At 39.5% G+C, this 133,978-nt stretch overlaps 3 protein-coding genes and 1 non-coding gene across 13 annotated transcripts; 3 read left to right on the top strand and 1 right to left on the bottom strand.

Moving 5' to 3' along the window:
- Positions 1 to 812: 812 nt before the first annotated feature.
- On the bottom strand, positions 813 to 85,092 carry LOC101116968 (transmembrane 9 superfamily member 2-like). 7 transcript variants are annotated; one of them, XM_012107250.5, is made up of 17 exons: positions 83,582 to 83,825; positions 80,959 to 81,026; positions 79,791 to 79,884; positions 75,546 to 75,673; positions 74,214 to 74,343; positions 63,465 to 63,592; positions 58,928 to 59,039; positions 42,904 to 42,983; positions 40,038 to 40,134; positions 39,206 to 39,338; positions 38,117 to 38,236; positions 37,866 to 37,923; positions 26,980 to 27,139; positions 25,270 to 25,418; positions 22,709 to 22,820; positions 18,384 to 18,555; positions 813 to 1,423 (listed from the first exon to the last, which is right to left on the bottom strand). In XM_012107250.5, exons 1-17 carry the CDS (start codon positions 83,624 to 83,626, stop codon positions 1,356 to 1,358), a joined length of 1,854 nt encoding a protein of 617 aa, XP_011962640.1. In that variant the 5' UTR covers positions 83,627 to 83,825; the 3' UTR covers positions 813 to 1,355. The 7 variants fall into 7 exon arrangements, with proteins under 7 accessions (XP_011962640.1, XP_042097616.1, XP_060263989.1 ...); XM_012107247.5 differs by lacking the exon at positions 83,582 to 83,825 and adding an exon at positions 84,751 to 85,092 and having other exon boundaries at positions 1,010 to 1,423; XM_060408006.1 differs by lacking the exons at positions 18,384 to 18,555; positions 83,582 to 83,825 and adding an exon at positions 84,751 to 85,092 and having other exon boundaries at positions 965 to 1,423.
- On the top strand, positions 65,748 to 66,739 carry LOC114118736 (transcription factor BTF3-like). Its single transcript, XM_042241685.2, has one exon. It carries the CDS (start codon positions 65,864 to 65,866, stop codon positions 66,245 to 66,247), a length of 384 nt encoding a protein of 127 aa, XP_042097619.1. The 5' UTR covers positions 65,748 to 65,863; the 3' UTR covers positions 66,248 to 66,739.
- Positions 85,093 to 110,734: 25,642 nt separating the features above from the next.
- RBMX (RNA binding motif protein X-linked) lies at positions 110,735 to 119,478 on the top strand. Of its 4 annotated transcripts, XR_009598899.1 has the most exons (11): positions 110,735 to 110,864; positions 112,167 to 112,295; positions 112,496 to 112,602; positions 113,033 to 113,204; positions 113,713 to 113,865; positions 114,145 to 114,259; positions 114,353 to 114,478; positions 114,579 to 114,661; positions 115,291 to 116,515; positions 117,398 to 117,489; positions 117,994 to 119,478. XR_009598899.1 is itself a non-coding variant. In XM_060408207.1 (9 exons), the coding sequence occupies exons 2-9, from the start codon at positions 112,187 to 112,189 to the stop codon at positions 115,599 to 115,601; spliced, it is 1,176 nt and encodes a 391-aa protein (XP_060264190.1). In that variant the 5' UTR covers positions 110,735 to 110,868; positions 112,167 to 112,186; the 3' UTR covers positions 115,602 to 119,478. The 4 variants fall into 4 exon arrangements, 1 of the variants encoding a protein (XP_060264190.1); XR_009598898.1 differs by having other exon boundaries at positions 110,735 to 110,868; positions 115,291 to 117,489; XR_009598897.1 differs by having other exon boundaries at positions 115,291 to 117,489.
- LOC114111819 (small nucleolar RNA SNORD61) lies at positions 112,344 to 112,415 on the top strand. The gene has a single exon (XR_003587559.1). It is a non-coding gene; the product is annotated as a small nucleolar RNA SNORD61 (small nucleolar RNA).
- Positions 119,479 to 133,978: the final 14,500 nt, after the last annotated feature.

Below are 133,978 nucleotides of genomic sequence, written 5' to 3' on the forward strand. Positions count from 1 at the left end.
AAGCAAGTGAGCTCAGATAAAACTATCAGGCAGCAAACCTGGTAGGAGCTGAGTCCCCTGAAGCTGGAACAATGCTTAGTGCAGAGTATTTAGAGGAGAAGGGACCTGGTTCCAAGGCATCTCCTCATAACAGCTCTTCCTCTCAAGCAGGGTTTAGGGGTCAGCTTTCGATTATGAAACTGAATGCGAGAGGGCTAAGAGGATCTGAAAATCCCACTGTCAAGAGACAACTTTGACCGTCTGTAGCCACTCTTCCCCTCAGTCACAACTCTGCTCCTTCCAATATAGAAGAAGGCCTACTACAGGCGAACAAATGAGTTTCTTCTTCCCCAATGCAACTCGTCAACTCTTCCTCCCTCTCCTACTCTTTCAGAATGCAATTCTCTGACCTTGTCTCTCTTCATTCCAGACTCCCCTTCAAGAGCCACACCACCTCTTTGATCCCTGCACACACCAACATGTATTCCTCAGCTTGAGGGCAACTTTGAGAACATTCATGAATTGAAGGGTATGTATAGATGGTTTTTAAATATTTACCTCAATAAGACAAATATTTATCAATAATATTTATCACAAAACAATGTATGAATTTCATGCCATCTCCCCTGAAACTGCAAGCTCAAAGAATATTTGCAATACAAATTCCCAATATTTAGGGAGTTGTGACACCTGACTATTGTCTAGTAGGAGCAAATAAATCCAAGAGAATTGACTTCAAAGATTTGTTATCTACACACAACTAAGTCAAGCTTGCACACTCTCAGCACGTTCTCCAAGGGCAGCAAGCAAAAACAATAGACAACTAAACAACCACGAATGTACAGATTTAATTGAGTAATATGACAACAGTATCTGGTATTTCATAAACTCTGTGTGCTAAACCAATGGATATTTTTAAGTGATCACCCAGATACAAAGGTGTAATATTGTTTGTACAATCAACTTAAGTTGGAAAATGTCACATTTTACCTAACATTTATTTGACAATAGTTCTGATGTTCTGATCAGACAAGGAAGAAAAAGAAGGGGAAAAAACCTTCTTAACTGAAAAACCAGTGTACTTAAATTAAGAAAAAGTACCTCCTTTGCTCTGATTGTTTTAAATTAAATACCCTTTTATGGTATCATTTCAGGAAAATAGTACTTAGAATAAACCTACTTGCCACCTCGATTTTTCTCCCATACAATCGCATTTTGTGTTACACAAACTGAGGCCAGACAGTGAGATTTTTTAATTGATATATATTTAAAAGCATGCAATTGGAAGCATATGTATCTCTGTAGATGTTCATATAAGATACAGATACATATTCAAAGGCAAGGGTGACATGCCTTGAAGCCTTTGGGGGGATTCTTTAATCCACTTTCACCACGCTGTAGATTTTAGAAATAAAAATAAAACAGGAAAAAAATCCAATGGTTCCTGAAACAAAATGAGAAAGATCTTTGTTAACCTGACATTATAGAAAATCAAAATAGCTTTCTCAAAAATGCAAAGCATGTCAGTTTGGAGATGGAGTACTGCTTCTCTGCATCTCAAGACTTGTACTTTATCCAATAAAAATCACCAGACTCTCTTGCTGAGCAAAGAGGATGAGCAGCAGGGCTAGAGGCAGTCACCTGCAAAGGGGTGTGAGAATCCATTTGATTGAACACTGCAGGTCTCTAACCAAAGCAAAAAACAAGTAGCTTAAGTTCTCTATTTCAAAACAGATACAAAAAGGTCCAAGGCTACTTTTCTAACACAATAAACTTTGTATAACTTGCTTCAATTTGGAAAATGTAAATAACCATTATCATTATACATAGCAAAATCAGGAATAATCTTGGGACTTCCTTCGTGGTCCAGTGGCTAAGACTCCGCTTCCCACTGCAGGGGGCCCCTGTTCGATCTCTAGTCACGGAACTAGATTCCACATGCCGCAAGAGTTCACGTGTGGCAACTAAAGATCCTGTGTACCACAACCAAGACCTGGCACAGCCAAATAAATAATTTTTTTTAAAGCAGGAGTAATCTATTTACTTATATAATCAGAGCATATATTAGTTTTCTAAATGAAAGTTTTATATTATTAAGCTTGAGAAACATCCCATCTCTGGGGATTTATCCTAAAGAAATAATCCTATAGAGAAAAAAATGTCATGCAAAAAATATTCATAATGCTGATTTATAATATTGCAAAACTACAAACAAACCAAATGCCCCCAAATGATAGACTAAGATGAAATAAGAGAGGCAGCAGAAATGTCAAATATAGAGACTTCCCTGGTGGTCCAGTGGCTGGGACTCTGAGCGCCCCATGCAGGGGGCCATGGTTTGATCCCTGGTCAGGGAACCAGATCCCACGTGCTGCAACTAAGAGTTCGCATCCAGCAACAACAACAACAAAAAAAAAAAAGATTCCATGCGCCACAACTAAGACCAGCGCAGCCAAATTAATTGATTAGTTTAATTTTTTTAATTTAAAAATGACATATAAAGATATAAAGCAGCATGGGCCAATCTTTTTTAATAACTTATTTATTTATTTTACTTTTGGCTACATTAGGTCTTCTTTGCTTTGCTTAGGCTTTCACTAATCTTCATTGCAATGTGTGGGTTTCTCATTGCAGTGGCTTCTCTTACTGTGGAGCACAGGCTCTAGGGCTCGTGGGCTTCAGTAGTTGTGGCTCACAGGCTTTAGAGCACTGGCTCAGGAGTTGCGGCACAGGGGCTTAGTTCATCAGGGGCCTGTGGAATCTTCCCCGATCAGGGATCAAATTCGTGTCCCCTGCACTGGAAGGTGGATTCTTATCCACTGTGCCACCAGGGAAGTCTTAGGGCAATCTTTATAATATGGTATTAGGTGAAAAAAGCCAGGTCTTAAACAACTTCCAGGTTATCACACCTATGAGAACATTACATAAGCTTTAAACCCATAGACTAGAGCACAGCATAAACAAAAGAAGATACTTTCCTATTTTAGGGTGACATGATTATGGACAAATTTTTCTTTAATATAGAATTCCATTGATGTTCACACTATAAAAATAAATTTTCAAATGACCTTAATGTTCAATGACTTAATTGAAGAAAATTCTAATAAGATTTTGATCTAATAAGATCAAATCCCATAGGCTAAATGGGGCACCATAAGACAAGTCAGTCATCTGGAAAATATCTTAATAGCAAGATCACAGAAAGCTTTAGGCAGGATGTTACATTTTTCTATGCCAATTTCTAAATTTAGAATAACTTTCCATCCTATATACCATCATGCCACTTCCCTCCCACTCTTTACAGCTCCTTGTCAGTTAATATGGTATCAAACCAGTCAATCCTAAAAGAAATCAACCCTGAATATTCATTGGAAGGATTGATGCTGAAGCTGAAGCTCCAACACTCTGGCCACCTGATGAGAAGAGTCGACTCATTGGAAAAGACCTGATGCTGGGAAAGATTGAAGGCAGGAGGAGAGGGCGCAACAGAGGATGAGATGGTTGGATGGCATCACCAACTCAATGGACATGAGTTTGAGTAAACTCTGGGAGTTGGTGATGGACAGGGAGGCCTGGCATGTTGCAGTCCATGGGGTTGCAAAGAGTTGGACATGACTTAGCAACTGAACACACACATGGTATAGTGATAAGATTATGGGCTCTAGAGGGACACAAATGTCCTCTGTTGGTTATTTGTTGATCTTAGGCAAGTGAGAGTCTTGCCAATACTCAGTTTTCTAAGCTGAAAAATGGGGATGATAATACCTATTCCTACTTTTGTCTACCTTTTCTGAATCCAACAACTTCAAAGGTTCATGAGATAACATATGTCTCTGAATCTAAAACACTCCTGATTTCCATTTGCTGCATATTAGTCCCATAAATTATGAAAATGTCTATGAATTCTGAACCTTTTGATGCTCTACTTAAAATACCAAAATGTGTCCTACCCAAAACACAAAAATTCATCAGCCCTCACACTGTTCTGAGAGCTGACTGAGCTAAAGAATATGGACTTCAGAGTCATGCAGACATTTAGCTGGGTGATGCAGAACAAGCTACCTTTCTCCTCTGTTCCTCATAACTGAAAAGGAATCATACTCCCACCCACCCAACAGGCTTGACCTGAGGAAAAAAGGACAAAATACATTAAGATTGTCTGTCAAAATAGGCACTCAAGAAATGATGTTCTGATCAATCACTGATGTTCTGATCTGGGGTTGAAAAGTATGTTCACTTGGGATTTATTTGACTAAACTCCTCAACATCACCTGGAATCACCTGGGAAGATTTAACAAATACTATTGTCTGGGTCATACCCTCAGCTATGCTACTTAACTGATTGAGGTGCAGCCTGAATGTCAAGATATTTTAAATCTCCCCAAGTCCTGCTACTATAAAGCCAGGGTTCAGAACCTCTGGGCTAGCCTATCTGTCTTCCTTCCTTCAATGTTTCCTTCCTTCCTTTCTTTCTTTTTCTTCCTTCCTTCTTTGTAAACAAACATTAAATATTAAGAAGGGTGTGGAAATTTCTAAGGGCCATTGAACCACACAAGTTAAAAGCAATGTAAAGGAGCAGGCTTCCCAGGTGGCTCAGTGGTAAAGAATCTGTCTGCCAATACAGGAGATGCAAGAGACACGGATTCAATCCCTGGGTCAGGAAGATCCCCTGGAGGAGGAAATGACAACCCACTCCAGTATTCTTGCCTGGAGAATCCTATGGACAGAGGACCCTGGCAGGCTGCAGTCCATGGAACTGCAAAGAGTCAAATACATCTGAGTGACTCAATAACAACAACAAAGGATCTGGAGAAATTTTAAAAAATTTTCTACAACTCAATTGCTGGTACTACAATTAAGGATAGAAAAAGGGAGATGGGACAAAAAGGGAGAAGTATTATACCTTTGATGTCTTTGCCTACATTTGCCCCAGGACAAAGTACTAAGAAATGTCCTAGTTTCTTTCTAAACTTCATAATCTTTTTTCATTAGGTCTGGAGACACATTACAAAAAGACAAACCAACTACAGGATCTTGAGTGAGGCAGTCCAAGACAAGCAGAGAAGCCCATTTCCCCCCATCCTTTCCCTAAATGCAATTCTACAATGAGAAAAACAAAATTCACAGCCTGATCTAGGACTGGCATCCAATACACATTTCCTCCAAGGCCTTCCCAAAGTCTTCATGTACACTTGAAAAAGAAGAAACTAGCTGAATAAAACATTCTATTCAATATAAACAAACCTTTAAAGAGGCTTTCCACAGCTACTGTGGAGACTAAATTCCAATATATATTAATTTGAGAATTGGCACCTGTGACTAAGACATGCTGAAAAGATTTTTCTAACATTGGAATTAGAGCCATTGCACAGAAGAATAAAGAGAAAGCTTGTTAGGAGCAAAGGTCTTAGGGACTTTGACTCTCTTCAGCCATATTTGATTCAGTATTCAGTAAACACTTTCTCTGGGCCTGGCACTTGCTAGGTAATGTAAAGGATAGAAAAAGTGGCTCAGGGACTTCCCTGGCAGTCCAGTGGTTAAGACTCTCACTTCCACTGCAGGGGGTGCAGGTTTGATCCCAAGAGGGGGCACTCAGATCCTGCATGCTGTGAGGTGTGGTCAAAATGTAAAAAAACAGCGGGGGGATCTCTGGTGGGGAACAATGTCAGTGGCTAATCAACATATTGCTGCTTATATAGAGGTCACAGTCAGAGACTTGGAAAGGATCCTTAACTCCAGTCTTTCTCACTTTCATATTTTATCAGCCACCAAGACCTTCTAGTTCCAACTTGGAATTTTTTTGAAGTGCAAATATTTTATTTTACATTCTTACTTAAATACTTATTTTCAACTCCCTTCATGGCACAGTGGGCAGTGGATCACTCTCATAAATACTTCTTTTCCTCAACTGAATACTTACCGTGATACAGAATACAACCACTTTTCCCCTCTCAATTGGTAACCTGTGACAATTTTTGTTTCTGTATTTACTGCATAAACTCTTAATAGAGATAATCTAATATAATTTATAAACATATTTTATACTCACATTTGCATAACTGTATAACTTATAAAAATCAGAGATGGTAAGTGTAGTTTTCACTGATTCCTTCATTAATTTATGCTTACTTTCCAAGCTCAATGCTCTAGCAATAATAAAATAATGCTTTCTATGATCTTTTCTCTAAAAACTTTATTATCACTTCTAGAACATGATTGGTGTTGCTTTTTTTATGGGAATCTTCTGAATCCATCCCCTCCATCCACCTGTCCATCTCCATAGCCATTGAGTTTTAAGTCATACTCACTAAAGTCATACTCACTAAATCTCTCATCCACAAAACTATCTCTTGGCTTGTCTTTATGGCCAGTCTCCCTCTCAAATCAATTCTCCACTCTGTCAGAATGATTGTGATATTTCTAAAACACAAATTTGATTGCCCAGCCCCTACTTACAAACTTTAAATAGCTTCCCATAGCAAAGGTACTTAATCCCTGGAGAGTATCACAAACTTGTTAAGCAATTAAAAATACAGATAAGCAAGGATTCTGATTCAGAGTCTTTGGGATAGGCCCTGGGCATCAGATTTATTGGTTTTAGTTGGTTTAGTTTAGCCAGAGATATGAACAAATACCTTCATGACCAAGACAATGACGATGATGATTATAATAATGACAATAGCTGTTATTTATTAAACGCTTGGGTTTCCCTGGTGGCTCAGTGGTAAAGAATGCCTGTAGTGCAGGAGACGAGGGTTTGATCCATGGGTCAGGAAGATCTCCTGGAGAACTGAATGGCTACACACTCCAGTATTCTTGCCTGGAGAATTCCACAGACAGAGGAGCCTGGCCGGCTACAGTCCATGGGGCCTCAAAGAGTCAGACATGACTTAGCAACTGAGAACAGGGAAAAGGAACACTTCCCTTCCTTTGAAATTTTTAGTATGATGCTTGAAACTAGAAGAATACTAGCTAACACAGGCCCCAGAGTTAGAATAGGTCTGTAACTACCTGTACTGGGAAAAAATGTTAAGACCTTGAGGTTTTCAATATTCTTGAAAATAGAGAACACTATGTCCTGTTCATTCCAATAGCACCTGGCATTTTGGTCCATAAATATAAGCTGAAATTAAAAATGAGCTGGGATTGAAGAGGTAATAGAATTATCCCAAAGATTATACTGGCCTTGACTCCCTGTATTCTAGAATAATGTGGAAAAATTGGAAGGGTGTGCCTTTATTTTTTTTAAGAAGGGCTGGTAGGGTTGAAAGAGCATGGAAAAGACTTGGAATGGGCTGTTATCATCATCTGCCCTGAGGGTGATGTTTTATGGCTTTAGGTACATGCACCTGTCTTCATTCTCCCAATTACAGGAAGTCCACAGATCTAACAGAAGGCCACAGAGGAGATTTCACAGGCATCATTTGGTGGTTGGTTTGGCCCTAGCTTAAAGAAAGTACCTCTTTCTTAAGAAGGATGTATAGAGTTCTGTTTAAGAGAATAAACAGTGGAGTCAGACCAACCAGGATTTGAATGAATCATAGCTCCCAGACTAAGCTAGCTAAGTGACCTTGAACAAGTCACTTAATCTCTCTGGACCTCAGTTCCTCATCCATGCAATAGGAGTAATATGACTTACACCTCATAATAGTTAGACAATTAGGTGAAAATTGAGATAAATGTATGTTAATAGTTGACACATAATTGACTCAATAAGAAATAAATAGTATTATATCTTATGTTTTCATATTCGCTGTAAGCACCTTGCCAAGCCCATAAAAAGTTTAATAAATATTTGTTGGCCGCTTAACAATTAGCATTAATACATCTTTATTACTTTCTGATCTTTTGTCCTTTAGAATTAAAATTTTTAATAAGACAGAGACAGTTTGGTATAATAAAACACAAAAGGACCACTATAGCTAATATTTGTATATTAAGATAATTGGACTTTTCCTTCAGTATAGTTTATTTCATCATGCACTGTGTGAGAACATTTTTCACTTCAATTTAGTGACAAAAATGTTATACAGTAGACACTCTCAAAATATACTGATCTTTACTTGCTTCTTTTAATTAATAAAAAACATATTTAAAGCATAGACACTTAGTGAGAAAGCCAACAGAAAGCACTCTGAACTTGGCTGATACTTCTGGGTCTTAGAAACTCTTTGCATCACACTGGCTTCAATAACTGCACAGTGATTGCTGATTCAGAGTCTCTGATTCTAAACATGTTCTCTTGAGATGAACAAAACTATATTTGGAAAATAGCATTAACTCCCAAGTAAAAGTGAGGTTCAAAAATAGTATTTCTTACAGTACTACTAACATTTGGGGCCAGATAATTCTTTGTTGTACATCATAGGATGTTTAGCACTATCCTTGGCCTCTACCCACTAGATGTCATTAGCATCCTCCCATCCCAGTCGTCACAATCAAAACTGTCTCCAGATATTGCTAAATGTCCTATAAGGGGATAGATTTGTACCTGGTTGAGAACCACTTCTCAGGAAAAATAGACTGTGGCTAAATGCAAACATTTATATAAAATATTTAATTTACTACCCAATGGTAATGCCAACCAGGATTTATATTAAACCATAAACCCTATTATCACAATAGAACATAGCATTTAAACTTTAGGAGAATGAATCTTAAGTGTTAGATCTGAATTGGTTATTCTGATCTTATGTCTATTATATCAAACTAGAGATACATTATTTCAATTAATTTTAAGACTTTAATTCATTTGTTGATATCAGAAAGAGAACTTGATGCAAATTTTAAAAATTCACTATCCTCCAATCAAGATCAAGTGTGTGTGCCAACCATCAACCTCCATTAGAGATCTGAGTAAAGCAATCAAATTAGAAAATATCACAGCCTACTTGGTCACACATAGACTTCGTTTCTTTAATAGCTGGTTTCTTAACAACTGGTTACACTAGTTATACTGAAACTAGTTAGGATTTGGGACAAGTCACCCAACTTGAACTGAAGTTTATCTTTGTCTCTACAATGTAACATTTCCCTCCTGGTACCCTTTGGTGACATTATTGGTATAGTGTGGCTTATCCTTCTGCCTGTTCTTTGAATTCTATTTCAAAATGTTATTTACACATCTGTTAGTGTGCTATGTACTGAAAATTGAGTAGAGGAACACCAGCCACAATGCACATCATTTCCTTTGCCTCAAAAACTGAGAGGAAGAAAACAATGGGGTGCCATTTTAGACATACTGAGCTAACAAAAAAGAAAACCATTTCGGGGGGAGTTGGTTAGTGTTTCTGTTAAAATAATACTCAATGCCAGCCAAGGCTGTAGGGAAAATGATACAACTCTGCTGATGCCAGAAAAGCATAAAGAGCCATAAAAATATTTATGCTTTTTGACCCTGTCATCCCATTTCACAGACTATCCTAAGGAAATGATTCAAAGTCGGTGGGGTGGGGAGGCAGTTGGGGGGCGGGGGGGTTCAACAGTGAAGAAACAGTTAAGTAATTTTCTCAACAGATTAAACAGCCATAAAAGTGGCAAATATAAAGGATATATAGGAACATACTCAATATTGAAAAGTGATAGCTATGAGGTCCTGTTATGAGGTCCATTATGATGCCATGGATGAATTCAAGTACTAAAGAGGAATGTGGTGACCACAAGGAAGAACTTCAGATGAATGCATAATTATTCTAAGTTAGTGTAAAACTCTTCAGTATTTCTTACACACAAGTAGATATTGCTAATTTTAAAGTTCTCATTTAAAAAATTCACTCTCAGAAATATCTGCCTGTAGCAAGAAAGAGTAATCAGCAATTAAGAACTGTACTTTGTGTACATCTACATTCTCAAGACTAATTATTTCATTAAGAATGTCTTCCTCAAAAGTGAAACACCATGAGCAGAGGCAATAAGCCTTGCTTCCTGCTGTGAACCTCAAAATATAATGGTGAAATGGAATACAGAGATGCCATTCAAGAGTCTTAGGCAGAAAGGGCTTCTTAAAGAACAGTTGTAGAAAATGGATGTCAAAAGCACACTTCACTATTTAAAATTTTTTTCCTGATATGAACGATAACCAGGATTTACTTTGGAGATTTTTCATGATTTAATTTTAAAATAGATATGGAGATCTCTTATTCTCTCCCCACCCCCACCATGAAAAATAATTTGTTCTGATTCAAGACAAGGACATAGTAAGATCCTAAATTCATCTTCTCCCACAGACACACCAAACCTACAGCAATACATGGAACAAATTCCTCTGAAAAAAACCTGGCATAGCAACATCTTCACATGGGACAAATGAGAGGGGAAACTACATCATAGTGGGTATGAAAGGCTGGGACAATGATCTTACCATAAACTCCAAATCCAGCATGGTGATACACAATTGGGAGGGAATCCAAAACCTGGAGCTTCTTTCTAAGGACCAAAGGGTTCATGCTCTGCATCGGGCACTCCAACCTTTAAGACTGGCACCTGAGAAATAAACTCTCCAGACATCTGGTTTTGAAAAACCATGGGGCTCACACCCATGAGACCCAAGCAGCTGACACAAACTGAAGTTTGGCTCTTAAGGGCTCATATGCCATCTCCAAAATATACTAATAGTTCATGCAGCTCAATATTAAAAACAAAACAAAACAAAACAAAAAACCACCCAATCCAAAAACAATGGGCAGAAGATCTAAATACTCATTGCTCCAAAGAAGACATAAAAATGGCCAAGAGGCCCATGAAAAGATTCTCAACATCACTAATGATTAGAGAAATGCAAATCAAAACTACAAAGAGGAATACCTCACACCAGTCAGAATGACCATCATCAAAAAGTCTATAAATTCCCTGGTGGCTCAGACGGTAAAGCGTCTGCCTGCAGTACAGGAGACCTGGGTTCGATCCCTGGGTTGGGAAGATCCCCTGGAGAAGGAAATGGCAACCCACTCCAGTACTCTTGTCTGGAAAATTCCATGGGCTGAGGAGCCTGGTAGGCTACAGTCCATGGGATCACAAAAGAGTCAGACATGACTGAGCGACTTCAGAGAGGGTATGGAGTAAAGGGACCCTCCTATACTGTTCCTGGGAATATAAACTGGTACAGCCACTATGGAGAACAGTATGGAGGTTCCTTAAAAAACTAAAAATAGAGCTACCATATGATCCTGAAATCCCACACCTGGACATATATCATATATCTGGAGAAACCATAATTCGAAAAGATATAAGCACCTCAATGTTCATTGCAGCACTATTTTGCAATAGCCGAGACATAGAAACAACCCAAGTACCCATAAATGATGAATGGATAAAGAAGATGTGGGACTATATATACAATGGAATGTTATTCAACTATAAGAAAGAACAAAATAATGCCACATGCAGCAACATAGATGGACCTAGAGATTGTCATACTGAGTGAAGAAGTCAGAGAACAACAAATATCACATGATATCACTTATATGTAGAATCTTAAAAAAAGGGTAGAAATAAACTTACCTACAAAACAGAAAGAGACACAGATGTAGAAAATAAATTTATGCTTACCAGGGGGTGGAGGGGAATAAACTGGAAGATTGGGATTGACATATACACACTATTATATACAAAATAGGTTAACTAATAAGGACCTACTATATATCACAGAGAACTCTACTCAATACTGCAATAGCCTATATAGGGAAAAAATCTAGAAAAGAGGGGACATATGTATATGTATAACTGATTCACTTTGCTGTACACCTGAAACTAATACAACATTGCAAATCAACTATTCTCCAATAAAAATTAAGTTAAAAAATCAAAACTACAGTGAAGTATAACCTAACAACAGTCAGAATGACTATCATTAAAAAGTCTACAAATAACAAATGCTGGAGAGGTTGTGCAAAAAAATGGAACCCTTCTACACTGTTGGTGGGAATGTAAACTGGTGCAGCCACTATGGAAACACTATGCAGATTCTTAAAAAATTGAAAATAGATTTACCACAAGATCCAGCAATTCCACTCCTGAGTATTTATCTGAAGAATACAAAAACACTAATTTAAGCTATATGAACCTCTATGCTCACTGAAGCATCATTTACAACAGCCAAGATATGGAAGCAACCTAAGTGTTTATCAATAGATGAATCAATAAACAGGATGTGGTATATGTGTGTGTAGATACATATATCTACATAATATATATAACATATATATACATAATATACATATTATATATCTATAACTCAGACATTAAAAAAGAATGAAATCTTGTCATTTGACCATTTGGGACAACATAGATGGACCCACAGGGTATTATGCTGAGTAAAAGAAGTCAGACAGAGAAAAACAAATACTGTATGATTTCACTTGTGCATGGAATCTAAAACACAGAACAATTGAACAAACATAACAAAACAGAAACAGAGTCATGGATTTAGAGAAGAAACAGGTGGTTGCTGGAGGTAGGGAGTAGGGGGCAGGAGTGAAACAGGTGAGGGAAATTAAAAGATACAAAATCCCAGCTACAAAATAAATAAGTCATGGTATGAATTGTACAGTATGGGGAATATAGTCAATGATTATGCAATATCTTTGTATGGTGACAGATGGTAGGTAGACTTATCATGGTGATCATTTTGAAATGGACAGAAATATCAAATCACTATGCTGTATATCAAGAACTAACACTGTTTTAGGTCAATTATATTTCAACAAAGAAACAAACAAATTCATAGAAAAAGAGATCAGATTTGTAGTTACTAGATGTGATGGGTAGGGGAAGAGGAATTGGTTGAAGGCAGTCAAAAGATACAAAGTTTCAGTTATAAAATAAATAAGTACTAGGAATATAATGTACAATGTGGTAAGTGTAATTAATACTGTTGTACATTATATATGAAAGTTGTTAAGAGTAAATCCTAAAAGTTCTCAGAAGAAAAAATTTTTTCTATTTTGTTAATTTTGTATCTATATGAGATGATAAATGTTCATTGAACCCACTGTGGTCATCATTTCATGATGCATGAAAGTCAATAATTATGCTGTATACCTGAAACTTATATAGAGCTGTATGTCAGCTATACCTCAATAAAAAATCTGAATAAAACTGGAAAGGAAAAAATGCATACACCCTCCAGAAAGATTTTAGGCTTGTTACTATGCTGCTGCTGCTGCTAAGTCACTTCAGTCCTGTCCGACTCTGTGTGACCCCATAGACGGCAGCCCACCAGGCTGCTCTGTCTCTGGGATTCTTCAGGCAAGAGTACTGGAGTGGGTTGCCATTTCCTTCTCCAATGCATGCATGCATGCTAAGTCACTTCAGTCATGTCCAACTTTGTGTGACCCTGTGGACAGCAGCCCACCAGGCTCCTATGTCCATGGGATTTTCTCGGCTAGAATACTGGAGTGGGTTGGCATTTCCTTCTCCCCCTGTTACTATAGATATATGAAATTTATTACCAAAAAGTGGGCAGAAGATCTGAATAGACATTTTTCCAAAGAAGACATACAGAAGGCCAAAAAGTACAAGAAAAGATGCTCAGTAGCACTAATCATCAGAGAAATGCAAATCAAAACCACAATGAGATACCATCTCACATCTGATAGAATGACAATTATCAAAAACACAAGAAATGAAAAGTTTTAGCAAGGATGTGGAGAAAAGGGGACCCTGTGCACTGTTGATAGGAATATACATTGGTATAGCCACTATGGAAAATGGTATGGAGGTTCCTAAAAAAATTAAAAACAGAATTACCATATGATCCAGAAATTCGACTGCTGGGTATTTATCCAAAGAAAATGAAAACACTTACTGAAAAAAAAAAAAAAACCACGTATACCATGTTCACTGCAGTGTCATTTACAGTAGCCAAGTTATGAAAACAACCTAAGTGTCTGCTAATGTATAAATGGATAACGAAAATATGGTATATGCATACAATAGAATATTATTCCGTCATTAAAAACATAATCCTGCTTTTTGTGACAACATGGATGGACTTTGAGGGCATTATGCTAAGTGAAATAAGTTAGACAAAGAAAGACAAATACTGCATGCTCTCACTTACATGTGGAATCTTAAAAAAATAAAACACCAAGCTCATAGATAGAGAATAGATTGGTGGTTTCCAGAGGCTGGGGGATAGAGATAAGAATGTGGGCAAAATGGGTGAAGGTGGTCAAAAGGTACAAATTTCCAGTTATGAAATAAATAAGTCATAGGGATATGATGCACAGCATGATGATTATAAATAATAATACTATACTTATTAGTATTTAAAAGTTGCTAAGAGAATAAACCTTTAAAGTTCTCATTGATTGCAAATATTTTGTAACTGTGTATGACAGATGTTAACTAGACTTATTGTGGTAATCATTTGATAATATACACAAATATAGAGTCATTATGTTATACACCAAAAACTAATAAAATGTTGTATATCAATTACACTTCAATCTAAAACATTTTTTAAAGTAAAATGGATATGGAAACATTATTCCATAAGGGTATCTACTCTCATACACTATGTAATTCAAGAAGAACCATGTGCTTAGCACTATGAAGGATAGAAAACAGACGTAAGATGTGTGGTCCCTGTTCTCAAGAAGATTCCAAGTTAGGTGGAGAGACATGCTAAAAATAAAAAAAAAATCAGGATACACGCCTGAAGTCAGTAAATGGTTCAGTTTAAGAGATTTAGAAAATACACAGAGCAGGCAGAACAGGAGCCCAAACACCAAGGTAAGTTTAGATCTTGATAAGGAAGTATGGCACTATTAAAGTTTTCTAATAAGATGAATGAAATTATCAGATTTAAACCCCCTCAACTCCCCATCACTCCAACAATAAAATCTAAATTCCTTAGTAGAGTTTTTGAGACCATGGTAAGATCTGCTAGTTCCTTATATCTCTAACATCACTATTGCCACCTAGTGAAATCCCCACCCCTTGCCACCGTGAACTCCTCTGTGCTCTCTGAAGATGTCAAATTCCTTCCCACTTCAGGATTTTTGAACATGCTGTCACCTCTGTTTTAAACACTTGATTATCCACCTCTTCTTTCATATCATTTCTATCACAAAGCTCATCAAACCCGTAATTCCTTCTTTGTCTGCCATCTATTAACATATAACATCCACAAAAGCAGGGGCCCTTACCTGTCTTGTTCACCACTATGTCCCCAGCACCTAGCCCAGAGTCTAGCGCTGTGTAAGACAGAAAAAGAAGCTTCTGAAGAAGAATAAATAGGGAGGTTGGGATTAACTATAAAGCATGGAAAAGTGAAAGTGAAAGTCGCTCAGTCATGTCCGACTCTTTGTGACCCCATGGACTAATACACCCCATGGAATTCTCTAGGCCAGAATACTGGAGTGGGTAGCCTTTCCCTTTTCCAGGGGATCTTCCCAAGCCAGGGATTGAACCCAGGTCTCCCTCATTGCAGGCAGATTCTTTACCAGCTGAATTACCAGGGAAGCCCAAGAATACTGGAGTGGGTAGCCTATCCATTCTCCAGCAGGTCTTCCCGACCCAGGAATCGAACTGGGGTCTCCTGCATTGCAGGCAGATTCTTTATCAACTGAGCTATCAATATCAGTTCAGTTCAGTTCAGTCGCTCAGTCGTGTCCGACTCTTTGCGACCCCATGAATCACAGCATGCCAGGCCTCCCTGTCCATCACCATCTCCCGGAGTTCACTCAAACTCACGTCCATCGAGTCCGTGATGCCATCCAGCCATTTCATCCTGGGTCGTCCCCTTCTCCTCCTGCCCCCAATCCCTCCCAGCATCAGAGTCTTTTCCAATGAGTCAACTCTTTGCATGAGGTGGCCAAAGTACTGGAGCTTCAGCTTTAGCATCATTCCGTCCAAAGAAATCCCAGGGTTGATCTCCTTCAGAATGGACTGGTTGGATCTCCTTGCAATCCAAGGGATCCTCAAGAGTCTTCTCCAACACCACAGTTCAAACGCATCAATTCTTTGGCACTCAGCTTTCTTCACAGTCCAACTCTCACATCCATACATGACCACAGGAAAAACCATAGCCTTGGCTAGACGGACCTTAGTCGGCAAAGTAATGTCTCTGCTTTTGAATATATTATCTAGGTTGGTCATAACTTTTCTTCCAAGGAGTAAGTGTCTTTTAACTTCATGGCTGCATTCACCATCTGCAGTGACTTTGGAGCCCAAAAAAATAAAGTCTGACACTGTTTCTACTGTTTCCCCATCTGTTTCCCATGAAGTGATGGGACCAGATGCCATGCAGGAAGTCCATAAAGCATGGAAGGGCCATGTTAAGAATTCATGCAAAATAAGCCAAGGAGATCAGAGATCAGAGATGAGGGTCAAAGAGAGAGAGAAATTCAGATGAATCAGTGGGTGGGGGAGGAAGTGCTAGATTCACTTTCTGGAGCATGAACCAACATGACATACAAATGTTCAGAATATACATGAAGAGAGGTTATGGCTAGAGACAGAGATTTGGGAGCTGTCAGCACTAAGGAGATAAATGAAGCCCTGGGACTAAATAAACTCTAAAAGGGAGAGTGCAGAAAGAAAGGACTGAAATGCTGAAGCTGGAACCCTCAATAAATCCTAGAGTTAGGTGACAGGAAGAGGGAGGGAAACAAAAGAATTCACAATACAGCACAGAAAGAAGAATGCCAATCATGCTAGGAAGAATTTCACAGAATGGGTGTGGTAGTATTTAACGAAGAAGCCAAGGAGGATGGAGACTAGGGAACGGCCATTAGGTTTTTGCAAGAGATCACTGAGCACCTTGCAGAGTCAGATATTAGTGACAGAAGCAATTTAAGTGGTGGAGACTACCAATGGGCATAGATGTTTGTCAGCAATGGGACCATTTGGGATGACATTTCAATTTTGAAAGAAGCTGCTGGTAATATAAGACTCCCAGAAAAAAGTAGCCTGAGTCAAAGTGTGAGGTAATGAAGAAAACATTAGCCTGAAATCACTGCACTCAATCCATTCAACTGCACATTACACAAATAGAAAAGCCAGTAACATACAAGGAGAGAAATCCAAAACAAGACACTGTGCGCAGAGATGGCATGTACACACAGCAACATGGGTGAAATTCACAAACAATCTGGAGGAAAAGAAACCTGATCTCAAAGAAGCCAGACATAGAAGAGTATATCTTGTATGATTCCATTAACCTACAATTCAAAAACAGGACAAGTTAACTGATGCTGTTAAAAGTCAGGATAGTGGTTGCCTTTGGGGAAGATGAGTGGAAAGACGCCCAACAGAGGCTTTGGGTCTGTGGATCATGTACTTTTTATTAACATGGCTGTCAGTTACAGAGTGTGTTCAATGCTGTACACTTATGACATGTGCATTTTTCTGCAGGCATATTTCAGTAAAAAGTTTAAAAACCTCAAAAGCAAACATGAGGAGCCTCATTAGACTAGAATAGTGAGACACTCTCACGCCTTCTTAAAACTGAACTCATTTTTTAGTTCCCCAACCAGGAATGGAACTCAGGCTCCCTGTAGTAGAAGTGGAATCGTGGAGTCCCAACCACTGGACCACCAGGGAATTTCCTAAATAGAACTGAGAGATGAGAGGAGGCCTGCACAGTCTTCTCTTTACTGAAGAGTTGAGAGCAGCAGGTACACAAAAAGGACAGAAACAAGTCACCACCAAGATGCCCAGTTTCTCAGAAAATGTTTGCCTGTGTCTTAAGGCTTTGATTTCTGACAAATTTTCATTGTTAATTTTTGCACATTTGTTGAACCTGGAGGGTTAAAAGCATAGGAAAATGTTTGAAATGTTCCAAACTGACCTACACAAATGATGTGACTTGAGCTAAAACCAGAACTTAAAAAGTGAGGCAGGTAGAGGTGGACCACTGCTTCCCTTGGGCTGGCAAGGGCATAACGCTCTCCAAATTCATTATTTCTCCAATGGGATCATTTTAGAAACCATGCCATTTTTTCACCTGCTTTAAGCGTTCATCTAAACAAGAATTTCCATCACATCTGAACCAAAATAACAATTCCAAATGAGTAATCCTGAGAAGTATCCATCTTGTTCCTCACCTATAATTAAGTATATTGACTTAATCTAATTTTACTAATTTAAAAGTTATTCAAGTCAGTTAATTTTTTATGCCTGGAAGGAATTCAAAAGTGATTACACACAACCCTTACTGTGCTTTGGAACACATCCCTACTGTTCAAAAATATTCACAAGGGATGGTCTTGCAGCTAAGTACATAAGGTCCCTCCAGCTCCCCAGGTCTTGCAATCTTTTATCCCCACAGCATAGAAATGAACATGATGACTTTGTTCCCTCTTCCTTCCATTAATTGTTAATTGATGCTTATTATATTATGGCTATCTCCAAGTCTCTTTGGAGAATCCAAAATATACAAAATGTAATTCTGTGCTTACCGGTGAACAGGAAAAAGATCAAGACCATGATCATCGTGTACCCAAAGTACAAAATGGTGCTTGCAATGCCTGTGATTTTAAGTCTGGCGAAGAAATAGTAAACTGCATAAGCAAAAAAATAAACAGCTGTAAAACTGCTGGTAAGAAAGGCTCTCCACCACCAATGATAATCCTGTGAGAAGAGGTAGAAAAAACAACTTTTTAGATGAAACTCTAACTATACATGGGTTAGTAATTATAAGAGGCAACATAAAATAGGCTCTATAGGATTATGGATTAAAAGAAATAAAAGAGGAAGTTTCAAAAGAAATTTAATTTCATATGTACTGTCTGACTAATGTACATCCTGCTTGGGGCACCCTCACAATGATAAACTCTTGGTTTCCAGGGGGACCATGTGTGCCCTCAGGGACTGTACTTCTAATATGCACATCCTTTCTCTCTAGACGCTGCTTCAGCCCTGGAAGGCTTTCACGTCAGCTTCAGTTTACTGGCCAGAGTTGTGCTGGGCCTAAATTGATGCCCCAGTTCAGGTAAAAAAGGTTAGTAGAGAAATTTAAGATAGATCTTTTTTCCCCCTTACAGTTTTATTGAGATATAATTGATATACAGCACTGTCTAATTTTAAGGTGTATAATATAATGATTTGACTTAACATATCATGAAATGATTATCGCAGTAATTTTACTGAACATCCATTATCTTATATAGATACAAAATTAAAGAAATAGAGAAAAATATATTTTTCCTTGTGATGAGAACTCTTAGGATTTACTATCTTAACAATGGTCATAAAGAGCACACAGCAGTGTCAATTATATTTATCATGCTGTACATTACATCCCTAGCACTTGTTTATCCTATAACTGCAAGTTTGTACCTTTCAACCAATTCCATCTAATTCCCCCTCCCCCTAACCCTTGCCTCTGGTAACCACAAGTCTGATCTCTTTTTTTATAAGTTTGTTTGTTCAAGATAGACCTTTATGGTTAATGGGAATTATTTTAACTGGCTAAATTCATGACCCGTGGAGGCATGACAGAGGTCAATAATCAGGTTAGTCTCACCCTGCCCATGGGTCCTTCCTGATAATAGAAGTACCGTAAAAGCACCATGGTCAAGGGCCAAGGGGATAAACTGTGCAGAAAAGAGTTAACATAGCAGGTCTGAGGTTGCCATCTTTAGAAAGGTCTGCTTACAAGGTTGACTCTTGGCTTAATACTTGGGAATTTAGCATTTAATCATTCCCTGACTGATAAGACTGGTTTTCTATACCTAGACTGTACAAACTATGTGATCCATGGAGAACACATGCTTTCCTTTAGAGTGTCTGGAAAGTTTGGAGTTGTTAGGCAGAGTGTGCCTGTGTGACTAGCTCCCAATAAAAACCTTGGCTATTGAGTCTCTTGTGGGCTTTCCTGGGCAGACACATTGCACATATACTACTGCATTTTTTTACTGCTGCAGAAGGAGCATGCTGGGTGTGTCCCCTCATGAGGGAGAGAAAACACAGGAAGACTGCACATGGGTTTTTTTTTTCCAGGTTCCATCTGTGTCTTTTTCCCTTACTGATCCTGTTATGCATCCTTTTGCTGTAACAAACCCTAGCCAAGAAGATGTCTATACACTGAGTCTCATGAGTCCTTCTAGTGAGTCATGAAATATGTGGGTGATTTTGGGGGCACTCAAACCTTTCTAAGAAATATATGTATGTGTATATATATATAGATCTTATGCCTATTAATGTTTTATTAATGATTGTTACAGAATTCCTATGACAAATGTATCATAGAATGAATGAGTACCTAAGTATAATATGTACATAATTATATATCTTTTACTTTTGTTCCTATAGCTCAAGAAAAAAAATGCTCTAAGACATCATGTATATAATAATCATTCCCTAAACTCTCTTGTCACCTTTAGAAAGTCACATTAAATTACCAAAATAAGAGGGATCTAGGGGGTTTAAGAAAATATATTCACCACTAGCTCAGTTATTCAAAATGACATCAGGAAAAACTGAGGGTGGCATTGGGTAAAAAGAATTATATATGTCCATGGTAACCAAAAGGCAACAAAAAGAAAGAGAAAGGGCCTTTAGCAGCAACCTCAAGCCCATAAAATATAATCCTGGCCTAAGCTACAAGAAAATGTTAATTGTTAAAAAGAAAACATCATCAAATCAGATCTTTTATGTCAGAACTATCAAATCAGTTCCCTGTGTTTTCCTATGTTAACTGAATACTATACAGAAATTATAGTAACTAGCCAGAGAGAAACTGCTTTCTCTTGAAAACTTTCTATCAAAGTAGCGTTAACTTACTGATGAAAGAAAGCAAAGAGGACACATATAGATGGAGAAATAAACCAAGTTCATGGATTGGAAGAATCAATGTAGTGACAATGTGTATACTACCCAAAGCAATCTATAGATTCAATGCAATCCCTATCAAGCTACAACAGTATTTTTCACAGAACTAGAATAAATAATTTCACAATTTGTATGGAAATACAAAAAACCTCGAATAGCCAAAGCAATCTTGAGAAAGAAGAATGGAACTGGAAGAATCAACCTGCCTGACTTCAGGCTCTAATACAGAGCCACAGTCATCAAGATAGTATGGTACTGGCACAAAAACAGAAATATAGATCAATGGAACAAAATAGAAGCCCAGAGATAAATCCACGCACATATGGACACCTTATCTTTGACAAAGGAGGCAAGAATATACAATGGAGAAAAGATAATCTCTTTAAGAAGTGGTGCTGGGAAAACTGGTCAACCACTTGTAAAAGAATGAAACTAGAACACTTTCTAACACCATACACAAAAATAAACTCAAAATGGATTAAAGACCTAAATGTAAGACCAGAAACTATAAAACTCCTAGAGGAAAACACAGGAAAAACACCCTCCGACATAAATCAAAGCAGGATCCTCTATGACCCACCTCCCAGTGTTTTGGAAATAAAAGCAAAAATAAACAAATGGGACCTAATTAAACTTAAAAGCTTTTGCACAACAAAGGAAACTATAAGCAAGGTGAAAAGACAGCCTTCAGAATGGGAGAAAATAATAGCAAATGAAGCAACTGACAATTAATCTCAAAAATATACAAGCAACTCCTACAGCTCAATTCCAGAAAAATAAATGACCCAATCAAAAAATGGGCCACATAACTAAACAGACATTTCTCCAAAGAAGACATACAGATGGCTAACAAACACATGAAAAGATGCTCAACATCACTCATTATCAGAGAAATGCAAATCAAAACCACAATGAGGTACCATCTCACACCAGTCACAATGGCTGCCATCCAAAAATCTACAAACAATAAATGCTGGAGAGGGTGTGGAGAAAGGGAACCCTCTTACGCTGTTGGTGGGAATGCAAACTAGTACAGCCACTATGGAGAACAGTGTGGAGATTCCTTAAAAAACTGGAAATAGAACTGCCATACGACCCAGCAATCCCACGCTGGGCACACACACCAAGGAAACCAGAATTGGAAGAGACACATGTACCCTAATGTTCATTGCAGCACTGTTTATAATAGCCAGGACATGGAAGCAACCTAGATATCCATCAGCAGATGAATGGATAAGAAAGCTGTGGTACATATACATAAAGGAATATTACTCAGCCATTAAAAAGAATGCATTTGAATCAGTTCTAATGAGGTGGATGAAACTGGAGCAGAGTGAAGTAAGTCAGAAAGAAAAACACCAATACAGTATACTAACACATATATATGGAATTTAGAAAGATGGTATATGCGAGACAGCATATATAACCCTATATGTGAGACAGCAAAAGAGATGCAGATGTATAGAACAGTCTTCTGGACTCTGTGGGAGAAGGCGAGGGTGGGAAGATCTGAGAGGATAGCATTGAAACATGTATATTATCATATATGAAACAGATCACCAGTCCAGGTTCGATGCATGAGACAGGGCGCTCAGGGCTGGTGCACTGGGATGATCCAGAGGGATGGGATGGAGAGGGAGGTGGGAGGGGGGTTCAGGATGGGGAACACATGTAAACCCATGGCTGATTCATATCAATGTATGGCAAAAACCACTACAATACTGTAAAGTAATTAGCGTCCAACTAAAATAAATGAATTTTTTAAAAAAGCATTAACTTGATAGCTGCATCAAAATCAAAATGTGTCATTAGGAAAACACAATATAAAAGTGATCTCAAGTTGTAGAAACCATGTAGTTAACACTTAGTTTAATCCCTTTCTCAACAGACTTCTAATTCTAATAATGCCAGTTTAGAAAGCTTCAGATGTATTAGTTTCTTATGTCTTTACCTCAGAACACAAGTGAAAATAACACAGCAGAATGGTAGCTTCAGAACAAGTAATCAGAAGAATTATAAAGACTAAGAAAAGGAAGCCAAACATGATGTACATCTGATGAGACCTGAAAAGAAAAATGACAATTTTAAAATAAGCTTTAACTTAAGGATACACACAGAAAGATTCATCCAACTCTAAACAGCAAACTGTCACACACTTTTCTCACCTTGAGATTTTCATTCCAGACTTCATCTATTCATGTAATATCATCAAATTCATGTAGTATCCATGTAGTATCAAATATATATGTATATTCCCTCACCTACACAGCTTCAGAATTTGGCCATATTTTCTCATCAGAAACAGCATTGCTACTCACCAATATTTGTCTGCTCCTATAATTTAGTTTTCACTTGAAACCCATCAATTTTCTCTATACACATTTGAAAACATGTTTTCTCTTTAGAAACGGAAATGGCATAAATACCAGCAAATGGCATAAATACCAGCGACTATATTATACAACAGAAAACCACAGAATCAAATTTTGTCTCTGGAGGTCTATTAACAGGTAGCTTCTCCAAATTGGTCTTTATAGCACAACACACATAATTCTATTAAATCTACTTTGAAACATGCATCTTTAAAAATATCAGTGTGTAGATTACATTTAGGCCAAACTTCAAAGGAATGAAGTAATTCCTTTCATTATTATAGAGCAAGCTGACTAAATTGGGATAAGAAATAGACATTTCAAAAAGCCTTCTGAAGAGAAGAAACTAGTGAACTGATCAATATTCCATTTTAAAACCTCATGTAAAATATACACCTGGGGGTGAGGATGAAGGATGGGGGTTGGGAAGAATCATCTCTAGAGTTCATAAATATATACAAAGTTGTACACAACAAGCACCCTGGTTTCTCATTGAAACAAAAATTAAATCATCTAAAGAATCTTGGCTCAAACAGTAAAGAATCTGCCTGCAATATGAGAGACCCAGGTTCAATCCCTGGGTCAGGAAGATCTCCTGAATAAGGGCATGGCAACCCACTCCAGTATTCTTACCTGGAGAATTCCATGGACAGAGGAGCCTGGTGGGCCACAGCCCATGGGGTCACAAAGAGAGTCGAACACGACTGAGCAACTAACACTTCAAATAATCTTTCAGTTTTGCTTTAAAAATACTTTCCCATCAAAAACATCTGCAAAATTTGGTTACTATAATCTATTTTACAGCATGTTAAATATTTAGTTGCTGACAAGGTAACAGATTTTACTGCTTATCTTTCAAACAACTTTGACACAGTGCTGTTTATAAAAGGTGGGCAATTAATGTCTATGATTAAACCTAATTTCCTAGGACATCAAAGCTTTGTCTAGAAGATTCTTTTGGGACAAAGTGTTATAAACATGCACAATTGGTGACTGCATTTTATTTTATTGTGCATTTTCACAATCTAAAAATCCCTCCAGAGTAAATCCCACTTGGCAGCTTCCAAAACCAAAATGCTGTCAAAAATCAGGAAGTAAGAAAAAAAAGGGACTTGGAGCAACTGAAATAGCTGTCACAAAGCAGGGGCACTAAAACTGTAGCACTTTAATCAGAGAGCACTGGTTCTTACTTCACATGCATTTCTATATTGGTTATTGGTACGTGTGTGCTCAGTTGTGTCCAGCTCTTTGCAACCCCATGGACTGTAGCCCACCAGGCTCCTCTACCCATGAGGTTCTCCAGGTAAGAATACTGGAGTGGGTTGCCATTTCCTCCTCTAGGGGGATCTTCCTGATCCAGGAATCAAACCTGAGGTTCCTACACCTCCTGCATTGGCAGGCGGATTCTTTACAACTGAGCTACCTGGGAAGCTCCATATTGGTTATTAGGATTCTTAAATTACAACAGATTAAAAGTAGCAGATAAAAAGAGGAAGGCTATAAGGAAAAGGCATCTTGACAGCACAACTAACAGTTGACAGAAAGGAAGATAGAAAACCATTACTTATAGCTCAGTACAGATGAAGACCCCAAATCAGTGTTATTCATGTTATTTTTAGCAGAGAAAATAAATGAAATCTTGCATGGGAGGCCAGTATGGAAAACAGATACAAATCAGAGCTTTCTCTTCCATCTTTAGGTACCTCCCTCCAAGGGACACCTCCACTCAACCCCCTGCAAAGTCTCAGAGAAGTATGGTTTGAGACCAACTTTTCTGAGTCACCTGGGACGGATTAAAAAGAGGCTATTAATTTTCAAAAAGGAAACCTTTATAGACATTTCCATCCAAAAGTGGCTTTAAAATGTTGTAAATTAAGTCTTAGTTTCCTAGGAAATTCCCTTGGGTCAGATTGCTATTCCCTGGATAAAATAGGGTAGTACATGAAGTCTTACTATACCAGAATTCGACCTCGACATATAGGAAAATTAATTTATTAAAAATTAATATTTTGGAGATTAAGAAGATATGAATACCTATGGCTGATTCACGTTGATGCTTGACAGAAAACAACAAAATTCTGTAAAGCAATTATCCTTCAATTAAAAAATAAATAAGCTAAAAAGAAGATATGATACTCACCAAATGCTATTTAGAATAAAAAATAGTTGGATAAAAATACAACCAAAAGGTAAAACGCCACCGATGATGATACTAAAAAGTGGTCTTCTAATGAAATCCTGGTGAGGAATATGACGAGGAATCTGGTTTGTACTAACTGGATAGTCAAACTGCTCGAAAATAAATCAAGTGAAAATCAGAATGAAATAAACCTGAAGTAAATTTATACAGACAGCATCACAATACACAATCTTGAATCTGAACATTTTCAAGAGCAGTTATATGGGCAAAGGCTAGACCAATGGTGTGCAATAGAAATATTATGATGCAAGCCACAAATGCAGTAAGTATCCAGTTTCTTAGTAGGTGCATTTTAAAAAGGTGGAATCAACTTATTGATATATTTTATTTGATCTAATGATCTAACATGCCCAAATAGTATCATTTACATTTGTGACCGATATAAAATTATTAATCAAGATATTTTATATTCTTCTTGTTGTTTTTCTAAGTGGTTGAAAACCAGTGTGTATTTTACACTTATAGCACGTAATTCAGACTAGCCACATTCCAAGTACTCAAAAACCATAGTTGTTGAGTGGCCACCATATTAGATAGGACACAGCTAAACAATAAGGATGTTTATCTTTCCTTACACATTTCAAGGGAGATATTGGACAAAACTTACTAGTGACTGTTTCAATGTAAAATAATATACGACATCAAAAAATTCTCTCTTAGAATTTGTCTAATAATTTATCTCTGAAAATTTGTCAATAGTTTTCAGAAATTTTTCTTTTTCTGCTCTATGTGGAACTCCACTTCCTGTTTTGTCTTGTCTGACTTCTCCCATGCAAATTCACGCTGCTGCTGCTGCTAAGTCACTTCAGTTGTGTCCGACTCTGTGACCCCATAGACAGCAGTCCACCAGGCTCCCCCATCCCTGGGATTCTCCAGGCAAGAACACTGGAGTGGGTTGCCATTTCCTTCTCCAATGCATGAAAGTGAAAAGTGAAAGTGAAGTCGCTCAGTCGTGTCCAACCCTCAGTGACCCCATGGACTGCAGCCTTCCAGGCTCCTCCATCCATGGGATTTTCCAGGCAGGAGTACTGGAGTGGGGTGCCATTGCCTTCTCCGGCAAATTCACGCTATGTCCTCATAATACAACCCTTTTGTAGTGTGGCCTCATTTAGTCTTTTTGGTATACTGTTCCTTTTCCCTATATGTTGAATAGGCTATCTTTAAATCTGTAAACCGGGTGAGAAGATACAAACTATTACACAGAGAATGGATAAACAACAAGGTCCTACTGTATAATACAGGGAACTATATTCAATATCCTGGGCTAAACCATAACAAAAAAGAAAAAAAAAAATCCGTCAACAGAACCATTTCTTGGATTGTATCTTGGCTTTCTTCCCCCAACTATATAATCTCATCATTTTTCTGACTTTCTTAAAGTCAGCCTCCCTATAATATATCTTTTAAATTTTGCCCATCAGAGAGAGAGGGAAAATATAAACAACCCATAAAATATGAAATACGTTAAAGAATGTCTTTTAAAGTGTTACTGTCTTTCATTTAAAGTTTGTAAAAATCTTTTATCCCTAAATGATTATTCTTTGTCATTTTATCCAATGGTACATCTTCCATTTCCTGTATAGTCTATTCACACTGAGGTATTATTTCAGACATCATTCAATGGTCAAAAGCAGTATTTTAAAAGTTTACCTTTTGGAAACTTCCAACGTATGCACCCAAAAATGTTAATGGCACTGAAATTCCAAACCACAATGCAAGGATTCCTATCAAGGTACCAAATGAGATAGCAGATGACGACCCTTCAATCCAAAGAATTAAATTCATGATGAAGATGTCAACAAAGACCACACTAGGGAAGAAAAACAATCAGAAAATGTTACAATTTCAGGAAAATGTTATAAACATACTTGATATGAATGTTAGAACATTAAACCCTAGAAGAATATTAAATCATTCTGTGTAAACCCAGTTATTGAGTTGGAGCTTAAACTCAATACCATATATATAACAAGATAGCAATTTATTACAGGACATAATTTCTACATCTCACTCATCTTTGCAGCTCAAGAGCCTAGCAGAAAATAAATAGGGTGTGGAATAATATAACACCGAAAACCAATACGCAATAGAGTAAACACAATTAAGAAAATACATATATTAAAAACAGATTTTAGAATACTAGACTGAAATGGGCTATATGAAGCTTGTCAAACAAGTATTCATTTAAAACCAAAAGTTTTATGATTTCCTGTAAGAAAGTTCATTAAAAATTATCTTACACATCTCTTTTTTTTTTTTTTCAGCGCCTTCCTAACAAAGATTCTGCCATACAATTTCTATTAATAACTCTAAGTGGTGGGGGGAAATGTTTACTATCATGCAGACATTTTCAGCTTTTTTTGGCCCTTCAGTACAGGAGGTAGAGAAATCTTAAAAGCTGTTTCACATGTAGCGCAGATAGGGCTCAAAGTTATTAAAAGTCCTTTTAAATTCCAGTATAGTGTAAGAAGCATTTTGGGGAATGGTGGCCAGTTTGATTTGTTTTTAAAGAGTATATTTGCCAAAGTGGGGGTGAGAGATGGTAGGAGTGGGAGTTTGGGGATTAGCAGATGCAAACTGGTATACACAGAATGAATAAACAACAAGGTCCTACTGTATAGCACAGAGGACTATATTCAATATCCTGTGATAACCATAATGGAAAAAGAATATGAAAAGAATTTAAGATGTTGTGGAAAAATCTGAACAAACTTTTCAGCCAAACCTGTGTGTGTGTGTGACTGAATTACTTTGCTGTACAGCAGAAATTAACACAACACTGTAATTCAACTATATTTCAATAAAAAAATGTTTTAATGTATATTGACAAAAACCTACTTGTGTATACAACCTTGTATGCAAATAAGATTTTTTTCCTCTTGATACCACACCTCAGAAACTGAGTCCCATTTAAGTAATTTAGTATTTGGTTAGATTATTTCAAGTAGATTTTTGTACTCTGGATTTACAATTTTGTTGACAAAGATTTTGGTGATCAATTTGCAAATATTTGTTAATCCTTGAGTATAAGAATCTGTTTTTTCTCTGCATGATTTCAATACCTTTAGACCATGAAATTTTTGCACTTTATGTCCCTGGATATGTTCCCGTGTCTCCTGGCTTATAGTCTATGGAACTTGAATAGAATTTGTGTCCTGCTGCTGTGTGAAAACTGTATAAATCTTAATTACGTTGAATTGGTTCATACCGCTTTTCAGGTCCACTATGTCCTTCTACTTTTCTGTCTATTCATTCTATTAATGTTTTAGAGTTTGATTTTGAAACTTCCCCTAAAAATCTTAATTTATCTACTTAAAAAATAATTGTAATATATAGTGGAACTACATATAACTTTGTTTTGTATTTTCCAAGTCTCTTGCAAATGTGTTATACTTCCATAATTTAAAAATAGTATTTAATATTTTACAGCCTAAGTGTAATGGAGATCACTATTTTAAATCTAGGAAATAAACCATCATGTATCTAAAGATGAATAATTTCAAATGAGCTGATAAGGTTTTTATTACTTTTTTATTTGAAATGTTTTATGGACTGGTTTAATTCTGTTTAAAGTTTAACTGTGTGCTTATGGTTTATTTTGTATAAATTTTACAATAAAATAATTTAAATTTTCCCAAAAAATAAAACAAAGTGTTTAAATTAGCCATTCAAAATCAGCAAGTCAACCCCTAAGTCTAATGGATAAATCACCAGGCAAGCCCAGCTACTATGCCTGTAGATGTTCCAGACAAGTTTAATCACAGCTACAGGTAAATATGGGTATCAGTGGTGCGGATGTGAGTGTTTCTGACAGGGATTCATCCCTTCCTCTTTCTTAACATTTATTTATTTGGCTACGCTGGGTCTCAGTTGCTGCATGTGGGATCTAGTTCCCTAATCAGAGATTGAACATAGACCCCCTGCATTGGGAGCATGGAATCTTAACTACTGGACCACCAGGGAAGTCCTGTGAGTGTTTCTGAAAGCCTAAATGATGAGGTTGAAAAGATGGGCAGAAGTTAGATTGTGGAAGGCTTTGAATGTCCAGTTAAGGAATATAGACTTTATCCTGTCAACACTAGGAAGCAACTGAAGGGTTTTTACACTCAAAGCTGTGAGGTACTCCGTGCAATTTTCCAGAGAGGTGAATCTACAGCATCCCAAAGGACAAATCTAAGGGAGGAGATACTAGAGGCAAGGAGACTAGATATAAAGTGTTAAGAATCTGTACAATGTGATGATGGTTAAAATGTAAAGAATGGATACAAAAGACATGAAGAATTAAAAGACTTTGGGTTAAAGATGGCACATTGAATGCATATTTAGTTCTGCTCCCTCATCAAAACCCTGATACAATTATAGCAAAAGAATTTTTTAAAGGCATAAGGATGGAGGGATGTTGTAAAGGGGAGAAGACATTAGCAGCAAAGTTTGGAACCAGAGAGCAGACAAATAGTAACCGAGTTAGTTGGAGTACGAACCTGTATCCTAAGTCATCAGTTAAAAAGCTGAGAGGCACTCAGTTTATAGCACAGAGCTCCAAAAAGGCTTGGGAACTTGTGGTGCCAGGTACCTCTACAGATAGGGATGAAGGAGTGGCTAAAACCAGAAGGACTGGTTCAAAGCCAGCCTGAGATGTTGACATACCTGCAGATTCTGTCCCCCACCCCCCAACTCTGCAGAACCAAACAACGTCATTTTACGACCCCTGCAGAAGACAGGAGAGTTAGTTGCTTAGAGAAGATTCCTGAAGCTCAGGGAAAAATTTTACCAAGACAATTTAAGATCCTCAAAGAAATTAAAGGAGACATTGCAGCCATGAGACAGGAAGAGGAAATTTTAAAAGACTTTTGAGAAAATAGAAGAGTTCTTGCTGTTGTTCTCGTCGTGTTTTTGTTTTTGTGTCAGCTGTACCACAGGACTTGCGGCATCTTAGCTTCCCTGACCAGGGATCCAGCCCCGTGCAACAGAAGCACAGAACCCTAACCACTGGACTGCCAGGAAATTTCCTAGAAGAGGTCTTAGGAATTAAAAGTATGACGAGAGGCACTTGTATGTGAACTCTAAAAATAAATAAATAAATAAACTTATTTACAAAATGGAAAGAGACAGACATAGAAAATAAACGTATGGTTATCAAAGGGGAAAGTGAAGTGAAAGTTGCTCAGTGGTGTCCGACTCTTTGAGACCCCATGGACTATACAGTCCATGGAATTCTCTAGGCTAGAATACTGGAGTAGGTAGCCTTTCCCTCCAGGGGATCTTCCCAACCCAGGGATCAAACCCAGGTCTCCACATTGCAGGCAGATTCTTTACCAGCTGAGCCACTAGGGAAGCACAAGAATACTGGAGTGGGTAGCCGATCCCTTCTCCAACGGGTCTTCCTGACTCAGGAATCAAACCAGGGTCTCTGGCATTGCAGGTGGATGCCTTACCAACTCAGCTATCAGGGAAGGAAAGGCAAGGAGAGGAATAAATCAGGAGGTAGGGATTAACATATGTAGCCCACCAGGTCTCTCTGTCCATGGAATTTTTCCAGGCAAGAATGGTGAAGTGAGTTGCCATTTCCTCCTCCTGGGGATCTTCCCAACCCAGGGATTGAACCCGTGTCTCCTGTGTCTCCTGCATTGGTAGACACGTTCTTTACCACTAACGCCACCTGGGAAGCCCATATATACACACTACTATATATAAAATAGATAATCAGCAAGGACCTACTGTATAGCACAGGAAATGATACTCAATATTTTATAATAATCTATATGGAAATAACTTTGAAAAAGAACGTATATATGTATAACTGAATCACTATTTTGTATACCTGAAACTAACACACTATAAGTCAACTATACTCCAATTTTTTAAAAAAATGACAAGGTGAATTTAAACCTTAGTAAAAGGATTGGAAGATAAAGCTGATGAAATGTCTTAGAAAGCAGTTTAAAAAGAGAAAGAAATGAAGAAAAGGCAAGGAAAAAAAAAAAAGGAAAATTAACAATCAACCCAGGTAAATGTAAAACAGAAGTTACATGGATAGAGTTCTTTCTGAATATCTTTTAGGGATAGTAATTTGCTGATGATCAAACAGCTGAAAAGAGGCAGAGCTGGAATTCTTACTCAGATGTGTGTGTGTGTGTGTGTGTGTGTGTGTGTGTGTGTGTTTTAACAGCAAGCTTTCTCCATCCCACTGTGCTATAACAAAGCCTCTACAGTAGGAACCAACCAGACCAATCGCATCTACCTTCTCCTCCCCAAAACATTTTGTCAAAGATCAGAGACAGGGAATATGGTGACAGCCACTTGATGCTGCACCAGGTTAGGCTTTGAGGTCTACTGTTTAGAGAATCTCTGATTTCAGTCTTCAGTTGTAAATTCTCTCAAGGCCCATTCCAGTTCTAGTATTTTAAGGCTTCTTTCATATTTTCCATCTATTTTCAATTTCTTACTTAGGATCATTGTTTTGGATCCTTCCCCATCCCTCATTATAAGTGATTTTGTCCTTTCTAAACCTTCTTTCATTTTATTCTTTTATTCTTTTTTTATTCATTTATTCTTTCATTTTACCATTTCTACTTCACCTTTCCTCCTCGCATTTACAGACTCTTCTATTAACACTTTTTTCAGTAGGCATATCTATTCTGCTCTTTAAAGGCTCATACTTTGCTCCTGTTGGAGATATAGCTTCCAGTCCTTTCAAACAACAGCATGTACAACAATAAAACCTCCACCTTACATCTCATCAGTTTCTGGCTTCTCAATAAGGGAGTTTAGTTTCCCATGATTTAACCATACTTCCTCAAATGTTTTTTTAATACCTTTCTGCTGTAATGAATTTGTTTAGCCGCAATATTCCTCTGCCACATTTTCTAGCTTTGGAAAGATTCATTTTAGCTGTTATCTTTCCATAGCCAGAAAAATTACTTCTCAGTTGACAAATCATAACCTTCTTTCTTATATATAAACTCAATTAACCCGTCTCAACGATTTCCCTTTAGAAAGTACACTCTAGAATGCTAATATGTGTTTAACAATTCTGTAACTGTCCTTCCATTTCATGTTTTTATATTCTAAGTATTTCTTCCTTTGTTGATGTCTAATTATTTCTAGACCTTTTCATAGAATCTTAAACAGCAAAACTAGAAGGAAACTTAAGAGGTCACCTGGGTCCATCTCCTACTTGAAACATTTATTCACACATTCATCAAACAGTTATTGAGTACCTAAGAGTTAGGCCCTGGTGTTCCAAGATAAATAAAACAAAAATCCTTGCTCTGAAAAAGCTCAGTCTAGTGGGGGACAGAGATAAACAAATTACAACATAGGAAATACTATAGCAGATAATAGATATAAAACAGCAGGAACACAGAAGAAGAGAGTGACCAAAAACGCTTTGTAGTTCACAAAACAATTTCACAACCCATTAGCTCATTTACTTTTCTAAATGACTCTGTGACACAAGCATTACACATAAGGAAATGGACAATCAGAAAGGTTATAGGACTTACCCAAAGTCACTTAGCTAATACTGAGTACTAAATTCAACCTTCCTTCTTCTAATTTTAAAGTTTGGGTACATGCCCATCAACCTCTGCTGACTCTTCCCTTTCTTACCTACCACTTTTGGGGCTACATGCAGCAAAATGACATCGTTTAATAATTTTACTCTTTTAAATTTCTCTTAGGAAGTATATGCTCATTAATTGAACTGCTTCTCCATTTAAATTCAAAACCATTTTTACATTGTCCATGTCCATACCATGAGGCACTGAAACTCTCTTTCAACTTACCACATTTTAACAAATAAGAATCCCAGTACCTTAAGATTCTCCCTCTCATCTACCTAAGAAAGCCCCTACACCTCTTGATAATCACAATGATATGATCACTCACCTAGAGCCAGACATCCTGGAATGTGAAGTCAAGTGGGCCTTAGAAAGCATCACTATGAACAAAGCTAGTGGAGGGGATGGAATTCCAGTTGAGCTATTTCAAATCCTGAAAGATGATGCTGTGAAAGTGCTGCACTCAATATGCCAGCAAATTTGGAAAACTCAGCAGGGGCCACAGGACTGGAAAAGGTCAGTTTTCATTCCAATCCCAAAGAAAAGCAATGCCAAAGAATGCTCAAACTACCGCACAATTGCACTCCTCTCACACGCTAGTAAAGTAATGCTCAAAATTCTCCAAGCCAGGGTTCAGCAATACGTGAACTGTGAACTTCCAGATGTTCAAGCTGGTTTTAGAAAAGGCAGAGGAACCAGAGATCAAATTGCCAACATCCGCTGGATCATGGAAAAAGCAAGAGAGTTCCAGAAAAACATCTATTTCTGCTTTATTGACTATGCCAAAGCCTTTGACTGTGTGGCTCACAATAAACTGTGGAAAATTCTTCAAGAGATGGGAATACCAGACCACCTGACCTGCCTCTTGAGAAACCTGTATGCAGGTCAGGAAGCAACAGTTAGAACTGGACATGGAACAACAGACTGGTTCCAAATAGGAAAAAGAGTATGTCAAGGCTGTATATTGTCACCCTGTTTATTTAACTTATACGCAGAGTATATCATGAGAAATGCTGGGCTGGAAGAAGCACAAGCTGGAATCAAGATTGCCAGGAGAAATATCAATAACCTCAGATATGCAGATGACACCACCCTTATGGCAGAAAGTGAAGAGGAGCTAAAAGCCTCTTGATGAAAGTGAAAGAGGAGAGCAAAAAAGTTGGCTTAAAGCTCAACATCCAGAAAAAGAAGATCATGGCATCTGGTCCCATCACTTCATGGGAAGTAGATGGGGAAACAGTGGAAACAGTGTCAGACTTTATTTTGGGGGGCTCCAAAATCACTGCAGATGGTGACTGCAGCCATGAAATTAAAAGACACTTGCTCCTTGGAAGAAAAGTTATGACCAAACTAGATAGCATATTCAAAAGCAGAGACATTACTTTGCCAACAAAGGTCTGTCTAGTCAAGGCTATGGTTTTTCCAGTGGTCATGTATGGATGTGAGAGTTGGACTGTGAAGAAAGCTGAGCGCCAAAGAATTGATGCTTTTGAACTGTGGTGTTGGAGAAGACTCTTGAGAATCCCTTGGACTGCAAGGAGATCCAACCAGTCCATTCTGAAGGAGATCAGCCCTGGGTGTTCTTTGGAAGGAATGATGCTAAAGCTGAAACTCCAGTACTTTGGCCACCTCATGCAAAGAGTTGACTCATTGGAAAAGACTCTGATGCTGGGAGGGGTTGGGGGCAGGAGGAGAAGGGGACAACAGAGGATGAGATGGCTGGATGGCATCACCAACTTGATGGACATGAGTCTGAGTGAACTCCGGGAGATGGTGATGGACAGGGATGCCTAGCGTGCTGTGATTCATGGTGTCACAAAGAGTCGGACATGACTGAGAGACTGAACTGAACTGAACTGAATACATGTATATGGTATACAATGTGAAAAGTAAAAAGAAACACAGAGAAACAGTGAAAATAAGTATAAAACAGTCTCCTTCACACTTCCCCCAGCCATGCAGCAACCCACCTAGGGGACAACTACTGTTAACAGCTGCTTTTCAAATTAAAAATATATATATTTTCATATAACTGTGGTTTGATACTGAACCATTTCATAGTCCCTGTAACCCTGAGCCATGTTATTACAGACTTCCACTCAAATTTTTAAATTTTTCTGTCTAAAACATTCTTCAAAATTGATCCCATAGAAAACAAGATAAAAACAGCTCCTAGTGCACTGAAAATGCTAATTCATTTCCAGACATTAATTGTTCAATTTAGTTAATCAAGCTTAGTGACACAGCATATTCTAATTCTTTTAAATTTTCTATTCTAATGACGTAACTTCTTTTTACAATGAGATGGAACATCTGTCTGATGAAAAATAAGCCATTATTATTCATCTGAAGCCATGAAGGCAGTTTCAGGAGAGATTTACATTTATTTCCTCTCCAGTGCCTAGCATAATGCATTAAATATAGTAAAAAAAATTTTTCAAAAATACAATAAATAAGTTGAATGAGTAACTAAATAATGAAGAGAATAGTAGATGGTTTATTGACTAGTTCTTGCTAGCAATATCCCTTGTATTACAATCCAGTATAATGACTTTTGCACAATGGCACTTTTGTGCCAAAGTTACTCAATTACAGATTCATGTGAGTCTTGAACTTGAAGCAACAAATACTTGAAATATCGTCAAGGACATTGCTTTCTTACATAAAGGTGTTAAAGCTCAGGAAAGACCACCCATTCTAGTTCCCTTGAAAAGAGTTACAGAAAAAAGCAGATGGCTCTATTCAAGGTGGCAAGGGGGAGAGGAGTGCATTGTCCTTATTTTAAATAAATCAAAAACTCTGTGGTACATGTATTTGATGTGCAAACTTGGAATATTCAAGCCTTTCCCTGGAGTTGAGGGGAAAAGCCACATGTAGATAAAACATTGAGTCTGCTGAATGTATCATCTATCACTGCATTGAACTGATGATGGCTTTATACTCAGTCACAGAGCATTTGCTCTCATTTTGTCACTAATTACTATACAATGCGACTGAATTTATTATGTATAACTGCCATTATAGAATTTCCACCATTGTGACGGGGCTTCCCAGGTGGCTCAGTGGTAAAGAATCTGCCTCCCACACAGGTGATGCAGGAGATGCAGTTTTGATCCCTGGGTTGGGAAGATCCCTTGGAGGAGGAAATGGCTACCCACTCCAGTATTCTTGCCTGGGAAATCCTATGGACAGTGAAGTCTGGTGGGCTACAGTCGATAGAGTCACAGAGTCGGACACAACTGAGTGACTGAGCACACATATATGTGTTATTGTGACACACTTCTAGCACTAAGGACATGGGAATTTTACAATAAATGGAAATTAAATTACCACAAAACAGGACTTCCCTGGTGGTTCAGTGATTGGGAATCTGCCTGCCAATGCAGGGGACATGGCTTTGATCCCTAATCTGGGAAGATTTCACATACCATGGAGCAACTAACCCCACGAGGCACAACTTTTGAGCCCACACGCCTAGAGTCTGTGCTCCACAACAGAAGAAACACCACAGTGAGAAGTCTGTGCACCACAATTAGAGAAAGCCATGCAGCAATGAAGTCCCATTGCAGCCAAAAACCACAATTTTTTTAAAGTTCTGTGTAACAATTAAGATATAATCCATGACATTTTCTAAAAAAAAAAAAAAAAACCGTCCTCCAGAACATATCAAGGAATTTTTTTTTTAATGAAACCTGCTATGGATTGAATTGTTTCCCCCAAAATTCTTATATTAAAATCCTAATCCCTACTCTGCTCAATGTCATGTGGCAGTCTGAATGGGAGGGGAGTTTGAGGGAGAATGGATACATATATATATATATATATATATATATATATGGTTGAGTTCCTTCACAGTTCACCTGAAACTATCACAACATTGTTAATCACATATACCCCAAAACAAAATAAATTTTTTTTAAGAACCCTAATCTCTAATGTGATGGTGTTTGGAAATGGGGCCTTGGGAGAGGGATTAGGTTTAGATGAGGTCATGAGGGGGCAGCCTTCATGATGGCATTAGTGCCCTTACAAGAAGAGATGCTGTAGAGTTCAGTGTCTCTCTTTTCCTCTGCCATGTAAGGATGCATCAAGATGGCAGCCATCAGCGATTAAGAAGAGAGCACTCACCAGGACCCTATCTCCTGTTGATGCCCTGATCTTGGGCTTCCCAGCTTCCAGAACTGTGAGAAAATAAATAGCTGTTGTTTAAGCCACCCAGTCTATGGTATTCTGTTATGGTAGCCTGAGCTGACTAAGATAAAACATATTAAAAAATTTGAAGATAAAACTCAAAATGAGTCAGCACCTTATTGGTGAGGCATTATGGGAAGAGCACTGGTCAGGGATATTGGGTTAGCCAAAAAGTTCACTCAGGCTTTTCCATAAGATGGAAAAACCCAAATTAACTTTTTGGCCAAGCCAATATATAGCCTGAGTTCCATTACTGACTTCACGTATGACCTTGAACATGTTGATTCTGCATCTTCAGAATTAGGGGACCAGATGAGCTCCCTAAGAGCCACTGTGCAGCACCACCCTGACTCTCTCTCTGACCATGACTCTGCCCGCGGTCTGCAGTCACTAATGACACTGCAGTAACTAGGTGAGACAGGAAGAAATAATCACAGAAGGCAGAGACAAGAAGAATAACACAATGTGGTATATAAGCTGCCACTCTAACATGATATATAAGGCAAGATGCATAACTGAGATGAGCATTTATAAAACCTGCTTCAAAAACAAAGATCAAAATTGAATACTGCAGCACCATCACCATCTCTTTGTACTAAGGGTTAAGATGTACAAAAAGATGAAAAGAATGCAAATATATCAAGAAAAGAATGCTGCAGCCACAGAAAAAACAGTGGTCACTCACCTCCATTCTACTCTTCATTATTATGTACGATAATTTTTCCAAGGTAAGTATAAGAAAGATTATAATTGTGTAGAGAAAAGAGAACATGAGATACTAACCCAGGACACAGCAGTGCCGTCAGCAAGAAATTTGTCTTCCACTTCAGACCTCTAAATGCTGAGGAAGTAAAGGACAAAATAATTACTAGGGCAACTAGATTTAGTCCTCTTTACAAATATTTTACAGGAATGAAGACACAATTATATTTCGTTAGGTCAGCTAAAATTCCTGATGCAATTTTTTTTAATTTTCAAGCTCTTTAATTTCTATATTTAACACACCAACTTGGAATAATAATAGTAATGCTTACACTTGTACACCTTAGCAGACACGTATCCAGCAGATGCTCCCATAAGGACCCATAACACAACAGAACAGGTCATTAAAGCACCACGATTAGCAGGAGAAAGGAAACCAAGGCAGGCAAGAACTAAAAGCACAAAGAAGGAATATCAAACCAGTGACAATAATAGCCTCAAAACACAAAAGGCTTTATAATATATTAAAGACACCTTATTAAGACATTTTTATGAAACAGCATACAGGGAACTTCTCTGATGTTACTTACTTAGCTAATTTTTTGACAATCTGTTCTTAACGAAAAGTCTGATCCCATACAAGGCAAGCTGTGTTTTCAATTTAGTCTTTAACCTCCTTGTTTAAATCATTAATTATATTATTTTAAATCAAAGAGATGTTCCCTTTCCCTACTCCAGTAGCCACTCCCTAAAGAGCAAATCATTTTTCCCCACAAAAATTTCCTTCTGTTTCCTTTTATTCAAGGTAAGGGGGGAAAAACATCACAGTGCGACTTGGTCTCAGGAAAACATAACTTTAAAAGCTAAATTTAGAGGTTATCACTGACATCTGAAACACCCCAAAAGCCATTTGTTTACAGAAGCTTTGTTTGTGAAAATCCCCACTCTGGTTATCAAAAACTGACTAACTCTACTCTTGGTTGATAGTGAAGGCAGAGAGAGTTCATCAGCCATTGTAAGCCTACTAACGATGCCACTTCATTTACACATTTCAAGACCAGCACTTGGGCTTGCCTTAGCATTTCAAAATCCTAATCTCTGAATTATAATTCCCTGAGCCCACCTAAAATATGATCTACCCACATGCAAAGCAAGGAACATGTATATTGGACATTACAATAAGTTATTCAGAACTGAAGAAACTATGAAAGGTCCTTGATATAGGAACATATGCAGACTCATATCCTTAAAATACAAATTTTATTTTAAATATACTATAAATACTCATTAAAATACACTATAAACTACACATTTCCTTAAACTTTAGGGTGGAATTTTCAAAGTTCTTTTGTACACATGAATCGAAGTTTAACCTATGTCAGAATGTTGAAGATGACACATATTGATCTGAGTCTACTCACATAAAGTAATAAATGTCATAATCAAAACTTGTGTTCCTTGACCCAGTAAAATTGATAGCAACATTCCATGCCTTGGAGGTCTGAATACATCCCCATGAACAAGCTTCCAACCATAATCCTTCTGGATATCTTCCTGCATAAGAGAAATAATAAACACAGGAGTGTTTTTAATAAACACAGGAGTTATTATGACAGAAAGTTACAAGAGCTCTGAACGTTAGCGGAAAACTAATTTTCCTCTAAAGACAAACTAATGGCTCATTTTGGATAAAGTAAGTCTCTGGCAGGTATGTGATCCTGCCATACAAATGAGCCATTCTCTAAGTTTTGCACTGAAGGGAGTGTGTTAATTATGTAAAGCACACAACTGGCTTGATTTTCATGGAGAAAGCAACATGATTTAACATACAAAAAAGAATTCAACTAATTCTATAGAAATTAAAAATTCATCAATACATAAATGATTATAAGAGTCAAAAGAGTATAAATTAGATAAAACTAAATTTGCCCTAAATTGTATTATTTTGCAATGTTTTGTACATATTCTCATGTTCCAAATTAATGAAAATCTTAAATAATGATATTTTGAAAGATCAGAACATGGAAAGGTATATAACCAAAGAGTTGATAGCAAATAACTCTCTAATAAACTTACCTATACTTTTTAAGAATCTACACAATACTCTATACTTTGATTCAGCACAATATGCAAAATTACTAGACATTAAAATGTGTTGTATTCAAGGTACTATACTCTAAGTAGAAACATAACCTTGAGAACTGGGCAAAGCATGAATCAAATATGTACATTTTTATTTACAGGAAAACAAACCTGATTATATCTGATAATATCTTTGTGGAGAGTTCTTAATATGATCATAGCCACCATTCCAGTTAAGAAGAGAACAACGACAAATGAATTCAAGATACTGGAAAATGGAAAGAAGGAAAAATAGAAGTTAAGCCTCAGATTTCTTATTTCAACAGTAAAAACGAAAATCCGTGCACATATAAAAGAAAGACATTCAAATTATCATGTCAATCAGTTTTCTAAAGTTAAATTTGTATCAAGGGCTAATACATTTGGATAATACCTCAATATATTAAATGAACTTAAAGTTCTATCACAAAAGTTCATTACCAATTAAGCAATAGAAGCAACACTATTCTTAAGGTTATTTTACAACTTTTTAAGAGTACATTCCCAAAAATAAACAAGGGGAAATGAAAAAGATCAGGAACGTAAACTTAGTTCCAGAACATGAAACTGAGAATGGAAGACCAGGAGTCAAGGTTAAATTGATGACTGGCTGACTGTCCTTAGGTGGATCCTTAGATGGATCAAGGCTTTTAACTTTATCAAGTCTTTATCAAGTTTCAGGGTAAAGATCCCATGGACCAGCTCTTACTGGTTCCAAAACTGAATCTTAAAAATTATGTCCAAATGAAAACCAAGACCTTCAGCCATCCCACCACCCAGCCAAATCTGGACACATTTTTAAAAGTTTCACCAGAATCTCTGAAAAGACCAGCACTGTTGTAGAAAAATGCCGCTAAGATGTCTAAAATGTCTGCTAAATGTCATAAGTAAATTAGCTCAAGACAGAAACTAAAGTACATTTATTGTTATATCATAAATATTAATACTAGAGATTAGCCCCACCATTGATCTGGATGCCCTTTCCTTTCATGACCCCTTTAAAGAAACTATTTAAATAAATTTTATTTGAAGAGACTCCTTGGGGGTGTAACAAAATGGGACATGGACTATTGCCCCAACAAAGATTTTCTAGAAAAGTTAAGATATGATCATTATAATGAGGAGGAGAAGGAGGTAGAGGAGAAGGAAGAGTGAGGATAGAAATAGGAGGAGGAGAATGGGAGCTATTCTCACTTTAAAGGCAATAGCATTGTAAATCAACCATACTTCAATAAAATGAAATTTTAAAAAATAAAGGTGATAACTAATGAGAACCTACTGTTAGCTCAGGGAACCCTACTCAGTGCTCTGTGGTGACCTAAACGGGAAGGAAATCCAAAAAAGAAGGGATATATGTAAACACATAGCTGATTCACTCTGCTGTACAGCAGAAACTACCTCAATATTGTAAAGCAACTATACACCAATAAAATATTTCTTTAATTAATTAATTTTACTTGGAGGCTAATTACTTTACAATATTGTGGTGGTTTCTGCCATACGTTGAAATGAATCAGCCATGGGTGTACATGTGTCCTCCATCCCAAAAGAAAATATTTTTTTTAAAACAAAGGCAATGGCCGTATAAGGAAAATCATCACCTCAGAAGACCATACTCATAGAATTATACCCTTCCTTACTTTCATCTTTACCTTTATAGTCTTCTTCCATCCAAAACTGCTTTATTATAAGAGATGAAGGGGGGAAAGTACAGTTTCATCTATTTCTCATCAGCTGCTCTGATCAGTCTCCTAAGTTACTAACTGAAGATCCTATGCTCGCTGTCAGCACTTTAGGAAAGCCTCAATCATCACATTCTCAGTTGGTCCATCCTTCAGTTTCATGTTGAAACTACTCCTTCTACAGTCATGAAGGACTTCTAACGCTGTGGTTTGATCCTGTTGAAGATTCCTGAGGAATCAAGTCCCTTCACTGTGAATCCACTAGAATGTAAGCTTCCTGCAAGCAGAAGCCTGTGTGCCTTATTCACTGCCATGTCTGACCACCTCCCCTAGTGCTTGGCATCCTAATAGGGATGAAAAAAAACACCTGGAGAATGAATCGACCTTCACTCACAGACATTACCTCCACACAATTGTCTCATCTAAATGACTTGCCTTGATTAAGTGACCACTTGCAGTGCTTTGGTTTCTCATCTGTAATCTTTTCATCTTTCTCTGCTCTCTTCCCAGTGTTCCATGACATCTTTACCTTCCTCCACCCCAGCTGGTTACTGCTTTTCCTACACTCTACTTTGTTCAGACTTTCTGACCCCACAAATGAAAGCATCTGTCTTGTTTTCCTTCCATCTTCTGCACAGGGTCCACTATCACAGTCCTATCCTGCCTACTTCCCAGCATGTATAACTCTTTACATGCAGACATGCTATCTCTTGGACATCTCAGCCTTCTCTTTCCCTGGAGCATAAACATTAGTATATTTACAACAGATTTTCCTTTTTGTTTCTCTTTGTGTATATAGAGAAGTGGGGGAGGAGAAGAGGAGAAATTAGCCAGAGAGAAGAAAAACTGTCACTCAAGATCATCTCTGATAGGGGGTTGGGAGAAAGGGAATTGGGTGAAGTAATTAAAAGGTACAAACTTACAGTTGTAAAATAAATAAGTACTAGAGATATAATGTACAATGTGATAAATATAATTAACACTAATGTACGTTATACTGAAAGTAGTTGAGACTGTAAATACTAAGAGTTTTCATCACTAAGGGGAAATTTTCTACGTTTCTTTCATTTTGTATCTATAGGAGATCACTGATATTCACTAAACTTAGTGTGGTCATCAATGCAAGTCAGATCATTATGCTGCACACTTTAAACTTATACTACTATATGTCAATTATATTTCAACAAAACTGGAAGGAACAAAAGATAATCTCTGGTAACAAAATAATTTTTAAAATATACATATGCATATATGTGTGTGTGTATATACATTTCCCACCATGAAGCTACTTACTCTTTAATTCATAAAGTGCTTACCTAAACCACTGAATTCTGGTATGAGACATGGACACCAAAATATAATCCCACCTAGAACCCCACCTGATCTGTTTGTTTTCCTAAAAACAAAAATACAAAAATCACATGATCAAACTTTAAATGACCTTTTATTAAAGGTTATAATCCTAAAACAGAGAGTTATTCTGCCTGTACATTCTCCATTTCTTTACTGCTAACTTCATAGAATCATGCAATCTAGCCTGACATTTTCATCTTACTTTTATTTACTGATACCCTATATCATTTCAGGCTTCCCTGGTGGCTCAAATGGTAAAGCATCTGCCTGCAATGCGGGAGACCCGGGTTCGATCCCTGGGTTGGAAAGATTCCCTAAAGAAGGAAATGGCAACCTACTCCAGTACTCTTGCCTGGAAAATCCCATGGATGGAGAAGCCTTGTAGACTACAGTCCATGGGGTCACAAAGAGTCGGACAAGACTGAGCAACTTCACTTCACTATCTCATTTCAAAAAGGGACTAGGAAAAAAAATTTAGTTTACTATTCATCAGAAATAATAGCACCCTTTTGCTATTTTTCTGTCACCCTAAATCTACCCCATACTTCATTTCCTTTTGTCCAGACCACATTTTCATCTTAATTGAAACTTCATAGGCATATATGAGAGTCACTGTGGTTTGTTTTTAAATTTAAAAACCTGAAAACAACCAAAAATTCCCATCAGAATAGGAATAAACAAACTATGGTAATCCATGCTAAGAAATACTATGTAACCAGTAAAAAGAATGATGTGCATCTCTAGGTGATGACATGTCTATGAAATAGCATTAAATGAAAAAATAAAGGTGAAAAGTACATAGTAAGACACGTATGTACAGCAAGATTCTATTCCCCCTTCAAAAATATATACATATTTTGTAGATGCAAACATTTTTCTGGACAAAAAACAACGGTTATACTTTTGGAGGAAGAGACTAGAAATTAGGGGAAGGGTAGTAAAGGAAGGCAGAATTTTACTTATACATTTTCTATATGGTTTGAAGCCTTCACCACATATAAGTATTGTCAATATTATTATTTAAATTGAACTAAAATTTTGAACTATAAGACAACTTGCTTCACAACACACCAAATCCACCAACTGCAAATAGGTTTATTGTTACAGTATTTTGTTTACTTAGAAAACAGTATTCAATTTCTGTCACTATTTCTTACAGAATATTCTAATATTTTACTTTTGTACTTTAAGTATTTTGAAATGTTTCAGCAACAAACTGATAAAAAGTTTTTTAATATTGTGGTTCTCAATACTTATTAAAACCTAAGAAAATATAATTACCAGTTGTTTCTGCTGATGTATGATCAAACTCAACCTTTCAATAGCTTTCTTATAAAATAGCCCCAATAAATGAATATCTTAAAAGATAATCCCTGATAAACATTTAAACGATTAATGTGGTATTATTACCCCTTAAATTAATGGCATGATCATAGCAAAAGGAAAACACAGGTAACAAATTGACCAAATTATATTTGAAATGACTTATTATTTAAAATTTGGTATCTGCACCCATCATTTAAAAAGTGGATATTTAATTTTAAAAAAACAGGGTTTTTAAAGTATCTTTAATATTAATTTCTCACTTAAATGCTTTCTTCTCTGCAATCACCCACTGTGTTTCTTCAGTCTTTTAACTTCTTTGAGGCTTTTAATGGCTAAGTCAAAGATCTCTCCTGGTAAATGTCACATTGCACTTGAAAATATGTGGTTTATTTTCAAATATCTTTTGATAATGATTTCTAAAATAATTCCAGTGATAAGAAAACAGACTCTGTATGATTTCAATACTTTTAGACCATGAAATTTTGCACCTTGTTTTATGTCCATGGATATGTTCTAGTGTCTCCTGATTTATAGTCTATGAGAACTTGAATAGAATTTGTATCCTGCTGTTGTGTGAAAATTGTATAAATCTTAATTATGTTAAACTGGTTCATAGTATTTTTCAGGTCTGCTATATCCTTCTACTTTTCTATCTATTCATCCTATTAATGTTTGAGAGTTTGATATTGAAGCTCCAACTAACAATCTTAATTTATCTACTTAAAAATAATTGTAATATATAATGGAACTATAAGTAACTTTGTTCTGTATTTTCCAAGTCTCCTATAGATGTATTATCATACTTTTATAATTCAAAAAACTTTTAAATGGCCAGAAAAAAGTAATAAAATTAGGTATCTATGTTTTTTTGTGAAGTGTGGGGGATAGGTATAAAGAAAGTCAATGTACTCTGCTTTTTAAAAAAAATGGAAATGATGGATTTTAATTAAAATGACTTTTAATTCACCAGTAGACTTTAGCTAACACCTGATGACTCAGTGTTCATGATGAACATCATCTATGAAAGGTCAGGTTGACATTTTGTATCTACTGATGTGAGGTATCATTTTGCAGTCTTCCTGTTGAGAATCCATGGCCTGAGCCTGGTCATGAAGAACCATCAGACAGACCCAGGTTGATGGTCATCCTACAGAATATAAGGTCTGTACTCTTCAAAATTTTCAAGAATATGAAACATAATGAAAGACTGAAGAACTGGCCCTGATTGGAGATCAAAAACTAAATATAACATGTAATCCTGGAAACGATACTAAACTAGAAAGGGGAAAAGTGACATTGTTGGCCAGCTGGTGAAATCTGAATGGATAGATATGAATCAGATGGTAATGTAATGCTGTAATGCCAATATTGATTCCTGGTTTGCACAGTTGAATACTTGTTTTAGGGAAAGACACTCTGGCAGATTTAGGGGTGATGAGACAACATCTAGCTCTCAAAGGATTCACAGAAAGACTAATGATAATGGACACAGAGAGAAGAGCGAACAATGGAGCAAATGAAGTAAAATGTTAAACATTGGAGTATCTAGTTAAAGGGACTACAAGAGTTCTTTGTGTTATTTTAGCAATTTTTCTGTAGTATGAAATTGTTTCTAAATTATTTTTAGAAAATCTGAATTTACAGACTGACAAATTCAGGGATAGATATTCATTGCATGAAAGGATTTGTCTTAGCCATTTTATTATTAAAATATTGTTATTATACCAAAGTATGACTTAATTTGTCAAAATTTGAATTGCATGCATTTCTTCACCAGACTACTGTCCACTGCCTTAAGCAAGTTAACACATATCAAGCCTTTTAACAAGGAGTGAAATAAGTGAGGGAAATTAAAAGGTCCAAACTTCCAGCTGCAAAATACATGAGTCACAAGTATGAAATGTACAGGGTGAGGAATCTAGTCAATGATTATGTAATACCTCTGTATGGTGACAGATGGTAACTAGACTTATCGTGGTGATCATTTTAAAATGGATAGGAATATCAGATCACTGTTTTATAACAAACAAGAACTAACATAGTATTGTAAGTTAATTATACTTCAAAACCAACAAACAAATAAATCCACAGAAAAAGGGATCATATTTGTAGTTACCAGAGGTGGAAATGGGGAGAGGGGGAATTAGATGAAGGTGGTCAAAGGGACAAATTTCCAGTTATGAGGTAAACAAGTACTAGGGATGTAATGTACAACATGTTAAATATAATTAACACTGCTGTATGTTACATATGAAAGTTGTTAAAAGAGTAAATCCCAAGAGTTCTCATCACAAGGAAAAAATATTGCTTTGCTATTTCTTTAATTTTGTATCTATATGAGATGATGATTGTCCACTAAATGTATTGTGATCATCATTTCATGACATAAGTCAAACCATAATGCTGTACACCTTAAACTCATACAGTGCTCAGTCGCTCAGTTGTGTCCAACTCTGTGACCCTATGGGACCGTAGCCCACCAGACTGCTCGGTCCATGGCACTTCCCAGGCAAGAATACTCGAGTGGGTTGGCATGCCCTCCTTCAGGGGATTTTCCTGACAAAGGGATTGAATCACATCTCTTGCATCTCCTGCATTGGCAGAAGAATTCTTTACCACTGCACCACCTGGGAAGCCCCTAAACTCATACCATGGTGTATATCAATTATAGCTCAATAAAACTGGAAGAAAAAATAAAATGTAAAGAAAAGAGATACTTTGAAATATACATGATGAAGTTTGGCTTTTAAGTACAAAGAGAGCCTAGAAAATCTGCAGTTGTTAAATCAAGTAGTTTTTGCACCAAACATTGCCATCTGCTGGAAATAACAGTCCACAACACATATTCCTCCTCCATAAGACAATAAGAAATTATTTTAAAATCCTAAGGCACATTTGAGACAAAATGACAAATGTAAAAAGATAACTAAATGGTGGAACCCATTTTTAAAATCCATTTAAAATTAATTATTCTGCATCTTTACATCCCAGAGTTTCAAAATATTTTATAAGACATAAAAGCATATGAGGTAGGCAGGTCTTTAATGCTCTTTCTAATGAAATCACAAGAAGCAAAGGCAGAAATATAGATGAGAGTTCTTGATTCAGGACCCAGTATATGATGGGTTTCACTAAGTAAAAACACCTGCAGGGAATCAAAGAATCAAGGGGCAGGCAACTAGAGCTTCTTTTAGTCTAGTTGTTTTCAACAGGGAGAACAGCACCCTCTAGGGGACATAATGAAACGACGCGAGGATACTACTAGAATTAGAAGCATAGTAGAATGCCAAGACCCACACAAAGAATTGAGAACAATTTCCAAAAGCCCCCATCCGCCATTTATGTGAGTGAAAAACTGCTTATGATTATCTGCAGCTAGATTCTAACTTCAGTTTACAATTAAAATATTTTTGTGTGCTAAATCTTTTCAGTCGTGTCCAACTCTTTGTGACCCTATGGACCGTGACCCACCAGGCTTCTCTGTCCATGTGAATCTCCAGGCAAGAATACTGGAGTTGGTTCCCATACGCTCCTCCAGGGGCTCTTCCTGACCAAGGGATCGAACTCTTGTCTCCAGCATCTGCTGCATTAGCAGGCAAGTTAATATACATTTATTTTTCCCCCAGGAATGCAACTACCATGTAAATTGAGGGAAAACGGTATTGTTTGGCTTGAAACTTTATTAAAATTGATCAACATTTCAGAAAATCATGGCATCCTTTAGAAAGATGTGATATTTGAGCCACCAATATACAATAGTCTCATATTCATCTGTATTCATATATATCATATTTACAATGATTATACACATAGGTCCCTGGAGGAGGAAATTGCAATCTACTCCAGCATTCTTGCCAGGAAAATCCCATGGACCAAAGAACCTGGTAGGCTGTATGTAGTCCATAGGGTCCCATAGAGTGGGACATGACTGAGCATGCACACATGCATGAATACACATAGGTGCAAGCATCTAACAATGACTGAAATATATCTTATTAAAAAGTAATTTTTTATTTCTCCTTTATATTATAGTTGTAGTGTTATACTGATGTCTCTTGAAATGATGTGTAATACAAGTCTAATTATCTAGTATCTATTAAAATTATTTTACAAGAGTAAAGGGAGAAGGATAAAATATTTGTTATTAAAAGAAGATATTAATCTGATAGGGTTGAGAACTACTGATTCAGCTCCATTCCCTCACATTACTGTGGGGAAAGTGAAGTACAGAAAAGAAAATGAACTTGCTCAAAGTCAAGTATGAGTTTGAAGTAAACCAGTACCAAAATTCTCTGATTCTCAAATTCAGTTATTGGTCCATGGTGCCTGAAAATCAGGAATGCATCTTGCAAAAAAAAAAAATCTATATATGTGGCTAGGGTCTCAAGCCAGCCCACAGCTAAAGCTTATATAACTCACATACACAGATACATAGCTAAAATTAATGTGATTAGAGTAAAATAAAAAAAATCTTCGATAAAGGACAGAAATGGTCTGGACCTAACAGAAGCAGAAGATATTAAGAAGAGGTGGCAAGAATACATGGAAGAACTGTACAAAAAGATCTTCACGACCCAGATAATCGTGATGATGTGATCACTAATCTAGAGCCAGACATCTTGGAATGTGAAGTCAAGTGGGCCTTAGAAAGCATCACTATGAACAAAGCTAGTGGAGGGGATGGAATTCCAGTTGAGCTATTTCAAATCCTGAAAGATGATGCTGTGAAAGTGCTGCACTCAATATGCCAGCAAATTTGGAAAACTCAGCAGTGGCCACAGGACTGGAAAAGGTCAGTTTTCATTCCAATTCCAAAGAAAGGCAATGCCAAAGAATGCTCAAACTACTGCACAATTGCACTCATCTCACATGCTAGTAAAGTAATGCTCAAAATTCTCCAAGCCAGGCTTCAGCAATACGTAAACCATGAACTCCCTGATGTTCAAGATGGTTTTAGAAAAGGCAGAGGAACCAGAGATCAAATTGCCAACAACCACTGGATCACGGAAAAAGCAAGAGAGTTCCAGAAAAACATCTATTTCTGCTTTATTGACTATGCCAAAGCCTTTGACTGTGTGGCTCACAATAAACTGTGGAAAATTCTTCAAGAGATGGGAATACCAGACCACCTAACCTGCCTCTTGAGAAATCTGTAGGCAGGTCAGGAAGCAACAGTTAGAACTGGACATGGAACAACAGACTGGTTCCAAATAGGAAAAGGAGTACGTCAAGGCTGTATATTGTCACCCTGCTTATTTAACTTCTATGCAGAGTACATCATGAGAAATGCTGGACTGGAAGAAACAAAAGCTGGAATCAAGATTGCCGGGAGAAATATCAATAACCTCAGATACGCAGATGACACCACCCTTAAGGCAGAAAGTGAAGAGGAGCTAAAAAGCCTCTTGATGAAAGTGAAAGAGGAGAGCGAAAAAGTTGGCTTAAAGCTCAACATTCAGAAAATGAAGATCATGGCATCCGGTCCCATCACTTCATGGGAAATAGATGGGGAAACAGTGGAAACAGTGCCAGACTTTTTTGGGGGGGGCTCCAAAATCACTGCAGCCATGAAATTAAAAGACGCTACTCCTTGGAAGAAAAGTTATGACCAACCTAGATAGTATATTCAAAAGCAGAGATATTACTTTGCCAACAAAGGTCCGTCTAGTCAAGGCTATGGTTTTTCCTGTGGTCATGTATGGATGTGAGAGTTGGACTGTGAAGAAGGCTGAGCGCCGAAGAATTGATGCTTTTGAACTGTGGTGTTGGAGAAGACTCTTGAGAGTCCCTTGGACTGCAAGGAGATCCAACCAGTCCATTCTGAAGGAGATCAACCCTGGGATTACTTTGGAAGGAATGATGCTAAAGCTGAAGCTCCAGTACGTTGGCCACCTCATGCGAAGAGTTGACTCATTGGAAAAGACTCTGATGCTGGGAGGGATTGGGGGCAGGAGGAGAAGGGGATGACCCAGGATGCGATGGCTGGATGGCATCACTGACTCCCATGGACATGAGTCTGAGTGAACTCCGGGAGTTAGTGATGGACAGGGAGGCCTGGCATGCTGTGATTCATGGGGTCGCAAAGAGTCGGACACGACTGAGAGACTGAACTGTAACTGAACTGAACTATAAACAGTAAGTTTTCTAAAGTAAAATATGATGAGTAAAAATACCTTAGCCCGGCATTCAAGGCCATTCAAAATGTGTCTCAAATGTATCTTTCTAACCTTTCTACAAATACTGTTTACATATAAACGATTAAAGTCTCGGGTGTTATACTGAATCTTTTTGGCCTTTATATACCCAGGACTTAACATCTGGCACCTAAGATGCACTTATTACCTACTGCTGAGTGAATAAACAAATGAAAAAATTTCTTTCAGACAAATCTATTCACTGTTCCCCACTTACACTACATTCTCACCTGGAAAGCCCTTCCTCTAGCCCCCCTCCAAATTCCTAAATTCCAGGTCTTTTAACTCAGTCTGTGACCTTTCCCAAAATGCCTTGCACATTCTACCCATGCTATCCAAACCATCCTCAGCATCCTTCAAGGACTAGCTCAAGGCCTCTCTCTTAAAAAGCCTTCCTAGCACCTGGGAGTTCTTCCCAGCCTGGGCCTGGATGGTGGGATCTGGCCTCCTGTGCCCACCAGAACCCTGGGGCTTCTGGGAACCAATCCAGCCCCTCCACCAGCCCCCCAGGGCCTCGCCTTCTGGATGCCCCAGGGCCTGCTGGCCTCTAGACACTGTCTTCCCACCAGAGCCCCACCCTCCCCTGGGGGCTGTCTGTAAAGCCCTCCCGTCACCACCCTTTGTTCCCAGGCATAGTTCCTGCCCATTGTAAACTCATACCTTGGGGACTTCCCTGGCAGTCAGGGAAGCAAGATTCCACATGCCAAAAAATAAAGAGATAGAAAATAAAAATAAACTCACACCATTAAAGTGGCTGTTTCAGGAGCCTGGATTCTATAGCCAACTTAATCTAGATTTATAATCCTTTACATTTGTAACCTTGGGCAAGTGACTTTATGAGTCTTGGTTTTATAGTCTATAAAATGAAGATTTAAAGGTGGTCCAGTGGTTAGGACTCAGCACTTTCACTTCTGCGGCCTGGGTTCAATCCCTGATCGGGGAACTAAGATTCTGCAAGCCAAGAGGCGAAAAAAAATGGAGATTTAAAATACCTGCCTTCAAAGTTAAGTATGAAAAATAAAGTTAAACTAGGTACTTTATAAAAATTCCCATGCTAGGCACATAATCATGCATGCCAAGTCGCTCAGTTGTGTCCAACTCTGTGTCAAACAGTTGTAGCCCGCCAGGCTCCTGTCCATGGGATGCCCCAGGCAAGAATACTGGAGTGGGTTGTCATGCCCTCCTCCAGGGATTCCTGACCCAGGGATCGAACCTGCATCTCCCGCATTGGCTGGCAGACTCTTTACCACTGAGCCACCAGGGAAGCACCATGTCACCAACTAGAGACATCAATAATACTGGACTAGATTTACATCTTCCCTTTCTTCTAAGTGTAATTCTTATGTCTCCTGCATTGCATTACTGCCAAGCCACCAGAGAAGCCCAAGAACATAACAGACCCTCAAAAATATTTGTTATATAAACAGATGAATAAAAGGTCTTCATTCAAATATTAATCATTATGGTTCCATCCTTCAGAAACTTCTGAACAAAATCATTATATAAACTCATATGAAAAAGTTGGCTTAAAGCTCAACATTCAAAAAAATGAAGATTATGGCATCCAGTCTCATCACTTCATGGCAAATAGATGGGAAAACAGTAGAAACAGTGGCTGACTTTATTTTTCTGGGCTCCAAAATCACTGCAGATGGTGATTGCAGCCATGAAATTAAAAGACACTTACTCCTTAGAAAGAAAGTTATGACCAACCTAGGCAGCATATTAAAAAGCAGAGACATTACTTTGTCAACAAAGGTCCATCTAGTCAAGGCTGTGGTTTTTCCAGTGTATGGATGTGAGAGTTGGACTATAAAGAAAGCTGAGCACAAAAGAATTGATGCTTTTGAACTGTGGTGTTGGAGAAGACTCTTGAGAGTCCCTTGGACTGCAAGGAGATCCAACCAGTCCATCCTAAAGGAGATCAGTCCTGGGTGTTCATTGGAAGGACTGATGTTGAAGCTGAAACTCCAATACTTTGGCCACCTGATGTGACGAGCTTACTCATTTGAAAAGACCCTGACGCTGGGAAAGATTGAGGGTGGGAGGAGAAGGGGACAACAGAGGATGAAATGGTTGGATGGCATCACCAACTCAATGGACATGGGTTTGGGTGGACTTCAGGAGTTGGTGATGGACAGGGAGGCCTGGTGTGCTGTGGTTCATGGGGTCGCAAAGAGTAGGACACGACTGAGCAACTGAACTGAACTTGTGGATAATGGGAGCCAGGTTTCTCAATATCGGAGAAAGAAGTTACAGATCAGCAAGGGGAGAAGGCTAGCATGACCACTGAGGTCAGAGAGATCAGTATGAATTCCTATTTAGCACATTTATTTTATCCATTTATTTTTATATGTTCCAATTTACAATTAGAAAATAATCTGTGGAGTGCTACTTTGTCACTGTGAGAATAACCCAGTTTCTCCAGCACTCAGTCATCTACAGTTTTAATATCCTTTAATCAATTATTGACCTGAATCAATTATTTAGTTGGAGGATGAAAGGAAACTTATTTTCTTTTTTTTCTCTCTTTACTGCACTGTCTGGCATGTGGGATCTTAATTCCCCGAACAGGGACTGAACCCGTGCCCCCTGCATTGGAAGCAAGAAGTCCTAACCACTGAACCACCAGGGAAATCCAGAAAAAGAGACTTATTTTCAAATTCTGTCATTCCCACTGCAGCAATTCGATAAATGATAATTAAGTACACAGCTGCTCATTTTCCACTGAAAGCTATGTTATAGGTTCAATATGATTTATTGTAGAGAATTGAACTTTAATTTTCATAATATTAAATTTAAAATAATATAATCTCACCAAGTTCACATTTAAATAATGCAGAAGAAAATTTAATCATATGGCAAGTGTTTACATTATATGGTTAAGTTAAAAGGGCAGGTTACGAAACAATGCAGCTCATCCGATTCTCACAACCTAAGGATACTGCTAGTAGCAAGCGTTGTTTGAGCTCCTTCTTTGTGTCAGAAACTATACCACGTGCCTTTAGTTATATTTCCTTGTTTAAATTTCACCCCTGTGATGTAGATAATTACTATTATCGACCCCGTTTTACAAATGAAGAAACTGAAGATTGAAGAGATAAGTAAATGGTAGGCAAGATCTAGTGTAGTAAGTAGTGGTAAAAAACAGGAATTCAAACCCAGCTGTCTGATTTCAGAATTATCTCTTAATTCCATACACCAAAATTTTCATGGTGGTTTTCAGCACACAGTGGTATTCTAAATGACTTTTATTTTCATTTTGTGATCTTTCTATATTTTTACAATGAACATGAATTACTACTATAATTTTTTTTTTTACTTAAAACAACTGACAAGGACCTACTAAATAGCACAGGAAATTATACTCGCTATTATATAATAACCTATAAGGGGAAAGAATCTAAAAAAGAATATATGTGTGTGTGTGTGTGTGTGTATGTGTGTGTGTGTAACTGAATCTCTGTGCTGTACACCTGAAACTTACGTGATATTGTATATCAACTATAGTTCAATAATTTTTTTTTAATTTAAAAAGTAAAAATTTCTGGTTTAATAGAATCTTGTAAGCTACTATAAGACACAACAACCATATACACCTAGTGTACACAAAGTAGAATCTGCAGTGGGATATAAATGCTACTCCAGACTAGTACTCCATAGTCAAAGATGATTCTAAACTGTTGAGTTAGACTCTGTCAGAGGTTTCTCTATTAGGAGACTTTAAAACACCCATGTGGGCTTCAGAGGTGATTCAGCGGTAAAAAAAATCTGCCTACCAAGCAGGAGTGTGAGTTTGATCCTGGAGTCGGGCAGGTCTCCTAGAGAAGAAAATGGCAACCCACTCCAGTATTCTTGCCTGGGAAATCCCATGGACAGAGGAACCCAGTGGGCTACAGTCCATGAGGTTGAAAAGAGTCCAACATAGCAACTAAAAAACATCAAACACGCATGTGCTTTGTGAAGCTACAAAAGCAGACAGTAGAAAGTAGCATTTTCCAAACTTATTTGACTAGCATTCTTGGGAATGCACTTTGGGACATGTTGATATGTACAATTATCACTGGGTAAAAAATTTTTTAAAAAACACAAACATTTTCAACCCAAGACAGAAAATAAAGAAACAGCACCATCAGAGATATTCATAACCACTCTTCCTGGCACCCTCCCCACAACTGTAACAGCAACTTTCTGGTGTTCAGATACAGAATATTGTGGTTAAAAGCAATTAAGTAAAGGCAAAAAAAGAATCTTGTGGCTTAGTGTATTCTCACTGTGTAAGTGTACTCTGCACCTATGAGCTACTTTTGTATAAGACATTTGTAAAGCAGGCGGTCCTGTGTCTGATAGGAAACCCTGTGTGTCTACTTACTGGCTAGGAGCTGTGCTAAATATTTTATGTTTGTTCACTTATCTCTGCTAGCAATCACATGAGGTGACTATTTTATCCCCACTTTACAGATCAGGAAATATACGCTCAATGTAACCTGCCCAAGTTCACACAGCTAAGAAATGTCAAAGCCAGGATTCAGACCTTGGGTTTGTCTGGTTCCTTCCATTGTACCACATCTGGAAGCCACAGGCCTTCTGAGCACCTTAAATGAGTTTCAATGGGAAGGAAAATTCCTCTTCTGAAATAGCTCCCGGGATTAAGGAAAGTTAAAGAACAAGAAGTTGAGACCTAACCCCAAATAAGGCAATTCCCCCAAAAGCCCCATATGCTATAGCTGCATCTAAACTTGCACTCTAGCTCTTTTGACTGCCGCAGTTGCTTCCTAACAGGCAGACAGACCACTAACACCATACCATGTAGGCCTCTGGCTTGAGTCTAAACTTCAGTTTAGATGTGCTTTCCCTTGACATTTCCTGTAAACATAAGCATTCTTACACTTAAATTTTTTTATTTTATTATTTTTTTCTTCCAGTTTTACTGAGTATAATTGATATACAGCACTGTATACATTTAAGGTGTACAGCATAATGATGGGACTTAACATATGTCATGAAATCATGACCAGAATAGGCTTAGTGAGCATCCATCACCTCACATAGATACAAAATTCAAGAAATTAAAAAATATGTTTTCCTTATGATCAGAACTCCTAGGATTTACTCCCAACTTTCATATATAACATACAGCATTAATTATATTTATCATGATGTACATTATATCCCTAGCACTTATTTGTCTTATAACTCCAAGTTTGTAGTTATGGCCACCATTATTTAATTCCTCCCTCCCCTCATCCCCTGCTTCTAGTAACCACAAATCTAATCTCTTTCTCTGAGTTTGTTTTTGAAGTATAATTGACCTACAACTCTGTCAGTTCTTGTTACACAACATAGTGATTCAATATTTCTATACATTTCAAAATGATCACCACAAATAAGTCTGTTACCATCCTACACTTAATTTTAATAGCCAATTGGTAAGTGATAAAAATGTATAAGAGCTTCCACTCTTCAATCTACTTCTGATAATAGCTTGGAGTTGGAATACTATTTTCAATCACTAGGGAAAGGTTATTTTAATTTCTTCAGGGTGTACTTCATTCCTTTTCCCAGATTACACTTCTGTGTTTCATCCAGAGATTAGAAGACTGGACTATACTTATTGGACTGGTAAATTGCCTGTTTTCACCAATTGTATTTTGGGTAAACTGCAGGATGTAGGATCAAGTAATCCTGACCTCTAGCTGGATGACTCGAAGTACACACATACCTCTCTAACATAAACGCTTCTCATTTTCTTTACAGTAACTCTGTAGGCAGAAAATATAATAGACCTTTAATATAGAAAGCGAGAATGGAATAGTGGAAAAACTATGAGTTTGGGGCCAAACAGACCTGAGTTTGAATATCACTTCCACCTCCTGCTAGCTATGATCTGGAGAAAATTACTTCAGCTCGCTGGGCTTCAGGATCCTCATTTATAAAATGGAGATAACCACTCTAGGTGATACATAGGGACAAAAGCAAGGCATCCCCAAACTGGAATTGCTTTGAGAATGAGATTAGGAAGAATTGTGTTATAATGGCTGTCAGGCCATCTATAGAAATGACACAAACCAAGCACAATTTGTAAGTGTTCAAAGAGATTTGAGACCTGATCCCAAATAAGGTGATTAGGGTTTTGTCTCAGGAAAGCACATCCAAAGCTATAAGAAATAAGCCTTGTATAAAATCAAGTATAATCAAAGCTGAATCAAAAATATGTCACATAGTCTTTAAGAAAAACCATAAAGAGAAACACATATACCTACATAGTGATAAAAAGTTTTCCCTATGAAAGGAAAGCCCCAGTGTTCATTTTCTGGAGAAGTACCTCTAATACTAAGGCTAAGAGTATCTGACCCATGAATATGAACATCTAGTCCATGTGCCATATGAATAACATCTTTTAATACTTGATTTCCTTTTTCTCTGGGGTCCTATGTTCACCAAGAAACTTTCTACTTATTCTACTCTATTTATATTTGTTTTCTCATATCTCTTTATCATAGGCAGATGTGCTAACCAGCTAACATGAATGATGTGGTCAATGAGGCACTTAGATTTCTCCAAATAAATTATGAAATTGGTGTTCTGGTTTATATATTGGACCCTTAGGAGTTTGCCTAGTATGAATCTATCTCACTTTGTTATACTCACAGCATTAAAATTCTGAAGCAAGATTTTTAAACTGACAGAAACCTAGTATTGCTGAGCATGCTAGAGAACAACCTAGCAACTTTTTTGTGAAGAATTTGGTAATGTGTTATCAAAATGTGTACACCCTGGGACTTCCCTGGTGGTCCAGTGGCTAAGACTCTGTGCTCCCAATACAGGGTCCCGGGTTTGATCTCTGATAAGGGAACTAGATCCCACATGCTGCAACTAAAGATCTTGCATGCAACAACAAAGATCAAAGATCCTGTGCGCTGCAACTAAAACCCAGCGCAGGCAAATAAATAAATATATCTTTTTAATGTTTATACCCTGTTACCTAAATTCCTACTTCTAGGAATTTAATGCAAGGAGATAATCAGACAAATAAAAAAGGATGCTAATTAAAGCACTGTTTATAAGCATTAAAAATTAGACATTTGGATTTTTATCAATAGGGCACTAAATAAGTCGATTACAGCCTATACATTAAATATACTATGCAGTCAATAAAAAGAAGGTGGTGACTCTGTATTTATTGACCCGGAAAAATGTCCATGACATACACAGTAAGTGAAAATGGTATATATAATATCCCATTGTACTAAGTTGTGCACTTTTTAGCACCACACACAGTATTTTCCTACAGAAAATGATATCCCCATGAGCTCTGCCATGGTATATGAAATGCTGCATGTTATAATCATCTTTTGGAAATTTACAATGCTGTTTATCATAGTGAATACTCTTAAAGCCATTGTTTTAAAATTGTTTAACCTAGCATTATCCAAAGTAACCTCATCATAGATCCTTTTTTTTTCATGTAACACCTTTTAAAATAAAAAGCTAAAATTTAAAAAAAGCTAAAATGAATAAAATATGAAGGAACTTGTTTCCAGAAAACCCTTTGGGAAACATGGGCTTCAAAGAGCTGATAGATTATTCACCAGAATGTTATTAGTCTATCTACTTATTTACCAAAAATACATACCATCTTTATAAAAATAGCTATTCACAAAAGGGATAATTCCAGATGTACAAATAATAATAAATGTTATATGTTGAGGACCTATTCTATATCATGCTAAGGGCTTTATGTATTCTGAAAATAAGGATGAAATGACATGAGAAGAAATTGAGCCTCAGAGATCACATGACTTGCCTATGTACAAGTGGCTAGTAAGTGGCCAAGCCATAGTTTGAACTGCAGGTCAGTCCAAATGTCCAATATGTCTGCTCTTTTCACTATACTAGACTTTGTCTCTTCCACAAGATACTCTTCCTTTAAGGTCTCACTTGAGCAATCAGCCAGTCTGCCAACCCCAGGTGACACCTCTCTGGTTTCCCATGTACCTCATTCAAACCTCAATATGAAGAATAAGTAAAGTACCTGGCAAGGTACCTGAAATGTAGTAGATTAAATACAGCAATTCCTGTAATGATTGTCCCTTTGAATGGTTTTAACATAAAGAACTTATCTTCTTTCTTGGACTCCTAAGGTGCACTATGCAACTTTCAATTGATAGAAATTAAGGCTTTAATATTAAGACTTCCCTGGTGGCTCAGACGGTAAAGCGTTTGCCTACAGTGCAGGAGACCCGGCTTCGATCCCTGGGTTGGGAAGATCCCCTGGAGAAGGAAATGGCAATCCACTCCAGTACTCTTGCATGGAAAATCCCATGGACAGCGGAGCCTGGTAGGCTACAGTCCATCGGGTTGCAAAGAGTCGGACATGACTGAGCGACTTTATTTTCATTTCATATGATAGTTATATACTTGATTTAGAAAAAAAAAAAGTAAGATTATGGCATGGAATACTTACTTCAAATTTCACAGAGTAAGTGTAGGTGATGTTCAACTTATCTGTATAGTCTCCAGGGATTTCCATAGGGGTTCCATTGCAAGTTAGATGGTTTTCATCTACATGTTTATAGCTAGTAAAAGAGAGGGAGAAAAGGAAGGGAAGGGAATTTTTATATCAAATTGAAATTGTAAATTTCTGATTCATGGCTCTTTGGGCATGTAATAACAGCAGGCTGATAAAAATGGGCCTTTCATTATATTCTGCATTTAAAACTCTTTACAATTTAAAATATTCTTGTTTCTAAATGTCCCTAACATTCAAATAGACTCAATATACTGCCCAAAACACAATACTTAAGAACTTCCTCTTTGCCTGTGGATAGATTTTTTTAAATCCTTCTATTAGTAAATGGCTTTATTTTTCATCTTTCATCCCATCCCTCTCTTCTATATACTAAAAAAAAAAAAAAACTATCTTGTAACCTCAACTATAGTTAGAAAATCAAATAGATGAGACAGAAATCATATTTATAAGCACCCAGAGATCTGAGGGCCTACTGTGTATAAAATGCCATGCTTAGCCATAAAAGGGCCTGAGGATATATCTATGTGAACCTTTTGTGTTTGAAAAAGAGAATGATTATTAAAATCCAAAGATGGAAAACAAAAACTAGAGAAGCTTGAAACTAGACAGAACTGGTGAAGCTAGCAAATGCCTGGTCAGAAATAAAGTGACTCTTCCATTTCTTGAAAAATCAAAGAATAAAGGGGAGAGAGAAAAATCAAAAGGAGAAGCCATGTTGCTTCATTTTTGAATTAGTTAACTCAACATACAGTTTACCCTGTGGTTTCTGTCTAAAGATTAATATGCAATCCTGATGAGATTATTATCTTTACACATACATGCACAATCAAACCACTCACTCACAACTGCAAAGGTTATTGGTTTGCACATCTTTTGTATTCATTCTTGTAACCCTACTTACTGTCTGGTCCATAATGTGCCCTTACAAGTGTAGGATAAACATATTCTATTTAAAGCCAAAATACATTTTAAAATAGCTATGAATTAGAGAAATCATAATTGTTAAGGCTACAGGTCAACATTTCACACTGAAGGGAAAAATTAAATTACTACATGATAATGGATATCAAGTATGCTCTGAAGTATGGGTCTTAAACCCCGTACAGGGAAGATCTGCATTTCATATAAGAGACTATGTGGTAAAAATTCTATAAAGGTCTCTAATCAAGTTAGAAGCCCTATTTTAAACCACTGGCCTTATATATGGATTGTATAAGGCCTTCCAAGCCACTTTCACAACTTCAACTTTTACTCTGAAATGGGAGGTCACTGGAAGATTCTAAGTAGAGGATTGACACGAGCTGAAATTTTAAGAGGGTCATGTATATGTATGGCTGAGTCCCTTCACTATTCACCTGAAACTATGACAACATTGTTAACCATCTATACCCCAATACAAAATAAAAGTTTAAAATGAAAAAAATAAATAAAAAGGAATGCTCTGAATGCTGTATTGAGAAAAGGTTATGAGAAGACAAGGGTAGCAGCAAGGAAACCAGCTAGGTTTCTGCAACAACCAGGTAAGGTATGACGATGTTCTGGACCAGCTGATAGTGCTGGAGGTGATGAGAAGTGGTGGATTCTAAATATGTTTTTAAAATAGAGCCACATGGGGAATTCCATGGTGGTCTCTGGGCTTCCATCACAGGGAGCATGGGTTCCATCCCTGGTCTAGTAACTAAGATTCCACAAGCCATATGGTGCTGCCCAGAAAAAAAAAAAAGCCAGAGCCACATGATATACTAAAGGATTAGACCAGATATAGGGTATGAGGGAAGAATGATAAAGAGAAATCAAGAGTGATTTCATGGTTTGGGGATCTGGGCAACTAGAAGGATATAGTTGCCATCTACTGAGATGGAGAAGACAACAAAAGAAGTGGGTTTGGAAGAAGATTAGAAGATTATTTGGGGACATGTTAAGTTGGAAATGACTATTAGACATCCAAGTGGCAAATAGACAGCTAAATATACAAGTCTAGAGACCTAAGAGGGGCTTCCCAGGTGGCATTAGTGGTAAAGAATCTGCCTGCCAATGCAGGAGACACAGTAGACATGGGTTTGATCCTAGGTCAGGAAGAGCCCCTGGAGGAGGGCATGACAACCCTCTCCAGTATTCGTGCCTGAAGAAACCCATGGACAGAGGAGACTGGTGGGCTATGGTCCATGGAGTAGCAAAGAGTTGGACATGACTGAAGCAACTGAGCACACACACAGAGACCTAAGTGTCACTGTGGTATCTGATGCCAGGAGACAGGGTCAGATCACCAAGGTGAGTATAAATAAAGAGGCAGAGCTCAAATACTGAATTCTGGAGCCCTCTGATATTAAGAGGTTGGAGGAAAGAGGGACTTCCCTGGCAGTCCAGTGGTTATGACTCGGGTTCAACCCCTGGTTGGAGGACTAAAATCCCACAAACCATGTGGTAAACCCAAAAACAAAAACAAAAACAAAAAAAAGAGAGAGAGAGAGAGGTTGGAGAATTTGGAAGACTGATGAGCAACCAGTGAGACAAGAGAAAACCAGGAAAGTGGTAACGCAAAAGCCAATGCAGCAGGTGTTTTAAGGAAAAAGAGATAATCAACTATGGCAACCATTAGGGAAATTAACAGGGTACAGTACCTGAAAGAAAACACAAGACTTTAGACTTAGAAAACCATTAGGCCTAATTCACATCTATGACCTTGAGCAGAATGCCCAGTTCTGAAAAAGATGAATTTTAACACAGTCCTTATTCTCAGGGGGACCAAATAAATGAGCTTTCCTGTGATTAGATAAAAGTTTTATTGCATGCATATATAAGTGATGACTATGGGCAGGATAGATAAATACAGCTCTAGAAAATGATTTTCTTGGCTTTTTTTTACTCTAAATCTGAGAATATGAAATGTGCCTGTAAGCACTAAATTTGATTTTCATATAGCCGATGAGATAGCTTCCTATATCATACTTCGTATGTTAACTACCTTTCTACCCAAATGATTTTCAACAGAAGCAGCCATTCTGAGTCAGATCTCACAGTCCATGAACCTAAAATCCTATTCCTACTTATCAGAAGTGACATACACAAAGAAGCATGGGTGATTGCCCTTGGCAATGGTTAGTATTCCCTGGCCTCTCTGGGTAGCTCTGTTTATCCTGTTAATGATAAACACGCCCTGATCCTTTTAATCTTTCTTTTATTTTCTATCTGCAATACCTTATGAAATAAATCTTCAAAAAATTTTAACATAGCCACTAATTTCCAAAAGAATATCTTTTTACAAAGATAAATCAGAGTTGGAAAGTACCAATGTTCTTCATCTTTTGGGGTCTTGCTTATCTAATTAAATATATGGACCCTTTTACCCAGAAAAATACACATCAATAAAAACTGGGTTTGATGCATCAGAATCTATATTAAAAACCCCTAATTCAGTCCCCTCCTTTTGTAAATGAGGAGATTGAGCCTGTGAGACATCAAGTTAATGTACCCAGGGCCAAAAGCTTGGTACAGTACATTCTTTAACTATTCTTTCCCTTTGGTCATTAGTTGTGACAGATGGAACAACCTTGGCTAAAATAAAATAGGCTAGTAGATTTAAAAACAATGAAATCTGATCCATCTTGATGAACTTAGGGTTGACTTCCAAAATGGAACCAGCAGATATGAGACTAAAATCCAAATTTCCAAATTCCTTGTTCTGTGTTCAGAAAACTATACCACACTTACCTCCTTTAATATACTTCACCTTAGTCTCAAAGGATAACTTCCTCCATCTTAATATATCAGATTTTATAATATTTTACCCATATCGATCATGATTTGATATACTGTATGATTTATTCCCCCTCCCTCTTTTAATTGAAGAGTACCAATCTTATCCTACAGTTTCAAAGAATCTTGAAGTTAGAACATCATTTGCACCTATCCAGTCTCTTACCCAATGCAGAACTGCCCTTGAAATTCATTAAGTATTCACTTACTAGGGATCAAACACTATGCTAGGTGCTTAATTATGAAATCTCTAAGAGCTGGGTCATCTAGGCTCTTCATACAAATATCTAGGGATTAACTACTCACTACTTCTTGAGAGTGCTTATTCAACTGTTAGAGAGCTCTAACTGCTAGCAGATTCTTTCTCAAACCCAGCTGATACCTGCCTAATAGACTCCATTGGAACTAGAATTCTCCTCTGAACAAACAGAAACCTTAACGTAATCTCTGTCATATGGCAGCAACTAAGGAAGAGTTAGGACACCCTCAATAAGGCTATTCTCTTCCAGATCTGTCAGTTCTTTCTCACATTACATGTTACTCGCATGCTTACTATAAGTAAAAGAGAATAAAATTGTCTGTTTGATTTTTTAAACTTTATGTCTAAGGTTATATCACACATATATCCTAAAAATGAAAATTCTGGTGAGATCTTCTACATTTTGAATTAATTTTTAAATTAATGGAACTAATTTAAAAGATATTCTATAATTACCTTTTGGGTTCAAGTCTAGCAGAAACCAATTTTGAAACATACCAATCTACTTCATTTTCACTGTGATATGTAATGGTAATATCAACGTGGTTGAAGATGTAGTAAGTATTAGTTTTGTTGAATTCAGGCTGCAAAAATATAAAGAAATTTGAAAGAAGTTTGAATGTTTCCTATAAACTCAAAAATATAAATTGTGACCATGGAATGAAAATGAGATATATTAGTTCTAAAAAACCAAGCTATAAATTAAGCATACTGAAGTGTAAATGTGTTTTTATAAGATTAAAAGTGCAGCCCTGAACATCTGGCCTAAAATTAAGATGTTGCTTAATTCTATTGTCTTAAACAGTTGTTACAAAGGAATAACATTGAAAATGTAAAATTCACAAATGCACACATTGCTGGTTTTTAACCACACAAAAATATGAAGTAATGCAAATAAACTAATAAAATGTTATAGGTACTTAAAGTTTAAGCATATCAAGAGTTTGGGCTTTATTTATGGTTAAAGTAAGGAAACAAGAAAAAATAGAAAGAAGACGTGTTGCAGAATGCAAACTGTGATGTCTCTGGGTAGTGAGACTACAGGCATTCATTTTTCCACTGTTTCTTTAGATTTTTCTGTACTTATCAAATTTTGTATAATGAGGGCATATTTACATTTATAATCAGAGGCATCAAAAAGTGAATTAAACTCTATCAGTCAAGTACTCATTAGTTCATTCCCTAACAGCCAATGCTTCTTAAACTTGAAAGTTTATACAAATCACCCAAATGCAGATTCTGACTCACTGGGCCTGGGGTGAGACTTGAGATTCTATATGTCTAACAAGCTCCCAGGTGGCGCCGATGCTACTGACCCTGGAACACACTTTGAGAACCACTGCTTTAATTCAGAAGAAAGAAAACTTCTGACTGCTCTTTTCTGGTAAAAGTGGTTAAGGAAGAGTGAATGATTATTTTTCCATAAGGATGTGGGAGAAGCTTCTGTATAAGACTTATGATGGGTTGGACTATCCCCCAGTACAGTTAAATGAGAGACAGTATAACTATACAAAGAAATACAATGAAGCTACAGCAGATCTGCACGTACTGGTATGGAGGTGTGGCCATGATATATGCTAATAGAAGCAGCACACTGCGCTTAGTCACTCAGTCACATCCAGCTCTTTGTGACTCCATGGACTCTAGCCCTCCAGGCTCCTCTGTCCATGGGGACTCTCCAGGCAAGAATACTGGAGTGGGTTGCCGTGCCCTCCTCCAGCAGATCTTCCCCACCCAGGGATTGAACTCAGGTCTCTCACATTGCAGGTGGATTCTTCACCACCTGAGCTGCCAGGGAATCTCAAGAATTCTGGAGTGGGTAGCCTATCCCTTTCTCCAGGGGGTCTTCCCAACCCAGGAATTGAACTGGGGTCCCCTGCATTGTAGGCAGATTCTTTACCGGCTAAGCTACCAGGGAAGCCCCAGAAGCAGCACAGCATAGGGGTTAAAGAAGTAGACTCCACAGTCAAATTGCCAAGGTTGAAGGCTCAGGTATGGCATGTACCAGCCTGTGTGATGTTGGCCAAGTTGCTTAACCAATCAGTGTCTTGATTTCTACACCTTTACTGTAGACATCATAACAGGGTGTGTGTTAGTTGTTCAGTCATGTCCAACACTTTGTGACCCTATGGTCTGTCCATGGAATTCTCCACACAAGAATACTGGAGTGGGTTGTCATTCCCTTCTCCAGGGGATCTTCCTGACCCGGGGATTGAACCCGGGTCTCCTGCATTGCAGGCAGATTCTTTACCATCTGAACTACAGGGTGCTGTAAGCATTAAATCAACACATGAAAAGCATTTCAACTACCATGAGGCATAAAGTACTGGATCTGAGAGATAACATGGTAACAAGGTCCTCCAGGATCTGAATCCTGCTTATCTCTCCAGACTCATCTGCTGCCATAGCCTCTACTTAAAATCTGATATTACTACCAAACAATTCTTTATTCTGTGCTCTCACAGCACTCGGCTCATATCTATGTCACTTATATCAGATTGTAGTTGGTGTATTTACATGTTTCCATCCCCTAGTAAATTGTGTTCCCCATTTGATCACAAGGCTAGAAATTTTGTCTGGCTCATTCATTCACTCAACAAGTATTTTTGAACATCTACTATGTGCCAGGCACTTCTCAAACATGTTTTCAGAGCTAATATACTGTAGATGTTCAAAAAATACAAGAGGCACTTTGGGATGGTGCAAAGAGAACAGAATTTGGATCAAAAAAACATTGGCGCTCTAGCTGCCATCTTGCGTCCCCGCGTGTGTGCGCCTAACCTCAGCTGGTCTGCCCGAGACCACCTGAGTGCCAACCCTATTCCCCTGCGCGGCCCCATTTCCGCTCCAACAAGATGAAAGAAACTATCATGAACCAGGAGAAACTCGCCAAACTGCAGGCACAAGTGCGCATTGGTGGGAAAGGAACTGCTCACAGAAAGAAGAAGGTGGTTCATAGAACAGCCACAGCAGATGACAAAAAACTTCAGTTCTCTTTAAAGAAGTTAGGGGTAAACAATATCTCTGGTATTGAAGAGGTGAATATGTTCACAAATCAAGGAACAGTGATCCACTTTAACAACCCTAAAGTTCAGGCATCTCTGGCAGCAAACACTTTCACCATTACGGGCCACGCTGAGACAAAGCAACTGACAGAAATGCTCCCCAGCATCTTAAACCAGCTTGGTGCCGACAGTCTCACCAGTTTAAGGAGACTGGCTGAAGCTCTGCCCAAATAATCTGTGGATGGAAAAGCACCACTTGCCACTGGAGAGGAGGAGGATGATGAAGTTCCAGATCTTGTGGAGAATTTTGATGAGGCTTCCAAGAATGAAGCAAACTGAATTGAGTTAACTTCCGAAGAAGATAAATCTTGAAGAAGTTACTGGGAGCTGCTATTTTACATTATGACTGCTTTTTAAAATTTTGTTTATGGATCTGATAAAATCTAGATCTCTAATATTTTTAAGCCTAAGCCCCTGGACACTGCAGCTCTTTTCAGTTTTTGCTTATATACAATTCATTCTTTGCAGCTAATGAAGCTGAAGAAGCCTAAGAATAAAGTTTGAGACAAAGATAAATAAAATTCTTTGCCTAGTATATGGTTTTATTTTTTATTTCATTGATACCAATTTGTACACAGAAGGCAAAATTGTTTATAGAAAGCTAATCATGGCATGTAATATGACTGATAATCATGAATGGAATCTGATTAAAGATTTAAAATGACAGTATTAAAAAAAAAAAAAAAACATTGGCATGAGGGAATTCCCTGGTGGTCGAGTGGTTAAAACTCAGTGCTTTCACTGCCATAGCCTGCGTTCAGTCCCTGGTTGGGGAACTAAGATCCTGCAAGCTGCATGGTGTGGTCAAAAAGCAACCACAACATTGAGATGGAATTCATATTTTGCCACATACAAGCTTTTGTATGCCAATTTTTCTGGGCCTTGGTTTTCTTAGCTGTAAAATGGGGCTGCTGCTGCTTAGTTGCTCAGTCATGTCCAACTCTTTTCTACACTATGGACTGTAGCTCACCCAGCTCATCTGTCCATGGGGATTCTCCAGGCAAAAGTACTAGAGTGGGTTTCCATGCCCTCCTCCAGGGAATCTGTCCAACCCAGGGATCGAACCCAGGTCTCCTGCATTGCAGGCAGATTCTTTACTACTGAACCACCAGGGAAGTCTGTAAAATGAGGCTACCATCACTTAATTCATAAAATTATTAAGAGGAATAAGTGAGAAATCATATGGAAAGAGCTAGTTTAGTACCTGGCACAGAATAAGGAAATCATTAAATGTTAGATTCCTTCCTACTAGATATTAAAATTATGCTTTAATGGGGTGGGAGGTGGGAGGGGGGTTCAGGATTGGGAACTCATGTACACCTGTGGCTGATTCACGTCAATGTATGGCAAAACCAATACAGTATTGTAAAGCAAAATAAAGTAAAAAACAAAAATTAAAATAAATAAATAAATAAATAAAATAAAATTATGCTTTAAAACTTTAACTAGATTTCCAATTCCCATCTTATTAGGGCCAAATCTCCTGCTGCAAAGCACAAATGATAAACATAACAAATATCCCCTTAAAAGCAACATGAGCATAGGATATAGCACACTAAGAGTGACCCCTAATGTAAACTATGGACTTTAGGTGGTCATCATGTGATGCATCAGTGCAGGCTCATCAGTTGTAATGAATGTCCCACTCTGGTGGAGGATGCTGAGAATGGAGGAGGTTATGTCTGTATGGCACAGAGGGTGTATGGGAAATCTCTGTACCTTCCTCTCAATTTTACTATGAACGTAAACCTGCTCTGAAAGAATAGGCTTTAAAATTTAAAAAAGCAACATGAGGTGACAAGAAAGTAAGGAACTACCAATGCCAAATTCTTTTTTTATTTACTATTCTTATTGTTTTTTATTTATTTTTATTTTTTGGCCATACCATGTGGCATATAGGATCTTAGTTCCTTGAAAAAGGGATCAAACCCATGCCCCCTGCATTGGAAGCCCAGAGTCTTAACCACTGGACTGCCAGGGAGGTCCCAATGCCAAATTCTAAGGGGAAGCAGTAAGTCAGAGAGGTCAGCTGGGTAAGGAAGCACTGATGCTGCTCTTGCCCTGAGGATACCTGCTAATTTGGGCAAACCTGAACTTCAGTTTGGGTAGCTTCATGAGGAGGAGGAAGGGGGCACTCAGGGAGGGCCCTCCCAGATGAGAAGGCTAATATGAAACCCTCTGCACACTAAGCTGAGACCACCCACCCCTTCTAAAAGCAACATCCTCAGGATAAAGGTGAGCAAGAAGTGAGCCTACTCCTATAGTCCCAATGGACTATTGGGAAGATGGCCTCAAAGATAAACAGAACCAGGTGCGGGTAGGGGGAGAGAAATAAAACTGTCCTCAAAAATCATAGATTTGCAGGCTGGATTCACATCATCTAAGTTGCTTCAGGAAGTTTAAATTATGAATTTGCCTTAAGGTGTTCCCAGACTGGTATTTCCCAAAGACACCATGTGGAAGTAAATGAAAATCCTCTCTGAAGGAAAGTACTTTGACCCTAGGACTCAAACTCCACAAATACTACTTGAGAACGATGAATATGAAGTCAAAATAATGAAGCACACAAGGAAAAAAGGAATCATGAGCAGGAACTAGCAGAAACAAATTTGTAAAGATTTCAGATCCAGGAATGGTAAGAGGCAGATTTAAAATTAACCAAACAATATATTTCAAAGACATCAAACACAAGTGTGCATAAAATAGATAAGTATAAAATAACGACCTAGCAGATCTGAAAAACAACAAAACTTGTAGAAATGAGAAAGATTATTACTGATATTTTAAGAGAAGGAACATGTGAAAAGATAATTTATAGACTAGAAGATACACCAGAAGAACACAGTACAGGAAAAAAAAAATAGAAAACACAGAAAAAAAGTTAAGACATGTGGAGAAGAAAAAAACACTTAACATAGCTTTAATTGGAGTCTAAAAAGGAAAGAAGAAAATATCTGACTATGGCTGAGAATTACAGAACTGATAAAAGGCACCAATCCAGGAAACTCAAGGAATTAACAACACGATTAAAAACACAGCAAAACAAAAATCCATACCCAGACGCATAATCATGAAACTATATCATACCCTCTAAGAAACAGGTGACTGGAATGTCCCTGGTAGCCTAGTGGCTAAGATTCCAAGCTTTCACTGCCTCAGCCCTGGTTCAGTCTCTGGTCAGGAAATTGAGATCCTGAAAACCATATGGCGTGGCCAAAAAAAAAAAAGTAACCAAGAAGTAGGTAGGAATGAAAAGACCAAAACAGAAATTCAAACCTTAAATATTAGAAGAATTACAACAATAAAATGTAGACCACATAAAGACTTTTCAAAGAAATATTATATTTCATGGAATTGAAAATGCCACCACTTGCAAAACATCATTTTATGTGCTGCTAAAAAAATACACTGCCAATTAAACTTTAACACGCCATCAACTGGAAGACACATCTTGATTTCATAAATGATAAAATATGGGGAAGCATGAGTCTTAGAATCAATAAAATGTGGAATATCAAAATAGTAAACAAAATGTAATATAACAGAACTGAGAGTAAATGTCATAGCAATACATGTAAATGGGCTTAACTCAGCCATTAAGAGGAAAAGATTTTTCAGAAGATGCCCTGAAGCAAAACCCAACCTGTTGTATAAAAGAGACATATCTAAAAGAGATCTGGAAAGTTAAATTGAAAGGATAGGCAAAGTCACACCAAGCAAATGTATGCAAAAAGAAAACAGGAGAGTGGAATCTCCTCCTCCAGACATGATGGAAGAATATGAGACTAGATTTACTCGTTCACCTTAAACAATTTTTTCAAATGGTTAAAATATTTGCAAACGGTTTTCAGACCTTGGACAACAAAGAACATTAAGAGAGTGATCACCTAGAGAAGGGGAAGCCTCAAGCTTCCTTCCCAGAGAGAATTTCCAGGCTGTGGTACAGGGAAGGGGTACCCAAAGAAGCCCCGCAATCTCCCCAGTTGGGAAGACAAAGTTCAAAGTCCAGAGAGGCCAAGGGGGCTGGATTTTGTGGGGAAGAATACCAGAGAGAGGGGAGCTGCACAGAGATTTCTGGAGATAAACTAGGGCTCTCCTTCATCAGAGTATTGATCAGTGCATGCATGTAAGGTGTGCCAGTTATTGATTTATTGCCTCTCATTGCCAGATTCATGCTCTTTGACCTCTGTGAAAATTATCTGGGCCCTTTGAGTATTTTAACTAGGTTTCCTTTGCAAGCTGGCACTGAATGAACCTTTGTCAGTAGAGGGCGCTGGCTAGACGCTGCAAGAGAAAAGGTTTTTGTTTCCTGGTTGATGGAAGCTACACTTTCTGAAGCCTCAGCATCCCCTAAGGAATAGTGGATCCAGTTATCACAGTAAAAGAAAGAAATAAAAGACACCAGGTAGAGGGGGATGAACAAGCAGAGCACAGACTTTTAGGGCAGTGAAACTACTCTATATGACATTATAACAGTGGACACATGTCATTATACATTTGTCCAAACCCATAAAATACACACAAGAGTGAACCCTAATGTAAACTATGGGCTTTGGGTGAAATGTGTATCACATTAATTAATGTGTATCACATAGTGCAACAACGTGTATCTTCACTGTGTATCAATGAAGATTCATCGGTTGTTACAAATGTACCACATTCTGGTGAGTGATGTTGATAATGACGGAAGCTATGCATGTGTGAGAGCAGAAGGCACCTGGGAAGTCTCTGTACCTACCACTTCATTTTTCTTTGACCTAAAACTGCTCTAAATAATAAACCTATTCTTTAAAAAGAGATATTATGTGCATCCTGATGAAAGAACACATCACTACCTTATCTTGTCAAAGAGATCAAACCTGAATCTAATCAATCCACTAGATCCATCTATCAACTTCTAAGAAATCAGGGACAGAGGAAAATGTACCCTTGTTTGGATGAATGATACAGGAATACATAAGTGTATAAATCTGTGATAAATCAAATCCAAAGATGCTAATTATAGAATCTAGGTGCTGGGTATGTGAGTGTCCACTATACAATTCATTCAACTTTTCTGTGTGTTTGAAAATGCTCCCACAAAAAAGAGAATGCTCAGTCCATGGGGTCATAAAGAGGACACAACTGAGCTACTTCACCTTCACTTTCACAAGAAAATATTGATAAAAGCTGTATAAAATGCTCAAGTCTAAACTATAGTGTTGAGAGATGTAGACTTGGGTAATAAAACTGTAAAAGAAACTCAAGGAAGTGATTAGGGTGAAAGTTAGGATTGTGGTTATTTTAGGGGATGCAACACAGTTTCAATGGGTAGCATACATGAATACCTTCTGAGGAGGCTGGCCAAATTCAATTTCTTGATCTGGCTGACGCTTACAAAGGTGTTCCGCTTATAACAGTTCATTAAACTTTATATCTGCTCTGTGTGGTTTTCTGTTATCTGTTTTGTTTTTTTTTAACAAAAAGGGTTTTTATTAAGCCCATATCCTTTGGAGAGTTCCCTGGTGGTCTAGCGGTTAGGGTTTGGCGCTTTCACTGCCATGGCCATAGTTCAATCTCTGGTCAAGGAACTAAGATCCTGTAAACTACATGACCCAGCCAAAAATAAGAACCACTCCATATAGAATTTCATCGAGTATCAAACACAGACTTTATTTATCCAAATTTCTCCTATTCATTAACTTCTCTCTTCTGTAATTTGCTGCTTTTCCTCCCACATTCCCTGTGGCAATGTTTACCATTGTGAAGAATATATATCACTGGGGATATATGAGATAATCTTAGGTAGTAGATGAAAAAAATCTGTATTCTATTTTTCTATGTACTTGAAAATAGATGAACAGAATACTAAGCCTGTAATTTCTATAATATCCTTTTAAATAAGTTTAAGTTAAACTAGAGATAAATACATATTTGCCATCTCTTTTGCAGAGCATTGTATTAATAAGTCTCCTAGACTGAGCCAGATGACTATTGAGGTCCCTAATAAAACAATAGCTTTTGTAAAGCAATTATATTCCAGTTTTTTTTTAAAGGAAAGAAAAACTTTTGAAAAATAAAAGTTATTTTGTTACTGCTTCTAAACTCTATATCCCATTTATCTCAACTTTGTTACCTCAGAGTGATTTCTCTGTGCTCCAAGAAGGCCTTGGTCTTCTCTGTATTCCACTCCAAATCCTTATGCTTGTCAGATCTAAAGCCATTTGTCTTTATATCTTTACCTTTGCTAGTAATAGCTCATAAATGAAATCATACAACCTGTAAAATTTTATTTCTGGCTTCTTTCGCTTAGTACAAGTTTGAGATCTCTCCATGTTGTGCATGTGTCAACAGTTTGCTCATTTTAATTGCTGAGTTGTTGTACAAGGAATGAATACCCCATATCTTCTTCATTTACTCACCTGTTGAGGGGCATTTACATTGTTTGCAGATGTTGGCTAACATAAATTGTTACAAATGTTTGTGTTTAAAAAAAGCCCCCTTTTTCCCAGGATATCTTTACTGGAGATGGGAGAAGAGATGGAGTTTTCATGTAACTAGGACTTTTAGTGGCCTGCTCTGATATGCTGGAATCCCTGAGACATGTATACAAACTACATACACCTCAGGCCCCATGAGTCTTGTTAGATATGTCAAGCCTTTGATATTAAAAAATACCTCTGAAATTTATTAAAAATTAAATATCTATTGCTTTATATACCATTGTCACTATACTTTTTGTTAGAGCTATTATAACTAGCAGTACCAAATATAACTTTCCTTCCTAAATTCATAACAATAAAACTTTAAAGAAATTTTTAAAATTACAGATAAATAAGTACAAGTGCCTCAGTTGTGGCACAAACCACCAAGGTGGTCCCTGAATGACTAAAATGCAAGAAGCACAGCCCTTTTCTCTGGAAAGAAACAATGAAGGGTACCACCATTTAGACTCCAAAACCTCTGCTCCTCTCTCTCCCTTCCCCTTCAGCCCATTGCTGATCCACATTGAGTCTCTCCATATAAGAAAGATTCTAAGTAGTGCTGCCCTTCCATGACCATTCAGCCTCCAAGGCAGCCCCAAGACACTTCTGTTACCCTAGGACCCAGTAGAAAACAGTTTGAGAATCACAAGATAAATTTCAAACCATGTGATTAGGACTTCCAAGCTAAAAAGATCTGAGTTGGAGTCCTATGTCTTCCACTTACTAGCTGTCTGCCTCTAGTCATGTCCCTTACCGTCTCTGAGATTGAATTTTATCATCTGTAAAACAGCAGTAGTAGATTCTAGCAACAGGACTGTTTCAAGGATTAAATTAATCACTGTGTATAGGGTGATATAACATTGCTTCTGGCTCATAATAGGCATTTAATGTGACTTTCCTTACCACTGTATACAGGACCTCCTGCCATGATCTGGCTTCTACCTACCCCCGTTTTGAGCTTCATCTCTACATGCATCCCCAAAACCCCAAACCTTATGCTGCAGATATACCCAATTACTCACAGTCCCTCAATCACAGCATGCTATTTCAGACTTCCAATCTCTTGACCAATCTCACACTGATTTCCCTTCTAGAAATGCTCACCCACCCATTCATCTAACGAATACTTTTTAATTCCCTTCATTATATCCTCCTTACTCCTTAGTCTTCTACCATAAAACATTTTATTGCATCAGTTTGCTCACAAGTCTATCTCCTACTTAGGACTATGAACTTCTAGAGGGCAAGGGACCACTTGTCTTTGTATCCTCAACCTCTAGCATAAAACGGAGACAATAGTAGGTGTCCCATTCATGTTTAAGTGACTATGCTGCTGCTGCTGCTAGGTCGCTTCAGTCGTGTCCGACTCTGTGTGACCCCATAGACGGCAGCCCGCCAGGCTCCGTTGTCCCTGGGATTCTCCAGGCAAGAACACTGGAGTGGGTTGCCATTTCCTTCTCCAATGCATGAAAGTGAAAAGTCAAAGTGAAGTCGCTCAGTCATGTCCGACTCTTAGCAACCCCATGGACTACAGCCCACCAGGCTCCTCCGCCCATGGGATTTTCCAGGCAAGAGTACTGGAGTGGGGTGCCATTGCCTTTAAGTGACTATACTAGAAAGCAAAATGTAAATGAAGCAACATTCTTATATTTCTATAGTAAGTTCTCAATACTTACGTGCATGAAGCAAGCATCACTGGATACGCCACTTTGGGTAACAAAGCATCCTATTGGAAATCCTGTTGTACAGTACTTATTTCCACCATTTATATCACGACACCATACCACTGGCATATTATCAATAATCCTAAATATAAATATTTTAAGGAAAAGATTTAATAAGCAATTTATATCAAGCAAAACTAACATCATCTTACACATATTTAAGTTCATAGTCTTGTTTGATTTTGTTTTGGCCACACCACATGACTTGCAAGATCTTAGTTCCCCAACAAAGGATTGAACCCAGGCCCATGGCAGTGAAAGTGCTGAGTCCTAACCACTGGACTGCCAAGGAATTCTCCAGAAGCAGTTTTAAAATCTACCTGAAATTATATACTATTTTTTTGTGGATTGGCTTTGATTAAAAATCTTGAAAAAAATCTGTGCTTCAGGTTGTGGGGGAGAGACATGGAGAAGGAGGCATTACTGTTTTCCATAACAGGTCTTGTAGAGCTGTTTGTGTCTTTAAATCAAGAGGATGTATAACTTTGCTTAAAAATTAAAGCCAATGAAAAAGAAAAAAAAAAATAAAAATAAAAAAAATAAAAAATAAAAATCTTAACTTATGGGGAGGAGGTGGGAGGGAGGGCTTAACAAGGAAGAGGTATATGTATACATAGAGCAGATTGATGCTATTGTACAGCAGAAACTAACACAACATTGTAAAGAAATTACATTCCAATTTATTTTTATTAATTTATTTGTACTCCGATACTTAAAAACCCTTTTTAAGAATCTGAACTTAAGGAATTCCCTGGTGGTCCAGTGGTTAGTACTCCACTCTTTCACTGCCAAGGGCCTGAGTTCAATCCCTGGTCAGGGAACTAAGATCCCACATGCTGTGTGGCAAGGCCAAAAAAATGAAAAAATAAATAAATAAATAAAAATTCTTCCACTCATTACCCATTCAACAACTATTTACTGAACACCTGCCATCTGCCAGGCACTAATACATACATTTGTTTTCAGATAAGAAATAAAAAGGATGCTATATGAAATCTAGCAAATAAAGAAGTCACCCACAAGTTTACCAACTGTCAAACGTTGTTTTTCATTCTGTTCTCTTTCCTTGAAGATGATTTTTAAATCTCCAATCAAGATTTCCCCCAATCCATCCCCAAATGCCAGCATATTTTCAAAGGATGCAAACTGGTTAATTACTCTACAGTAAAACTACTAATTTATACTATCACAACATACATTTCTCCAAAGGGGAATAAAACCCATAAAACTGCTTCTGAAGGGAATTGAAATTTTAAGTCATACGATGTCAGATGCCAAACATACCAGTGATGTTGATAATTCAGTTGCATTCCTCTCTTCAAAAAATCCAGCTTTTTCTTTTGATCTTCCTTTGCTGTATCATAAGATTTCATACAAACTTTCACACATGTCTCTGACTTGTTAAAGGAAAACTGTTAAGAAAGAAAATTAAAAATATTAAGAGATTTGGACTAAGTTGTACAAACCAAAATTCACAAAGTAAGCACTTTATCTTACAGATGAAACTTTTCTTCAGAGATTTCAGTAGGCCATGATTCTCAACACTATTTCCTCTACACTTCAGTACACATCTGAAGTAATTAAACTAGACACACACTGCTTTCAAGAGAACCTGCCTTCTTCAGTACTATATAAGGTGGGGTATAAAACCCACTGCAGCTTCCTATAAATTACCCTGATCTAGAACACTTCACTTAAAACTGATAATAAAATTGGCTGTAGCGATGGTTATGCTGCTGCTGCTGCTGCTGCTAAGTCGCTTCAGTCGTGTCCGACTCTGTGCGACCCCATAGGCGGCAGCCCACCAGGCTCCGCCATCCCTGGGATTCTCCAGGCAAGAATGCTGGAGTGGGTTGCCATGTCCTTCTCCAATGCATGAAAGTGAAAAGTGAAAGTGAAGTCACTCAGTCGTGTCCGACTCTTCGCGACCCCATGGATTGCAGCCTAACAGGCTCCTCCGTCCATGGGATTTTCCAGGCAAGAGTACTGGAGTGGGGCGCCATTGCCTTCTCCAGCGATGGTTATAGAACTCTATGAATATACTAAAAAGCACTGAAATGGACACTTATGAATGGGTGAATTATTTGGCATGCAAATGATCCCTCAATAAAAGTGTTACCAAAAAATAATAAGAAAATATTTGAAACTTTTAATATGAAATCTCTTATTTACAAAGTCTGGCTACTGGAGATGACCAAGGTGAAGTGCTAGTGTTGTTAATCAGAAAACAATGAGCAAGAATAAACAATGAAAATCCAACACCTGATATCCTGAAATCATACAATATTAACCCCAAACTGGGGTGAAAAGAAACTGTCATGTTTCTTCAGTGCAAAGCATAGCATTTCTTGAAAAGGTGCACTTTTCTTTTAGTACAATGGTCCAATAGGGGGAGTATGTGCAACTTTAATCATCAAAAAGCAAATGCCTGACACACAGACCAATGGAACAGATCAACAGAGAGCCTAGGAATTACACCTACACAACTAGGCCCAAGTGACCTTTTTTTTTACAAAGGTGCAAAAGCAAGTCAGTGGAGAAAGAATTGAAACTGTTGAAAAGGTCTTTTCAGCAAATGGTACTGAAGTAATTGCACACCTACAGGCCAAAAAAGAAAGAAAAAAAATTTCGACCCAAACCTCACAGCTTATACAAAAAATAATTCAAAATGGATCACAGACTTAAAGATATAAAGCTAAATTATAAAACTTTAAGAAGCACAGAAAAATGTTTTTAGGCCCGAAGGCTATACAAAGTCTTCTTAGACTAGACACCAGAAGCATGATTCATAAAAGGAAAACTTGATTACTGGACCACAGAAAATTTTAAGTATTTGCTTCATGAAAGACCCTAATAAGAAGTCAAAAAAAAAAAAAAAGTCACAGACAGGCAGAAACTTTGCAAATGACTGCTGCAACAAAGGAATCATAACTAGAATATATAAAGAATTCTGAAAACTAAACAGAAAAAGAACAGTAAATGAAGAACTTTAGGGAGCCTTGTGCTGATAGAACTATGCTATGTATTGACTGTGGTAGTAGGTACACAAATCTGCATCACACACACACAAATAAGTGCATGTAAAACTAGTGAAATCTGAATAAGCTCTGTGCATTGTCTAACGGTTTTGCTGTCATACTGTAGTTATACAAGATGTTGTTGCTGTTGTCAGTCACTCAGTCGTGTCCAACTCTTTGTGACCCCACAGACTGCAGTACTCCAGTCTTCCGTGTACTTCACTATCTCCCAGAGTTTACTCAAACTCATGTCCATTGAGTCATTGATGCTATCTAACCATCTCATCCTCTGCCACCCTCTTCTTTTAACGTGCAAGATGTTACCATTGGGCAAACCTGGGCAAAGCGTACATGAGACCTCTCTGTTCATTCTTTTGTCATTTCCTGTGAATCTATAATTACTTCAAAATAAAAAGTTGTAAAACAGGCTAATGCCTGATGGTTTCACATATATGGATCAAATTATACACTTTTAATATATATAGTTTATTGTACCTCAGTTATACTTCCATGAAGTTGGGGGAAAAAAAGAAAAAAATTAGTGCCTTCATAATCATAACTGCTCATGAAAACATCCTTACTCTATCCTCACATCTATTAAGATATTGAGGGCAATATCAATAGATACTGAGAGTCCAATTATATCTACTTATATCACCCTACCCAAAATATATAAGAACAAAAAATTAAACTTTTTCTCTTTATGAAGCAAAAATAAAATGTGAAAGGCAAAATCGTCGTGTGGAACCACCAACTACTGCAGAAAGCTTAAAGAGCATAGAGTCATCCCACAGTATCAGTCATTGTGCTCAGTCTCTGAGTCACGTCTGACTCTCTATGACCCCATGAACTATAGCCCACCAGGCTCCTCTGTCCATGGAATTTTCCAGGCAAGAATACTAGAGTGGGTTGCCATTTCCTCCCCTAGGGGATCTTCCCAATCCAGGAATCAAAATCGCGTCTCTTGTTTCTCCTGCATTGTCATGCTGATTCTTTACCACTAGTACCACCTGGGAAGCCCAGTGAAGTATATCAGTGGAAGACATTAAGATCCATAGATACCAAAATCCACCATTGCCCAAGTCCCTCATATAAAATGGTGGAGTATACACATATGTTGGAGAAGGCAATGGCAGCCCACTCCAGTACTCTTGCCTGGAAAATCCCATGAATGGAGGAGCCTGGTAGGCTGCAGTCCATGGGGTTGCGAAGAGTCAGACACGACCGAGTGACTTCACTTTGACTTTTCACTTTCATGCATTAGAGAAGGAAATGGCAACCCACTCCAGTGTTCTTGCCTGGAGAATCCCAGGGATAGGGGAGCCTGGTAGGCTGCTGTCTATGGGGTCGCACAGAGCCAGACACGAATGAAGCGACTTAGCAGCAGCAGCAGCATACACATATGGGGCTTCCCAGGTGGCGCTAGTGGTAAGAACCTGCCTGCCAATGCAGGAGACAGAAGAGACACTGGTTCCATTCCTGGGTCAGGAAGATCCCCTAGAGGATGGCATGCCAACCCACTTCAGTATTCTTGCCTGAAGAATACCATGGATAGAGAAGCCTGGTGGGCTACACTCCAGAGGGTCACAAAGAGTCTGACACAACTGAGGTGACTTAGCATGCATGCATATGCATATAACTTATACACATCCTCCCCTATATAGGTAACCCTTGGACAATGCAGTTAGGGGATCAACCCTCCCTGAAGCTGAAAATCTACCTACAACTTATAGGGTGGCCTTCCACATAGACGGTTCCTCCGAATGAGATTCCACATCCACAGATTCAGACAACCATAGATCATATAGTGGAAAAAAAATCTGGGTATAAGTAGACCACACTGTTCAAACTTGTGTTGTTCAAGGGTCAACTGTACTTCAGATCATCTCTAGATTACCTATAATACTTAATATATAATGTAAATGCTGTGTAACTAGTTTTAAGCATAATGTAAATACCATGTAAATTCTAATTTTGCTTTTGGGGACTCTGGAATTTTTTACCTGAATATTTTTGATTCTCAGTTGGTTGAATCTTCAGATGCAGAATGCTCAGATTTGGAGGGCTGACTATATTAATGCATTCTTCTGGCAACACCAGATTCTACCTCCGTTCCTTTTTCTTTTCCTTTTAAAGCAAAGACTCTTTGGTATGACTGTTGACCCTTGAACAACTACAAGTTTGAACTGCCCAGGTCTATTCTTATATGTGGATTTTTTTCAATAAATATACAGCAGACCCTCTGTATCTATAGGTTTGACATCCACGTATTCAACCAACTGTGGATGGTAGATGGCAAACTTAACATGTGAACCATGGTTCGTTCAATCTACAGATGCAGAACCTGCCTGTATGGAGGGCTGACTATGGGACTTTGAGCATATGTGGATTTTGGCATCCACAGTGGGTCCTGGAACCAACTTCTCATGGATACTGACAGACAACTCTGTATGTAGTCAGTTCTGAGAAGATTCACTTTAAAATAAAATTTAAAATAAGATAACTGAATAACCTCATAAGGAGATGATGTAATTCTTTCTCCAAACAGTACTTGTCCGAGATTTTCAGAAGGACTTGGCTTTTTGAAGTCATGACAGAAATCAAATCTAAAAAAAGAAAAGTTTAAGTAAGGTTTAAAAAAATTCAACAAAGAAATCAGTCCTGATCATTTATCTAGCTGCTCCACCTTTCATGGTAGATTCTGTGTTTCTCTTTAAATTGTTTAACCTCTGATAATTATGAATTCATGATTCAAAATGCTCATGGTACTGCTCTTGACTTTTGTAATGTAGGTAATCACAATCAGAAGGAAACCAACACTATTTTTAGGGTTAAACTTCAAATGACATGTAAGCACAAATAAGGAAATCATGGCTTAAAGTCTGTACTGATTCTAACCTGAGACATTTAGAAACTGTAATTATCAGTTCTGACCAAAGGGGAATTTTAAAAAAAAAGCCCCCAAACACATTCTCACATATTCACAAATCAAATGGTTTCTAACTGAAAAGAATCACAACTACGTTTAAGTAAATTTGAATGTAAAATGGTTTACATAGAAGATAAAATAAATAGTAGGCCTGAGTAATATTTTTAATACTCATACTAACACCCTACATTTACACCTGGCATTTTAATGAAAATGAGACTTGATTTTATTTCTGCTTAATTAGAGGCAGTAAAGCAATACCAAAGGAAACTATGATCATTTTTTTCCAAGAAGTGCATCATTTGTTGTTACTGTCAAGTGAATGATCATACTTAATCTTCAATATGTAATAACTACTCACTACTAAACTAAGCACCTTCATCCATTAAAATCTTAGTAGAAACCTACCTATCCGACGTTTTAGAAATAAGGTACAACTGCAAAGATATTTTTTCAAGGTTCAAAGAGTAGCAAATTTATAATTTGCTTTTCTTATAAAGAAAAATCAAGAGTGGAAACTTCCTAATCTTTTAAGCATTTGTCTTACATTGAAAGTTCTCTATTCTAACTAATCATTTTTTCCTATTACCTTTATTATAATATTACCACATTTCTTAATATACCCATGGCTTGCATTCACTAACTTTAAAAACTGAAGGCACATCTGAACAGTATTATATCATAATTGTGATATAAATTAATCACAATTATATGAACTATATCAGATATAATTATAATACTTATAACTTACGTATTATATTCATAAGGCAGCACAGACTCTACTGAGTCCAATCTGTTTACATACAGTTCTATTGATGACTGCAAGAAGGAAAAAAAAACATTAATAACACAAAGTAAAATAAGGTAGCACTTGCAAAATATATAATGAAGCAACTGAAAGGTAACTGGGTTTATCACTCCCATCAATTTATAACTGTATATTTATAAATTTATAACTTAGTGTAGTGTTGTACATTTATAACACAGTACAGTTATAAATTTTAACAGTATAGCTATAAATTCATAACATTTCATTTATCTGGCATTATCAGGGTCTCTGAACATATAAATTTTTCAGATACCTCAGCCATTCTTAACTTTTTAAAATCATATAACACTAGGAGAATATGATGAAAACTATGTTCCATCTCCCCAGAAAAGCACACATGTTCACCAAATTCCATATTCAGCTTTAAGAGGCTTCATAAGGACCCTAGCGTCCATGGAACTCAAGAACTTGAAATAATTAAGCTACCTGTATAAGTGCTTTTTTTGCATTATTTTAACTATTTTTATAATTATTCTAAAATACACTTCACTCTTTCCCATCTTAAACAAAACATTATGATCACAATTTAACCTTCCTTGATGACTCACGGTCATTTTGAGCATCAGCCATTGCACTTGCTTTGGCTCTATGACATCTTCAGTATCAATTGAAATGAGAAGAGTTATTTGCCACAAAACTGAATGGCAAGAGATGACTACTCACACCCTCACTACCCCCACTCCCTCAAGTATACCAAACAATATAAACTTGTATGTAAAGATTTTATGTCTCTTTCCTTATGGCTGTTGCTGTCATTACATGTATACTCTGATTTTATTTTGGTAAAAAAAAAAAAATGCATGTGAACTCTCATTCACTCCTGGTTGGGAATGTAAAATGGTATGGCTACTTTGGAAGACAGTTTAGCAGTTTCTCACAAAACTAAACATACTCTTACCGCATGATCCAGGAATTTTGCTCCTTGGTATTTACTCAAAACAGTTGAAAACATGTCCACACAAAAAACTTACACACAATGTTTATGGCAGCTTTATTCATCATTGTCAAAATTTGGAAGCAACCAAGGTGTCCTTTAGTAGATGAATAGATAAATGTACTGTGGCACATCTAGACAATGGAATATTATTCAGCACTAAAAAACAAACTAGTCCACTATGAAAAGACATGAAAGAGACTTTAATCATATTACTGTGTGAAAGATGCCAAGCTGAAAAGGCTACATACTGTATGATTTCAACTATGTGACATTCTGGAAAAGGCAAAAGTGTAGAGACAATAAATACATCACTGGTTGTCATGGATTAAAGGGACATTAGGATGAGTGAGCAGAGAAAACAGAGGATTTTTAGGGTAATGAAATTACCCTGTGTGATATTATAATGATGGATACACATCACTATACATTTGTTCAAACTCATAGGATGTACAACACTAAGATTAAACTGTAACGTAAACTATGGACTTTAGGTGATAATGTTATTCAGTGCAGGTTCACCAACTGTAAGAAAGGTACCTCTGGTTGGGGATGTTAATAATGGGAGAGGCTATGCATGTGGGGGGCAAGGAATATGGTAACTCTATATGCTCTCTGCTCAATTCTGCTGCGAATCTAAAACTGCTCAAAAAATAAAGTTTACTGAAAGTATAAATGTGCAGTTGTTCAGTCGTTCAGTTGTGTCTGACTCTTTGTGACTCCATGGACTGCCGCACACCAGGCTTCCCTGTCCTTCACTGTCTCCCAGAGTTTGATCAAATTCCTGTTCTCTCAGTCTGTGATGCCATCCAATCATCTCATCTCACTACACGATTTCTGCCTATCTGAAATCAAGAGGCCAGACACTATCTGATTTCAGCCAATCAGAAATCCAAGAGGCTGGACGCTATTGAATTCAGGAAGTTTGGCATGCTAAACATAAGAAGGTACAATCTCAGAATCAAAAGTAGAACACATTCAAGGAAGCAAGTAAATCTAAAAGAAGAGCTTACAAAAGAGAAATTCCAGACATTTGATATGGTTAAAGATTATATTATTTTTGCTAGGAAGTCTGCTGAAATAAAGAAGAACGAGCCAGCACTAGACATTACCAGGCAGAGAAAAGGCAGGTGTAAAATAATTTTTAATGCCATTTCTTACTTTTTGTATTTGGCAAGATGGTGGCTCAAAATACTACTATCAATACTTCTCAAAGGAAAAGGCAAGCTCCAGGTTTTAAGTGCAAATTTGCTGCACCTAGACCTGGTCTCTAAAAACCCCAACTTTCAATTTGTTAAGTCTGTAGTCAAGCCACACCTAGCACTGTTCTTAGCTCTAAAGCCTCTGCGGTTCCTTTTACCAAAACATTGCTCACACACTTGACAGGCAACTTGAGACCAGAAAATAAGTCTTACTATTCATTAATACTTTTTCAATGGATTACTTGCAAAAATAAATTTACAGTGAGTTTCTAGTTTTAAAAAAATACAAGGCTGCCAAGGAAGGAAGTCAAAAATTTATCAGCGGGACGTGTGGAAGAGGAACTGAGCAAGAAATCTCTGGCTAAAGAAAACTCATAATGTTAATGGTCACCACTTATTGAAAGCTTACCATGTGCCAGATGTTTTTGTCAGTGCTTTTCATACCTTGTCTCATTTTAGTCTCACAAGTCTGAGAGGTAAATATTATCTTGCTGTTTGCAGAGAAGGCTCAAGGGAAACCAACATGAATTAACAAGAATTAAACAGGTAAAAATCTGAGACCACAGGAGTTAGGAGTGACACACATGGTGTTACTATACCTAAGATCAAGTGAGAAGTGTGTCTTGAAAGGCAGATTGCATAAAGGGGACAACAGGAAGGGGAAGTAGGGGAGAAGACTATACGTAGCGGAAGAGGAAGGAACCACCGGAAGAGGAAGGAACCACCGGAAGAGGAAGGAACCACCGAGATGGAGGGGGAGGGGAGGAGCTACGAAGGGGAGGGGCTATGACGGGGAGGGGCTATGACGAGGGAGGGGCTATGACGAGGGAGGGGCTATGATGGGAGGGGCTATGATAGGAGGAGCTATGACGGGGGAGGGGCTATCACAGGGAGAGCTATGGAGGGGAGGGGCTATGATGGGGGAGGGGCTATTACAGAGAGAGCTATGGAGGGGCGGGGCTATGACGGAGGAGGGGCCATTACGGGAGGAGCTATGGAAGGGAGGGGCTATGACAGGGAGGGGCTATGACGGGGGAGGGGCTATTACAGGGAGAGCTATGGAGGGGAGGGGCTATGACAGGGAGGGGCTATGACGGGGGAGGGGCCATTACAGGAGGTGCTATGGAGGGGAGGGGCTATGACAGGGAGGGGCTATGACGGGGAGGGGCTATGGGGGGAGGTTGGAACCACTTGGGAGGGGCTGTGAGGGAGTAGGCAGGACCAAGCAGGAGCGGGAACTAGGGGGACCAAGGAAGGGGCGGGGCCAAGGGGAGGGCGGGGGCAAAAGGGAGGGTGGAATCTAGGAGAAGAGGGGAAGGGAGGGGCTGAGCTGAGAGGGAGGGGACGGGAGGGGAGGGGCTGAGCCTAGAGGGAGAGAAAGAGGATCAAGGGAAAAAGATAGATCCGGATCTGCCAAGTGCGAGGCTCTGCGATCGAGACCCTGAGACACACCCACAGAGGGGGCTTAGGCATTCCGGCTAGAGTCAGAGAGCTCTCAGCACTGGTCGGCCCCGGTGTGCCTGATACTCCAACCCGAAGCCTTCCCCTCACATCTCACTTCCTCCCTCTAGTCCTCACCTGACAGTAATTGGTCTCTCCTTTCACTTCGCAGAAATTGACTGGCGCCAACCCGGGAAGATAGAAAGCGTTGGAGCTGGCGGTCTGAAGGCCCAGGATCAGTCCCAGCACCAGCAACCCCCTGAGCCCGGGGAGGGTGGGCCATAGGCTCCAGGAGTTGGTTCCCAGGCAGAAACCACGAATACTCATTTTAGTAGCCGGTTCTGCGCTTGGGGACACACACACCGTGGGCGAGACTGGACCCAGTGGAAAGAAGAAGCGGAAATGATAAGGAGAACAGTGAAAGGACAGAGGAGAGCCCAGACCGGCTAGTGAGACTTAGCACTCTGGGGAAGGCCAACTGTTAAGGCCAGATACTGGCTTGTAACTCGGTTGCTACGCGACCTGGCTGCCTTTATGAGCGCGCGCGCTCGCGCGCGCCGTACGCATGCGTGATGGTCCTGCTGCGTCTTCCCCCACCTTCCCCCCTCCCCCCTGCCCCCCCTCCCCTTCCTCCCAGCATCCCCTGCGGAACACGTTCCCGCGGTTTGAGCGGCTTCTCGCGCGCCTCTTTAAGAGGTTCCTCGCATAGTCTGGAGGGAGGGTGCAGGGTGGGGGAATGGTTGTGAGGTGGGGATGCAGTCTGAAAGATTTCAACTTTCCAACATCCCAGAGTCTGGCATCCTCTTGACTTTGCCTCTCAGCACCAGAGTAACAGGGTGACCGGGCGGTAAGCCGCCCGGCCATCTTCAGGTCTTGCTGCAGGTGGGTGGAAGGGAGAAGACAGGAAATTCCTGGACCTTGTTGCCCACTGTAATTATTACTACGGGCTTGAAATGCAGCTAATCCAAAACTGATGTTCTGTAAGTGTACATTGCATGTTACTGTTGTTCAGTCGCTAAGTCATGTCCCAGTCTGCAAGCCCAGGGACTGCGGCAGACCAGACTCCTCTGGCCTCCCCTATCTCCCGGAGCTTGCTCTAGTTCATGTCCATTAAATCCGCGATCCCATCCAACCATCTCATCCTCTGTCGTCCCCTTCTACTCTTGCCCTCAATCTTTCCCAGCATCAGGGTCTTTTCCAATGAGTCATCTCTTCACATCAAATGACCAAAGTATTGGAATTTCAGCTTCAGCATCAGTCCTTCCAATGAATAGTCAGGGTTGATTTCCTTTAGGATTGATTGGTTTGATCTCCTTGCTGTCCAAGGGGCTCACAAGAGTCCTCCAGCACCACAGTTCAAAAGCAGCGATTCTTCCACACTCAGCTTTCTTTATAGTCCAACTCTCACACCCATACATGACTGCTGGAAAAACCATAGCTTTGACTATAGGGACCTTTATCAGCAAAGTGATGTCTCTACTTTTTAATATGCAGTTTGGGTTTGTCATAGCTTTCCTTCCAAGGAGCAAGTGTCTTTTAATTTCATGGCTGCAGTCACCATCTGCAGTAATTTGAGAGTCCAGGAAAATAAAAATCTGTCACTGCTTCTACTTTAACCCCTTCTATATGCCATTAAGTGATGGGACCAGATGCCATGATCTTAGTTTTGTTTTATATTGAGTTCCAAGCCAGTTTTTTCCCTTTCCTCTTTCACCCTCATCAAGAGGTTCTTTAGTTCCTCTTCATTTTCTGCCACCAGAGTGTTATCATCTGTATATCTGAGGTTATTGATATTTCTCCAGGCAATCTTGATTCCAGCTTGTGCTTCTTCCAGCCCAGCGTTTCTCATGATGTACTCTGCATATAAGTTAAATAAGCAGGGTGATAATATACAGCCTTGATACTCCTTTCCCAACTTTGAACCAATCCATTGGTCCATGTCTGGTTCTAACTATTGCTTCTTGACCCTCATACAGGCGTCTCAGGAGACAGGTAAGGCGGTCTGCTCCTCCCATCTCTTTAAGAATTTTCCACAATTTGTTGTGATACACACATTCAAAAGCTTTATCATAGTTAATGAAGCAGAAGTAGGTGTTTTTTCTGGAATTCTCTTGCTTTCTCCATGATCCAACAAATGTAGGCAATTTGATCTCTAGTTCCTCTGCCTTTTCTAAACCTAGCTTGTACATCTGGAAGTTCTTGGTTCACATACTGCTGAAACCTAACATGAAGGATTTTGAGCACAACCTTGCTAATATGTGAGATGAGTACAGTTGTACGATAGTTTGAACATTTTTTAGCATCACCCTTCTTTGAAATTGGTTTGAAAACTGACCTTTTCCAGTCCTGTGGTCACTGTCGAGTTTTCCAAATTTGCTGACTTATTGAATGCAGCACCTTAACAGCATCGTCTTTTAGAATTTGAAATAGCTCAGCTGGAATTCCATCACCTCCACTAGCTTTGTTTGTAATAATGCTTCCTAAAGCCCGCTTGACTTCACACTCCAGTATGTCTGGCTCTAGATCAGTGACCACACCTTCATTGTTATTCAGGTCATTAAGACCGTTTCTGTATAGTTCTGTGTATTCCTGTCATCTCTTCTGCTTCCTTACCATTTCTGTCCTTTATCATGCCCATCCTTGCATGGAATGTTCTCTTGATAGCCCCAGTTTTCTTGAAGAGATCTCTAGACTTTCCTATTCTATTGTTTTTCTCTACTTTGCATTGTTCATTGAAGTAGGCCTTCTTATCTCTCCTTGCTATTCTCTGGAACTCTGCATTCAGTTGGGTATATCTTTCCTTTTCTCCCTTGCCTTTCCCTTTTCTTCTTTCTTCAGCTATTTGCAAAGCCTCCTCAGACAATCAGTTTGCCTTCTTACATTTCTCTTTCTTTGGGTTAGTTCTGGTTACTGTTTCCTGTACAGTGTTACAAACCTCCACCCGTTGTTCATCAGGCACTCTATTTACCAGATCTAATCCCTTGAATCTATTCATCACCTCCACAGTATAATCATACGGGATTTGATTTAGGTCATACCTGAAAGGCCTAGTGGTTTTCCCTACTTTCTTCCATTTAAGCCTGAATTTTGCAATAAGTAGCTGATGATCTGAGCCACAGTCAGCCCAGGTCTTGTTTTTGCTGACTGTATAGAGCTTCTCCTTAAGAAGAAGCTCTTCTTGGCTGCAAAGAACATAATCTGATTTCACTACTGACCACCTGATGATGTCCATGTGTAATGATCTCTTGGGTTGTTGGAAAAGGGTGTTTGCTATGACCAGTGTGTTCTCTTGACAAAACTCTGTTAGCCTTTGCCCTGTTTCATTTTATACTCCAAGACCAAACTTGCCTATCATTCTGGGTATCTCTTGACCTCCTACTTTTGCATTCCAGTCCCCTGTGATGAAAAGGACATCTTTTTTGGTGCTGGTTCTAGAAGATGTGGTAGGTCTTCACAGAACTGTTCAACTTAAACTTCTTTAGCATCAGTGGTTGGGGCATAGAGTTGGATTATGGTGATGCTGGATGGTTTGCCTTGCAATGGTACATTGCACACCAGGCTTCAAAGACTTTGCATGATAAAAAGAATGCAAAACCTTCCCAACTTCATATTGATTACATGTTGAAATGATAATATTTAGGGTGAAAGTGAAAGTCGCTCAGTCATGTCCGACTCTTTGCAACCCCATGGACTGTAGTCTACCAGGCTCCTCTGTCCATGGAATTCTCCAGGCCAGAATACTGGAGTGGGTAGCCATTTTCTTCTCCAGGGGGGTCTTCCCAACTCAGGGACCGAACCCAGGTCTCCCACATTGCAGGCAGATTCTTTACTGTCTGAGCCACCAGGGAAATATTGCATTAAATAAAACATTAAAATTAACTCCGTTTCTTTTTTGTGACTTAATTTTTTATTGAACTATAGTTGATTTACAATGTTGTATTAGTTTCAAGTGTACCACACAGGGATTCAGTTATATATGTGTATATATCTATTCTCCTTCAGAGTTGTTTCCATTATAGGTTATTACAAGATATTGAATATAGTTCCCTGTGCTATACAGTGTGTCCTTGTGTTTATAATAATAATGTGCATCTGTTAATCTCAAATTCTGAATTTATCCATTTCTTCATTTTTTTAAGTGTGGCTACTAGAACATTTAAGATTTTATATGGGGCTCTAATTATATTGCTATTGGACAGCACAAGTCTGGGGAAGGAGGAAAAAGGGAGGGAAACTGAAGAAGAGTGAGTAGAAGGATGGGGGGTGCTCTTAGATTCTGAAAGAAAGTTTTCTTTCTCTTAGGGCAGGGATCTTATTTTGCAGCCTCTGTCAGAATCCTTACCTTCTGCTCCTTGTTCTGTCTTTTAATGCAAAGTGTCTGCATTTGCACCTAGAGAGTACTGTAGGTGCATGCTCAATCTTGTCTGATTCTTTGTGACTCCGTAGACTGTAGCCCACCAAGCTCCTCTGTTCATGGGATTTTTCAGGCAAGAATACTGGAGTGGGTTGCCATTTCCCATTCCAGTGGATCTTCCCAACCCAGGGATTGAACCTGCGTCTCCTGCAAGTCTCCTGGATTGCAGGTGGACTCTACTGCTGAGCCACCAGGGGAAGTATTGTAGGCATCATAGGACAAAAATAGAAGAGCTTATTATTTTTCCTCCTTGTGTCTCAAGAGTTTTGGAGAACAGAGGTCGTCTGTTTATGTTGAGATGTGTGTGCCTGGCCAAGGGCATTTCTGTGCAAGTTCCCTCACTCCAAGAGGTCTGTATCTTCTGCAGATTGACAGGGGTAATTCAAGCCGGAACAAAGGCAGCTAACTGGCCAATAGCAGAAGCTGGTAGAAATTTTAGCAAGTTAACTCCTGGACCCAAGAGGTAGGAAAGGTTCTTGGGGAAATGAATGGAGAAAATGTACTAATGATCAGAATTAGTCATGTTGTTAGTACAAGGATTAAACTTGACCAAGAAAACTGGAGAAGCCCCTGTAAAGATTTGGAAACCAGGATAACCCAGCAGGCTGGAACTGCTGCAGGACTGGGCAGCCTGCCAAATGCCTGTGGATTCTGCTAACCCAGGAGGGTGGGGTTCTGGGCACTGCTTGGAGGAGGGGTGCCCTCCAGGTCCTCTACAGGATGCCTGCCCCCGCCCCTCTGCTCACTCTCCAGAGAGATTCTGAGAAGCAGGAAAGAGAAGCGGTCAGCAGATTACCATCCTCACCCTCTACAACTCCAATAGTGCCATCAAGGTTTTCCATTAAAGCTCCCTGCCACACTGTGTCTCTTAACCTCAAGAAGTGAAGCATCACAGAAAGCTATGTCCCCATTCTCTGCAACAAGACATAGCCCTCCTGGTGTTATCAGTGTGTGATCATCACCAGCCCCAGCCTTCTGCTGGGCCCAGAGATACAGCATATTCTCTGTGCTATAGCGGCTCTAGGAATTTGTATTCTGCCTCGTCACTCAATTGCCTTGGGAGACTGACCTAAGAAAACGTTGGTACAATTCATGCCAGAGAATATTTTGCTTGTATTCTCTTCTAGGTGTTTTATGGTATCATGTCTTATATTTAAGTCTCTAATCCATTTTGAGTTTATTTTTTTATATGGTGTTAGAGAATGTTCTACAATTATTCTCTTTTTTTTAATTTTTATTTTTACTTTATTTTACTTTACAATACTGTATTGGTTTTGCCATACATTGACATGAATCCGCCACGGGTGTACATGAGTTCCCAATCCTGAACCCCCCTCCCACCTCCCACCCCATATCATCTCTCTGGATCATCCCCATGCACCAGCCCCAAGCATCCTGTATCCAGTTTTCGCACCACTTACTGGAGAGACTGTCTTTTCTCCTTTGTATATTCTTGCTTCCTTTGTCAAAGATTAATTGACCATAGGTGTGTGAGTTCGTTTCTGGGCTCTCTATTGTGTTCCTTTGATCTATCTGTATGTTTTTTATGCTAACACCACACTGTTTTGATTACTGTAGATTTATCTGAAGTCTGGAAGGGTTACGTCGCTTGCTTTGTGTTTTTTTTTTTTTTTTTCCTCAGTATTGCTTTGACAGTTCTGGGTCTTTTATGATTCCACAGCGTTTTTAGGATTATTTGTTCTGTGGGAAAATGCCATGGATAATTTGATAGGGGTTACATTGAATCTCTAGATCTCTCTGGATAGTATGGCCATTTTAAGGATATTAATTCTTCTAATCCAAGAGCATGGGGTATCTTTCCATTTCAAAGAAATTAGTTTCTTTATGTAGACTACGCCCGAAACTCCAGGAAGACATGGGTTCTCTCTCCTGAGCCATGATGAATGTTGGTGGAAAAGTAGAGCATGAGCACTGTACTAATTGTATGTGCTTACTTGTCTCTCTCCTTCTACTGAAAGTAAGCTTCTTGAGCACAGGATCCATTTCTTATCTTCAAATCCACAGCGCACATCTGGGCCCTTTGTAATTCAGAATAAATGAAAAAATGAATTAATATATGAACTCACTTACACTGTCACAGACATTTTGTGTTTTACCTCATTTGGAAATCAAAAGAGGATGAAATCAAAGGACAGACAAGACTAAGTATAGATAAGAAGGATAATACCCCCTTTATTTATGTAGCAGTAGAGTTTGCAACGGAGAAGGCAATGGCACCCCAATCCAGTACTCTTGCCTGGAAAATCCCATGGACGGAGGAGCCTGGTAGGCTGCGGTCCATGGGGTCTCAAAGAGTCAGACACGACTGAGCGACTTCACTTTCACTTTTCATTTTTATGCATCGGAGAAGGAAATGGCAACCCACTCCAGTGTTCTTGCCTGGAGAATCCCAGGGACAGGGAGCCTGGTGGGCTGCCGTCTATGGTGTCGCACAGAAGTGGACACGACTGAAGCAACTTAGCAGCAGCAGCAGCAGCAAAGTTTGCAAAGTTTGTGCTCATCCATTACTTCAAGTGATTAAGAGGTAGGCAGGGTATTTATTTAATTTGAAGTAACTGAGACCAAGAGAAGTTAATTTGCTTGTCCAAGGTCACACAGATAATCGATGACCGAGTCAAGGCTGGAAAATAGGTCTCCTGATATCTAATATAGTTCTTAAATTAATGGAATTAAAGGAAAGTGAAAGAATTCTCTGATGGTCCAGTAATTGGAACTCCATGCTTTCACTTCAGGGTCCCCAGGTTCAATCCTTGGTTGGAGAACTAACATCCTGCAAACCTTGTGGCATTGCCAAAAATAAAGAAATGTTTTAAAAGGGAGTGAAAAATGTTTGGTAATAAAAAAAGAAATAAACTCATTTTATAATGTAGCTGTTACAGTTCCAGCTACATTAACTAAGAATGTTCTGGAAACAAGCAGGTAAAGGATTAAGCAAAGCATATAAATATCAGGTTAGGAGCTATCTTGGACAAAGGCACATAGATTTAACCATGGGATTTGTAAAATGCAGTGTCACTCAGACAACATTGTAAAGGGAGAGAAACACAAGGAATGGCACTTCACAAAAGCAGATGCTTCAGGACGCATTAGTGAAAATGTATAAAACAGACCAATGCAACTATTAGGTTTTAATAGTTATTTTTCCCCATGTTTCTAACCATGTGGAGTTAAAGGTATCCAAGCTACAATCTCCATCCTCTTTCCAGTTCACTTCAACGTGCCCATACCAAAATTGAGTAGAACAAAGGAATACTGGGATCCAGCAGAATCATACTCTATTTAAGCCATGTTTCTAAATCAGCATATTGGAACATCAAAAAGAGAACTAACCTGCCATGGTAGGTCAGCTCCAGAAACTACATCACATGTTTCATAGATAGGGGCAGATTAGCTTATTCCTTGGGCTTCCCACCTTGGCTCACTTTTTCCTTCCCCATTGCCCACGGTCTAAATATGTTTCTCTCAAAACTGATAGTGCCAATGTGATCATGTCACACTCCTCTTTAAAATCATTTATTTGCTGGGGCTTCCCCGGTGGCTCAGTGGTAAACTGCCCGCTAGTGCAGGAGACACAGGTTCAATCCTGGATCCGGGAAGATCCCACACACCACGGAGCAACTAAGCCCGTGCGCCACAACTATGGGGGAGTCTGTACACTAGAGGGAACCACAGCAACTCAGCCTACGTGCCACAGCTACTGAAGCCTGTGTGCCCTAGAGGCCGTACTCTGAACTAGAGAAGCCACCGCGATGAGAAGCCTGCACACCACAGCTATAGAGTAGCCCCCACTCGCTGCAACTAGAGAAAAGCCCGCACAGCAACAAAGACCCACCACAGCAAAGACCCAGCAGAGTCAAAAAATAAATAAATAGAATTAGAATCCTTTACTGAGCAAATTAATGCAATATGGGGTCCCAGATTGGCTCCTGCTGCACACACACACACTCACACACACACACACACACACACACACACACACACACACACAGAAGGACATTAGTGGGAAAACTGGTGAAATCCAAATAGTCTGTAGTGTAGTTAATATTAATAGTATTGTACCAATCTTGATTTCTTAGTTTGATCATTCTACCGTGGTTATGTAAGAGGTTCATGTTAAAGGAAGCTCAGTGAATAGGTATATGACACCTTTTTGTACTATTTTTGCAACACTTTAGTAAATCTAAAATTACCTCAGAATAAAAAGTGGGAAAAAAAATTTTATCCTAGCTCTTCATTACCCTAAGGATTAAGTACAAATTCTTTGCCTTTGCTCAGGAAGACTTGCATGACCTAACCCTTCACCCCAACATGCGTACATGCTCTAGCATCAAAATTTAGTGCAGGGAAAGAGGGCGGAGGGCGGGGGGTGGGGGGAAGAATGAGAGTTTCACTCCCATAGTCAGGCCACTCTCTGATGCTGCTCCAAAAAACTACTTTCAGTTACAAGAAAAAGCCATTCTCTCTAGCCTCTGAACAAATTGATCCTTGCTGTTTCTTCATCTAGTAGGCTCTGCTGATCCTGCCACCCCCTCTTCCACCTTTTGCTTGGCTGAAATCTTGCTTGTACGTTTCTTGAAAAGTTACCTTTCCTAGCAAATCTTCCCTGACAACCCGCCCCCCTACTCCACATATATACCACTCCCTCCCCACGGATTCACCACAGAGTTGGATTCAGTTCAATTCAGTTCAGTCGCTCAGTTGTGTCCGACTCTTTGCGACCCCATGAATCGCAGCACTCCAGGACTCCCTGTCCATCACCAACTCCCGGAGTTCACTCAAACTCATGTCCATCGAGTCGGTGATGCCATCCAGCCATCTCATCCTCTGTCGTCCCCTTCTCCTCCTGCCCCCAATCCCTCCCAGATTTAGAGTCTTTTCCAATGAGTCAGCTCTTCGCATGAGGTGGCCAAAGTACTGGAGTTTCAGCTTCAGCATAATTCCTTCCAAAGAACACCCAGGGCTGATCTCCTTCAGAATGGACTGGTTGGATCTCCTTGCATGTGCTACCACTACACCCTATGCGTTTTTGTGATTTGTCACTTTCACAGTATTATAGTTCTGTCTCCCCCATTAGTCAGTTGTTGACTCTGGGTCTTCTCCTTCTAGATACACCTACAACTTTCATACAGCAAGGCAGACATTAAAATAGCTTGATTTCACAGGTTTAAAACTTTGAGGATTGAGTTTTCCATTCAAGTAATTAATTGTATAGTTTATATGTTGTATGATATGGTGAGAATGGAGAGTTTTCATTTTTTTCCTTGATACTGTTGAGTTTCTGGGAGTCATATTTCTGCACCAATATTAACTTATTATCCAAAGGGTACACTATATCCCTTTATTAAGGGGATCATTGAGAAATGATCAGCACAATAAGTCTAATTTAGCTTCTATCACTATACATAATTCATCTTTGTGATGAAACTTTTAGGATTTACTCTCTTAGCAAGTTTCAATTTTGCAATACAGTGTTATTAACTATACTCACTGTGTTATAAACACTACACCCCATGGGACTTATTTAGCTGGAAGTTTGTACCTTTTTGCTCCCTTCACCTATTTTACCCACCCTGAGTCCTCCACCTCTGGCATCCATCAATCTCTTCTCTATACCCATGAGCTCAGTTTTTGTTCTTTTGTTTTGTTTAGATTCCACACATAGATGACAGCATATGGTATTTATGTTTCTTTGTCTGACTCACCTCACTTAGGATATTGCCCTCAGGTCTATCCATATTGTCACAAATGGCAAGATTTCCTTCTTTTTGTGGCTGAATAATATTCCATTTGTGTGTTGCATACGTGACTGTGTATCTATCTGTCTATCACATTTTCTTTATCCATTCATCCATCCATGATGGACATTTAAGTTACTTTCCTGTATCTTGGCCATTGTAAATAATGTTGCAAAGGATGTGGGGGAAGGGACAATGTATCTTTTCCAGTTACTGTTTTCATTTTCTTTAGATAAATACCTAGAAGTACAATGACTGAATCATATGGTAGTTCTATTTTTAATTTTTTGAGGACCCTCCATGTTGTTTTACATAGTTGTTGTTGTTGTTGTTCTTTAGTTGTTCAGTCATGTCTGACTGTTTGCAACCCTGTGGACTGTAGCCTGCCAGGCTCCTCTGTCCATGGGGATTCTCCAGGCAAGAATACTGGAGTGGGTAGCCATTTCCTTCTCCAGGAGATCTTCCTGACCCAAGGATCGAACCTGCATCTCCTGCATTGCAGGTGGATTCTTTACTGCTGAGCCACCTGCAAAGCCTGTTTTCCATACTGGCTGTACCAATTTCTTTCCTTCCCTGATAGCTGAGTTGGTAAAGCATCCACTTGCAATGCAGGAGACCCTGGTTCAATTCCTGAGTCAGGAATATCTGCTGGAGAAGGGATAGGCTACCCACTCCAGCATTCTTGTGCTTCCCTGGTGGCTCAGCTGGTAAAGAATCCGCAATCAATGTGGATGACCTGGGTTTGATCCCTAGGTTGGGAAGATCCACTGGAGATGGGAAAGGATACCTGCTCCAGTACTCTTGCCTGGAAAATCCCATGGATGGAGGAGCCTGTAGTCTACAGTCCATGGGGTTGCAAAGAGTCAGACACGACTGAGTGACTTGTTTCCTTTTCCTTTGTACCAATTTACATTCCCACCAACACTGCATGCTTTTTTCTACATCCTTGCTAACATTTGTTATTTCTGTTCTTTTTGATAATAACCATTGCAACGGTGTGAGATGATATCTGTTTGTGGTTTATTTACTTCTTTATTTTTGACTGCACTGGGTCTTCATTGCTGCAGGCGGGCTTTCTCCAGTTGTGGCAAGAGGGGGCTACTCTCTACGGTGCATGGGCTTCTCAGTGTGTTGGGTTCTCTTGTTGTGGAGCACAGACACACATTTGGGAGAGTACTGAATGAGAAAAGAAGATGATCTAGGGCAAGGCTTTAAAATAATTCAACAAATTTGTGGTCTAGTAGAGAAGGATAAGGTGCAGGGCTGTTAGAAAAAGAGCAGGCAGAGAGGTAGGTAGAAAACCAGAACGTTAAATATAAAAAAGCTTAGAAGTCAAAGGAAGAGAGTGCTTCAAGGAGAAAGTGGCCAAGAAGAAAAAAAAGGCCAAGTAAAAGAGCAGAAAACATCTATATCTTTTTGATGTGGTGACACAGATGTCATTGGCAACATGAAAGAGAGCTATTTCAGGGAAATGATCTGGATAATAGTCAGATTGTAGTGGGTTGAGAATCGAGTGAGAGGTGATAAAATGGAGTAGTTGGTATAGATAACTCTTTTTTGACAACTCTTTCTTTTACTTGATTTTTAATTAAATAAATAATATATAAATATATTTTCCTTAAAAAAAATTAAACATTACAAACAAGACTAAAATCCTCTTTGATCACTGCCACCAATCCTGGTTTTCTTCTCCATTTTTCAGAGGTAACCATAGTTATTTGCTTAATATGGCCTTCCTGGCTTTTTTCTATATATTAATATATTACTGTTATCGGTAACAGCATAATTTAACACAGTTGTTGTTCAGTTGCCAAGTTGTGTCTGACTTTTTGTGACCCCATGGACTGCAGCACACCAGGCCTCCTGTCCCTCACCATCTCTCAGAGTTTGCCTAAGTTCACGTCTATTGAATTGGTGATGCCATCCAACCGTCTCATTCTCTGTCGGCCCCTTTTCCTTCTGCCTTCAATCTTTCCCAGCATCAGGTCTTTTCCAATGAGTCAACTGTTCGCATCCCCCTTCATGGATCACTGCCTTGTTGTGGGGAAGGGGTCTGTGTAATTCAGTGAAGCTATGAGCCACTGAAGATGGACTAGTCATAGTGAAGAGGTCTGACAAAACACAGCCCACTGGAGGAGGGAATGGAAAACCACTCCAATATTCTTGTTGTGAGAACCCTATGAACTGTATAAGAAGGCAAAATAATAATAATGATAATAACGTATATATACATATGCATATGTTTTACATGTATCAATGTTCAATTGCTCAGTCATGTCTAAGTCCTTGTGACCCTATGGACTGTAGCCTGCCAGGCTCCTCTGTCCATGGGATGTCCCAGGCAAGAATCCTGGAAGGGGTTGCCATTTCCCCCTCAAGGGGATCTTCCTGACCCAGGGATCAAACTTGCATCTTCTGCATCGGCAAGTGGATTCTTTACCACTGAGACACCTGGGAGGCCCATTTATATCAATACATATATTATATAGTATAATATGATATATGAAATGAACTACTTCATTTTTTAAATAAATGCACCACAGATATCACATACTATATTATAATTTATTTGACATTCTTCTACTGATAGTCTTTTAAGTGCTTTTATTTTTTCCCCCAAGTCAATCACAATTCTGCAAAACACGGCCTTATATACATGGACTTTGTCAAAGAGGGCAAAAGGAAGAGTATGCTCATTTAAATTTCAATAGACACAATTTCAATACCAAATTGCCCTCCCAAATGACTGCACCGATTTTCCCTCCCATCAGCAGTGGGAATCTCGTAAGACTACTGACTACCCCTTATCCCACACCTGCAGCAACTCTTTCAAGATATTTGGCTGGGGAAGGAGAAAACTATCCCCTGGTAGCTAGAAGGGGGTGAAAGATTGATAGAGAGAGTTTTGTATATGAGAAAGGCAAGAGTATGTTTTTTGGTTTTTTGTTTGTTTTGTTTTAAATTCATTTTTATTGGAGTATCATTGATTTACAATGTTGTATTAGAGGATTTTGTGGGGCCCTGCCGTGAGGCATGTGGGATCTTAATTCCCCAACCAGGCATCAAACCCCTGCCCCCTGCAGGGGAACCACTGATTCCTAACCGCTGGACTGCCAGGGACGTCCCAGAGCATGCTTTCATGTGCATGAGAAAGTTCCAGTTGAGAAGGGGAGGTTGCATATACATGATGAAAAAGAGACAATTATTGACATAAAATTCCCAGGAGAGCAGAGGAGGACATTATCCCAAGAAGAAATAGAAGGAATGGCCTTACGTAAGAAGAGGCATCATTCTTCTATTGCATTGGTTCTCTAACTGGATGGTGCATCAGAATTCCCTGGCGACAACAAGAGCAAAAGAGAAACAAAACAAAGGTAAATAAATAAAACAGAATTCCCTGGAGAGCTTCTTAAAACTGATCACTGCCCTCTTCTCCACCAGAGTTTGTGATTCTGTAGGTTTGGAGGTAGGATCTGCAAATCTGCATTTCTAACAAGTCCCCAGGCAGTGTTGATTCTGTTGCTCTGTTCTGGGGGATTAACTACACTTTGGGAACCACTATCCTATGTAGCAGGAGGCAAGGAAGACAGGGTAGATGAGGAGATGGGTAGATATGTATATTTGGTCAGCAGAAGATGAGGGAGTTCCTATCTAATGGCTTCTATTTTCTCCGTGAAATGAGAGTTGTGGTCAAGTATTGAATGTATGAGGGCAAGTAGGAGGTGGTGCTGGGGTAGGAGGTTAGAGAAGAGTGGGGAGGGTTGTAAAAAATGGTTGCAGAAGGCAGGTGAGTGGATTGATCAAAAATATGGAATAAAATTACTAGGCAATACTGAAGTCTCACTTGGGGTCTGTGATCATGAATTTTACAATAGGCCCAACTTGCCCAATTATGTGACTTTTTCCAGTAGCCATGGAGAACATAAATTATCAGTTTTACTCAAGACCAAGGTTTTGCCACTCTAATGACTCAAGGAGACTAACAGTAGCTCAGGCTAGAAACCTGACACCACCATTGATTTCTCCCTCAGTCACAGTGCGTCATCAAAATTAATAGTTAACACACAATATCAATTGTGCTTACTGTACTCTAGAAAATGTGGTAAACATGCTGTGTATATTAACTAATTTCATCCTGACACTTCCTATAAGTACCATTATTATCATCATTTTGTAGACACACACACTGAGTGAGGCGCAGAAAAATTACGGATTTGCCTGTATCCATCCTGCATGTTCGATCCCTGGGTTGGGAAGATCCTCTGGAGAAAGCATTGGCAACCCACTGCAGTATTCTTGCCTGGAAAATTCCATGGACAGAAGCCTGGTGGGCCAAAGTCCATAGGATTACAAAGAGTCTGACACAACTGAAATGACTTAGCATGCACGCATGCAACTAAAAAGTGGGAGAGCCAGGCTTCCAACCAGGCATTCTAGCACCAGGGGTTAGTTCTTAGGTAGACTATTCTGCACTGTTTCAACTTCCCAACTATCATATATATACATATACATATATATGTATGTATGTATGTATATATCAGAGAAGGCGATGGCATCCCACTCCAGTACTCTTGCCTGGAAAATCCCATGGATGGAAAAGCCTGGTAGGCTACAGTCCATGGGGTCGCAAAGAGTCGGACACGACTGAGCGACCTCACTTTCACTTTTCATTTTCATGCATTGGAGAAGGAAATGGCAACCCACTCCAGTGATCTTGCCTGGAGAATCCCAGGGACGGGGGAGCCTGGGGGGCTGTCGTCTATGGGGTCGCGCAGAGTCAGACACGACTGAGGCGACTTAGCAACAACAGCAGCAGCAGCAGCATGTATATATATATATGTATAGGCCACATCACAGGGCATGGGGGAATCTTAATTCTCTGACCAGGGAAGCACTAAGCACTGGACAACCAGCAAATTGCTCCAACTATCTTTCTGATCGCTCCACTTTTCATCCTGTCCACAACCCCTTAGTCCATGCCACATCAGAGCTCATGCAGCCTTAAACTCCTTTTCCAGCTTCTATGCTTGCCACTGAAGCTCATTCTCCATGGAGCTGCCAGAGTTATCTTTCAAACTAGCAATCAGCTCCAGTGCTTCTCCCAGACTGAAACTCTCCGGTGGCTCCCATCATTCTTAGCATACACTCCACAAATACTCACTATGACTTACAGGATCCTGGGTGATCTGATGCTGTCCTAACCTTCCAACTGGATTAACTGTCATTGTTTGTCCTAAATCACCATAGTGACTTCTTTTAAGTGCTTCATATACATCTCATTCTTTTCCTCAGCAGGGCCTTTGCACATCCTGCTACAACAATCTAGAATGTTCTTCCCATGGATAGTTGCTTCTCATCCTTAAACTCACAGCCTACATGACACTACCCCCAGAGAGATCCCCTCTGGCCATTGCAAGTCTCCTCCCATGGCACACACATTAAAAAAAGGAAAAAAAAAAAAGATCTCTATTGCTGCAGCTTACTTTATTCTCAGAGGTTTTCACTACTTATTGTTTGTTTTCTTGTTTTTCTCACAACCTCCTCCCCAACTAGAATGTAATAGAATGTAAACTTCATGAGGGTGGGGACCAAGCACATTTTAGTCACCATTGTGTACCAGTTTCCTACCATAGTGATCAACAGAGAGTATGTACCCCATGAATATTTGGCAAGAGAATGAATTAAATAATTGGAGGTATCTGAGTAGTAATGTCACTCAGGAAGCTGAACATTCAGGTTGAGGAGCCGAACAGAGATTTGCCACAGAAATATAAATGCTGAGGCAGAGAATTCCTTGGTGACTCTGCACTCCACTGCCAGGGACTCAGGTTGGATCCTTGATCAGGGAACTAAGATCCCTGAAAGCCTCCTGGTGCCCCCTAAAAAGCAAACAAACAAACAAACAAAAAACCTTTGAGACCACAGAGATAGTACTGTAGTGGGCTTCCTGGGAATGGGTGAGATTACTTAAGGGGTGAGGAGAGAATGAAAACACAAGAACATCTATCAATGAGACTGAAGAAACTGTAATATTTAAAGATGGACTGGAAAATTCTGGAAGAAAATATTTTTCAAAATGAAAATTTTTGTTACAATTAGTTAGTTAAGTCGCTCAGTCGTGTCCGACTCTTTGCGACCCCAGGGACTGCAGCCCACCAGGCTCCTCTGTCCATGGGATTCTCCAGGCAAGAATACTGGAGTGGGTTGCCATTTCCTTCTCCAGGGGATCTTCCCGACCCAGGGATTGAACCCAGGTCTCCCATATTAAAGGCAGACGCTTTAACCTTATGTTACATGTAATCTCTAATTTGTTGTTACTTAGTTGCTAAGTTGTTTCTGACTTTTTTGAGACCCCATGGACTGTAGGCTGCCAGGCTCCTCTGTCCATGGCATTTCCTAGGCAAGAATACTAGAGTGGGTTGCCATTCCCTCTTCCAGGGGATCTTCCTGACCCAGGGATCGAACCCGTGTCTCCTGCATCTCCTGTATTGGCATGTGGATTCTTGACTACTGAGCCACCAGGGATGCCCAATTTCTAATTTATAATATATAATTACAAATATTGATTTACTGCAGCTAATAAAGCTGATAGAGTTCCTTATTCTCTGTTATTTTTTCATGTATACATTTAGTTTTTGTTTTTTTTAAACCACTTGGCTAGTGAGATCTCAGTTCTCCTGACCAGGGATTTAACTTATGCCCCCTAAAGTGGGAGCCCAGAGTCTTAACCACTGGACCACCAGGGAAGCCCCTTTAGCTTTTTAAATTTTAATAAAGTTATGAAAATATCAAAGGCTTTTGAGAACCATGGTTGAACAAAGTTAGTTTTCAGTTTGAAAAAAAAAGAATGAGTGAACCATCCAAGCAATTTGAGAATGAACAAATGCTCTTATAGTTAAGTGAATCCGTATTTTCGTTTGTACCTCTGGGTTTCATGTCAGGAAACCCTTTTGGTCGACCTTCAAAATATATCCAGAATCAGACAACTTCTCACCACTACCACCAGCAGCTGTCCCCAGCACCCAACGCCTTATGACAGTAGCTTTCACTAGGTCTCCCTGCTCTCAGCCTTGCCCCCATGAAAGAAAAATATTGCCTGCCTTATTATCAAACAAAAGATGCTGTGATCATCAAGGTGTCAGCCACTGCCACCGTGCAAGGGTGAGACTGGAGGGAGCCCCCAAATGTGCACCCTGGGGGACTCAGGATGGGAAAGAATGGGGTACCAGCCCTGGATAGTTAAGGTGCATGGTAAAAGAAGGATTTCAATGAGTCCAGACTCTTGTATCTTCCCATACAAAGAAAAAGCACTAGATTCATTAACTTGAGATGTCTGGTTTTCTTTTAACTAACAGTAATCTTGTGATTACTGAAACTGAAGCTCCAATACTTGGGCCACCTGATACAAAGAGCCGACTCATTGGAAAAAAGACTCTGAGGCTGGGAAAGATTGAGGGCAAGAGGAGAAGGGGGTGACAGAAGATGGGATGGTTGGATGGCATCACCAACTCAATGGGCATGAGTTTGAGCAAGTTCCAGGAGATAGTGAAGGACAGGGAAGCCTGGTGTGCTGCAGTCCATGGGGTTGCAAAGTCGGAGGAACATGACTTAGGGACTGAACAACAACAACAAATCTTGTGATGTTCCAACTACCTGGGTTTTTGTTGCAAAAACTACTATGTATCCTGGCTCCTCCCTTACCTCTTTGGAGCAGTTCCTCAGAGCGATGTGAGAGGCTTAAGTCCTCAAAAATTCCACCAAATAAACAAAATTCTCAACTTTTAGGTTGTTCTTTTTTTTTCAGTTGACACTCCCTACACTGTCTGCTGCATACAGCAGCAATGTAATCCTGTTCTGGGGTAAGACAAATGTGTCCTTCCTCTGGTCAAAGCCCTCCAGAGGCTTTTGATTTTAATCCCTGGTGGCTCAGTTATAAAACTTTCGCCTGCTAATGCAGGAGACGCAGGAGACTTGGGTTCAATCCCTGGTTCAGGAAGATCCCTGGAGAAGAAAATGGCAACCCACTCCAGTATTCTTGCCTGGAGAATCCCATGGACAGAGGAGCTTGGCGGGTTACAGTCCATGGGGTCGCAAGAGTCAGGCATGACTGAGCGACTAAACAAAAAGGTGAAGGGGAGCAGAAATGGGCACATCCAAGTCAAAATATGCCTCTTTGCCATGAGGATTATTTTGAGATGATTACCAAGAAACAGCAGGGGGCTTCCCAAGTGGCTCAGTGGTAATGAATCCGCCTGCCAATGCAGGAGACATGGGTTCACTCCCTAGGCTGGAAAGATCCTACTTGCCTAGGAGCAGCTGAACTCCTGTGCCACAACTATTGAGACTGTGTTCGAGAGCCCAGGAGCTGCAACTACTGAGCCCATGTGTCGCAACTACTGAAGCCTGAGAGCCTTAAAGCCTATGCTCCCCAACGAGGGAAGCAGTGAGAAGTCTGCACACTGCAACTAGAGAGTAGCCCCTGCTCCCACAACTAAAGACTAAGCCCAAGCAGCAAAGACCCAGCATAGCCAAAAATAAAATAAATAAATTTGAAGAAACAGCAGACACAGGAAAAGTTTTGAAAATCATGGAGAAGTTACCCTTTTGTAAGAGACATTTACATTTACAAGGAAAATCTCCATTTGTAAATGTCTTTCTCCCTATACAGAAGAAACAGAAGGATAATCTTATCTTTAGAAACTCTTATCAATGGGGAGTGGAATACTTGCGATTTGCATCACAATCATATTCTTGTTTACTGTACTTGGCTTGATAGTCTTAGGTAACTGGTTCCTACAACATCTGTTTTAGCTGATGAGGTATTTAAAATGGTGGCTTGAGTGGAAGGGGGAGGGCCAAGATTGGGGTAGAGGATAAAAGGGACAAACCATTGGGTTAGCCAAAAAGTTACTTTAAAAACCCAAACAAACCCATTTTTCAGTTTAAAAACTCCAACGAACATTTGGGCCAACCCAATATTGTGCACAAAATAAGCTACATACAACATTGTAAAGCAACTATACAAATTACTGTTGGGGCCAGTGTGAGGAAAGCAGGAGAGACTCCATCTTGAAGCCTGTCATCAATCTTAAAGACAGGATGTAAACGGGGCCTGAACCCGCCCAAGAGTGAGGAAACCATTGCTAATGAAAACCAGGTCTCCTGGCATCCCTCCCTACAGATGGCAGTTGAGGTCATGCTGCCCCTGTTAGATTAACCATGGAGACATCTCCTCTTAATGTATAGTCATTGTTGTACGTGATTGAGTTTTACAACAAAGAAGTTGCTAACATGTAACCAGTCACATAGAGGGGTGTGGGGGCAGGGGTTATAAAACTGGGCCTCTCAGAAACATCAGGGTCCTTGTTGGGAACTGATTCCCCTTGGACCAGCTGGCGTAATAAACTATACTCCACTGTCTTGAGTGTCCTCCAAGGTGTGTTTTGCGACTCCAGATTCCACAATACTACAAGAATATACTGTGCAACACAAAAAATATAGCCAATATTTTATAATAACTATAAATGGAGTATAACCTTTAAAACTTGTGAATCACTATATTGTACATCTGTAACATATAATATTGTACATCGACTATACTCAATTAAAAAATGATATAAAATGATGGCTTGAGTCATTTCCTGAATTACTCAGCTTTCCTGGTTATCACCCATGTATATGGGAGGTATGCATGTTATTAAACTTCTGTTTCTTTTTCTTCTATTAATGTCTTTTTATTACAGTGGGAGGCGGGGACATCTCAGCCAAGAACCTTGAAGAGTAGAGGGAAAATTATTTTTCCTCCCCAACAAAGGCAAATTCTCTACCAATGGCCTACAAAACCCTCCATGATCTGGCCTTCGGCTTGTGCTCTGCTATTTTTGTGTTCGTTCACTCAGTTTCATCCATACTGGTCCCTTTGCTCTTCTTAGAAGGAGGCAGGTATGCTTCAGTCTTTTTGGCACAGTCTTCCCCCAGATGGCTTATTCCCTCCTTTATCTTTACTTCAATGGCACATTCTTGGTTGAAGCCAACTCAGATCCACCCTTTTAATTTTGTACCCTTTCATTCCTGTACTCCTGACACCCTTTCCCTGCTTACTCTGTTCTATTTCTTTAGAAGAGGTGGCAAGAATACACAGAACTATACAAAAAAGATCTTAACGACCTGAATAACCACAATGAACTAGATCCCACACGCTGCAACTAAAGATCCTGTGTGCGGCAACTAAGACCCAGTGAAGCCAAATAAGCAAATAAAAATAAAGATGAAAAGAATATATGGGTGTTCCCAGTACCATTTGTGAAAAGACTATCTTTTCCCTGTATAAATTGCCTTTGCACCTTTGTTGAAAATCAACTCTATATATATATATATATATATATATATATAACATATATATATAATATTTATTATATTTTTATAGTCTCTCTATTCAAGAACATTTCATGCAAAGATGGGCAAAATAAAGGACAGAAATGGTATGGACCTAACAGAAGCAGAAGACATCAAGAAGAGGTGGCAAGAATACACAGAACTGTACAGAAAAGATCTTAATAACCCAGATAACCACGATGGTGTGATAACTCACCTAGAGCCAGACATCCTGGAGTGCTAAGTCAGCACTTAGCCTTAGTCAGTGGGCCTTAGGATGCATCACTACAAACAAAGCTAGTGGAGGTGATGGGATTCCAGCAGAGCTATTTCAAATTCTAAAAGATGATGCTGTGAAAGTGCTGCAGTCAATATGCCAGCAAATTTGGAAAACTCAGCAGTGGCCACAGGACTGGAAAAGGTCAGTTTTCATTCCAATCCCAAAGAAAGGCAAGGCCAAAGAATTTGTTTCATAGCACCTTTCATTTTCAAACACACATTATGTATTTGATTTATTGTTTATTGTCTAGCCCTCCTCACTAAAATATTAGCTTTAGGTGGTCAGGGACTATTGTCTTTTTGTTCACTGATGAATTCTCAACACTCAAAGCAGGCTGACACACAGTAAGCACTGAATAAATATTTGCTAAATGAATGAGCAGATGGATGTTCCTCATGACAAGATTATAAAAGTATCTACCCATTTTTCTTCTAGTACTTCAGTGGTTCTACATTGTACATTTAAACCTTGGAGCTGGAATTTATTTTGGAGTAAAAAATGTGGTCTTCCCTGGTGGCTCAGATGGTAAGGAATCCACCTGCAATGCAGGAGACTCAGGTTCAATCTCTGGGTTGGGAGGATCCCCTGGAGAAGGGAATGACAACTCACTCCAGTATTCTTGCTTGGAGAAATCCATGGACAGAGGAGCCTGGCAGGCTACAGTCCATGGGCTTGCAAAAGAGTTGGACACGACTGACTAACACTGTCTTTCAAAAAGTGTGGCATGAATCTATTGCAGGAAGGGGAACCACTTACTTCAAGGGCCCAAGTGGGGTCTCTTGTTTATCACTCAGGAATTGTCTGAGGAGACACAGATGCTGACAAAACAAGAAATTTTCTTGGGAAGGGGTGCCTGGGAGGAGAGCAGGAGGGTAAGGGAGCCCAGGAGAACTTCTCTGTCACATGGCTTGCAGTCTTGGGTTTTATGGTGATGGGATTAGTTTCTGGGTTGTCTCTGGCCAATCATTCTGACACAGGTCCTTCCTGGTGGTGAATGCATCCCTTAACCAAGATGAATTTCAGCAAGAAGGATCCTGGAAGGTTGGTAGGACTTACAGACTGGTGTCTCCTTTTGACCTTTCCTGAATTCTTGCGGTTGCTGGTGGCTTGTCAGTTCTATGTTCCCTACCAGGACCTCCTGTAGTAAAACAACTCATACAAATGGTTACTGTGGTGTCTGGCCAGGGTGGGGGATTTAGGTCAGTGGTTCTCCTAACAAATCCAGATTTCTTTCTCCCTTCCAAAGGCTCTCTAATTGCCTTGACACAAGTTATTGAAAATGCAATCATCTTTCCAGCCCCCACCATTTTGAGATATTTCTTATGGTTTGCTTCAGTTCCTTTTTAAGGGGGTATGAAAGGTGAAAGCATTAGTTGCTCAGTTGTGTCCAGCTCTTGGCAGTAGCCCACCAGGCTCCTCTGACCATGGAGTTTTCTAGGCAAGAATACTGGAATGGGTTGCCTTTTCTTTCTCCAGGGGATCTTCCTGACCCAGGGATCAAACCAGGGTCTCTTGTATTGCAGGCAGATTCTTTACTGTTTGAGCCACAAGGGAAGCTCAAATATGAAGCCTGTTTAAAAGTCATCATCTCCTCCACTGTAGAGAAAGATACAGTAGAATTCTATCTTCACTCATCCTTCCAGTTACCCTGTATCAGAGCTGTACACTGGTTACAAAGTTTTTTTCCTTGCTTGTTGTAGCAAAGTAGGCTATCTTCTGAAAAGTGTCTTGGAAAGCCTCCCAATCTTTAATCACATACAATTCTTCTCTCCCTTCCTCCTTGTTTCATGCCAGATAACAGACATTTTTAGAACAAGTGGCAAGATATCTTTCTGTAATTTGGAAAACAGGCATAACTGGCTGCAGAGTGACCTCACATTTGCTCTTTCTGTAAAAATGCAAGGCTGACAGGAGAGCTTTCCTTTAACTAACTCATCACAAAGTGACCCTTAGCTTGATGACTGAAGGTTATTTCTTAACCATTTAATGGTTTTAAGTTTTTAAAACTATGGAGTGTTTTTGTTTTATTGTTGTTTGTTCAGTGAAAAAAAAGTGAGCCCTTTTCAGGTGAATTGGGATTTGAGACAAGGCCATCAGTATTCATTAAATACTTATTATACACCCATCTTATACTAAGTACCACGGAGGATAAAAAAAGCTTGTAGTTCATTCATGTGTGTGTGCTAAGTCACTTCAGTACGACTTTTTGCGACCCTATGGACTATAGCCTGCCAGGCTCCTCTGTCCATGAGATTCTCCAGGCAAGAATACTGGAATGGGTTGCCATGCCCTCCTCCAGAGGATCTTCCCTACCGAGGGATCAAACCCATGTCTTTTACATCTTCTGCATTGGCAGGTGGGTTCTTTATCACTAGTACCACCTGGGAAGCCCTGTAATTCATTCAGTCAATATTTATTTAGCACTGATTATATTCCAGGGATACATAGGGGCAAATTTAATATCACTTGACTCAGACCATCAATCACTGAGATGACATCTGGAGAGAAACAAATGGGGCAAAGGAAAAACCAGAGTTAAGAAAACTATAACTACATGTAATAATAATCCAAAGGAGTAAACAGGAAGAAAGAAGTAAAGAGAAAAATCTAGAAGATCCAGGAGAGGGAAGGATGGGATTCAGAGATTCATTTGGGGCAGTGTGAGACTTGCTTACTGGACTGTCTGTGGACCAGAGTTGCTAACTCTCAGCCTGCCCACATCCCTTCTCTCTTGGAACTACATCAGCAACACCCTGCTTCCTGCCCCTCCCTTCCCCAGCACAGCCATGGTGATCTCTTTAGATGAAATCTGATTACCTCCACTTCTGATCAAATCAGTACACCCTCTGCCTCCCTCTCCACCTACTTGCTTTGTCCTCTCTGTCTCACCTCTAGATTCTAAGCTACAGCCATAATGATCCTGTCTTACAGATTCTTCAACTAGACATCCCCCACCACACCTTCCTCTCTCTTGTGGTCCTTTGAAGTGCTGTCTACCCTAGTCTAGAGCACAACACTCCCTACCCCCATCCCCATATTCCTGAGCACCAACCACAAAACCTGCGTGATCTGTTCCCATCTTGAGACCCAAGGGGACAAAGCCATCTATGGTAGAGTCAGCCCTGTTTTGCCCTAGACTGGAAGAGGCCCTGTCATCCTCTGTCTGGATCTGAGACAGAGAAAGAGTGCTTGCTGGCCTCAGGGGGAGGGATTTCTCCTAATTCTCCCTGGAGGTGCAAACTCTGCTTCCTGAGCCATACATTTAAGTGGTTTATGCCAACCTGGCCAGTTCCCAACTATTGGCAGAGACAATAGTATATATAACTTATTCTGAACACAAGTAGACGTGACTTTTGCTTTTCTTGTTATCATTTGGCTGAGAAAACAAAAAAATAAGAACAAATATTCTTATGCTACTGAGCAGTATTCCCTCCATTAATGTTAATAACTCAGAGCTGGTTCCAAAGTACCCTGGGGGTTTTTACCTATGACCTGAGTTGAGCATCATTTACTACCACCTCCCCGGCATAAATCATAATTCACCATGGCAGACAGACCAACTGTAACTGTGTAGAAGAAAAATAACAACTGTTCACAAAATAAACTGGTAACATTTTAGCCTATTTCCTTCCAGTGTCTTTCTCTCCACATGTATTTTTTAATACTTAATACTGTGCGATTGGGGGACTTCTCTTTTCCCCATTATAGTCTCTTCTTTGGTGGTCTCATTCATTCTGATGAATTTTATTACTATTTCTAAAGCAACAAATTTAGCCCTGATCTTAACTCTGAGCATCAGATTTCTCCATCCCCACCCACATCCCCAAACTTGCTCCTTTGCAGCTGTTTTAGTAAATGGCCACCCCTTACTAATACCAGATATTTACTCATCCATAATGACTTATCCTGTTTTTCAAATTATACCTCAATGCTTTTCCATCTGATTCATGAGCAAATCCTGTCCATGCTGCTTGCCATATACACCTGCCACAACCTTAATTCAAGGCACTGTCTTCTCTTTCCTGGTCCATTTGCACAGCCCCATTGTTGTCCCTGTTTCCACACCTACCCCCTGCAATCTTGTAGTGGGTTTGAATGTTCTGCCTGCCTTGGCTCCCTCATATAATGCCCCTTAAATTCTGGTCACCCTGGATCCCTTTTTGTCCCTTGAAACATGCAAGGTCTTTCACTCCACTTTGTGCTTCTTTTTCTGAAAAGCTTCTGATCCTCCCCTGCCCTCCAGCTTACCCATGGAGGGTTTCTTTTCTTCTTCAGATCTGACCTCCAAAGTCACTTCTTCAGGTAGACCTTCCCTGAGGGTTAGATCGAATTTGGTCTCTCAAATATTGTCTATCAAAGCACCGAGTTTACTTTCTCCCTAGCAGTAATCACAGCGTGCAATTAATTTGTTAATTGTATTTAAATTTCTTCTTCAGTTTTTAAAGAAATTAGCAAATCAGAAATGTTTGTGATCCCCTCCACGAGTAGGATTGACAGGTAAAAATGAAAACTCCAGTTAAATTTGCATTTCAGATAAACGGCTAATAAGTACATCATATTGAGAGCTATTATACTGAAAAAAGTATTTGGTATCCGAAATTCAAACCTGACGGTGTTTTCTGTATTTTCACCTGCTAAATCTGGCAGCATTACCAATGAAGCGCGTTGACCTCGTCTTGCTTATTCTGGGTTGTACCCTCACGGCCAAGCCCAGAGCCTGCCTGCAATTTAGTAGGTGCTCAGTAATTGTTTTATAAAACGGGTTATCTCCCCGCTGTTTACTACAGGTTTTTTCCCCCACTTGACATTTATCAGAATTTTCCCCATTCACCAAAAATTCTTGTTAAAGGCATTTCGGGGAAATATATTTTATTATCTAAACTCCTTTGTTTTTCCTTTCTGCAAAACTGGCATAGTTCTACCCTAGTCATGTTGTTTCGAGAATTAAATGAGTTAATGGTTGTAAAGTTTAGCACCTTGCCGGGACCACTAGAACATGCAAAAAATTTGAATTCTTTATTATATTCAGTCTGTGAACCATTTTAGCAGAAAGCAAAAACGCGGGTTTGTGGAGCACCGGTGGGGGCTGGGAAAACGGTTAGAAACTGGGGCCGGCCGAAGAGACAAGGGCCCGGGAAAAGGGGAGGAGCGAAGAGTGATTAACAGCGGGAACAGCCAGTGAGGATACTGGGAACCTCTCCCCCTCCCTACACGTTTCAAATTCTAAGCCCCGCCTCCATCCGGGTCCTTGAGCCTCGTTCCCGGGCCGTATAAAGTTTGCTGTCTCCTTTGTTCGCCCTCGTTGCGCAGTATTGCGAGCGCCTCACAGCTTCCGTTCTCAGGGTCGGCTGCCCTCCCGCGTGCCGAGCTGCTTGGAAGCCGCTGTTGGCGAGCTCGTAGGAGCTTGAGACCGTCGTTCACCTCTCCAGTACGTGAGTCCTTTTCGTTACTGTGTATCTTGCTTCCATTCTTGCCACGTTACAATTTGGGATTATCTCCGTGGAGATGAAGGTGGCGGACGCCATTTTAAGAACCCGGAGGTGCCGACCTATTTAGGCAAAGCTGGGAGTGTCGACGGGAAACCGACGGCGGTGGGGGGCGGGGGGCGCTTCGTAGTGTGCCTCCCCGGAAAGTTTGGCTGTTTCTCCTGCAGGGGTGGGGGTGGCGGAGGTTACACCGGAGCGGGACGAGGAGGGACCGCGCCTCCTCCGCCGGTATCTGCGTGGGGATGGCCCTGGCCTCGGGCGGGCACGTGCACTTTTGCGCGGGGTCCTTGTTCATTGGCGGGCCTTGGAGAGGAAGCCCTTTGAATTTTCTGAAGCGCGGCTGGTGGCAAAAGTTACTCCCTGACCCGGGGAGGTTGTTCTGGGCGCAATCCAAGTGTCGCCATTTTGTATTTTCCACGCGGTTTTTAATGACGGGTTTTAATTGGGTTCCACTGCAGCCTTTGAGTGCTGGGTTACAGGGCGCGCTTCCACATTCCGTTATTTCGTATGAGATAATATTAATGCTTTTAAAAAGTCGGTAATGTGAGCGGGGCAGGGGCTGCTGTGGAGAGTCATAACTTGGTTAAAACTTTAAATTGCTGCTTAGATTTACTAGGAAATCGTAATGAAAGGAGCTAGACTTCTTGGATTGGTCAGAGGGACCTGCGTTTGGTCTGTGACCTTGACTGAGTAGGTTTTTAAAAATCAGTAGGATAATTGGGATGGGATAATTGAATTTTTTAAGGCTTCCCTGGTGGCTCAGCGGTGAAGAATCTGCCTGCAACCCGGGGTTTGATCCCTGGGTTGGGAAGATCCCCTGGAGAAGGGAATGGCTACCCACTCCAGTATACCTGCCTGGAAAATCCCGTGGACAGAGAAGCCGGGCGGGATGCAGTCCATGGGGTTGTGAGAGTCGGACACGACTTAACAACTAAACAACAACAATTTAATTTTTAAAATGCAGTAAATCTAGTGTTTAAAGTAAAATGCGCTTTTTGAAGTGTTGTATTTACTTAAGACTGCCAAAGTGGATTAAAGATAGAGGAATTACAAGTTGGCTTTATAAACCAGTTTATTAAACTGCCGTCACTAAACTAATTACACAGGTTTTCTGGTGAGGCTTAAGAATTGCTTTCCGTGTATTATGTTAATGATTTTAGTAAACAAAAAATAAGCCCTGATACATAACATTGGGTAAACTTGAACTTTTCTTTAGGGAGGGTAACTCTTTTTTTTCCCAACAGATTTTAACCAGGGGGGAAAAATGGTTGAGGCAGATCGCCCAGGAAAGCTCTTTATCGGTGGCCTCAATACAGAAACCAATGAGAAAGCCCTTGAAGCAGTATTTGGCAAATATGGACGAATAGTGGAAGGTGAGTTATCTGAAAATGTATGCAGGGTTATTATAATTAAAAAGGTGAGCTGTGATGACTTCGATTGCATTGATCACATGAAATGATAATGTGCTTTGTCCTCTAAGAAGTTCTGAGCTTGCTTTCTTTTTTACAGATTAATTTTTGTTTTTCGTTTTCAAGTAGAGTAACACTTTTTCCTCCTGAAAACTACTTTTTAGTTCTCTTGATGAAAGATCGTGAAACCAACAAATCTAGAGGATTTGCTTTTGTCACCTTTGAAAGCCCAGCAGATGCTAAGGATGCAGCCAGAGACATGAATGGAAAGGTAAAATTATCTGCAGTATACAATGTTTCCTCGTATGTAAAATAGCACATTGTTACCCAAGTCCAGTGTAGGGCTGCTCTTGAATTTGAGTATAAACCTTTCCAGGACCCTGCTACAGTGTCTTGTAATTTCAGAAGGACCTTTTGTACTCGGTGTATTCTTAACCAAAAAATCATTCAATTTTTAATGTTATGTATGATACTTTGTATTATACTTCAGCTTTTCTTTTTGGTTATTTGTCTTAATAAGTTGGTAATTGTTTCGCCTTGTTAAATTTTACCAACTTAACGTTTTAGTTCAAATAATACCTTAAAATTTTAAATGTTAAACAGAAAGGTAAAAACATTTTGAAGGACATACTAGTGTCAGTGCATAGTGGATCGGCAAGTTCTCTTTTAAATATTTCTAATTAACCATTGGTATTATTTAGTCCTTAGATGGAAAAGCCATCAAGGTAGAACAAGCCACTAAACCCTCATTTGAAAGTGGTAGACGTGGACCACCTCCGCCTCCAAGAAGCAGAGGCCCTCCCAGAGGTCTTCGAGGAGGAAGAGGAGGAAGTGGAGGAACCAGGGGACCTCCATCCCATGGAGGGCACATGGGTAATGACTTAAGTTTAATTTAGGCTTGGTATATAAATTAAGAACTGTAACACAGTGTGTACTTTGGTTAATAAATCTTTATTTTAAAGGCCTTAGCTTTTGAAATTGAGAACATTTTATTCATCTACCAAAGTGATTTCCTTAAGGGAAACATAGAAGGCGTACTCAGTTAAATTAACAATGCCTTGACATAATTAACAATAAGCTATTCTTCATCCAGATGAACTCATTCTATAGGGGAAAACACTTATAGAAAAATCTTGATAGGTATTGTTGGTATTTGGGGGATTTTTTGAAGTAACTTGAACCCTCAGTAGAACCTTTCAGTTCTACTTTTCTGATCTATACTAACTCATGTCTCTATGTAGACTAACATGTCTCACAGTCTCTCTGTAGACTAACAACTAAAGATTTCCCCAACTAAACAGAAATGGTCTTGTTCTTGATCAAGCAAAACTTTTGTAGCTTTTTCATGTATTAACATGATATTTTTTTTGTTCTAATGTAGATGATGGTGGCTATTCCATGAATTTTAACATGAGTTCTTCCAGGGGACCACTTCCGGTAAAAAGAGGACCACCACCACGAAGTGGGGGTCCTCCTCCTAAAAGATCTGCCCCTTCAGGACCAGTTCGAAGCAGCAGTGGAATGGGAGGAAGAGGTAAATGTTCTGTATATGACAGTCTATCCTACCATCATAACACAAGGATTGAGGTGAATCCTAAAAATGATATTTAAATTGTACCTAGATCACTTGGAGTCATGAAGTTAAATGCAGAGCATTGAAAATAATTTTGGTGTAATTAAGAAATGTTAGAGAATTTCCTCATATACATCCATATTGTCATATTTGTTTGAATCACTGCTTTTCATTGCTTCAATGCAAATATACATTTTTACTTTGCTCAGGGTGTATTTTTAAAATTGATTTTTCCTTAAGCTCCTGTATCACGTGGAAGAGATAGTTACGGAGGTCCACCTCGAAGGGAACCCTTGCCCTCTCGTAGAGATGTTTATTTGTCCCCAAGAGATGATGGATATTCTACTAAAGACAGGTAACAGAAAAGTATGGTAGCTTTTGTCTCTTAATACTTCAGATTGAGGAGAGCTCATCAAAAGTATGAACCAAGTTACTTTTGTTTCTGTAGCTATTCAAGCAGAGATTACCCAAGTTCTCGTGATACAAGAGATTATGCACCACCACCAAGAGATTATACTTACCGTGATTATGGTCATTCCAGTTCACGTGATGACTATCCATCAAGAGGCTATAGGTATGTGACTTTGCTCTTGCTGCCATGGCTTGATGTAAAAAAATTTTTTAGCTGTAAAAACTATTGTTTTGGGGCTTACACATATTTCTCTTTAATATAGTGATAGAGATGGCTATGGTCGTGATCGTGACTATTCAGATCATCCAAGTGGAGGTTCCTACAGAGATTCATATGAGAGTTATGGTAAGATTTTGGTTGAGGGTCTCCGACTATCACCAGCTTGAGTTTTTAGGTTCATGAGCCAGTTTATTAGGCTGTTGTGGTGCTTGCTTTTAAAGGGATGTTTGCTTGCTTTTAAGGGGGTAATTTATTCAGCTGGGCTTTTCCTAGTCTTGTGAGGGGCTTTTGTTTTTTCTAAGTTTTTTTTGAGGCTGTTGGCTTGCTTTGGAGGGGATTTTGCTTGCTTAAATTGGCAGCCTTATGTGTTTTCCCCCAACAGTGAAAATACAATTTAAAAACTTTATTAACAAGATCAAATGTTTACCATTGCAATATGAAGGAAAGTCTACAGTTCAAAATTGCAACTTATCACTGGAAAGTTGGCTGAGTGTCTACTATAAAATAACAAGCTGTCTGGAATATCCTCTTGAAATACACACCGTCTTCAGTCTTTTCAAACAAACATTAAAACCCACCCATTTCCGTGTCTCAGCAGATGAGCAAATCCCTGTTAATGGCCAGCAATGGCAGAGTTTAAAATCTCCCAGTTAAGACAGTAAACGTTTAATACAAGAATTCTGTAAATTCAGATTTAAATGTTGTATATATACAATTTATAGTGTTGCCATATTACCTGACCATTGACCCTGCAGGTAACTCACGTAGTGCTCCACCTACACGAGGGCCCCCGCCATCTTATGGTGGAAGCAGTCGCTATGATGATTACAGCAGCTCACGTGACGGATATGGTGGAAGTCGAGACAGTTACTCAAGCAGCCGAAGTGATCTCTACTCAAGTGGTCGTGATCGGGTTGGCAGACAAGAAAGAGGGCTTCCCCCTTCTATGGAAAGGGGGTACCCTCCTCCACGAGATTCCTACAGCAGTTCAAGCCGCGGAGCACCAAGAGGTGGTGGCCGTGGAGGAAGCCGATCTGATAGAGGGGGAGGCAGAAGCAGATATTAAAAACAAACAACTTTGGACCAAAATCCCTGTTCAAAGAAACAAACAAAAGTGGAACCTGTTCTATCATAACTACCCAAGGACTACTAAAAGGAAAGATTGTGTTACTTTTTTTAAATTTCCTGTTAAGTTCCCCTTCCATAATTTTTATGTTCTTGTGAGGAAAGAAAGTAAAACATGTTTAATCTTTGATTTTATGACATTGCTTTCAACAAGCAAATGGAATGTTAAGTGTGTTTAAGACTTGACATGTGTACTAGTGGTGTAATCTTCCAAGTAAAAGTGTCCCTAAAGGCCACTTCCTATAGGATTTTCCCCAGTAAATGATGAGGCAAGCAGTTTATCGTACACAAAATATCTAGTCATCTAAAATGGAGAGATGAATCCTCCTGCCTATATAAACAAGCTAGCTATTAGAGGGTGGTCGGGGTATGCTACTCTTAGGATTTCAGAGTGTCTTCAAGCTGAAATCTCAAATGTTCTCAGTATGAAAAACCTGAGATCAGATGCATATATGTAAAAAAGTGCTATTCGCCCAGTAAACCCAGAAAAAAGCAAATGGATAATGCTGGCCATATTTTGCCTTTCTGACATTTCCTTGGGAATCTACAAGAACCTCCCCTTTCCCCCTCCCCAATAAGACCATTTAAGTGTGTGTTAAGCAACTACAGAATACTAAATAAAAAGTTTGGCCAAAACCAACCATGAAGCTGCAAACGATGCTTGCTCTTACTGTTTCAAATTTTTGCAACTCTGTAGTGTCTCACTTTTAAGGAACAGCTTGATTGCAAAGGAGAAAATAGATAAGCAATGAAGTTATCTCCAACTTCTCAAAGGCTTATGACTTCTAAAAAGTGAATCTATCAGCATTCCACATCAGATTTAAAGCATCAAATGCCTGTGAAACAGCAAAGATGGTAAGCAAAGCAAACTAGTTTTTCCGTCTAAGTCGAAATTGAACACTTACCTTCCTCATAGTACAGTGAAACATACTGTACCTCATGGCAATGGAAATGCTTTCTAGATTAAAAAAAAAAAAAAACTTTTGGAAAACAAAGTGTTCGATAGCATATTAGAAGTCCTCCAAATTCAACACTTGGATTTCTTTTTTTAAAGCATGTGTGACACTTAAAGGCCTTAATACAGCTGTTTACCAGTAGCGATCTGGGGCTTGGGAGGGGGTATTTTTTAAATCTTATTTTTGATGAAGACCTTTAAACATGCTTCATGTTTTAACGTTTTTCAAGTTAGTCTTTTAGTCAATATAGGAAATGGCTTAAGTTTGGGGTCCCCCTCTCTTTACCCCCAGTAAGCCATTGCAAACCTGACATTTAGTTGGATGCCTGACTTGTTTTTAGTTCTGTGAAACTACACTCTATGGAGAAAATCTATTGCAAGTGGTCTTTAAAAAGCAAAACCTGAGGCAGCATGACCCAGGTCCAGCCATGAAGTTGAAAAAGATGCTCTTGAATATAGTAAACTTGAAGACCTCCAACTAAAAATCCTTACACTGCACTTAATTCCTTCAAATTTTGTCCGTTCAACTTATGGATTTAACATGGCAGTGCACCATTGGAACAGAATGGGAATCCATAAGCCATGCAACTTAACCATTTAAGCCATTCCAGTCCATCCCAAGCCAGTGAAGCTTCCACCACTTAAGAGAAATAGTAGAACACGAAATACATTAAGCTGCAAGTCTGAACTTGCCTTTTCTTTCTGGAAAAGAGGGCAGTTATAGGCAAGTTTTGAAGAATTTCCTTAAGAGAGATAACTAGTTACCTATTTAATTTTTACAGGTTGAGAATTTTGGTCATGGTCTTGATGGTCATGGAGTGCTGATTTTTTTCACACTAGATAAAGCTGGCAACAAGAGAAATGCAATGCTAAGGTAAGTTTTGAAAGCAGTGGCTTTTATAGGTATAAATACTATGGCATTGCCATGTTGCATGCCTTGATATCGGCAAGTTATCTGTAATGGGTTAATTTTAGGATTAGCAGGGTAAATCTGTAACACCTAGTACATAAAATGGGAGTAAGGTTTTCTCAAAGATAGCTGTATTGAATGTATTTAATGTATACAGCTTGCTAGTCCTTTGTTACCAGTTGTTGGCTGGAGTGATAAAGTGTAGCGTTTTGCTATGTGAACAAACTTGTGTGAGGTTCAAACTGTTTGCTGAGCCTTTTTAAAAAGGATACTGTATCAGTTCCAATTTTGCTAAAGGGTGAACTGATAACTGATGCCACTAAATCCTTAGCTTGAGTAACAGTTCTACTGGTACAATGATAACAGGAATTCTGACGGGTTTTTTTTTTTTTTTTTGAGCTTCCTGGGTTATTTCCAGAATGAAACAATAAATATCTTGTGACCTGATAGCACCTTTTCATTTTACAGAGCTGTTGAAGCAGAAGAATTGCTGATTGTCCTTAAGGCACAACAGTTGCATAAGCAGTACTCATCAGAATTGGTTTGGTGCAGACAAGATGTTTGCCTTCCAGGGTTCCCGTGGCTCTAAGGAAGGCATCAACCCCAGTTGGTTAGCACTCTTAACTAGGGAGTGGCAGTTTCTTAAAATAAGTAATTGACAAGATGGAGAAAGGGGAGTAATTAAGGAAATGGGTAAGTGGAGGTAGTCAGGAAGTTCTTGTTCTTTTTTCAGCTTTGACTTTACTTAGCTAAAGTCGTAGAAGTGATGTGAAAGTCGCTCAGTCATGTATGTCTCTTTGTGACCCCATGGACTATACAGTCCGTGGAATTCTCCAGGCCAGAATACTGGAGTGGATAGCCTTTCCCATCTCCAGGGGATCTTCCCAACCGAGGGATCAAACCCAGGTCTCCCGCATTGCAGGCGGATTTTTGACCAGCTGAGCCACAAGGGAAGCCCAAAGTCATAGGGACAACTGCAACTTAGAACTTCCTAATTACCACTGATTGTCAGAAAGTTGGATTAGAAAACTGAAAGGCATAAGAGGTAACTTTATCCAGTAAAGTGATTTTTCAGTAGGTAAAATATTTCCTTGTGTTTATCCAAAAGTGAGATTTAGTTTTAAAACTAAATGGAAGACTAATATCTGGAAACTAAAGTAACTGGAAACATAACTGAAATGCTCGAAAGCACACTTTGAAAACTGGAGACAAAATTGGGCCGGTTGGCTTTTGCTGTTTGTTTTTTTTTTTTTTAAAGAGAATAGTTGTTTTGTAAGCTTCCTTTACCCCCTACCCTAGTTCATGTCATGCAAACAAATCGTTACAGCTTTATCATTTATTGCATTGAAGATTAGAGCCAATGGTGTAAAAGCTAATGTTCTCAAAGGAAACAGATTTGAGTTGTTGGGTTAGAAGGAACCAACTCACCTTCTGAATGTTTACCTAGTAAATATCAGTACTGTCATGTTTACCATTTGCAGTTGTGGAAAATATGCAGAAATTTAACCCTCATTTTGATAGGCTCTTCCAATCACAGATGATGAGGGTATTGACCAAATTTAAAAAGCCATTGCACTTACATAGCTGTCTTCCTCAATCATTCTGTAATTGAAATTACTTGGGTCTATGCTCCCAAGGACCTTTTGGCTCTTGAGATTTTATTTAGGTATCTTGAAGATAGTGTAGAACATAGAGACTAATCGTAGTAAAACATACTAAATTGAAGACTGTTTAATGACCAGACAGCTATTTGGCAAATAGTTTACTGACCCAGCAGACTTATTTCTGCTCCTGTTGGGAAAAGAATTGGTCTTGATTTATACTTGTAAAAGAAACAGAACAACATGTTTCCCTTGTTTAACTGGTAGTTGAATATAGTACTTAGATATAATAGATGGCTTTTCTCTTTTTGGAATGTTTTGTATTTGAACCTAATAAAACTTGATGTGCATATTTTGTGGCTCTGGGGTCTTTTTTATAATAAAGGATTTTACTTTGGCTTTTAAATAAGGATCTGCAAACATCCCCCACCCCCAAACCCTAGTTCTTAGGCACTGTTTGCCCTTGCAGCCAGTTGCCAGGGAACATGGTCACTGAAGTAGCCTATGGCTAGGCTTCTTAGGGGAGGGAGCTTCAGGTGGGCATTGAGGTAATTCAGGTGATTTTATGTAAACCTTACCCTGAAATTTGGAGCAATAACACCAAAACCCTGAAAGCTAGAATACCAAAGATTGACTGTAATGTTTCTAGTATTTCCTGCTGGCTCCTGGGAGAAACAGGTCGGTTAATTCAATTTGGCAGTGAGTCCCACTTTGAACGAAGTCCCTTGGGGATGTCATTAAATCAGCACAAGACTAGTGTGTGTGGGTTCATGTTTATTTGCACTTGATAAAACTAATTTAGTGACAGTTGTCCTTTAAGGGAAAGCAGTCAGTGGGTTGAGTACAGTACCTCACAGGCAGCAAGCACTGTTCCAAGGGGATCATTGGCTGTGGGGCCCCTGTTTGTAGTAGGGGAAGGTGAGCTTGCTAAAGCTGAGTTGGGCTAAGTTGGTACAGATTTTGTAACCCTGTGGACTGTAGCCCACCAGGCTCCTCTGTCCATGGGATTCTCTAGGGAAGAAGTGGGTTGCCATTTCCTTCTCCAGGGGATCTTCCCAGCACAGGAACTGAATCCACATGTCTCATTTGCATTGGCAGATAGATTCTTTACTAGCACCACCTGGGAAACCCATAAAGCCGAGTTGTTAAGTCGCTTCAGTCTGACTGCTACCCCATAGACGGCTGCCCACCAGGCTCCCCTGCCCCTGGGATCCTCCAGGCAAGAATACTGGAGTGGGTTGCCATTTCCTTCTCCAATGCGTGAAAGTGAAGTTGCTGAGACTCCTAGTGACCCCATGGACTGCACCATACCAGGCTCCTCTGTCCATGGGATTTTCCAGGCAAGAGTACTGGAGTGGGCTGCCGATGTCTTCTCCATAAGCTGAGTTGGAGGATTGCAATTGTGTCCCGGCTTGCCTGGTTGCTCAGTGGTTAGAGAATCTACCAGCTAATGTAAGAGACAAGGGTTCCATCCTTGGGTTGGGAAGATCCCTGGAGTAGAGAATGGCAGCCCATTCTAGTATTGCCCAGATAATTCCATGGACAGAGGAACTTGGCCAGTTACAAGTAACAGTTCATGGGGTTGCAAGTGACATAATTGAGTGACTGAACAATGTTAAAGGTCACCTTGATGTGGTTTCCTGTAATCATGCGCTTTGTAGGTTTGCCTTTGTGAAGTGAGTCAGGCCACTGCAACAGCCTTCACTTTGTGGTTCCTGTTACATGTATTTCATTTCACTCAGTCGTGTCTGCCTCTTTGCAACCCTATGGACTGCAGCATGCCAGGCTTCTCTGTCCATTAACTCCCGGAGCTTACTCAAACTCATGTCCATTGAGTCGGTGATGCCATCCAACCATCTCATCCTCTGTTGTTCCCTTCTAATACACTGTGTAGATTATATAGCCAGGTGAAAACTCATCACCAAACCCCCTCTCTGGTGGCTCAGATGGTAAGAAGCTACCTGCAATGCAAGAGACCCAGGTTCTTCCATTCCTGGGTTGAGAAGATTCCCTGGAGAAGGGCATGGCAACGCGTTCCAGTATTCTTGCCTAGAGAATCCCATGGACGGGAGCTTAGGCAGGCTCCCGTCCATGGGGTAGCAAAGAGTAGGACAGGACTGAGTGACTAACACTCATTGTGCAAATAACCTCAGGCAGTTCATGGCAGTGTGTGCATGCTCAGTTGTGTCTGACTTGGGATCCCAGGGACTGTAGCCGGCCAGGCTCATCTGTCCATGGAATTTTCCAGGCAAGAATACTGGGTTGGGTTGCCATTTCCTACTCCTGGGGGATCTTCCTGATCCAGCAATGGAACGAACCCGAGTCTCTTGCATTGGCAAGCTCATTCTTTATCATTGAGCCATCTGGGAAGCCTGAATAGCCTCAGCTCTGTACTACCAGCTGTTCCAGGAAAACTTAAATCATCCCATCAGTTTTTATTTTTTTTAAGTTAGTTTTAATTGGATAACTGCTTTGCCGTATTCTGTTGGTTTTCTGTGAAACATCAACGTGAATCAGCCATAGGTATATCTGTGTCATCCCATCAATTTCTGTTTAGTTGCAAATGTCAACCTGAAAAACATAACAAGCTCTGAACAAATTTTGAAGGGACTTCAACCTAAAGCATATCATGAGATTTGGTGAAGACATACACACTCTCAAGGTAGAGAACGTTGCTGTCACCTCACCACGTTACCTTGTGGCCCTTCCTCAACAATTCTTTCCTTCATCCCCAGACATACAGACTAATTGCTTGTTCTGGAACTTATAAATGCAAGATACGGGTCCTTGTATAAGGCTATCATTAGGCAGAATGTTTTTGAGATTCAGGCATGTGTGTATGTATGAGTACTGGATTTTTTTTTTTTTAACATACTCTTGGCTATTACAAATAAAATCCCTATGAATGGTGTTCTTATGCGAGTCTGTACATGGTTAGAGATGAAAACAGGTAAGAAATTGCTGGATATTACATAAAGCAGAAAGTTTTGTGAGAAATGGCCAGATGATTTTTCCAAAGTTGTGTTACCACTAACAGTATGAGTTCTGGTTACTCTGTACCCCATCAGTGTATCATTGTGAGTAGCATCTACATTTAAAAAATTGTGCTGGGTCTTTGCTGCTGTGCGGGCTTTTCTCTCACTGTGGCAAGTGGGGGCCACTCGCTGTGGTGGCTTCTCTTGTTGCAGAGCACAGGCTCTAGGGCCTGTGGGCTCAGTAGATGTGGCTCACAGGCTTAGTTACTCCACTGCATGTGGGATCTTCCTGGATCAGGGATCAAACCCACATGTCCTGCGTTGGAAGGAGGATTCTTTACCATGAGCCACCAGGAAAGCCCCACCCAGTATTTACATTTTTTGAACTGAAATATTTACAGTGAAATGCATAGATTTCAAGTGCTCAGTTTGATTAGTCCTGAAAAATAGGCCAAAACCTGCGCATCAGGAGAGAACGTTTCCCTCCGGGAAGTTCCCACCCGCTAGAGAAGCAACACTGACTTGATTTCTACTGGTGAAGGGTATTTTTGCTTAATTCACCTCTTTATATACATTAAATCCTACATCAATGTACCTTCTGTGTTTAGTTTTAAACATGTTTGAAGCTCATTCATGTAGTTGTATTAGTAGTGTGTTCCTTTTCGTTGCAGGGTAGAATTCCAGTGTGTAGTTTATCCCTTATATTGATGGACATCTGGTGTGTTTGCAGTTTGGGGCTATCAGGAATAATGTTGCTATGAATATTCTTGGGCAAGTTTTGGACATACATTTTCATGTCTTCTGGAGAAATATCCTGCAGTGGAATTGATGCAGTAATAGAGTAGATGATACATGCTTGATTTTAAGAAACTGCCAAAAAGTTTTCTTCAAAGGTGACTACCACTTTGAAAAGTGAAAGTGAAGTCGCTCAGTCGTGTCCGACTCTGCGACCCCGTGGACTGTAGCCCACCAGGCTCCTCCATCCATGGGATTCTCCAGGCAAGAGCACTGGAGTGGGTTGCCATTTCCTTCTCCAGGGGATCTTCCCGACCCAGGGATCGAACCCAGGTCTCCTGCATTGCAGGCAGACGCTTTAACCTCTGAAGTCGTTAACAATTTATGAAAGTTCTGGTTGCTTTCCAACATTTGCTGCTGTTGATCTGTTCCATTTTAACCATCTTAGTGGATGGGGTGGTGGTGGTATCACATAGTGATTTCTTGTTGGCCACATGGCACAGTTTGTGGGATCTCAGTTCTCCAACCAAGGATCAAACCCACGCCCCCTGCAGTGGAAGCCCAGATTGTTACTTAGTTCTGCTTTCCAACTTCAAACTCTCTTCCACGATAAAGGCTTGCCTCAAAGGAGTGGAGATTTCTGGTTTGGTGCTCATGATTATGAGTAGGAAATTAACATGTCTGTAAGCTCTGAGGGCTTCTTCACAGCCTCACTATTGAGTACTGTGCTCAGGAAGTCCTGATGCCATTGCCTTTGGGTTTTTTTTCTTGGGATACTCACATTCCTCAATGAAATCTTGGTCAAATTCCTGCCTTTGAGGGTCTTGTGTTTATTTACTTGCTCTAGACGTAGGGCTGGGGTTTCTCTGTGTGGATGGGAGTGGGAGATGACTCGGCCTGTGTACCTGCCAGTGTAATATACCCCTGCTCCCAAGCAACTCCGGTGCTGCCCTGTGTGACACTTGACACCACCGTTCTGTTTTGCTATGCTGACACAGTAGACCATGATTCTCCCAGAACAACACAGAAGGGGGAACAGAAGGACACAATCAGAAAGTTTCCTCTGGCCTCTCTCGTCCCTGGTGTGCGCCCCTCTTCCATTTTAGGCCGCTTGTCCCTGACGTCCAATCCCCCACCCCAGACTCGCCCCTTCCAGTCTCTTGGTGGTCCTCAGTTTTATCTGGACTGAGTTAGAATTTCAGCTCCAGTATCACCAGTTCTGTGAGTTTAGGCAAGTTACTTAATCTCTCTGTACTTGTTTTCTCATTTGTATAATGGGATTAATATAGCATTGGCTGGGAAGATTAAATGAGCTAATAGTGCCTGGCGCATGGTAAATGCTGCAGAATGATTTCATCATTGTCTGTCAATTTTCCTTCTGTGTGTCATCTTTAGGGCTGGAATTGCAGGGAGCCAGCACCTTATGTTAGACCAGCATCTTGTCAAGGACTGAAAGTCCCTACTGCAAGCCAATGTTCGTTCTTTCTCTCCTGAGTCATACTCCTCAATTTTTTAATTGTTGTGATTAGTCCACACAGGACCCTTGTCGTTTAATTTTCACTTTTTATTCCCACTCCCATTCCCCTGCCCAGCAGTGGCAACAATTCTAATGCATTTAATCTATATTCTTTTTGTGTGTGTTCTTATTGAATATATCAATGTTTTATATGCATGTTTTATTCATTTAATTTTAATTTTTAAATTATGAAAGTATTATACTTTTTACAGGATAAATGTGTGTTATCAAACACATTTACAGGAGACTTGGAAAATACAGAACAAGGTTATATGAAGTTCCACTTTATGTTATAATTATTTTATAAGTAGATAAATTATGAGTTTTAGTTGGAGTTTCAATAATAAATGTTCAAAAATTAATAGAATGAATATACAGAGAAGTAAAAGGATATAGTGGACCTGAAAAGCATTGTGAACCAATTCAACATAATTAATATTTATACAATTTTCACACAACAGTAGGATACAAATTCTATTCAAGTTCCCATAGACTATAAACTAGGAGACACTGGAAAATATCCAGGAACATAGCACAAGGTGAAAAAATTTCATAGTCTAAAGTTAATGAAATTACACAGTCTGTTCTCTTGTCACTGTGGAATTATGGTAGAAATCACTATCAAAAGATATTTGAAAATAACCCACATTTTCCAGTGCTATGTGACATTTACCAAGGGAGATCTTCAACTTAGCCATCAAAGGCATATATTTTAAGTTAAATGATATATTGTATACCTTTCTCTGCTTCTTACAACTTCTGATCACCAGTTTTGAAGTTTTGAAGACGTTGCAAATATATATCTAGTCCATTGCTTCTAACTAGCATAGTATTTGAAGGTGTTCCTTCCCTGTTTAGCCTGTTCACTCTCCCAGTTTGGTGTATAAACTGTTCTTCCTGGGTTTTAAGTGTATCTAGCTGCCTAGAGTAGACTGAGATTTGACTATAGCTATGGATTTAATGGCAGTTTAAGTGGTTTTGGTGGGTCTTAAAGAGAATACCACCCCCTTTCAAGGAATCTGCCTCAGGTGAAGTTATCATAGGATTTTAAGCAGCGGAAGGCTTATTTCTCCAGATATAGCAGGACAAGCTGCTTCAACTGGTAAGGGAGGTTGAGAATGGCTTGCGGCTTCAAAATTGTTCGTTTCAGCTAGGTCCAAACAGTTTCTACTAGGTCCAAACTCCATTCTAAGTTTCAGGGTCCCATTCCTTATCAATCACTGCCTTTCACAAGAGAAACCTGAGGCTGAATTCAACTGTCACTGTAATTCAACATCCTATGATTTTGGTTTTCAGGAATATCCGCCCTGTGATTACAAGAAGTAAGAGGTTTGTTTTAGGGTTGTCCTGCAAGCTCTTTGATTTTCTTTGATTTGAACTGAGAATTAATGGACTTCAGCTTATATTTTGTTTCTTTGTAAGCACTCAAACACACTCAGAAAAATCCACCCAACACCGCATTATGATGGTCATCATTACTGGTATAATGGTTAGGCGTAGCAGCTACTTGATCCTCCAAAGCACTGCTTCAGTTGGCACTTCTTGATGCATTGTGATTGCCTCAGCATGCCACGGATTGCTAGCATCTTTTCTTCTCATTTGCAAAGAGCACTTCCCTCAAGTCCAAGTTCAGTTCAGTTCAGTTCAGTCGCCCAGTCATGTCCGATTCTTTGCGACCCCATGAATCACAGAACGCCAGGCCTCCCTGTCCATCACCAACTCCCAGAGTTCACTCAAACTCATGTCCATTGAGTCGGTGATGCCACCCAGCCATCTCATCCTCTGTCATCCCCTTCTCCTGCCCCCAATCCCTCCCAGCATCAGGGTCTTTTCCAATGAGTCAACTCTTCGCATGAGGTGGCCAAAGTACTGGAGTTTCAGCTTTAGCATCAGTCCTTCCAGTGAACACCCAGGACTGATCTCCTTTAGGATGGACTGGTTGGATCTCCTTGCAGTCCAAGGGACTCTCAAGAGTCTTCTCCAACACCACAGTTAAAAACCATCAATTCTTTGGCGCTCAGCTTTCTTTATAGTCCAACTCTCACATCCATACATGACCATTGGAAAAACCATAGCCTTAACCAGATGGACCTTTGTTGGCAAAGTAATGTCTCTGCTTTTGAATATGCTATCTAGGTTGGTCATAACTTTTCTTCCAAGGAGCAAGCGTCTTTTAATTTCATGGCTGCAGTCACCATCTGCAGTGATTTTGGAGCCCCCCAAAATAAAGTCTGACACTGTTTCCACTGTTTCCCCATCTATCTGCCCTAAAGTGATGGGACCAGATGCCATGATCTTCGTTTTCTGAATGTTGAGCTTTAAGCCAACTTTTCCACTCTCCTCTTTCACTTTCATCAAGAGGCTTGTCAGTTCCTCTTCACTTTCTACCATAAGGGTGGTGTCATCTGCATATCTGAGGTTATTGATATTTCTCCTGGCAGTCTTGATTCCAGCTTGTGCTTCTTCCAGCCCGGCATTTCTCATGATGTACTCTACATATAAGTTAAATAGGCAGGGTGACAATATACAGCCTTGACATACTCCTTTTCCTATTTGGAACCAGTCTGTTGTTCCATGTCCAGTTCTAACTGTCGCTTCCTGACCTGCATATAGGTTTCTCAAGAGGCAGGTCAGGTGGTCTGTATTCCCATCTCTTGAAGAATTTCCCACAGTTTATCGTGATCCACACAGTCAAAGGCTTTGGCATAGTCAATAAAGCAGAAATAGATGTTTTTCTGGAACTCTCCTGCTTTTTCGATGATCCAGCAGATGTTGGCAATTTGATCTCTGGTTCCTCTGCCTTTTCTAAAACCAGCTTGAACATCTGGGAGTTCACGGTTCACATACTGCTGAAGCCTGGCTTGGAGAATTTTGAGCATTACTTTACTAGCGTGTGAGATGAGTACAATTGTGCAGTAGTTTGAGCATTCTTTGGCATTGCCTTTCTTTACGTGGGGTCGCTCCTCTCCCTCAAGCCCAAAGACATGAACAAATCAATCCCCAAATCATGTTTTTGTGAGTCTGGAGTTGTCAATTTTCCGGGTCTATCTCCAGGCCATTTCAGTATTTATTTGGAGAGGGAAACTACACAGCCCTACATAGCAGGGAAGGTTTGATATGAAGAATTATTTAACATGGATAGAATAATGAGGGATTACTTAGAAGTAAAGAGAACTCTTAACAGCGTATGTAGTAACCACTATTCCTAGGGCCAAGATGGAGTACTCAAGGAAGAGCCCCACTCCCACCCCAGGGCTGAAATCTAGACCTTGTTGGGGAGGCATGGCTTTGGCTTGTTGAATGGTAGAGAAGTCACTGTGGTGCCACACCCACAGAACTTGCTAGAACTCTACCCTTTAGGGTACTGAAAGTGAAATTGTCGCTTGCTCAGTCGTGTCCAACTCTTTGAGGCCCCATGGACTGTAGCCCACGAGGCTCCTCTGTCCGGGATTTTCCAGGCAAGAATACTGGAATGGGTTGCTGTTTCCTTCTCCAGGGGATCTTCCCTTCCAGGGATCAAACTCGCGTCTCCTTCATCTCCTCCATTGGCAGGCGAATTCTTTACCACTAGCGCCACCTGGGAAGCCTTTAGGGTACTGAAGGAGGCTTTTGGTACTCAGCTGTAAAACTTGAGCAGGGAGGGGAGTTTCTGGGGCAACTGCTGCCCATAGCACACTGCAGGAGCTCTGAGCACAGTAGGGCCTGAGGCTGGAGACACCCACCTCCACCAGAAGAAGCTGCCCTGGCTGGAGAAACACATGCTGCAGGAGCCTGCCAGGCAAGCCTATGTCACCCCGAAAGCAAAAGTCCTTTTTTCTTCTTATAATCTCTCTACAGTGTCCTTTACTGACAAAACGTAATATGATGTTGTGATGGGATAAGAAGTACGTACTTGAATCTTCATCCCCAGCTTCTTCTGAAACAGCCCCAGAGTGATAGACATGAAAAGAGCATCTTTTGCTGTAATACTTGGTTTTTGTCCTCAGTTACTGAAATAGTTCCAGAGTGGTAAATGTGAGATGATTTTCTTTTGTTGCAGGCCTGTTTTCACCACACCCGGGTTTGTGCTAATAGAATGACTTTTGGAAAGTCCCTAAGGGTGTGGGGCTGGTTGCCAGGAAACCAACTCTGTGGTGAGAGGACTGGAACTTTCAGACCCACCTCCTGACCTCAGGGAGTGGAGAGGAGTGGTCAATGATGTAATCATGCCTATATAATGATACCTTCATAAAAACCCTAACCAAAGAGTTAACAGGCTTCCCCCGCTGGCTCAGCGGTAAATAATCTGCCTTCAACACAGGAGGCTGGGGTTTGATCCCTGGGTCAGGAAGATCCCCTGGAGAAGGAAATGACTACCCACTCCAGTATTCTTGCCTGGATAATCCCACAGACAGAGGAGCTGGGCGGGATACAGTCCATGGGGTCGTGAAAGAGTTGGAGACGACTGAGCAACTAAACAACAGCATGAAGGGTAAACTAGTCTTATAAAATGAATTGGGAAGTGTTTGGTCCTCTTTTTTGGCCATGCTGCACAGTTTGTTTAATCCTAGTTCCCTGACTAGAGGATTGAACCCAGGTCCCTGGCAGTGAAAGCACAGAGTCCTAACCACTGGGCAACCAGGGAACTCCCCCTCCTCCTCTCTTTTCTGAGAGTGTGTTCAGGGTTGGTACTACTGTCTTTTCTTTAATGTCTGATAGAATTTATTAATGAACTCCCCTGGACCTGGAAATTTATTTGTGGAAAGATTTTTTTAAATTGCAAATTTAATTTATTAAGTAGACATAGATCTATTCAGGTTTTCTATTTCTTTTTGTATCTGTGGTAGGCAGGATTCCAACATGGCTCCCCAGATTTCCCTGCCTAGTCCCTGGGACATGATATGTCATAGTCACAATTATGTTCCTTGATAAAAGGGATTTTGCAGATATAATTAAGGTTATTAATCACTTGACTTTTACAAAAGAGAGATCACCTGAGTAGGCCCAATATAATCTCATGAACTCTTTAAAAGCAGAGGTTTTTTTTTCTCTAGCTGTTAGCACAAGAGGCAGTCAGAGAGATTCAGATATGAGAAAGATTTCATATGCCATGACTTGCTTGAAGATGGAGGCAGATCATGTCAAGGAATAAGGGTAGCCTCTGCTGCTGCTGCTGCTGCTGCTAAGTCGCTTCAGTCGTGTCCGACTCTGTGCGACCCCATAGACGGCAGCCCACCAGGCTCCCCAGTCCCTGGGATTCTCCAGGCAAGAACACTGGAGTGGGTTGTCATTTCCTTCTCCAATGCATGAAAGTGAAAAGTGAAAGTGAAGTCGCTCAGTCATGTCCGACTCTTAGCGACCCCATGGACTGCAGCCCACCAGGCTCCTCCGTCTATGGAATTCTCCAGGCAAGAGTACTGGAGTGGGGTGCCACTGCCTTCTCCGAAGAGTAGCCTCTAGAAGTTGAGAAAGGCCAGCAAGGAAAAGGAACTAAATAATACCATCAACCCAAATGAGCTTGGAAGCTGATTCTTCCCCAGAACCTCAAAAGACTAGCCCGGCCCAGGCAGTGCCTTAATATTAGCCTTAGATGACCCTAAGCAGAAAACCTAACTGAGTTGAAAACATCCATTTGATTAACTCTCTCATTTCCTTCAAGTCTTTGCTCATCTCATCCCCTCAATGAGGCCTACTCTGACTCTCCTATTTAATGCTGCAATCTGCCCATCCCAGGCTTCCAGGGTGGCTTGGCGGTAAAGAATCCACCTGTCAATGCAGGAGACACAAGAGACATGGGTTCAATCCCTGGGTTGGGAAGATCCCATGGAGAAGGAAATGGCAACCCACTTCAGTATTCTTGCCTGCAAAGTCCCATGGACAGAAGAGCCTGCTAGTCTACAGTCCATGGGGTTGCAAAGAGTCAGGTATGACTGAGCACACATGCAAAACCCATCCCATCTCTCCCCATGCCCAGCAGGCCTGAGCTCCATTACCCTGCTCTAGTTTTCCCCCATAATTTTATTACTTTCTTGCCTACTATTATACCCATTATTTATTTTCTGTCCTTCCTTGTTAGAATATAACCTCTCTGAGATTAGGAAACTACCTGTTTGTTTATTGATGTGTCTTAAAAGTCTGGCAGAGTAAAAGTTCAACAAATACGTCGAATGGTTCAATACCCTTTTCTCCCCTTACTCTTCCCAAAATGTCTCTGCCTAACACACTTTGACTATTTTGCGTATACCCCAAATATACTACTCCATTTTGTTGTTCAGTCACTCAGTCATGTCTGACTCTTTTTGTGACTGGACTGTAGCCCACCAGGCCTCTCTGTCCATGAGATTTCCCAAGCAAGAATATTGGAGGGGGTTGCCATTTCCTTCTCTAGGGGATCTTCCCTACCCAGGGATCGAACTTGCATCTCCTGCATTGGCAGGTGGATTCTTTACCACTGAGCCACCAGGGAAGTACCATACTGCTCCACAGCCAACCTCAAAGAAAGATAACCCAAATTTTGTGAATAATTGCATTGAACTCCAAATGCAGAATTTCTGGGCTCTTACCTCTATATTCTCCTAGATATGGACTAAAAATGCGAACTTTCTCCCCAAACATTCTATATAAAGTATTGGGAGGAAACAAGAGTATGATGCAGCAAGGGACAAAATTCAAGTGGAATCTATAGCCCTTGCTTAGGTAACTAGTCACAAGGCTATAACTGGTATTTATGATTCTCTCTAAAAGATCCATTTATTATACCCTTTTACTTCAGTTAATGGTATTTTACTTGGTGATACAACCTAAACCTTCATTCCTGAGGAGTCCAACTACCTGTGTGTTGTAGTAATCTTCTTTAGCTTTTAAAAAACATTTTAAAAAATATTGAAGTGCGACACAGAAAAGTCAAGAAAGCGACTTCCACCTTTGACCATGATGGAGTAATTGGTACTGAACCAACTTTCCCACCATAAGCAATAGTAAAACTGGATAAAGTATGAGACAACTATTTTCAGGCATTGCTCAGTAAGTGTTAAAGGAGTACAATCCCTGAGGAAAGAGAAACACATGAGGGGAGCCGCATATTCACTCCAGTTCTCTGGCCTGGGACACTTTCCTGACTGTAACATGGGGGGGTAGAGTCCAAGTCCCATCGAGTTAAAGTCGGGGTGTTAGGACAGTTGCATTCCTCTCGGTAGGCTCAAGAAGATCCATTTTCTTGCTCATTTGCTTTGTCGGTAGATTCCATTTCCACAGTAAACTGTGGTCCATGTTTACTCACAGATTGTAAACTGAAGGATACTCCCAACTTCTATGTGCTCAGTAGCTTCAGTCATGTCTGACTCTTTGAGACCTAATGGATTGTAGCCCATCAGGGTCCTCTGTATGGGATTCTCCAGCAAGAATACTGGAGCGGGTCGCCATTCCTCCAGGGGATGTCCCTGACCCAGGTACTGAACCTGGTTCTCCTGCGTCTCCTGCATTGGCAGGCTGATTCTTTACTGCTGAGCTATCAGGGAAGCCCTCCCAGCTTATAGAGGCTACCAGATTCCTTCGCTTGTGTCCCCCTTCCTCCAACAACAGAGACAGCAATGGCAGGTGAAGTCCTTGTTACGTTACATCTCTCTGACCTCTTCGGCCTCTTTTTTCCACTTTTTACAATTCTTGTGATTAGATTGGGCCCACATGGATAATCCAGAATAATTTCTCTATTTTATGTAAACTGATGAGTAACTTTAATTCCATCTACATCTTTAACTACTTTTCTCCATGTAACATAACATATTTATAGGTTCTGGGGATCAAATGTAGACATCTTTGCAGGCACCATTATTCTGCCTACCATATAGGATATGTTCTCTAACTATAATGGAACCATGCTAGAAATCAATATCAGAAATGCAATAGGAAAATCTATGACCACTTAGAAATAAATCTTTAGCACTGCTAAATAACCCATGGATCAAAGAGAAACTCTCAAAGGAAATAAAAAAAAAGACCTAAGAATTGAATAAAACAGATCAAACTATGTGGGACTGAGCTAAAGCAATGCTGAAAGGGAAATTTTTTTTTTTAATATAGTAGCTTGAGATAGACTTTATCCTTTTAAAGTGTGCAATTCAGTGGTTTTTAGTGTATTCACAGAGCTGTACAACATTACCACTATCTAATTTAAGAATACTTTCATTGCCCCCAAAAGAAATCCCATACCTATTGCAGTTTCCCATTCCTCCTTGCTCCCAGGCCTTAGAAATAACTAATCTCCTCTCTGTTTCTATGGATCTGCCTGTTTTTTACTTGCATGTGAATGAAATCATATAATATGTATGATTGGCTTGTTTTAGATAACACAATATTTTCAAGGTTCATCTTTGTTGTAGCCTGTATCAGAACTTTCTTTTTTGTCAAGTAACATTCCATTGTGTGGATATAAGGCATTTTGTTTACCCATTCCACAACTGATGGGCATTTGAGTGGTTTATTCCTTTTGCTTGTCATAAGTAATACTGTGTGGGTTTTGGTGTGTGTGAACATGTTTTCAGTTCTCCTAGGAACATACCTCAGAGTCAAACTGCTGGGTCATATGGTAACACATTGCTTACCATTTCGATTAAAAAAAGAAAACAAAACACATCTTTTTCCAAAGTGGCTACACCATTTTACAATTCCATGAAAGAGAAATTTATAACACTAAATGCTGTTTACATTAGAAAAGAGAGGTCTCAATTCAATAATTTAAGTTCCTTTTTCAATCAACCAGAAAACAAAAAGCAAAAAGAAACCAAAGGAAACAGAAGGAAGGAAAGAATAAGAACAGAAATCACTGAAATTAAAAACAGGAAAACAGTAGAGAAATCAATGAAGCAAAAGGTGATTCTCTAAAAAAAAATCAATGAAATTGATAAACTTCTAGCAAGACTGACAAAGATTTTTTAAAAGTTATAAATACCAATATTGGGAATCAAACAAAGGATAGAAGTACAGATCCTACACACACTGAAAAGATGTAAAAGGGAATGTTAGGAACAACTTGACACTCACATATTTGAAAACAGAAGAAATGTACCAACTCCTCCAAACTCACGAGGTACCTGTGATGTTTAATTTTATGTGTCAACTTGACTGGTCTAGGCGAAGCCCAGATAACTGGTAAAATATTATTTCTGGGTGTCTGTGAAGGTGTTTCTGAAGTAGATTAGCATTTGAGTTGGTAGACTAAATAAAGAAGACTGCCCTCATCCGTGTGGATGGGCATCATAGATTCAAGGCCTTAAAAGAACAAAACAGGCAGAGGAAGGATGAATTTGCTCTCTGCTTGAGCTGAGAAATCCATCTTCTCTTGCCCTTGGACATCTATGCTGGTCCTCAGGCCTTTGGACTTGAACCGACTTATACCATTCAGTTCAGTTCAGTCACTCAGTCGTGTCCGACTCTTTCTGACCCCATGAATTGCAGCACGCCAGGCTTCCCTATCCATCACCATCTCCCGGAGTTCATTCAAACTCATGTCCATCGAGTCGGTGATGCCATCCAGCCATCTCATCCTCTGTCGTCCCCTTCTCCTCCTGCCCCAATCCCTCCCAGCATCAGAGTCTTTTCCAATGAGTCAACTCTTCGCATGAGGCGGCCAAAGTACTGGAGTTTCAGCT

Source organism: Ovis aries, chromosome X, assembly GCF_016772045.2.
Source record: "Ovis aries strain OAR_USU_Benz2616 breed Rambouillet chromosome X, ARS-UI_Ramb_v3.0, whole genome shotgun sequence".
Taxonomy (NCBI): Eukaryota; Metazoa; Chordata; class Mammalia; order Artiodactyla; family Bovidae; genus Ovis; species Ovis aries.

What these genes read in the sequence shown, in the direction of transcription:
- LOC114118736 (XM_042241685.2), top strand. Translation starts at nt 65,864, where the DNA reads ATGAAAGAAACTATCATGAACCAGGAGAAACTCGCCAAACTGCAGGCA.
- LOC101116968 (XM_012107247.5), bottom strand. Translation starts at nt 84,939, where the DNA reads ATGAGTATTCGTGGTTTCTGCCTGGGAACCAACTCCTGGAGCCTATGG. An exon ending in GCTAGACTTGAACCCAAAAG is followed by an intron (nt 59,040 to 63,464) that starts GTAATTATAGAA and finishes CTCTTTTACTAG; the next exon opens with CTATAAACATGTAGATGAAA. An exon ending in ACCAGAATTCAGTGGTTTAG is followed by an intron (nt 40,135 to 42,903) that starts GTAAGCACTTTA and finishes TCCATTTTCCAG; the next exon opens with TATCTTGAATTCATTTGTCG.
- RBMX (XM_060408207.1), top strand. Translation starts at nt 112,187, where the DNA reads ATGGTTGAGGCAGATCGCCCAGGAAAGCTCTTTATCGGTGGCCTCAAT. An exon ending in CCAGAGACATGAATGGAAAG is followed by an intron (nt 112,603 to 113,032) that starts GTAAAATTATCT and finishes GGTATTATTTAG; the next exon opens with TCCTTAGATGGAAAAGCCAT. An exon ending in ATCCCATGGAGGGCACATGG is followed by an intron (nt 113,205 to 113,712) that starts GTAATGACTTAA and finishes GTTCTAATGTAG; the next exon opens with ATGATGGTGGCTATTCCATG.